General features: G+C 32.3%; 2 protein-coding genes across 2 annotated transcripts; both read right to left on the reverse strand.

Annotated features, from left to right (window-relative positions):
* Positions 1-57489: 57489 nt before the first annotated feature.
* LOC126886649 (uncharacterized) lies at positions 57490-66846 on the reverse strand. Its single transcript, XM_050653643.1, has 3 exons — positions 66692-66846; positions 66331-66639; positions 57490-57509 (listed from the first exon to the last, which is right to left on the reverse strand). Exons 1-3 carry the CDS (start codon positions 66843-66845, stop codon positions 57490-57492), a joined length of 483 nt encoding a protein of 160 aa, XP_050509600.1. The 5' UTR covers position 66846.
* Positions 66847-78132: 11286 nt separating this feature from the next.
* LOC114324609 (annulin) lies at positions 78133-120889 on the reverse strand. The gene is made up of 7 exons (XM_028272476.2): positions 120531-120889; positions 93033-93278; positions 89599-89820; positions 85028-85274; positions 83104-83294; positions 80472-80818; positions 78133-79383 (listed from the first exon to the last, which is right to left on the reverse strand). Exons 1-7 carry the CDS (start codon positions 120646-120648, stop codon positions 78475-78477), a joined length of 2280 nt encoding a protein of 759 aa, XP_028128277.1. The 5' UTR covers positions 120649-120889; the 3' UTR covers positions 78133-78474.
* Positions 120890-121896: the final 1007 nt, after the last annotated feature.

Consider the following 121896-nt stretch of genomic DNA (forward strand, 5'->3'; position numbering starts at 1 on the left):
TACTCGTACTAAAAGAACAAAAATCAAAAAGCGGCACATCTGAAATTTTAGAAGTATTATTTATCTGTGTACAGTCCGACGAAGTGTGTATAATGTTGGCCAGCCTGAGGCTGGCGGCCCTTTGTTTCACACCTTCGACCTGTTCCAGCAGTTAATTAGTTTCAGCATCTAATTATCGGGGCAACTTTAGGTTTCGTGTATCATAAATAATCCTGGTTTCAATTCAGACATTGGCGGAGACTGCTGGTTGGAAACAGGCGACAACGTATATTTTAGTGGAAAATAATATACATGGGAAAATACTAAAAATAAGATAATACAAATTACTAGAGCTTCACGATACGATACAATATCGATACTTTTTAAGTATTGAGTATTGTATTGGTTATGCCAATGAAGTATCGTATCGAGTATCGATATCGGCAATACTTTCTTATAAAAATATCGTATTGATATTGATTTCGATACGATATCGATGCAATACTCGATAACATATCGACATAAAAAGGATTATTAAATATAATAATCCTAAATGACATAATTAAGAGGACATTGAATTAATAAAACACAAACTATTTTTTTTTTCATTTCACTATCTTTATAAGCTCTTAAAATATACATACTGCAGTCACTGAAGGTGGATTTGAGCTTCGTTGAACCTCCATAGATTATTTTGAAAATTGGTGGTGGTTAGATGATACCTTAAAGAACAAAGGTGACATAGTGCCAATTTGCGATTTTTGCATTTTAGGGGTGAAATTCACCCCTGTTTTAAAATTATTTTTTATATTTCTGAAAGTGCAATCACTGAAAATTTTCACCTCCGATTTCGTTGAACCTTCGTTGATTTCCATGAAAATTGGTGAGGAGTTAGAGGATACCTCAAGAAATAAAAGTGATATGGTGTCAACTTGGACTCGTTGCATTTTAGGGGTGAAATCCACCCTTTTTAAAGGAAAAAATGCAGATTTAAACATTCTGGTGTAAGTAATCTACCTTAATCAAATAAAATAAATGTTTTTTAACAGTTCTATCTTCTATGCATAATTTATCGGAATAAATCGCAATTCAGTATTTGTTGAAAACTATTTTTGCATCATCATTACTCACTTTTATAATATTGCCACAAATGCCACATGATATAAACAGTGTAATCAAAAATGATGTGATTTACTCACTCTCAAGAGTTTCAAGTTTAGGCACTCAAGTGCATAATATTATAACAGCTGATGCTTGGGTTGCAGATCACTTATACTTTTTTGTAAATAATTATGATCTAAATACCTATTCCACAAAATATAACCAAACAACTGTAGCGTTTTATTTTTTTTTTCTCGATATCGATATTTTCAATAATATCGACGAGGTAAGCGTATCGACAATACAAGAGTATTGCATTGATTTCAGATAATGAGTATCGTATCGACATTAATATTGCTCAGGTATGTATTTTATCGGTATTGTATTGGTTTTCGATACGATATCAATACAGTATTGATATTTTTATCGAATATCGTGAAGCTCTACAAATTACAAGTTGGTGTATTTTGTAGAGCGGTTTAATCAAATTAATCAAGAATTTCTTAAAATATTAAGCAATATGGTAGCTGTTTCAAAGTTTACACTGATGCCTCCAAAAATGAAGACGAAACTGAGGCAGTAATTTACTCACCAGATTAAATAGCAGCTTACAAATTACCTTTATATACAACGATGTTCTCTTCTGAACTGTTTGCCATACTAAAAGCACTAGGTAGTTCTGATAAAAAAAATGAAAAAACAAAATTTCATTACTACAGGTTCTCTCAGCTCAATAATGGCATTAAACCAACACTAATAAGATCATCCAATACTACTTCTCATTAAAAAGGAACTAAAACATGCAGAACATATGAATATGGAAGTTAATTTTATCTGGGTACCGCCACATACTGGAATGGAAGGTAACGAGGTTATAGACAAAGTAACAAAAACTGCACCTACTAACCCAAACGCAGAGGAAATTATGAAATCCCTACACACCAACCTGAAAGCATAAAGTAAGTAAGTAAGTCTTTTAAAGAAAAGACTACTAAACTATGACAAGATACAAGGAAAAACTCCCCAACCACGCTTTACGAATTTGATATTAACCATCATCAAATTCTAAAATTAAAAAAAAAACAAATAATCTTTACTCGCCTCCGGATTGGTCATACTCAGTTAACACTGACTACTACTAAAACGTGCTGATAAAACTGTGCGTGACATGAATGTGTAAAAGTGTCTTAACGGTAAAACAATGTTTATTATAGTGTCCAACATTGATCTGTTGTGGATCAAACTGTGTTGAATTGATTTTATAAGGCTCACAAAATAAACTTGTCAATACCTATATGGAGCTATAATTCAAGCCAAAAGTAGGTTCAAGGCAGAAAATGGTTGGTTAGAATGATTTCGTGGCCGACACGTTAATACTTTTAAGACAATATGTCGCCGGTCTGGAAGAAGAATGACGTAAGACGTAACTGCAAATTTTGTCAATTCCTGTTTATTGCGTAATTAACTTCTAAAATATTGTGTACAGACGATACAAAAGCAACAGCAACTGTAACTAGGTGCTGAGTTACTACAGGGCGGTTGCGTCATTATTGAAATACGCACCATTTTAAACCGTGTTTCAAATGAATAATTACACAACTGTAAATAGGGTTGAAAATGGGGGAGCTAAATTAAGAATATGAAATTCGGACCAATAGCAATGAAAAAATAGCCATCATTGTAAGAATAAACGGCATACCGACGCTTCTGGACGATTACTTCATTACTTATCATTAAATCCCTATTTTAAATATTTCAAAATCGATTTTTTGCTCTCCTGAGAAATTTGGCTTTTTGCAGTTACGCATTTCTTCTTCTGGACTGGCGATATGAAGATTCCACTGATTTTAATGTCAAAAAGTATGCTATGGTCGATTCGCTAATCTGAGACACAACTGTCTACATCAGGGGTGGGCAAAAGCCGGCCCGCGGGCCGCATCCGGCCCTTTTGCTTATTTTATCCGGTCCGTTGAAAAATCCCGCTAACAATTTTTTTTAATCTCTTATGCGATTTTGTTAAAATCAGCAATACATATTAGTGGACCTAGATAATGAAATATATCAATAATAGAGAGTAGGAGAAGAGTTTGAACCTTCGTACCGTTAACATCGTATCGAAGACGAGCTAGGTAGTTATCAAAAAGCAATTAACAGAAAATGTATCGTTTCAACAAGTAAATATAAATAAAAGTTTATTTATATACAAGTTAAGTTTTTGTGACAGTGGTACATAACAAAAAAGCAGTAAGTGATATATGGCATAGTATCGACTTTTCACGTAAATTTTTGAAATAATAAATATTTCATTGTATTATAATATACAATAATTGTATATACCCGTAACATTTTAAACACATTTTCAATTTTATTGCGATTTATACTGACAAAACTGGAGTCGGTTTTCCCAATAGGGGGACAGGGCCCCACTCACTCTTGCGGGTGATACCTGTTCTTCTAAAATGATATCCACCGAAGCAAGCATGGATCAACAATCTCAACAAAACCAAATTTCACCGAAAAGCTACTCAGCAGTGACAAATCAATTTAAATTTCCGTCTAGACAGCTAGCACTAGTCTTTAGTTCAATCGAAAATACTCCACTTCATGACTACCTAATCTCTCTTGGTAACATTATTCAACCTAAAAATATCATTTTCGCCTCCCGCCTTTCCAACAACCGAGTTTGCATTTATCTTGCGAACAAAAATATCCTAGATGAGTTTTTAGATAACCATGGCCAAATCACTATCCGAGGAGAACTTTTAAAGGCTAGACGACTTATAACACCTGCCGAAAGAATTGTTATGTCACAAGTATGCCCGTCCATTCCACACTATGTCCTTGAAAAAGAACTGCAAAAAATCGGTCTACATCTTGTATCTCCCATAACATTTCTAAAAATCGGTGCAAATCTTCCCGAGTATAGCCATATCCTAAGCTTTCGACGGCAAGTATATGTTAACCCTCACAATTTAACCATCCCAAGCGCCGTAACAATAGCATTCGAAAACACAAACTACACAATATTCATTTCTCAAGATGGAAACGTCTGCTTCAAATGCAAAAAACCAGGACACGTGGCAGCAGCCTGCACCGAACCTAAAAATATATCTGCGACACAACAAACTCCACAAAGTTCTATAACTTCAAAGACTACAACTGTAGCCGATTCGGCTGCAGAAACAGTAACAGCATCAATTCCTACGCAAACCCTTACCAGTACGAATAACCAACCTGAAACGTCTGAATCTAATCAAGCTCCAACCACATCATCACACCAAAGTACCTTTTCACAACATACTGAGTCAAAATTTCCAAATGTAAATACAGAAGTGACCGAAAACAAAGAAACTCATTTAAAACGCTCTATAAGTGAAGTCGCCTCTCCAGAAACCGATATTGCACTTCAAAAAAACCCATTTGTAGTACCAAAACCTACAGCAACTCGAAAGAAACCAAAGACATCTAAACTTGAAGAAACAACGCATTCGAATGTATCCATTTTTAGCATGTTACATCCAGCCAAAACCTTTATCAATAATCACGAACCACCATTTCCGCTGAACTGTGATCAATTATTCATCCTCCTAGAGAGCATAGCTGGCTTATCGAACCCCATAATCAAAATCAATGACTTCACTTCTGATTTGAGAGGTCTCAGTGACATGTTAAAGAAAATCCGTCCCTACTTAAAAGAAAGATCAATAAAAACAAGGCTGACCAACTTGAATAAAAAAATACTTGCTCATCTTGGAGAGGTGAGCTCTGGATTAGCAAGTGATGCATCACAGTCATCATAGATTAGCAGCTGGTTTCTATGTATTGTTATATTCTCCTTTTTACTTTCAACGAACTATTTGCTCTGAATCGTGCCCTAAAACATGCAAACCTCTTAAATATTTCTGTTTCTCACCGACTCGCCCAACTTTCTCCTTGCAATACAGCATCTGTATCCTAAAAGTCCTTTAGAGAAACTAATAAAAACTGGACTACAAATTGCACAAGAAACCAACACGACTCCGAAATTTATATGGATCCCATCACATATAGGAATTATCGGCAATGAAGAGGCAGACAGAAGTACTCGTAAAGCAGCAATCAAGTGCGGAATCTGAATTAGTGCGCAAGTGTGTATGTAGTGATCTCAAAACGTTTTTTTTTTTACAAAAAGTGATTGGTCATTTGAGGGTCCAAAATATCAAAGTGAACGTTCAATAAACAATCTACCAAACACCCTACCAGCTTTATCAGGAGAAAACTGTCCAGTGAAAGACTTACTATCTAATCTAAATCAATATTTTTGTACCAAATCTAGCTATTTGTTATTTGTTAAAAATCATTGTTAACCTTTGTTTATCTAGTAATGCCGCTAATAACCTGTTGGTGGATGCGGTAACTTTTCTTTAATAAAAAAAAAAAAAAAATAATAGAGAGTATTATAATTTCGAACAGCCGTCACCATATCTTTTGCTTTTCTTAAAAGCGTCTATTTAACTCGGTTCGGTCGCGAATATTTATCAGTCAGGATATTTGTCGTCCACCAGAACCCCTTTTTCTTTCGATTGTACCCTCCATAATCAGCTGCAACAACTCGTATTTATCATTTCTAAGTATGTGCCCTAAATATGCTGTCTTTCCCCATTTAATGGTGGTCAAAAGTTCTCTTGTTTCTTCCCATTCTATGCAACATCATTCCGTTCGTAATATGATCGGTCCGTGGTATTTTCAATATTCTCCTAAAAAGCCACATCCCAAGAGCTTCCAGCTTTCTCATCAACATTAACAGTCCAAGCTTCGACACCATAAAGTAGAATAGAATAGAGTGTATATAACATTTTACCATCCATATCGGATTTGCAGATTGAGTCTTTGGTTACTCAGAAATTTCCTCATCTTCAAAAAGGCTGCTCTTGATTGTTCTATTCTTGACGGAATTTCTAATTTCGGATTTAGATCTTCCGTAATCCAGACTCGCAAGTATTTCATTTTGTCCACTTGTTTAATATTTTCATTTTTTAACTGGATCCTTGTTATGACTTAAAATAATGGACAAAATGTCTTTAGAAATTACGTGACATATTTTATTGGGCACAAATTGTCCACATGTATACCCAAGTAAGACAATTGAAGACCTGCACGGAAAAACGTTGTAAGCGACAAATTTTTATAAAGTAATGTTTTAGTGGAACAACACTCTTTATGCGTTAAACAAACTAGTGACGCTATTTATTGGCATTAATTTCAATTCATTAATAGTCAAGTTATACAGATAAGCAACACTTAAATTCACAAAGTAATTTGGTGAGTAATATTATTAAAACAGTTTGTTGTTATTATCTGACAAATCTCATTTTGTCGTTTGCAACGTTTTTCCGGGCAGGTCTTCAATTTATTATTATGGTATGTTAAACAGTAAATGGTTAAGTTCAATTAGTTACCACTATAAACAGCCCGGATTAACCGATATAAAACCGTATAAAAGGCCCGGTTTCAGGTAAAATTTATTTTAGGCTTTATTATGGGAGTACCGTCTAGTCAGTGTTAATTGCAAAAGACCAACTCTGTCTACCTCGATGGCTTATCGCTCCGGGTGGGTCTTAACAATGGGCCAGGTCAGATAAATTTAATAATATTTACGACCGCACTAATTGAACTCAAACTATTTACTGTTGAACAAACCATACTATTATCTATTATTAACAGTCAAATTTCTTTGTCCAAATGCTTTAAAATGACACTTATAATATTTTTGTCAAAAAAATTTCTTGGACAGGGAAAAAACTCCACCAAAAACATTCACTTGTGCACAACGTACCTACGCGGTATAGTCTTCTGGCCCGGCAGACATTTTGAAAATTCCATTTTGGCCCGCGCTTAAAAGTATTTGTCCACCCCTGGTCTACATACACTACAATCACAATAAAGATGCACTATGGACTAGAAATAAACAAGCACTAGGAGCACTCCCAAATCATGATTTGGGAGTGCTCCTCGAACGTTCAACGTGTCTTGGTTTGTTTATTCCTATATAGTGCATTTTTATTGTGATTGTAATGTAGACAGTTGTGTCTCAGATTAGAGAATCGACTATAGTAATGAAATATACCTAGCTAAAAATTGCCATTTACTAACCCAAACGCAGAATAGATTATGAAATCCCTACACACCGATCTGAAAAAATATTTTAAAGAAATATTACTAAAATATGGCAGGATACATAGAAAAACTCCCCAACCAAGCTGTACAAGTTGATATTAACTGTCATCAAATTCCAAAATTAAAAAATAGAAGGGAGCAAAAATAACCGACCGTCCAATATGTGAGGACACTGAACCTCAGGACGGGTCCAACTCATGTGAGGGGTCAAATGGTGCCCGGTGCTAAATCTGGGAGTTTTTAAAACATCTATATTATTTTATTTAAAACATTTTATGTCAATGTTTCCATTACAGTAACATTTTAAATGGTCTTTACGCATATATTTTCAATTTTGGTGGCTTAGCATGTGAACAGCCTGTTCAGCACTGATGATGATCTGTATTAGGTCGAAAACGTTCTGAATTTGTGATGTAGCCCTTTAAGGGAATTTTTAATAAATTACATACCCTTTACAAAGGATTTTAATCAACAAAATGTTTTTAGATGAAATGGAGAAAAGTCAAAGAAGCAGCCCTGATCCTACTAAATAAAGAAAGATAAGTAGCAAGCGCACCAGCAGAATGCAGCGGTTTTGGTTTTCAGTACTTAAAGAAGAAATGAACAAGGAGAATATACCAACAATACCGAATGAGAAAATTTGGAGCGCACGTCTTCAATCATACACAATACATATGCAACACACAATACACAACACAACAAGAACATTTCCGCATAAAGCACATGGAAATAATGTATAAACACAGAGGATAATCAGATTTTGATGCACATAGGGTATAAAACATCAACATCAACACTCAGATCTGTTCAGCTAGAGCATGGATGTTGCTTACAACACCAGAGCAACACCAGACCAGCACCTGTTGCCAGAGCATGGCCAAGTACGTCGACCTCAATTTTGATAATATGTACTGATAAATAATTTTTATGGGGAAAATTTAGAGAATTAATTTTGTGTCAAAGACCACGAGCTCGTAAATTTTCATGCCTTGTATATAGCCAAAATTTGTAAATAATATGATTTAGCCGTAAGTAGTGTTTCGTGGAAAGAGGAAATGTTTAGTGGTAAAGATTCTACGAACGGACTTATACAAATTAAACAATGAACTAAAATACGGTCGGATTAGACAGTGAATGTACTCGCGGTTGGAGTAGACAATAAAATGTTTCTAAATGGTTTCCTAGAAAGAAACGACGATAAACAATTTTGTTTAGTTTTAGAATATAGGGTTTTTCTAGACTGTAAGAAAAAAAATTAATTTTAATATCTCCTGGAAATTAACAAGACAGAAAATTTGTATACAATGCTATTTGTTCTTAAGAAATAGAAGTAGGGATGTAATGTGTAAAGAGAATACTTGTGATTGGCAAAGATATTGATGGAGGGAGAATTGAGTGGTCGAGTCTCAGATTGATGAAGAAAAAAGAGTTACTATGTAATTAAGATCGGAAGAGAGCAGTCCAGTTTGAAAAACAGTAATTTTGTGTAAAGTAGTGGACTTGGTGGCCGTGTAAGCAGATTCATGTTGAGACGAAATCGTGATCGAGTCGAGAAGTACAATCTCCTCGTGTCCGAATAGATTCCAGTTTCTGTCTGGAACGAGTAGCCGGTTTGTATCAATTTTGCACAAGATATCGAGCTGAGAAAAAAATCTTGGAATTATAAAGATCGATATTGTTTGTATCGAGTCGGAGACTAAATAGAGGGGAAATTTCGAGCGACTGCTGTTTTTGTTTGTGAAACAGTTTGGAAGAGAAAGGCCGTAGCAGCATCCGAGGAGCACGTGCGGGAGAACCAAGGACAACACAATCCATGAGAAGAAATGAAGAAGATAAAAAAGGTTAGTCAGATTATTTGTGAAAAGGAGAGAGTTGTTGTATATTACATACCATATTTGTTTTTTGTCTTTTTGAAAGTTTTACAGCATAATTTATTCATCCATAAATTCATAGAAGAGATAAATAATCTATTTAAAAGGTAAATTAAATATTGTTTTTTTATAACAATAAGAACAGTCTACCGAATCATTTAAATGAAAATTTATTAAAAGAAAAAGGAGATAGTAGAATTAAAGGTTAATTTTATTAGATAAGAAATTTTGACAACAGATAAAGTTTTAGCATACATTTTAAATCTTATATTTATGGTATAGTAAAATAAATAATATTTATAAAATTTATATGATTTTGAGTATATTTATTTTCCTTGTTTTGTCCTGGATAAAGTAAGCAACGAGAAATACTAAAAGCCACAAACTAAAGGCGATACATTAAAATCAATTAGCCTTGAGAATAATTTTTATTGGAAAGTTTATTGAATTTTGGTTTTGTTTCCATGAGTAGCAATTAAAATAATTAATTAAATAATTAATTGAATTAATAAGATGCTGATCAATCTCATAGTAGAGAGAAAATACAGAGCATAATAGTACATAACCTCCTCAACAACTTGTCGGTTAAACAGCCTTTAAACACAATTTTCTTAACAATCTTTTGAAACCGATTTCCGGAGTGGAAATCTAAAAGTCAAACCTTTTTCGGTAAAAATGTAATTGTCATTACAATACTCTGTGGCTAATCCAATATAAACACAATATTACAATAATTCCTGTATTATTTACTTGTCCTGCACGTCCCTGGAGCAACACGAACTATTAGAGGGTCATCCATCCTGCGGTCCCTTTTGATATTTAGTGTCGAAATCATTACTTAAATGCTAACTCAGAATGAAATTACTATCTCACATAATTCATTCATCTACAATTTATAACATTTGCGGAAAAAAATCTACAAACCAATACGGATCTCCTTGGAGCTCTCTTTAATTTAACGTGTATTATTTTAGTAAGCCGAGTTTAAACACCACCGTGGGAAATGAAATAGGAACTTATGATTTATTTACTAATTATACGTCAAAAGTCATTATTAGTAAATGACTATTAAAAACAATTGCTGAAACAGTACCTACTAAGATTAGTACAGTACTAAAGATTGTAAAAATTTTAAACGTTTTCTCTCCAGTAAGTATCTATTCTAGGTGTAAGTTATTCTTATTATAGTTATTCTTATTATTAACTGATCCGTAAAACAACTTGCCCACCAGTACAACTTTAACAACAACAAATTACCTCAAGTCGAAGATGTAAAATACTTGCGAATCCACCTAGAACATAGCGAAAACAAATCGCATTAATAATACAATAGTGTCGTAATTAAAAAAAGATGATTTTTCAGAATCAACGAAAAACTCATTACTCATTTCCAATTGCAGGTAAATAAAAAATTAATACATAATGTGTTTCTAATTAAAATTAAAGGAAGTTTCTTTGTACTCTTATAGTTAAATCAAAATACTGTCAGTGAAGTTATTTAAGGTAATAGTACACTTTAGAAGGCCAAAAATAAGCATTTTTTTAAGATTTTTTTTCTCAGAACCTTTATCAAAAATGAACAAAAAACGTTTTACATATTAATATCTAACTCTTAGAGAATACAAAAAATGTATCTTCTTTTATTTATGCACGCACACTAATATTGTAGAGGGCGTCAAAGTCGAGGTCTCAAAAAAAAGTAGATCTGATGGCGGACAGTTAAGCTCAGGATTGGGATCTCTGAAACAAAAAAATCGTACGGCATTTTAAAAAGGAAGGTTTCTAGTACCTTACTAGTACTAGTTTCTAGGTGTACTAGTACCTTAAGAATTTTGAGTTAAAACGGTATTGTTCTAAGCAAAAGGTTCGAAATGAAATATTATTTTTAGTTATGGCATTATTTATGAAATATTTTGCGTTACTACACTTTGATTTACCAATTTATTTTTTTCTGCGGTTTACGCCAGTTTTTGGGAAATTTTGCGGACTCTTTGTCGCTCATTGTAAAATTAAAGTAACACGTATCAATATATCGCGTATCATATTACGTAACACGTAAATCAAAGTAACACGTATGTTCCCGATCACTGTTCACTGTTGGCCACAATTAAAAATGGCGCAATATTGTGAGGGCGATAACGACCATAGAGGTATATATTGACATAGAGAGAGTGTCATTCAAAGCGAAGTGACGACACCATCTTTTTTCTTTGGATTAGTGCTGTTTCACTCTTACGCATATTAAGCTGCGACAGTTGTCCTTCTCTTCCGTGCTTATATTCACACCTTAATGTCATCTTAGTTTCTCGGTACAATGTGCTAGAAAGAGATAGCGCAAACCAGTCGAAGAGATCTTGTCGTCAGGACGCGCGGAGTGAAGGCTCACTCTATGTTAATATATACCTTTATGATAACGACAGTCGGTCAGTCATGAATAAGGGTCGCGGCATAAAGGTATATATTAACATAGAGTGAGCCTTCACTCCGCGCGTCCTGACGACAAGATCTCTTCGACTGGTTTGCGCTATCTCTTTCTAGCACATTGTCCCGAGAAACTAAGATGACATTAAGGTGTGAACATAGGCATGGAAGAGAAGGACAACTGTCGCAGCTTAATATGCGTAAGAGTGAAATAGCACTAATCCAAAGAAAAAAGATGGTGTCGTCACTTCGCTTTGAATGACACTCTCTCTATGTCAATATATACCTCTATGGGTCGCGGACGTTTCCCCAACTGTCATCAATACGACTAACTTCACGCGTAACTTTGATACGAGAATAATTATAAAAAAATATGCATTGAAATCCAGATCCCGTAATTTTTTGAGCATTATAAAGTGAGTACAAAGACATACATATTTCTTTTTTTGTAATTACAGCTTCAATTTACCGTACACTTCTCGTCGTAGACTCTGCCGATAAGGTAGAGTTGTGTTGGGGAAAAGTCCCGCGCCCCATAAATAACGTCTTATGGCGCCATCTCTTATTCATTTTTTACATTATTAAAACGACGGTTTTATTGACTTGTAGGGAATTTAATTTTACGTCTGGATATAGTGTTATGTCAAATTCGAAACATTTTGAGTTACTACACTATTGTATTATTAGTGCGATATTTTCACTAAACGCAAACAGTTACGCTCCTTTCACACACTAAGGATTTGAACGTGCGATCGATAGAACGCACGATGACATTTCAGTGGTGGCTCAAGCAACCCAATGGTAACTTCATGCACTGTTATCCTTAATGGCAATTACGGTTCATTCTCTTTAATTCTTGACTAAACTGGAAAGGTGGCGCCACTAAAGACTTTTCCAAATGCACATGTCATCGCATCTGCAGAAACTGCAACAGCGTTGCCACATTTAGTAGATTTCTACTTTTTTGGTAGATTTTTGATATTGTTTAAAAAATTCTAGTATATAGGCAATATTTTTTAGTAAATTTTTGGTACATTTCAACATTTTGTTATGACTGAAATAAAATTTGCTTTTTATAGTATTTACCCCATTTCTAAATTAGTTTTCAGACATTTTCTTACAATTTCCCAATGTCATTACCGAAAATAAGATTCAGGGCGTAGATGATGAGAAATGAAACTGGATTCTGGTGCAGTTTCAACAAACTTGCAGATTTCAAGTAGCAGTGCAAGCAGTATAGCAGGTGTTATTGAAGAGTTATGGCATTCGGTGAGCCTATTAGAAGCTAACGATGGAAAACTAAAATATCTAAGCATATGTAACTCTGCAAAACAAAAAAATGTTGTATTTACGTATTTCCAATGTAAAATGCGAAAGAATTGTGTGAAGAATTTGATCCTGACATGCAGAAATCAGTGGATGACAAAATATTATATACAAATATTAAATATGAAACTGATAAAAATTAATTACAGTTTTTTCCCAGTTAAAATCTAAAAAAGTTGGTTTTGTTTTACAAATATTCATATTATATTAATTTCTAGTTAGTCGGCTGTTGTTTTTATTATAAAAAGTCCTAAATTATATACAAATACGTTAATAAAGTTTTATAGTATATTTTAGTTTTTGATTTAGTAGATTTTAGCTAAACTTACAGACTTGCAGTAGATTTTCTAAATAAAATGTGGCAACGCTGTGCAGAAATGTAATTTTATTTTGTCTTGTCAATGGCATCTGGTGACATCGTTGTTTGTTTACATACGTGTTTGGATTTATTTTATTAAATTGTTTTTTTACTTTTTACTTCTAGATTAACTATATATAACAAAGACTTTTACTCTCTTACTATAAAGTAAAATATTCAGTTTGTGTGCAAATTTTTGAATCAATGGTGTTTAAATGCTGTGTACCAAACAGGACTGAGAAGTAAGGAATATTCTTTTGGGTTACTTTGCATCCATGTAATTTAAAAATTTTGTGTTAATTTCGGCGCTGCCTTAATGTCAGGATTGATGTGTTTATAAACTCGGCAATGTTACAAAAAGATACTGGAAATATTTTAATTTTATTATGAACTTTAATTTTGGTACTTTCCTGTAAATTGTGCCGTTAATTTTTTAAATAAATATTTTAATTTTTGAATTTTGTTTTTCTACCTTTCCTATTGTATGAACTATATTTATAATTGCAGTAAAAGACCCCATAATGTAATGCAAATTACAAAAAATAATCGCTAATGTAAGAAACAATTGTCGATTATTTTTATAATTTGCATTATGTTATAGAATCTTTTACTACAATAATTAGCAACAAAGCTTATTTGAACGTTTAAAATTCCCGCCATTGTCCATTTAGGTTATGACTAAACCGGACAGAGGGCGCTGTATACATTGCAATTTTACGTATTAAAGAGTTGCCTATCTATTCTACTTATATATACGTTATCTATGGGTAACTTTCACATTACACCGAACGTTCCAACCGCCGTGTCATGAGGAAGGTACCATTTGGCCAAATACCCAAGTAGGTGGAGGCCAATAAACTAAAGAAGAAGAAGAAGAAGAAGGTACCATAGGATTGCTCGAGCCCGTGACCCGTCAAAATGAGCCCGGATACAAAATAGCCTCGACAAAATAGCCCGTAAACAAAGTAGCCCCGACAAAATAGATCACACACAAAATAGCCCCGGTCAAGACAGCCCCGGCTAAAACAGCCCCGGCGAAAACACCCCCAATAAAAAGTTTACCTTTTAACGGAGTACCATTTATTTTAAATCACTATTCTAATGGGGAAACAAGTCACAACTTAACTTGAAAAATGATTTTATTAACGTTTCGACTTCCACTTCGGACGTCGTTGTCAAAATACAAAATATTAATAAATTAATCAAAAATGTTGGTTAGTAAAAAAGTTCTTCTAATAATTTAATTTAATCTGACTCATTCCTATCGGCAATTGAGACATGTATTATACATTTTAAAGTAGAAGACTTTAAAATAATATTACCAATATTTATGAGTTGCGTTCCTGGATCGTTAGGAAGGATCGTTAGGCTACGGCTCCACGGGCGGGAAATTGACGCTAGCAGTAGCAGTAAAATGAACTTAAGGTTCCGCGAAACGGAATGGGAATAGCCGAACTGAACCGACTACGCACAAGTCCTGTAGTCGGTACAGTTCGGCTATCCCTATTCCGTTCCGCGGAACCTTAAATTCATTTTACTGCTACTGCTAGCGTCAATTTCCCGCCCGTGGAGCCGTAGCCTTAGGACTAAATCTAAGCCGTCTATACTGGATCATCGGTAGACACTCCAAGTTGTCTCTAGAAAACAAACTACTGCTCCACAAAGCCATTATGAAGCCCATTTGGACCCGGTAGCCAGCTTTGGGGAACGACTTCTAATAGCAATATGAGTATAATGCAGAGGTTCCACAAAGAGACGATAAGGCTGATTCTTGATGCTCTGTACTACGTACCCACCTCAATGGTCCAACGAGACTTAGCAATTCCAACAGTGCCAGAAATAATAAGTGAATATAGTGCAACAGATTGCGAAAAAGTGCATGTACATCCTAACGAGTTAGCCAAACGGTTGTCTGAAGACTTGCATGAAGAAAGAAGAGTAAAAAAATTCAAACCAAGAGACTTAATTAATAGTTTTAAGTAATTTATATTATACATATTGTAAATAGTTAAATATTGTAAATTGTAAATAGTAAATAGTAGAGGTAATCCCATGAAGTTAGCCATAGCTACATTATAAAAGAGAGTGCTTAATGAAGCATCCTGTAGAAGTCATAATTATTTGTCAACAAAAACGCTTATTGTCATTATTGATAGAATTTTGAATAAAGAAGTTAAAAAATATATTAACTGGAGATAGAAAGAATCCTTGTTTTAAAAGCAATCTGACAATTCGAAGAATCCAATTTTGGGGCGTTCAACAATCTTCCTCCTAGTATCTACAATAGCTGATGATCAATCACTTATCAAACCAGTCTTGGGCTTAGCAGTAATTACACTATAAAGGTAATATGCGTTAGTAAAGGTAGAGATCAATAAATATTTATCCAAAACCTCTACCATCATCGTCATTCCCTTTTGCTTTTATCCCTATGCGCTGTCGGCTTCTGTAATTACATTTCTCCACAAGTTTTATCTCGGATATTACCAGTATCAATGCTCTTTACCGACATGCCCTGTCTCACCGTCTCCCTTCAGGTTTTCTTTGGTCTTCCTCTCCTACTCGTTGGCAAATATTGACTAAGAATGATTTTAGCTAATTACGTTCTTAACTAAACAACAGAAAAGTGATGGTTAATGTTATGTATGGTTCTCATGCTCATGTACGCATATACTTGGCAACGTTGTACTTGGTAAACGGAACCACAAGTGACAGCTGTGACATGGCAACCAGACATGGACAACAGACTTAGGTGAGGTACTCCATGTGAACAAGAATAATAATGTTAATTTATACAGGGTGTTTCATTGGGAAAGTAATATACGTTAACTGTAGAAAGAGGACACTTAGGCGGTCTCAAAAATACCATACTTAATGGGTCTTACTCCATTAATAACAGAGATACTGGGTGTTTTATCTATTTTGCCATTTTGTTATTCGGTTCATAACTTTTTAACCACACCGTATATTTATTTTATATTTCGCACGCAAATATCCTTTAAGGTGTACAATAAATTAATTTATTTGCAAATGTAAAAAATCCAGGCCCGGATTAAAAAATATTAGAAAAATATTCCGACCCAAAAACAACACCCTGTACATTAAATTTTTTTAAAACGGATTTTTTAGTTGAAAAGAGGATGAAAAGCTAAATTTAGTGGTATACATTGAATTTTCGGCAAAATGATTTTTCTGGTCAAATTTTGAATTTGAATTCTGAAATTATGTGAATTGCGAGAGCTCTAAGTAGAAAAAAAAAATACAACTTACAACTTGCGGCTAACAGTGTTAGCCGCACTGTATATTTATTTTATATTTAACACGCGAATATTCTTTTAGCTGTCCAATAAATTATTTTATTTACAATTACAAAAATCCAGGTCTGGATTAAAAAATATTGTAAAAATATTCCGACCCCAAAAAACACCCTGTATATTAAATTTTTTAAAATATATTTTTTAGTTGAAAAGAGGATGAAAAACTAAATTTGGTGGTATACTTTGAATTTTCGGCAAAATGATTTTTCTGGTCAAATTTTGAATTTGAATTATGAAATTATGTATGTGAATTGCGAGAGCTCTAAGTAGAAAAAAAAATTAAATACAACTTACAACTTGTTAACCGCACTGTATATTTATTTTATATTTAACACGCGAATATTCTTTTAGGTGTCCAATCAATTATTTTATTTACAATTATAAAAAATCCAGGTCTGGAGTAAAAAATATTGTAAAAATGTTCCGACCCAAAAAAACACCCTGTATTTTAAACTTTTTTAAAATGGATTTTGCATTTGAAAAGAGGATGAAAAACTAAATTTAGTGGTATACTTTGAATTTTCGGCAAAATGATTTTTCTGATAAAATTTTGAATTTGAATTCTGAAATCATGTCAATTGAGAGAGCTCTAAGTAGAAAAAATTAAAATGCGACTTAATTTTAATTAATACCATTATTTAATCTAAATTGGTAAAATGTTAAAGCATTTCAGTGTTTTTTTATTATCTGTGACAAATAGTTTATGGCGAATATTCATCTTTAAATAATGAATAAATAATAAAGAGTCAATAAAGAATACATCACTTTAATCAACAAAGTATCTAAAAATTATAACAAAATAGAGAAAATATGCAGCATAACTATTCAAAACTAAAGTACTTATTCAAAATTACCACCATCAAAAATTATTGTTATGTGTCAAAATGTTAATATTTTACCAATTTAGATTAAATAATTGTATTAATTAAAGATAAATCATATTTTAATTTTTTTTTTAATTTCGAGCTTCGCAATTCACATAATTTCAGAATTCAAATTCAAAATTTTACCAGAAAAATTATTTTGCCGAAAATTCAAAGTATACCATTAAATTTAGTTTTTCATCCTCTTTTCAAATGCAAAATCCATTTAAAAAAAAAATTAATATGCAGTGTGTTTTTTTGTGGTCGGAACATTTATACAATATTTTTTAATCCGGACCTGGATTTTTTTAATTTGTAAATAAATTAATTGATTGGACACCTAAAAGAATATTCGCATGTAAAATATAAAATGAATATACAATGCGGTTGGCAAGTTGTAAGCTGTATTTCAATTTTTTTATACTTAGAGCTGTCGAAATTCACATAATTTCAGAATTTAAATTCAAAATTTGACCAGAAAAATCATTTTGCCAAAAATTCAAAGTATACCACCAAATTTAGTTTTTCATCCTATTTTCAACTGAAAAATCCATTTTAAAAAAATTTAATGTACAGGGTGTTGTTTTTGGGTTGGAATATTTTTCCAATTTTTTTTAATCCGGACCTGGATTTTTTACAATTGTAAATAAATTAATTTATTGTACACTTTAAACGATATTTGCGTGCCAAATATAAAATAAATATACAGTGTGGTTAAAAAGTTATGAACCAATTAAGAAAATGGCAAAATAGATAAAACACTCAGTATCTTTGTTATTAATGGAGTAAGACCCATTAAGTCTGGTATTTTTGAGACCGCCTAAGTGTCCTCTTTCTGTAGTTAACGTATGTTACTTTCCCAATGAAACACCCTGTATATCGGTATAAAGCTTTAATAAAACCTATCGTAAGTAGCTTTATGTTATATTATCTCCCACAGTCCTAAAGACGCATACGTTACAGTTAAGAGACAATTTCCTGTGTGAGAAAAAAATGGCGAATAAGAGTTCACCTTTGGCGAGCTTTTATTTTACACAACAAATTAGTGGTATAACAGGCTAAGGCCACAAAGTTAAATTATTACATCGGTCATACATCACTTGTGACTATTAAAACGATTCGACTTCCACAAAAACTTCCTCACTTTTATACAACTGAGAGTTGTAAACGAGGATCCAGTTGCCCATACCAGCATCCAGTTTCAGTCCCAACCAGGTTCCAGGTGGAACCATCTCTTAAGAAGGGGGCAATGTTACGTAGCTTACCGTCTGCCATTCCCTAGTCAGCAAACTTTGGTACCACAGACCTGTAACGGTATACCTTCCTACACCCTATAAACATACTACTGTAATTTGATTAATATTACATTTACATATAAATAATCTAGAAAAATAGCACATATCTCCTTTTTCATGTCTTCTTTCACCCATGAGTGAACATTTTAACTAATGTAGGAAGCTTTGGATTAACTAAGCAGCAAAATTAATTTTTATTAAGGAAAATATTGACTAAGCATGATTTTAGCTAATTACGTTCTTAACTAAACAACAGAAAAGTGATGGTTAAGAGACAATTTCCTGTGTGAGAAAAAAACGGCGAATAAGAGTTCGCCTTGGGCGAGCTTTTATTTTACAAAACAAATTAGTGGTATAACAGGCTAAGGCCATAAAGTTAAATTATTACATCGGCCATACATCACTTGTGACTGTTAAAACGATTCGACTTCCACAAAAACCTTATTGCAATTTCATTCTTTGGGACCGTTCGATGACTTAAACTGCAATAAACGCTGTTCACTGCTCTTACGCAGACTAATCGTAAAGTTTTTGTTAAGACAGTGGCACACCAACAAAGGTTTAATGATTTTTAAGTTCATTAGAGGCAAATATGTTTAAAGATATACCAACGGAATAACATACAACAGAAATATCCGCTTTTAAAATTAATTGGAAAACAGAAAGAGTGCGCAGGAAGATAGCAATATACAAACTAAAGAAGAGAGAAATATAAGAAAAATACCAACGAAATAAACGAAAAATTCAAAAATTTAGAAAGTGTCAAAAATCTAGGAACAGTAGAAAATCCAAAAAAAAATTGAAGAAAAGTGGAAAATATTCAAAAGAGCAGTAACCCGAATAAGAAAAATTAACAAAAATTTTAAGAGGACAGCACAATGGAGTGGAAAAATCAAAACATTAATAAAGAAAAAGAAATCGGCCTGGTAGAAATAGAAACATAGCAAACAGAGCAGTCAAACTGGAAATAGAGAAAGCTGAGAAAAATTTGGATGACCTTAACGAAGAATATAAAATAAACAAACACATAATTCTGGACTACCATAAAGAGCTTAAAAAGAAACAAAAAAAAAAAGAAATAAGAGTAGTAATAGACAAAAACAGTAAAAAACGGAAAAAATAGAAATATTAGAAACTTAAAAAGAACATTATACAGAAATATTTGGGGCGACCCGGCAGATGGATACTTAGTAAAAGTTTAAATAAAGTTTTTTTAAATACTTTAAAAACGTTGTAAAGAGTTTTCCCCGAAAAGTGCTTCATTTTTTGGATATTTCACGTTGAAATATTTGATTTGGAATTTGACGGATGAGAACCAACTTTTCATTAGCTTCAACTCTGTTTGTACTGGGTCTACAGACTTCATATATATACACCATTTTTCACTTTTTGATAAGCTATTTTTTTGTTTGGATAAAATATGTACTTATTTTCTGAGTTATTTGCGAAAATCCGTCTAAAATCATGTTATTTTTGTTGAAAAATGAACATATTCACTCACAAATAACTCAAAAAGTACTGACTTAGTGAAAAACTCTACCCAACAAGAGTTGCTTATAATTAGTCAGTTTATTCAATTTTGGACTTATTTTGAACGTATATTTTTCACCCTTAGGTGAAAATCACACATCGGCACAATATCACTTTTTTTTCTTCGACATGTTAGCTATGTGTATGCCAAATTTCATGTCAATCCAAGTGTTTCTTTAAAATTTGGAGGTTTTGCAATAATTTACCATGAGTCAATGGACTAAATACTAAAATTTAAATTCTAAGCTTAATAAAAAAACTCTAACAAAAATGGAAATAATTCTCTTAACAAGTATATAGAAAGAGATTATCAGCCACGTGCAAGAAGCTTGAATGACTGCTTAAAATAAACACAAATCAGATTAAAGTCATAACACACGTCTTAATTGCCTCTACATCAATAAGAGGGTATCTAAATAGATCAACTTTGCGGTAATATGTCGTCTGCTGATGATGCTGAACAAACCAGACACATTTAATGGAAATACGTATAGTACTGTAGTATTTTCACTTGTTTTTTTTAATACAATAAAAAGTAGAGAAATAAAAAATGTAAAGGGCAAGTAAGGAAAGCATGCCCAAGTATGATTGCTAAATACTTCTTTCAGGTAGAGAGAACATATTCGTTGGTTTGGAAAAGAACGTCACAACTCAAAAATTGCCATTTTTGAGGTTTATCCTCTAACCAACTCTATATGTTAAACTTTATTATGGGAAAAATTGTCAGAAATTGCACTCATGTAATTACTTAATTACCGCTAGATGGCGACTTATAACAGTTGACTTTGTCAAGCCCATGCATTACATTTTATGGAAGAGCGTCGCAATATAGTTGTGTTTCAGTTGTTATGGAAGTGTGGTATATTATGAACCCTCTGTATAAATCATAATTTAAATATGATGTTATTAACCTTTAGGGTATTGAACATACATAAAAACAATAGCTTATAGTTTGTATCACATGTTTATTACGAGTGAACTTGAACTATATTTGTTATGGTTCAGATAGGTATAAAAACACGCTGAGCAATCAGTATGGATATAGATATACAAATAATTATTAGAAGTTAGTATGTAGTAAGGCGAGGCGCTATGAATCATTAATGTCATTGTTTAGATATTGGATACCAGTGAATAAAATATAATGTATGGTAAGACGTGTTTAGTCTTTTTAATTAATTAGAACCAGAAGGCAGTAACAACACACTATTTAATACATGGCTGATCCTGCAGATTAGAGGAGGTCTTCTAAAAGGAGCAGAGATGGCGGTAACAAATTGGAAACGGAGACGGCGAAGATGGACCAGGACGAAGATGCAGAGAACCCAGCGAACAAAGACAAAGTGATAAAATGTAAGTATGAATGTCTATCTTTATTAAAAATGCTTCCCTCGTTTTTATATTATTATTGAACATTGAATATTTATCTTTGCTGATTTTTGAATAATTTATGAAGTATCGATTTTTTTTATCTATGAATTTTGAAACATGAAGTGATTTTTTGAATTGAATATTTTTATCAAAGTTTATTATATATGTTATTATTGAATTTTTATTGAATTTTTATTGAATTTTGAATTTTTATTGAATTTATTTGAAAAATCTATCCGATTTCGATTTTTAGTCCGGTTATTTTTGAATATTTTATGGAATCTCGAATTTTTTTTCAAAAATTTCTATCGAATTTTGAGATATGAACTGATTTTGAATATTTTTATCTAACTTTTGCATATGCTATTTTTTTATTGAATTTTTGTCGAATATGTATACTATTATTGAATTTTTATTAGCCAGTTGTTTTTATTATTGATATTTATTGATTATATAGATATATTTTCATCGATTTTGTGTTAAATTTTGTATGATATGAACCTGAATTAATAATTTTGTGTGATAAATGATATATAAATGATTTTTTTTTAATGAATAATGATTAGTGATGACATACGTTGATATAAGAGCTTTAAGACAAACATTGCTATAAGCAAGAGATATGTTTTTAACGAACCGACCTGAAGAGTCGAGATAAGGAATCTGGAGAACTATATAGATAAGAAGAATAACTAACAATATTATAAGCTAAATATTATGAGGCAACTAGAGACAATAAGAAACCCACTGCTCTTGTCAAATTAGGAAGGTACTAAGTGATTTATAGAAGCTTGAAAGCTTATTAGAGACCCACTCTGTGTTTTGAAGGGTACCTATTTTATTCATGATTATTCGTGAATAAACAACGGCCTCAAAGCAAGGGATTGAGGTTGTGATATTTTTAGAAGAATTTGAACCGCATAAAATACCTATTTCGTGTTTTGAGTTAACTATACCACCTCCATGGTGCGTACAGATCAGGGCGAAAATTCGGGTTAATATTGGCGGAAAACTAAGACATCCGAGTGAAACCTCTTTTATTAAGGTAAAACGAAGGTATCGGAGCTAGTATATGAAGTGATGATTATGATGTTATCTGAAATGATATATGAGATAAATGATATATGATTGTTATATGAAACATGTATATGAAGATGAATTATATACACTGTAGAAGTGCTATTATATGAAGAAAAATTAATTATATGAGTTGTAGTACCAGACAAGAAGAAAAGAAAAAAAAAAGATAATTTTTTTTATTAAAATATGTGGGAAAAATGAAAGAAGACACATAAAAATTGCAAGAAAAGAAGCAAAATTAAGAAGATACTAAGCAAATAAGTAGCTAATCATTGAATTATGTCTAAGAATTAAAGTTGTAAATTTTTTTTGCTCTAAAGTAATGTAAATTATAAATAACTTATTTTTAAATGTATATAATGAATTCAGGTTAAATTTTCGCGGAAAATGGAAGTGTTTGAATTAAGGATAGACAATATCTTACAATAAGTGTTAGTAGATAGTAAGCAAAGGGACACAAAAAGTGAAATTTTTAGACATTCAGCAACAGAGATTAAATCTTTATTATAGGTACAAGAGAGTTATTAGAAGTTTTTAGAGACACATTAGAAGTTTTTTAGAGAGATTACATTTTTATTATAGGTACATTATTTTAAAGTTAGTAAGACATATATAAATAAATCAAAAGAAGACTGAAATAGGAATTATTAATAGAGTAAAGGATACATTTTTTTTTACTTATTCGAGTAATATTAGCTTAGCTTAGGACTTTTAGTTAGATACGAGATTTTTAGTTCGGTAGATTAGATTATTCCCCTGCTTATAGGAGATGCATATAGGCACTAAAAGACTATATTAAAAATCCCGATAGGTTTAGTCACTGTTTTTATGTGGACACTGTTTTGTGAATGGAGAAAAGACTAAAAAGCAAGACGGAACAGAAAGTGAATTAGTGATAATAATAAACAATTTTTAGGATTAAAAACTCTGAAACGTACCATGTTACAGTTAGTTAGGATAGTTAGGAAATTTAATTTTTGAAAATAGTATTAGGTAACCATAAACATTTTGTAAAAGGGAAAGAGGAATATACCGTCAGATATTCTTCTTCTCTTCTTAGGACTTTCTTTTTTAAAAACGGCGGAGATGTGGTATATTATGAACCCTCTGTATAAATCATAATTTAAATATGATGTTATTAACCTTTAGGGTATTGAACATACATAAAAACAATAGCTTATAGTTTGTATCACATGTTTATTACGAGTGAACTTGAACTATATTTGTTATGGTTCAGATAGGTATAAAAACACGCTGAGCAATCAGTATGGATATAGATATACAAATAATTATTAGAAGTTAGTATGTAGTAAGGCGAGGCGCTATGAACCATTAATGTCATTGTTTAGATATTGGATACCAGTGAATAAAATATAATGTATAGTAAGACGTGTTTAGTCTTTTTAATTAATTAGAACCAGAAGGCAGTAACAACACACTATTTAATACAGAAGTTACCACTTGTTTTTTGGAGAACAGTGTTACAAGTTAAAAAAGGAACGTATTTTTTTGTGATTTTGTGTTTAATATTTAATGCAAGACAGTTACATTTCGTCTTAGGTAAGTATTCCTTACAGGATATGTGCGTTTATATAGAATTATTATGAGCAATACAGTAACATTTTAACAAATTTTGGGAAAAACTGTTACACATGCTAATTACAGGTAGAAAGGTGAGAGCAAGAAAGGTCTTTCTATTTATATTTAAATGATAATAATGGGCTCTTTAATATTGTAAAAGATTTTACCTCTTATTTGTTACCTTACCAAAATTACAATGAAAACTAGCATATTAAAATTTTAAAACGTCGGTCCTGAAAATTAGAACTTTTCGACTTGTAACAGTGTTCTTCCAAACCAACGATATTTATGCCTACGATAGGGGACTACTTGTATTCAACAGCGAATGAATATGATCAGATTCTAAACGATTTTGGAAAAGAAAAAACCTTTTAATAAAAAGTACCTACTTCAAACGGTAAATCAAACAGATATGTAGAAAAAAGTATATATAATGCATAGGGCTAGATATAGACTCAGGTCAGTTTTTACTGGGAATTATGGATACGGGTTGACTCTCAACAAGAAATAAACTAAAAAATAATGCAAAATATTGTATAGATAGTATGGTAGCTACAAGAATTCTGTGCTCTGTGCGTAAAGTGAGTTAAGTCCAAAAATGGTCAAAATTAGCCAATGCACTATCTGTATGTTAGAGTATGATATCTACATGTGTGTATAATTTGTCAAGTTTAATTCCATTCCTAAACTGAAATATTTATTTTACACAAATGAAAAACAATCATACTAACTGTGTAACGCGTGTTAAGTCCTGAAATTAGACATATCACTCTTTACACTAAACATTATTTAAGAAACAGGAAGACAGAAGTAGTGAACACACTGTACACTAATAATATACAGTTATTACGTTGACTCTCTGTACACCGCGCGCCTTTAAAGCTGATTTAGCTATTTTACTAAAAGTATTTGGAGAATGATATGACCCAGGATAGAATTGTGTGGAGAAATGCAATTAGGGAAACCGACCCCGCATAGGGATAAGGCAAAGAGAATGATGATGATGACTAAAAGTATTTGAAGAAAGTGGGAGATACCTATAACTATTATTCAAAAGAAAAGATCATCTTCTTTGGGCGTAATCCAACCGGATAAAAGAGAAAATTTTAGAAAAACCTTTATAACTGAAGAAAAAAGGAATAAAGTAAATCAATTTTTAATTGGAATCCCAGCTTATGAAAGCCACTACTTAAGACGAGATTGTGGGAAAAAATTTGTTTTTCCACATTTGACGATAGTGACTCTATAATATGAAGAATAACGCGGAGTGTAGGTATGAGTCTAAAAAGTTAGACAAAGGAAATTCAAAAGTTAACGATTCCACCAAAACTTTGACATTTGACATGCAGCAATGCTTTTCCACTCCACTCGTGCACAGTTCTGTAGCATTCGACAAACGCCAACTTTGGACTTTTAATCTAACAGTCTACGACTGCAGTGATGGCACCTTTGACATGAAGGTGTAGCTGGCAGAGGTTCTAATGAAGTTGGCTCATATGTATACAAATTATCAAGTTTGAAAAGTTTGACCATGTAGGTACTCAGATACATGTGATGGTCAAAACAAGAATACTCATGTAGCAGCTATGTGCATGGTAGCCCTGCAAAATTCTCCTAATTTGGAAGAGATTAATCATAAATTTTTTGGATCTAGCCACACGGACATTGAGTGTGATACATCACACGCCCTTTTTGAAAAAAAAAATTAAACAGCTTTTGCTGGATGTTTCACCATCCTCATGATTGGGCCGAAATTATACAAATCACAGACGAGAAACGCCTTTCGTGGTGAAGGAGATAAATCAAGATAGCTTCTATGACTAAGCTGCTAAAAACCGACCTTCAGCAGCGAAAAGAAAATGTTGTTGGAAACAATTTTAGCTGGGGAGATGTACAGTGGCTGAATTTTGTCAAAAACGAGCCTGGAATAATTTACTATAAGAATTCTTTAGACCTTAATCAACAGTTTCAATGCATTATTTTCAAAAGAAGAGGCAAAAAACCATTAGCAAAATGGACCCTAGTTTACGTTATCCAAGACAAAATCCTAGGAAAAAAATGTGAAAACCACTAAAAAAATGACAGTTGCCAAGAAAATAAATCAACGAAACAGACTGTCAAGAAGAAGGGAAAAAATGTAAATACTAAAAAATAAAACTTAAAAAAATATTGATTTGTTTCCCATATCAGTTTTTGTTTATTTATTGTATTATTACTTACTTGGTTTATGTTTATTATTATTTATTAAAACCTGCTTTTTTGGTATTGAGAATCACCATTATTATTATTAAATATTATTTTTTATGCTTTTTGTAATAGTTTGTATTATGCGTTAAGCGTGAAGTTCATGATAATTGAGCAAATTGTGTTAAGTCCATATAAGAAAAAGTATATTATTTTTTTTATAATAGTTATATGGTTTATTTCTAATATTTATCGATTATGTTATTGAGAGAAATAATTATTTAACTGATCAAAAGCATTTAAAAGAAATTTGAGGGATACATTCCTGTAAAAACTCCAAAAGTATAACTCGAACATATTATTGCAAACTTTAAACGCGGTTATCTCAAAACAGTGTTTTAGGACTTAACTCTCTTTACGCACAGAGCACAGAATTAGTGGCATCATTTAATATTACAATAATTTTTATAAACAAAATAAATACCTACAAATACCTGAAAAACTTTTCTGTAATCTCAATTATATGCCCATTCACATAAAAAATTAATACAATACACAGCATTAAGTATATGCCAAAAAAAAGGTAAATTAAAAAACACAAAAAATGTGTGTACTGTCCTTAATAATTTGCCGCCCTGTATCTTCATAATCCTTTACAAGTTTATAGACTGTTTGCCATTTAACGTCTATAAATTGAAGTTTCACAGTATCATTATCCTTTATTAGATGATTATTTAATAACGTCTTACACCGAAACTTTAATTATTGAAAAATAGATTGCAACACCAGAAGCAAATTTTTATCTGAAATATTCAAGCTGCTTTAAATCCTAAATACTTTATGTTATAAATAAAATGTACACCAACAGCTCTTCTACAAAAGTTAGTAAATAATAAAAGATATTTTACTACACCAACTGCTCCACGTGCTAGATCAAAGAAAATGTTACAGATAACAAAACACTTTTATAAGCTTTTGAGTTCAGTAAAAGGCCACCTTAAATAAACACGTCGATTTGTTAATATGTAATTCTCGTTTTTTTTTATCAATTTTTCATTTATTTTTATGAACGACGAACTCATAGGACTTTTCGTTCGAGAGGCTTTTCTGGGACATCCCCAGAATAGAGCCTTTTACTGTGTATCATCTATAATAATAACTTAGAGAAACAAACCAGAGAAGAAACAAACACCCAAAAAATCTCTTATCTCTTTAAAATAGAGGAGAGGCACTGTATCTTATTGAAACCAACACTTTGTGTCTATTTTATTGCTGGTAATAATTTCGCCATTTAGTAAAAAATTAGAAATAAAATAAAACTGCAGATTTTACCACATTTTTATGCAAAGATACCACAAAGATAAAAGTTAAAAAACTGCAGGAGGACACAATAAGGTATTTACCTACTTTATCTCATATTATGTATAAGTTTTTAGTTTATGAAAACTGTCATTATAGATAGCAGTGCGTATTTAAATAAAGTGTGCGTGAAGTAACAATGTATAAACGGTATTTACTTTTTCGCACTGTTTTTTTGGCATACTTTCATATAATCAAATATCCTTAACTTTCGCGTTATCATGATGATGACATGTGAGCAATAAATTACAACAAAAGTTTTGACAGTTTTGTGGTTTGAAAGAAGTTAAAAATTTTAAATGTCGAAGTTCTAAAAATTGTAGAATAGAAATGAATTTCAGTGAAGAAGAGTTACAGTTTTTTTATTTGTTTATAGTAGATAAAATATTGTATGAAACTGTGCGTGAGGTACTTATTGCGAACTTACGCGATGTATAGCACTCGCTCCGCTGTCGCTCGTGCTCTAAACATCGCGTGCCTTCGCAAAAAGCATACTTCACGAACTGTTTCATAAATAACTATTATGCACAATAAGGCAGAAGTGGGCAGGGCACTTAGCTAGAACACAAGATGGACAGTGGACACGACGAATCATGGAATGGAGGCCCGGAAACTATAAAAGAAGCCGAGAACGACCACCGACTAAATGGACCGGCAACATAAAAACAATAGCGGGAAATTGGCTACAAACGGCCCAGTGTAGAAAACACTGGAAAGAACTGAGAGAGGCAATGTCCAGCAGTGGACGCGATTGGCTGATTGATGATGATGATGATGATGATGATGATTATGATTATGGTGATGATGATGATAATGATGATGATGATGATGATGATGATGATGATGATGATGATGATGATGATGATGATGATGATGATGATGATGATACTTAATATGTATCCTTGCTTGCAAGTTTCAGTTTAGGTACCATTAGTATTATAACGATAACGTCATCAGCGCTTGCCAACAGCTAGCCATCACTCTGACTGCACTCCCATCAACGATCTACCACCTCCATCGACGCGAACTTGGGATGATACACTGAAAAAAGTATAAAACGCCGTGAAGAACGACGCTAGCCAATCGTCAACTAAGTTCGATCCGTAGTATTGATCCGAGTATTTAGTGACACTGACCAAAAATCGTCCTTGGGCCATACCCATCTGAACACCGCTGACATTTATTTTCCATTCACAAAATTGGATTATCTGTATGAGTTGATTATCGCAGTGTTTAGAAACAAAAGAATTAAGCAAACGTGACTGTTGAAATTAACCAGCCTTTTTCAGTTATAATATTATGTGGTCAATAGGTATATTAAAAAAATAGAAATCCTATTTCCATTTTTAGTCGTTTACTACTCCAAATACATGAAATAACCGTAAACGTGCACCACTTTAAAAGTGCACCAGGGCAAACATAGGTCCCACCATAAATTGAAAAATCTAATCGATGAAATAAACTGAACTTGCAAGAAAAGTCTCAAATTAAAAGCATAATAATGCATTATGTGTATTATAATGACGCTAAAAGCGAAAGTAAACAATCCAATTTGGTATGTTACCCTCTAAATCGGTTTTATTTTGATCCCTCGGAATTTCCGTGTTTTAAATGGTTTAAAGCATGAACAACGGAAATAATGGATAGAATGAAGATAAATAACACTTATCTGGAAAGAGACAAATGACCAATTTGCCGTCGCGTAGTGGTCGAAGGGCAAGCTTTAGCCGAAGCATTTTATCAAGTATTTTTAATATATTTCGTTATTTTTGCGAACAGAAGTAAATCTAATACATCATAGTAAAGTTGTTTATTTATAATAATGTAAATTAACAAATTGATGCCTAATTTTAAACGCTTCATTTACTCCCTTGTAGTAAAGAGCTCAGATTTGGAGCCCCTGCTGATGCTAGCAGATATGGGAGCCCGGAAGACAATGAAGATCAATTCCTTATGGACCCTGGGCCCATGAACCATATCCATAGCCATAGCCAAACAATATCTATGAATGTATAAATGAATGAACTGATTAAATGAACGTTATTCGATTATCTATTGAAAAAAAAAATTAAAGTTTGCTGCTTTGATTAGTTTATAATCGTTGTTTATATAATATCCAGAATTTAGGGGGTATTATTGGAATAATTTAAATATTCACCCAAATTTATTTTTATTAATTTTATAATAGATATCAATAATTATCCGCTTCCAAAAATGTTCTATGGTCATCGTTCTTTTTAAAAATGTGACGACAAATCCTTCTTAAGAACAGAAGAATGGATTGTGCTTGTGCGGATGAAACAACTCGTAATGAACTAAAGATATTTAAGAGGTATCTTCCAGGAATAACATTGAGTAATAATGCCCATAGAAGAAACCAATAACTTTTTAATTTTATTATTTCTGTCTGAAGCGTTTATGGTGGAAAATAAATTTATATAAATAACATCGCAGCTCAGAAGCCTATCGAATTGTCTTTAGTTTGAAAAAAGAATGGTACTCGTATTGGCACTGTAAAAATGATCAATTCTTAGTGATGAGATATATGCTCCATGGAAATTTGCAGTGCTGTTGATACACCATTGGCGTTACCACTTTATTTACCCATTTACTACTTTACTATTTGGTACTAGTACTACCGCTACTAAATCTACTACTGAAAAGATGGAAGTCCAGATGCAAAATTTGTTAAAAATAATAAATTACAATTTAAATCTGATTTTTTCGTGGAACTACTTTCTGGTACTATCCTAAATCTCTGAGTTTTACAATTTATAAAACAAGAGACGACGAATAAGAAGACGGAAAGGACTCTACAATATACAGTCACATTTCGCTTCATCCGTCTAGAAAAAGATCCGAAAGTTAGTTCCTAGTTTCCTAGAACTCAAAAATTTGAGTAAAGATAAAAGTGAAAGACAGTTTAGGTTTCCTTTAGATTCAGAGGCGGTGCAGCATTCCCAAATAGCTGTTTCTGTCTCTAGATTTCTTCAGTTAGGCTAACTGAACACCTCTCAGAGGATGGGGGGCTATCTAAACACCTCTGAGAGGTATTCAGGTAGCCCCATCTTCTGAATAATTCACATGTTTGGTTAAAGGCAACCTACCTATCTGGAATTAATAGATATGGCTTCTTTCTTCTTTAAGTACCGTGCCCAAATTTTAGGCGTCTTAGCTTCCATAACAAATTACACCCAACATACAAATAATGGTAAAATACAATTAATACAATGTACAATTAATAATATAATTAATACAATAAATGTATCAGCCTTCAGAGTTCCCAAAGCCTTATATACCTGGGCAGAGAGCTAATAGTATAGTATAGTTGATCCAAAAGATGGCATAACCCAGACATCCAAAGTGAAAGTTATCCTTCAACACCAAATTGTTCTATATGGTCCACACAATGTCCAGAAAAAAGTCACACCATTTTAAGCGTCGGATTTGGGGGGAGAGGCGGGAGAAATTGGTAAATTTGTAGTTTTGTGGGTGTTTCGTCAATATTTCTAAAACTATGCGGTTTAGCATGAAAAACCCTCTATACAAAATTGTTCTACATTAAATTTTAAATAAAAATGCATAATCTTTCTAAAATTCATAGTTCCAAAGTTACGGAGGTAGATAGTATATCTGGTCCAAAAAAAGGCCTAACCCAAACATCCAAAGTAAAAGTTTTTCTCCTACACCAAATTGTTCTGTATATAGTCCACATATTGTTCAGTAAAAAGTTACACCATTTTGTGCGTCCGGTTTGGGGGGCAAATGGGGGAGAAGTCGGTAAATTAGTGATTTTTTTAAGTTTTTCGTCAATATTTCTAAAACTATGCTTTAGCGTAACCAATGTTATATACAAAAAGGTTCTAGATGAAATTTAAAACAAAAAATCGTGTGTATACATAATTGTTATAACATCAACGGTTCCAGAGTTACGGAGGGTGAAAAGTCGAGGTTTTCTAAGTGAAGGTTATCCTCCAACACCAAATTGTTCTATATGGTCCACACAATGTCCAGAAAAAAGTCACACCATTTTGAGCGTCGGGTTTGGGGGGGGGGGAGAAATCGGTAAATATAAAAAGTATCGAAAACCTCCACTTTTAACCCTCCGTAACTCTAGAATCGTTGATTTTATAACAATTATGTATAGTGAATTTTTTCTTTCAAATTTTATGTAGAACATTTTTCTATAGAACATTCTTTACGTTAAAGCATAGTTTTAGAAATAGTGACGAAAAACGTAAAAAAAACTACTAATTTACCGACATTCCCTCCCATCTCCCCCCCCCCAAACCGGACGCTCAAAATGGTGTAACTTTTTACTAAACAATATGTGGACCATATAGAACAATTTGGTGTTGAAGGAAAACTTTTACTTTGGATGTCTAGGTTAGGCCTTTTTTTGGACCAATTATACTATACTACCTCCGTAACTTTGGAACCGTTTATTTTAGAAGGGTTATGCATAGGACCTTTTTTATTTCAAATTTTATGTAGAACATTTTTGTATAGAAGGTTGTTCATGCTAAACCGCATAGTTTTAGAAATATTGACGAAAAACGTAAAAAACTACGAATTTACAGATTTCTCCCCCCTCTCCCCCCAAAGGTGTTGGAGGATAACTTTCACTTTGGATGTCTGGGTTTGGGTCTAACTATACCATACTATAAGTAGTCAACTAGACCACTCAAAAGAAATTATAAGACGCATTGAAATAGAAAGGTCTGGTTTCATAAACATGCGTAAAATGTTGTGTAACCCCCAGCTAACAGTCACAATAAGATTGAGAACACTAAAGTGCTATGTGTGGTCTCTATTACTGTATGGCTGTGATACCTACACATTAAAACAGTATGAGGTCAACAAACTGAATTCATTCAAAATGTTGATGAACCGCCGAATGCTAAGAATAAGCTGGACCAACAGAACTACGAATGAAGAGGTACTGGAAATAATGAACACATGTCCTCGTCTGGTCAATACAATCAAAATTAAAAATACGTCATAATTTAACACATCTACGACACATAATGCGCCATAGGGAATTTAAGCAGCTCCAGGTAATATTAGAAGGCAAAATCCAAGGAAAAAGGAGTATAGGAAGAAAGAAAAAATCCTGGATCCGAAGCATCAGAGATTGAAACCACACAACGGGGAATGACTTAATTCATCAAGCCCAGAACAGAGAAAATTTGCCATATTGATCGCCAACCTCAATAGAGAAGGCACTTAGGAGAAGGAAGAGGTAGCTTTCATGACAATTTGCCGATATCGTTCTCGATTTTGCTCGGTATGTACTTCATCTGCTGATAAGCCAGTCCATTAACGAAGGTTTCGGAGCCATGAATATTTCTTCCTACCCATTCCACTTTTTCCGCCGATCTGTCCGTTGAGTATTATCTGCAGTATCCTGTAGCTGCTACCTCTCATTATACGCCCCAGATATTCAAGTTTTGTCTTTTTTATCATCTTCATTAAGTCACCTCCGCCTTGACCTACTCTTTTTAAGACTTCCCATTATATTCCGAGCATTCTAAGATATGACCACATCTCGAAGGCTTCTAATTTGTTTATCATCATCCAGGTTTTACATCCATAAATTAATGGGTACAGGATATGCATAACATTTTAGGAACTTGATTCTTAGTTGTAAGTTCAGCTGACAATGGCTCAGAATAGATCTAAGTTTCATAGATGCTCCTCTTGCAATTTAATCGGATTTAGTGTCTCGTTTATCCAACATCCTAAGTATTTCAAATGGTTAACTTTTGTTGTCGGTTCACTACTGACAATTAGTTGCATAGATATGGCAAAGCAACTAAAACCAAACAAAACTCTGGGGCCAGATAAAATTAACATCTAACATCATGAATGGAGCATGGGAACTGCTAAAACGCTTGTTTTAGCTGTTAAAAGAGTTGTTTTAGCAGTTCAACAGAGCAGAGGATGTTCAAACTAATGGTTAAAATATAGAAGGACAAAAACATGCCTGTAGAATAGAAAAACGCACACATCATACCAATGTTTAAGAAGGGCAACAACTACAGGGCTAGTATGTTACAAAACATAATGTATAATGTATAAGATCCTGGCCACAATCATAAGGTACCGACTAAATTGTTATATACAGGGTGATTGATTAGTAGGGTAAAGCTCAATAGCTCCTCTATAGTAATAGATAGCAATAAAAGTTAATAACAAAAATTTTAGCCACCTTTGAGCTTCACATTACAAAATTAGTTAGAATGTTACAGGGTGTTCGATAATACAGTGGCAGACCTAACTTTTGTTTTTTTAAATAGAACTAAATAGAACATCCTATATTTTATTTTATATTCGAAATCCTGTTAACATCTGCATCACAAAAATATAAAGGTTTGTAATAGTATACAGGGTATTTACAAAGTTATAACCAATTTTATATGAAAATCGTAACAAGTTCAACTCCCTGTATAAATAAAAATAAGCACAACAGCAATGGTTTATTAATGCCATATTTTTTTATTTATTGTCAAAATTTTTAAGAATTATTTATATTGCTAATTTTCTTTATATCAAATCCAGGGTGAGTCAAAACGCAAGTACAATATTTTCTCAGTAATGTTAAATGGAACACCCTGTATTTTATGTCATTATTGAAAAGTAACATTAACGTACTTTAATTTTTATATGACATTCCCTATGCCCAAATTTATTAGTTTTCGAGATATTTTCATTTTTCAGAGCAAATTATTTTAGGTGTTTAAATTTATCTAAATTTTAAGTAAGCCATGACTGAATTGACCATTGAAGATTACCGATTATCAATCCGGTAATCAATGTAACACTGTAGCAAATAAAGAAATAAAAATAATTTATTAGTAATACATTTTACAAACAAAAACTACATGCAACATTTTTGAAACAATTAAAAATTATCTAAATGCAACAAATAAACAAAGAAAATTAGTAATAAATTTTACAAAAAAACACACAAACACAAAATACAATATTTTGTGAAGACAATTAAACACTATAGGTCTGGATCCCGCGTATGAAAAAAAAGTTGATTAATAGCAAGCTGAAAATTTGTTAATAGTTTAAGGGTGTCTAGTCGGATAAACTTTGATATATGGGAACACTGGAACAGGGGCAGTTTTAATTGTGGAACAGGTTAAAAATTTGGAACGGTCACACCACGAAAACGGCATATTTATTTTGTCCGACAGAACAGACTTAAACTCTTCGAACAGAGATTAAACTCTCATGCAAAAATCAGACTACTATTTATCACCAAATGGGCGTTTTAATGAGTGGAACATGTAGAATATGTCAAATGACAGGAATTATGACAGGTGATAAATAGCAGTCTGATTTTTGCATGAGAGTTTAATCTCTGTTCGAAGAGTTTAAGTCTGTTCTGTCGGACAAAATAAATATGCCGTTTTCGTGGTGTGACCGTTCCAAGTTTTTAACCTGTTTCACAATTAAAACTGCCCCTGTTCCAGTGTTCCCATATATCAAAGTTTATCCGACTAGACACCCTTAAGCTATTAACAAATTTTCAGCTTGCTATTAATCAACTTTTTTTTCATACGTGGGATCCAGACCTACTACTTTTGTATGTAAATATAACAATGTAACAAATAAAGAACGAAACATAATTTATTAGTAATACATTTTGCAAAAAAACGTGTTTGAAAAAATAAGAAGCTAGTTTTACTAAAATATTTTTAATATTTAATTACATAAGGTGTTCAAAATTATCTCCTAACACATTTATGTACGCCTAAAAACGATCATTGAATGAGCTATTTACTCTACGGAACATTTGTAAATTAACACATCGAAATACACTTTGTATTCTCTTTGTCATCTCATCCCTTGTTGTTGGAGGTATTTTATAAACTTCATTATTAACGTAACCCCAAAAAAATCAGTCCAGTTTATTAAATTCTGGTGATTTGGGTGGCCACGCTTCTGGTCCGTTGAAAAATGAAAATATCTCGAAAACTAATAAATTTAGACATAGGGAATGTTATCTAAAAATTAAAGTACGGTAATGGTACTTTTTAAAAGTGATATAAAATACAGGGTGTTCCATTTAAAATTACTGAGAAAATAATGTACTTGCGTTTTGACTCACCCTGTATTTGAAATTAAGAAAATTAGCAATATCGACCATTCTTGAAAATTTTGAAAATACGTTAAAAAATATGGCATTAATAAACCATTGTTGTTTTACTTATTTATTTTTATTTATACAGGGAGTTGAACTTGTCACGATTTTCATATAAAATTGGTTATTACTTTGTAAATACCCTGTATAACATAACAAACCTTTATATTTTTGTGAAGGAGAAGTTAACAGGATTTCGAATTTAAAATAAAATATAGGGTGTTCCATTTAAAAAAAAACATAAGTTTGGTCTGCCACTGTGTTATCGAACACCCTGTAACATTCTAACTAATTTTGTAATGTGAAGCTCAAAGGTGGCTAAAATGTTTGTTATTAACTTTTATTGCTATCTATTACTATAGCGGAGCTATTGAGCTTGACCCTACTAATCAATCACCCTGTAGAAAAAAATTTAGGACATTTTCCACACACTTTTGACACACACTTTTTTACACACTTTTACACACACTTTTTTCACTTTCTTGATTCATTGAAGTGTGTACAAAATTTATCAGTCTTTCAACTAAAAATAATCATGATTTATGACAGCTAATTTTGGCAGGATTGTTAGATAAAATTTTTACAATTAACTGGTAATATTGTCCGAAAATTTTTTACGGTACCTTGTTATCAGATGCACCAAAATTTAGAAGCCTTTATATTTACGAATCGAAAAACCGAAGCCGAAAATATTCCGAAAAAGAAAAGTTGTGTGACTCGACATGATTAACATGAATAACTGAATAAAAAAAGTCTCATGAGGGAGCTAATACATTTTATTAAGTGTGAGCCCAAGACCTATTTCTTTAGGTTGGGTTTTATCAGACCCGTATGTACATAGGTATCTTCTTCTTTAAGTGCCATCTCCGCGGCGGAGGTAGGCAATCATCATAGCTATTCGTATTTTAGAGATGGCTGCTCTGAAAAGTTCATTTGATGTACATCCGTACCACTCTCTCAGGTTGCGCAGCCACGATATTCTGCGTCGCCCTATGCTTCTCTTTCCTTGAATCTTTCCCTGCATAATCAATTGGAGCAAGCTGTATCTCTCTCCACGTGAAATATGTCCGAGATATTCCAATTTTCTTGTTTTGATGGTATTTAGGATTTCCATTTCTTTATTCATCCTTCTCAGAACCTCTTTGTTTGTAACGTGTTCTGTCCACGATATTTTCAGAATTCTTCTGTACACCCACAGCTCGAATGATTCTAGTTTTTTCATTGATGCAGCATTCATAGGTATAACAGTGGGTAACTACGAGATAGGAGAACCAGATACAGAAAGTGTAGATACCATGATGGTGATGATTCAAAGGAAAAATATAATTAGATGACCTCATGAGAAGAAGAAAATTATTTTTCAGGTATATAAATTATAAAATTATTATCACTAGTTTTGTTCTCGTGTATGTAGGTTAAGAGTCACCTTATATTGTATTTATTATTTTTTTTCGCACTATTTGTTAAAAAAACATAAATCTTATCAATAAGCACTTATGTTTTATTAATTTTTTATTGATAAAAATAATTAAAAACTTACTTTTTTATTGATGGCAGCATAAATTTCACATTAAACAGCGTGACCATTATTTGCAAATATTGCTAGTTATTAATTTCCTCAGTCTTAAAATTTTAATTATTATACAACAAAGTAATAAAGTTTTGGATAAGATTAGCGGAACATTACCTAAATTTCAATCAACCATTAAATATGTTCAAATTATTACATTCAATAAAAATAAGATTTACACTTACACAATAAGGTTACGTTTTATTCTAAACTTTAAATATTGCTATATGAACATGAATTTTTGCAACAAATTTTATGTTGTTTATTTAATGCTACAATCTAGTCAAAGACCAATATTATCGGTATCCACAGAAGATGCCTCAAAAAACTCCCCGAGAGTATCATTCCGCCGCTATCCAAAACAATCAATGCATGTCTTAGATTGAGCTACTTTCCAACCTCATGGAAGGTAGCCAACACAGTCATGATTCCTAAACCTAGGAAACTTCCCACCAGCACAGAATCCTATAGACCTATTTCTCTACTAAACACACTAGGTAAAATCTACGAGAGGATCCTCAAGGAGAGACTCGTAGAATTCCTAGAGACAAACCATATCCTCCCCAGTTTTCAATTTGGATTCAGAGCTGAACACTCCACAAACAACGCATTGATTGAAGCGGCCACTTTCATCTCCCAAACCATAAATGAGCATAAAAAATATGTTGTAGGCATCTTCCTAGACGTCCAAAAGGCTTTTGATCAGGTCTGGCACTCAGGTCTGATCGAAAAACTTCGCCGATTTGGACTGCCCATAACTCTCATCAAACTCATCCATTCCTATCTCTCAGATCGAACAATGCGCGTCAAAGTCGCCAACCAATTTTCCACCCCATTTACTCCACAAGCAGGAGTACCCCAAGGGTCAATATTAGCTCCTATACTATACACAGCATACAACAGTGACATCCCCCATCCCATTAATCGAACTGAGTCAATCCTACTTTACGAAGACGATACTGCTTTGCTTACTGTAGGTACTGCATATGATACGCTGAGGCACCCCTCTGTCTTCGATAGAGCCCAAACACAACTAAACAAGGTTGTTACATGGTGTAACAAATGGAGAGTCACCCTCAACCCAACTGAAACCCAAATTATAGCCTTTAGGTCACCTAAACTCTGCCATGTAAGGTTCTACCTACAATTTCCCAACCAATATGGTTGATGTCATGTGATGCCAGGGGTTAATCTGGAAATATTTTTAACATTCTTTAAAATCGGATAACATAATGTAACCCCAACTGTTAAAATCAATTTAAGGGTTTTTACCCGTACTTTTTGGTGGCTTACAGCATGTAAACCTATGATAACACTGATAATGGAATATTGATTCCGAAAACGTTTTGTTGTGATACAGCTCTTTTTAGGGATTTTAAATATACCTTTTACAAGATAAGGTTTTATTTTTTTGGGATTTATGGTATACAGCCAGTACAGGAATTTTTCCTTGTGATAGTTTCATGTTCTAATGTTTCGTTCAGAACATATATTGCATTAAGATCGAGTGGGCATTCGTAGTTGCATATTCTGTCTTGCATACCTCTTGCACAGCATTAAGATTTCATTTAAAAATACCAAATAGCTTTAGGGTTTATGCACTGGGAAAACAGAGGACTGATCAAGTAAATTCTATTTCAAAAAGGCATGGACCCCGCAAATTCGTGAAATATATTATTAAAGCATGGCTATTGCCTATATGATCGAGGTCAAGTATGTCACCCGTCAATTCTGAAAAACAAACCCGCCTAACGTCAAAAAAAGTTAAAAATGTAATTTTTATTACAATTAATAGTATTTGATGTAGATGTGCCACAAATAAAACGGTTTCAAGGCTATTTTCTTCTTTTTAAGATTTATTTCCATAAACGCCTTGTTGCTTGATTTGTTGTCTTTTTAGTTTTTCGTTCTAGTTAATAAAGCTAGTTTCTTTCTGGTTTTCACAAAATACGAACATGAATAATAATAAAAATTATAGCACTGTTTCAACTCAAAAAATTTTAAGGCGTATTTTAAAAAGCGTAGATACTATCTTTTTCTATACCTACATGCAAAACAACAGTTTATTCGGTTTTTGGTACAGGAAATTAGTTCCAATAGTGCTAGTCAATCTCGTACTACCAATGTTGTAAATAACATTAAACGTCATCGTAAATGTCTGATATTTTTAACATGTAGGATGTTGTTTTAATCTGCTTCTGGTGAATAAGAAGAATATTGCCAATAATTTATTATTACAATAAACATTATTATACTGCAATAAACTAAATAAGATTGAAAAAAAGTAAACTAAAGAAAAATATAGATCTTAAAAATTGTAAGCTCGTCAAAGAAAAAGGGAAAAAGCTGTAGAAAAAGCTAATAAAGCAGAAGTGTACACGGATCTAGTCAATCAAGCTGATACCAGGAGAGATAAAAGGAAGACATATAATAATATCAAACACAAAAAGAAACACTAAAAGAAGCAATGAGAAATTTGATCAAGCATTTCAAAAAAAGTATGACTGGTATATGTAACGTTATTTAACGGTAAAATATCGCAAAACCTCAAAATTTTAAAGAACCGCTTAGATTGACATTAAATTTGGCACACACATAGCTAACATGTCAAAGAAAAACAGTGATATTGTGCTGATATGTGCTTTTGCCCTGGGGGTGGTTTTCACCCCCTCTTGGGGTGAAAAAATATTCGTCCAAAGTAAGTCAGGAAATGGATAAACTGGCTAATTTTAAGTAACTTTTGTTCTATAGAGTTTTTTCACTAAGTCAATACTTTTCGAGTTATTTGGCAGTGAATATGTTCATTTTTTCAACAAAATAACCACGCTTTTAGACGGTTTTTCGCAAAAAACTCAAATAATAAGTATTTTGTCGACTATTTCACTAGACTGTTTTTAACTGATAAAACGGCATAGCAACGCATAGTTTCCTACTGACAAAACTCCTTAGCGACGTGATTTCTCAGCGACAAAATTATGACAGGTCTGTCACGAAATAGCAGAGGCGGCTCTAGCCCATGTAGCGCCCGTGTGCAGTCGATGCCCTGGCGCCCTTTGGTAGACGCGCAGTCAAAATGGAATTGTCGAATAGGTACCTATCTAGTACTATGGTCTGTTTTTATACCAAGAGGAGTAATTCAAATTTACCGCGAGGTAATGCTTGTTTGTAATTACTGGTCCAATCTCAGGCAAGTTTACTCCACTGTTTGAAATTTTGACACTAATGACATTTATGAAATTTTGACACTACTGGCGTTTCATAAGTTAATTAAGTTATATCGACGATAATTTGAGTTTTCTGCGTTATTCCTTAATTTTTAGATTTTTAGTCTAGGTACTTTTATAAAAAAACCATTATTTTTAGAACTCTTTATTTTGTGTGAATCTGTCTTTTTAGTTTACTCCTCCTGGTTTAAAAACAAACCATAGTACACAGGGTATAAGAGGGTATTAGGTACGCTTATAATGTAAACCAAAATCCAGATGCAGATAGTGCAATATTAAATGATGTCGGGAGCCAATAGGTATTCACGGCGTACAGTGGTTCCAAATGGGGAAAACGTGGTCATGAGGTAAAAGAAAAAATCCCTATCTAGGGATGTTCATGTTTATAGTTGTTTTCTTATACTATCGTAGAGTCGTAATACGCAGGTATAAGGATCAGAAAGGATGTATTCTTATTCTTAGCTCAGGGACAAGTTAGCCATGTTTCCAAAGTGTATAAACAATATACCGCTTTTAAAGGTTCATGACCACGTTTTCAGCTCTTTGAACCACAGTGCGGCGTCAGAACAACCTACCCAAATCTGTTAAAAATATTTAATTAAAAATTAACTATTTTATCTATGAGATGGTTGAAAATTTTTTGAGGAAACTTGACAGGTTTGAGTACACAAGTAAATAGTAGTACATGTTAACTTAAATATAATACTTAATCCATTCCGTCAAAGCTTTTCTAAGGGGTAATTTACCCAAAATTACCCAGGGCAAAATTACCCCGCGACACGTGTACAAACGCCTTTGAAAATGCCCTGCAAGTCCCAAGCAGTTTGATCTTTATAGGTTCCACAACCGATTTCGGAATAATTGTCGGTATATCTTCAAACGAATCAAAAGGTTGCCGCCCGTTCGTTGGACGGACAGCCGGGCGGGCGGCAATCTATAAATCGCGCTTAAGTTACAATGTAATTTTTCATTAATCGTTTTAAAGCATATTTTCTGTTGAAACAAAGTAAAGGGCAGTTCTTTGGTGCTCGGCGCCCCCACCATCCCGGCGCCCGTGTGCACCGCACACCCTGCACAATAGGTAAAACCGCCTGCCTCTGCGAAATAGTATGGTAATAACAAATAAATAAAGATTATATTTCGTTAATATGATGCACTAATTGTCTCGTGAAATAGTCTTGTCGAATATCATTCGAGAGAAAATAATTTCTGGCAAAATTTTCTCCAGGTTTCATTCAAGTTCGTTGCCTTTTGGTAATTTTCGCTTATGAAATTTTGACAAAATCACTCGACTGACGTCTCGTGATTTAAGTCAAAATTTAATTCGCGAAAATTGCCAGCCAACAAACTTTCATACCAGTCGAAAATATTGCCGGCAAAATTTTCTCTCTTGTGATATCATATACGAAAAAACATTCTTAGCAAAAATATAGCCTGTAAAAATTTTAAAAATATGGTGTATATATCACGTCTCTATACCTAGCAGAAACAGAGTTATAGCTAATGAAAAATAGTTTCATATTCGTCAAATTCCAAATGGAATACTTTAACGTGAAATAACCAAAAATAAAGCACATTTCGGGGAAAACTGATTACAACTTATTTAAAGTGTTTAAAAAAAGCTTCATTTTTGTTTTATAAAAAAAATTTCTAGCATCAAAAGTAAACAAGTTACGCTCAAAATAAAGTTGTCCCTTTTTGTTTTGGTAAAAATTCGAGAAAATCACCCCCTAATTAGTATCTTAAATGAACTTAATCGTTACGACTTCACAAGTTTCTTGACCCGTGTATGTATTGTTTATATGATCTGTAAGTTTCATCGGTTCAAAGTCCTTATTATTGAAAAGCCTCTAGTTAAAAGCGGTTGAACGAGGCACTGATTACGAATTTGTGCAAATTTAGAACCACCAAATATTAATCAATTTTTGTCGAACAGAAAAACAAAAAAATACATGATATTCAAAAAAGCAATGCTGACTTTTTTTGTTTTTCGAGATTTTTGGTATCTCTAACAATTTTTAAGTTATTTTGAAAAAAAGCATATTTTTCAAAATTAAAATTTTTAAAAATTTTACTTTGAAACCAAATTTTTTCAAAAATAAGCACTTTGAATCAATAAAACTTACAGATCATATAAACACAACATAAGTAAAATAATATGTGGAGCGGTAACGATTCATTTCATGTAAGTTGCTGATTAGGGGGTGGTCTTCCCGATTTTTTTTTTGCCAAAACAAAAGGGACCAACTTTATTTTGAGCGTAACTTGCTTAAATTTAATGCTAGAAACTTTTTGTAAAAACAGAAATAAAGCTTTTTTTAAACACTTTAAAAAAGTTATAAAGGGTTTTCCTGAAAAAGTGCTTAATTTTTTGGATATTTCACGTCGAAATATTCTATTTGAAATTTGGTGAATATGAATCTATTTTTCATTGGCTGTAACTCTGGTTCTACGAGATCCAGAGACCTAACGCGTACACCATTTTTTTACTTTTTTATAGGATATATTATTGCTAAGAACGTTTTTTCGACAAAATACTTACTTTTTGAGTTATTTGCGAAAAACCGTCTAAAAATGTGGTTATTTTGTTAAAAATGAACATATTCACTCGCAAATAACTCGAAAAGTGTTGACTTGGCGAAAAAGCTCTATAGAACAAAAGTTACTTAAAATTAGTCAGTTTACCCATGTCCGGACTTATTATGGACGTATATTTTTTCACCCCCAGGGCAAAAGCACACATCGGCACAATATCACTTTTTTTCTTTTACATGTAAGCTATACGTATGCCAAATTTCATGTCAATCCAAGCGGTTCTTTAAAATTTAGAGCAAAAACCGTGAAAGAATGTACTAAAAAAAGACAAAATGCATGGATCTCAGCAAATCTACCAAGACGTGAATTAAAGGTGGGGTCAGATAATAGAACAAGTGATGGAGTTTAAATATCTAGGTATTCCACTATGCTACGAAAAGCTCGAAGCAGGTTTTAAAGATCAAATGAATAGAGCAAACAGCCTCAGGTTTCCTGAATGAAACAATATTAAGAAATAAAGATATCGGGAAAAACAGTTAAAGTTCGTCCGCTATAACTTTTCCCATACGGCACGATTCATTTTCAAACGAATTAAGTCAAAACATAAAGTGGAACGTACGCCGATGTGTGTAATATACAGTGAGCACGTAAAGGTTGGAATAAATTCATTTTTTCAAGAATAGCCGATTTTGGAAAAAAATCCCGAAACAGGTCAATTTTTATTTTTAAATTGTGACTTTTTGGCATATATATCATACTAGTGGGGTCACCCATCTGGGCGTGATGACGTCATCGATGATTTTTTTAAATGAGAATAGGGTTCGTGTGATAGCTCATTTGAAACGTAATTGAATTCTTTATTCAGTAATATAAACATTAATTTAATTATTTATGTAGGGTGTCCAAAAAATTTTTTTGAATTAGGTTTTTCACCTAAATTGATTGACATAAAAAGAAGAATGTGTATAATTTATTTAATTCAAAATACATTTTACTACTAACAGAAAACAGGAAAAAATGTTTATTTGACAAATAAATATTGTTTTTTGCTTAAATTCAATATTAAAGCAGCCACCCAACTTCCTCTTGACAGTTTGAACATTTAATTTAAGAGAAAAGGAATGCCCCTTTGACTTCCAACATGTGAACAAGTCATATCTAGATCTCAGATGTTACCTAGGGCAAATTAGATTATATTTTAAACATCCAGGCTTAAGGTAGCATTTTATACCTATGTTTCCTTGACGGACTACTTTTACTGGCCTTTGACCCACATATTTTTGTATAATACTATCTTGGTGGTTAGCATGTACATTGCACGTAAGCACTGATGATGACAGGTAAACCAGTCGAAAACTAGTTATGTGAATTTGATGTGGCCCTTTTGGAGGTTTTTTAAATATACCTTTTATACAGGATTTACTGTTTTTTTTCAAATAAACATTTTTTGTTCTGTTTTCTGAGGGCAGTAAAATGTATTTTGAATTAAATAAATTACATACATTCTTCTTTTTATGTCAATAAATTTAATTCAAAATTTTTTTTTGACACCCTGTATAAATAATTAAGTTAATGTAGTAATGAAACACAGACTTACTCACAATCATTTAATTATACTTTGACGACCGGTTTCGATCTCTACATTATACAGATCATCTTCAGGTCGGCGTTACAAGTAGTTAAATGCTACAATAAAGAAAACCACAGTTAGAACATTATCTGGTTGCACAAGTGTTAACAGAAAGCCAAATTCGAAAAAATTTTTTTGCAATAAAGGTTTTCAACTGTTGACATTTCAGAATATTGATACCTACAAATGCACACCTATGAGTTAAAATGCTCATAAGCATATATGAGCAAATGGGTGCATGTAGTTTGTGAGTATGTGTTGAAATTTAAATTATTAACAATTAAAAACAAATTAAACCATTAAGCAAACTTAAATATGCATCCAAACTCAAAATAGTAATAACAAATAGATAGTAATATTGTTCAAACCTACTTACATGCCGTTACAAGGGATGCGTTGCCACTTAGTTGTTATCATATTAATTCGTCCAACTTATGCTGATTGGTTTGCTGGTAGGGTTATACGGTAAACAGACATGTTACGCAGGTCAAAACAAAGTAAATTTTTGAATTTGGAAAGGATCCTGAAGGAAGATGCGTGCTGTGAAACAGGTGATGTCTTGTTAGAATGGAGAAAGACAATGCTCAAGTGGTTGTGTATTTAATGTAGCCAGGTATGAAAATCTTATTGTAGACACTTGTACAAATGTGATGGTCTTAGCTCGTAGATGTTTTACGATACGGGCAGAGGTCAAAGCATAGGAAATGACAAATAGGAAATTATTTTAATAATTAACTTGAATTATAATGTTTTGTTCCCGGTCAAATGACTAAGGGATGTCATAAATTTAATAAACTAGTAGGTGCCAGACACTTTGAAATCTATGAACTGCATAGAAATTCTAAGAAAGAAAGCTAATTAAATGAAAAAGTAGTAAAAATTATCAAAAAGATTGGTTAAGAACTGTAAAAGTAAATAATAAAAAGATCAGAAAAACCAGGGTTATTTTGTTTGAGCTATTGTTTAAAGGAATAAGTTCAAAGAAAAGAAAAGATAATGGTAGGGTGTTGGCACTTACTTGAGAATATTTTTTAAAAATAAATAAATAAATTAACACATAACACACAGGATTAAAAACCACAAAGACATAACAATAATTGATAAAAAATTGGAGGTAGCACTACATTTCCCCAATTCACTGAATATCTTATTTTTTATTTCTTAAATTGAAGTTTGGTTTGAAGTTGAAGGGAATAACCGTGGTTTTTCTGATCTTTTTATTATTTACTTTTACAGTTCTTAACCAATCTTTTTGATAATTTTTACTACTTTTTCATTTAATTAGCTTTCTTTCTTATAATTTCTATGCAGTTCATAGATTTCAAAGTGTCTGGCACCTACTAGTTTATTAAATTTATGACATCCCTTAGTCATTTGACCGGGAACAAAACATTATAATTCAAGTTAATTATTAAAATAATTTCCTATTTGTCATTTCCTATGCTTTGACCTCTGCCCGTATCGTAAAACATCTACGAGCTAAGACCATCACATTTGTACAAGTGTCTACAATAAGATTTTCATACCTGGCTACATTCAATACACAACCACTTGAGCATTGTCTTTCTCCATTCTAACAAGACATCACCTGTTTCACAGCACGCATCTTCCTTCAGGATCCTTTCCAAATTCAAAAATTTACTTTGTTTTGACCTGCGTAACATGTCTGTTTACCGTATAACCCTACCAGCAAACCAATCAGCATAAGTTGGACGAATTAATATGATAACAACTAAGTGGCAACGCATCCCTTGTAACGGCATGTAAGTAGGTTTGAACAATATTACTATCTATTTGTTATTACTATTTTGAGTTTGGATGCATATTTAAGTTTGCTTAATGGTTTAATTTGTTTTTAATTGTTAATAATTTAAATTTCAACACATACTCACAAACTACATGCACCCATTTGCTCATATATGCTTATGAGCATTTTAACTCATAGGTGTGCATTTGTAGGTATCAATATTCTGAAATGTCAACAGTTGAAAACCTTTATTGCAAAAAAATTTTTTCGAATTTGGCTTTCTGTTAACACTTGTGCAACCAGATAATGTTCTAACTGTGGTTTTCTTTATTGTAGCATTTAACTACTTGTAACGCCGACCTGAAGATGATCTGTATAATGTAGAGATCGAAACCGGTCGTCAAAGTATAATTAAATGATTGTGAGTAAGTCTGTGTTTCATTACTACATTTAATATGGACTCACATATGCAACCCATTCAATAATTAAGTTAATGTTTATATTACTGAATAGATTACTGAATTATCTTTCAAATGAGCTATCACACGATCCCTATTCTCATTTAAAACAATCATCGATGACGTCATCACGCCCAGATGGGTGACGTCACTAGTATGACATATATGCCAAAAAATCGTAATTTAAAAATAAAAATCGACCTGTATCGGGATTTTTTCCAAAATTGTCCATTTACGAGAAAATGAATTTATTCCAACTTTTACGTGCTCACTGTATAGTATACAGTATACAAAATGTATATACACATCGACGTTCGTTTCACTTTATGTTTTAACTTAATTTGTTTGAAAATGAATCGTGACGCATGGGAAAAGTTATAGCGGAAAAACAATATCAGATCAATAATAATATACGCGGCAGAAACACGACTTGACATAGAGAGAACAAAAAGAATGCTATGTATTAACAGCACAGATGAAAACTCTTAGAAAAATCGATGGCAAGACACCATGTAATTCCGATATTTTTATATTTTAATTTTTATATACTAATTACAGTTTTATATAGATTCGCAAGCTCACTTGCAGAATTTTGGGGTGGTTAGCTGATCGTTAGCAAAAATAGGTATTGAATTTGTTTGTTCGTATTGCTATACTATCAAGATTTTTGGTAAATTGTTTACTCTTATTTCAATACACTATTCTGCATAATTAAAACAAATTTAAATACCTACTTATTTTTTATTTAAAAGTGTTGGGACGAACTCTACTGCCGACTCTACAATTTCACAATATGCCTTTTCTACTCTTTATTTGAACTGAACCAAAGCCATATTATTATATCTGAATACTTGATAAGCAAAGTATAGTGCACTTTTCATTAAAAACTTGCAAAAATACAATGTGCTGTTACACAAATGTATCATTACAGAGGGATATTTAACAGCGTAGTCTATTGAAATATTACCAAAGAAAAATTATAGTAGTGTATTTGTTAGTCTTTAGAAAAAAATATCTAATGATAAGTTACATATAAAAGAGCTATAATGGAGAAAATAAATTTTTAATTTATTATTTCCTCAACTTTGAATTAAAAAGCAGGGTAGAACTCAATGTACCTACATATAGAGAAATTGCTTGGACCATTGTATCGGAGCTTGCATAAGTTGCATAAACGAACAAACTAAAAATCCTAAAATTATAGAGAATATTAGTTGCTTTGTTAAGGCTTCAGATGTTAGCTTAATAATAAAGTTTTTTTTATTTAGAAACATACAATCCACATCAACCACGCAAGGGATATTCGTGGAGTAACGTACACAAGAATTCGATTTATTTACATTAAATAAATGTATACAAACATAAATTTTTAAATATTATATTAAATTTTGTGAAAATATAAATGAATACTTTGTTAATGTGAGTAAAAATATAACATCAACTATTTTGCCACAAGATCCAATTGTCTTTCTCCCTAATCCAAGAAAGGTCTCGAATTCATGCTTTATGAGACCAGTTGATAAATCTGAATTGATCCAAACAATCAATAGTATCAATAGCAAATCTTCCATAAAAATTTTCTCAAATCTCCCAGAAAATATGTTGGGGGTCCTCATCTCACTATTTATGATTCTTTTGAGAAGGGTAAATTTCCAGAGTACCTAAGGACAGCCATCATTATTCCTCTTCATAAGGGTGGTGGAAAATCTAATGCCTGCAATTATAGACTTGTTACATTACTACCGGTACTATCCAAAATGATTGAGAAATTCATATCGTAAAAGCCAGACCTATGTACATTCTCGTTGAAGACAACATTTTATCACAAAATCAGTTCGGCCTTTTAAATAATAAATGTACCACTGACGGCATGCCTTCCGTACTACATGAGGTTTATCAAGCACTCAATAATAATCTTCACACTGCCACTGTTTTTTTAGTTTTTTAAAAGTTTATTTCCAACCCTACTTTTTGGGAAACACGTTGTAGTTCTTGCAGCATTTCGTGGGCTTCCTTTCGTCGGTTATTATAACTATGCCATCTGCAAATCGTAGGTGGTTCAGCCTTTCTCCATCGACATTCAAACCTCTGTTTTCCCATTCTAACATCTGAAAGGCTTGCTGCATTACGGCATTGAATAATTTGGTGACATGTTGTTTCCTTGTCTAACTCCTCTTTTTAGTTTTATTTTTTGAATTTGGGTGTGGAGGTTTATTGTTATTGTGGTGTTTTTGCATATTATATATGTTGAATAATGTTGGAATATCGGTAGTCGATTCTACAATCTCTCAAAGCTCTTAAGATGGCTACCAGTTCGATAGTGTCAAAGGCTTTTTTGTAGTCAAGAAATACTAGAACTAGCAGCCGGTTGTACTCCACAGTTTTTTCCATTAGGACCTTTTGACAAGTTAGATGGTCATTTGTACCATACCCAGGGCGGTATACCTACCTCACATTAGGTGGCAAAAATTAATTCGCCACATTAGTTGCAGGTGGCAATAACTTGTCATGCATCTGCATTATTTCTCTGCTTGCTTGATTCTCAATGTACCATTTACTGTGGCAATTTTAGTATTCTCGATTACCATTTAGATTTTTGGCAGATTATTCTACAAAGTTCCGTTCCTTTTTTTACCGCAGGAAGAAATTTTTTGTCTCAAAACTTGTGATATTACTTTCAAATTAAAAAGGTTGTCTGGATGCTTATCGTTTAATTTAACAATTCAGCTTGTTTAACAACCTTAACAACGACCGTTTACTTTTACCCAGATAAGATACTCCTGTATACCCTCAATAAAGGCATCCGTTAGCATATTTGCTTTCATAAACATCATGGCCTATAGCTTAATTATTGTATTTATTATTCTTAAGAGCTATAGTGAGCCGTAGACAAAAGCAAACAAAATCAGTAATAATATTAATACGTTTAATGATACAGTTTCATAACTATACGCTTTACTGTACAATTTTTCAAATATCTATCAAGTATAGGCATTACTTTCTCATGCTTTATATTAACATCTGCAGCTTCTTGAACGTTTAGTGTAATTCCTTGTAATTGTTGATTTTATCCTTAAAAGAACTGTAAAAACGCAAATAAGATAGTCTCGACAGTTAAGCTGTAGTTATGTTGATGTGACCCCTTTTTGCCATGGCGAAAAAGTAAATTGAATGGTTTAGTTCAACGGTTCTAAAGGTTTTTGGTGTCGGTGTTTTTGGCGGTTGTTTATTAATAATCAATAATCATACAAAAAAAATAAAAAAATAGATACAGTAAGGCTTACTGAGTAAGTTAGCAAGCAAATGAAATGAGGCATGAAATTGTTTTTTATTCCTGATCAACTGGTTAATGTCAAGCTTGATAGAAAAAAAAGTTGAATTCTCATGTCTGGTTGTTCGTTTTGTTTTTAAAGCTTTACCTATATGCTAAAAATCACATAAATCGTTTCATGTATGTACGTTATTGGGAACAACAATAGAACATTCAAAAGCTTTGTGGATAGTAGATGAAGCTAGGTTTTGTCTCTATCCTGATTAAAGAAGTGTGAGAGTTTGAAATGACCTAGTCTACAAGGGAGACTTATGTACTAAAAAAATACAGTGTCTTCGTCCATATAGTTCCCTTCTAGATGTAAATTTTCGGATTGTGGGGTTATGGAAAAAGCTACTGCCAAGCGTATCTGGTAAATTACAAACTAAAACTAATGATAAAAAAGAATGTGTGTGTACTTTGTACGCACGTAAGAAGTTATACTTCTATTATATAATTTCAACGAAATAAATATACTAAACAGTTTATTTCTATTTTATTTAAATATTAAACTAATTTTAATACTTACCTACCACTTTCAAAAAAATGTTATTAAAACAATACCAAAAATTAAAAAAAAAAATAGAATATGAATCGTCCGGATTCGAACCCGGGACTTCTCGATCTGTAGTCGAATGCTCTACCAACGAAGCCATCATTGCTCTGCTTACGTGACACCTCGGACATAATTCAAATCACGGTGACAAATAGATCAACACGGTAACATCTTTATACTTCATTTCGTGAAGTACAAAGATGTTATAATAGACACTTATTATCTTTCTCCAGAGGAAGACAAATCCAAAGACACAAAAATTATAATAAATAATATATTTACTAAAAACACTAATATATTCTTTTCATGCCTTATTTGCGCTGATACATACATAACTTGAAAGATTAGCAACGAACTCCATACTGTCTGTGTGCGCATGCGCCCAGAATAATAAAAATTTACTCTCAATCGCGTCTAAAGAAGTATGACTTCAAAAAACAACACGCTAGCAATTGACAGACTCTTCAACAAATTTTGGAGAGATTAACCAAAATGGATAAACGTATTGTTAGACTATAATACAGCACCAAAGAAGCTATCTCTAAGAACATTCATGTCAGGAAGCTTAAGGATCTTAGAGTGGAACGCCAATGGACATCTGCAGCACCAACATGAGCTGCAGACAGTCCTTGACATAGAACATACTCATATCTGTGTCAAAGCCGAAATACACTTTACTAAAGAATCATTTAATCGATTTAAAGGATTCAGAGTGCATCAAACTACTCATCCTAAAAATTAAAAATACCGTCAAAGGCGGCAGTGGCAGTGCAGCCATAACTAAAGAAACAATTTTGCACCATGCAGAGTTTGGGCTATCAAACAGAGAAAATTCAAGCTACTGTTGTGATTGGCAGGACTAGAACATATAAAATAATCGTAACAGCTGTATACTACCCACCAGGGTATGATCTCAAGAAGCACCAATATTTAGATCTTTTGGAGAGTAATGGCGAGAGATTTAAAATTGGAGACGACTTTAACATCAAGAATAGCTATTGTAGAACTTGGTTAACAACGACAAAAGGGACAGAACTCCTAGAAGCAATAAACAAGAAAAAATGTGGAGCACTTTCAGTTACAAAGGCGACATATTGACCAGCTCTAATTGCCTTAAAACACCAGATTTAACTGATTTTGTCATAATACGAAATGTCTCAGAAAACTATACGCACTTAGAGGAAGCATGGGATATGAATTCCGACCATTCTTCCATCCTAGTCACACTTAGCAATAGTGGTATTCAAAGGAATACTGCTCCTTGACTCGTTAATAAACGGGCCAATTGGGAAAATTTTCAACTCCAACTTGAAGAAGCAAACAATTTGTCTGTTCCGCTAAGAACCAAAGAACAACTAGATGCAGAGACGGAAACATTTGTTAAAGAAGCTCCAGCTGACAAAAATATCCTGAACAACTCAACGCAGCAACTAAAAAGAGAAATCCAAAAAATTAAAAATTGAACAACTAGGGACTATCTCAGTGAATTGTCAGTGGGCAGAAAAACAGACTATTCAGTCTGGAGAACAACTGCGAGACTAAAAAGACCGATGCCGCAAAACACTCAAATACCTTATGCAGACAACTAAATATTTGAGTAGGGGAGAGTTGGACAAAACCGGGTAGGTTGATAAAACCGGGTACCCCTTAATTCTTCTAACTGTCTGCTGCTATCTATTAGACAATGTTAAAATTAGTGTCCCTTTACCACCAACAGTCGTGTGTATTCATTTCTACCTCATTTGAGTCATCTGTGCCGGAGCAGTAAGACCTCACCTGTTTTTTATGCAGGAAACTCGATTTTTAAGGTAAGTTTATAGCTGTTTTCTCCTCTAATGAATAATTAATGGCCATTTCAAAATTTAATACAATGTATTAAATTGTAACTGTTAAATTATATATTAAAATTATATATTAAATTGTTACATGTCATGTAACCTAGTATATTGCCTTTAAATTGGCCAAAAATTTTGAATATTATTTCATAACTTAAAAATTTAAAAAACATTTAATGTCTTGTTTACGAGTTTGACAAAACCGGGTAGTCCGAAAATCGACAAAACCGGGTACCCGATTTTATCAGACCTGTTGTTACTTCCAGTTTCTGCAGTGGTTTTTTTGCTTTTAGTTAACTATAACATGTGGCTTCTTCTCTTGAAGAAGCTAGTAAGAAAGTTAGTTGGAAAAATTAAAAAAAATCTCCAGTCGTAAAAAAATTAAAACTAAATGAACTGGACAAAAAAAATAAAAAACGTGGTAAAAAGGGCTGTACCAAAAACAAAATTTTGGAGAGTTTGGAGGAAGAAGATAATAATGACGATGCGTGTCTATATTACAATTAACTATTTTCAAATTATAATGCGAAAGAAGGCTGGATAAAATGTATGTCTTGCACCAAATGGGCTTATGACGCCTGTAGTGCCTATGATGATGTAGATGAAGTTTTTATTTGTGACTTCTGTTCATAGATTTTCGATTTTTGTTCACATACTTTTAATAAATATTTTATTTTCTGCCCATTAGTCTTTTTACATGGTAATTAAGTTACTACCCGGTTTTATCATACCGGTTGGACAAAATCGGGTATTTTGCAATATTTTCATTAAAATAAAAAAAATTAAAAATCTAAGAATATTTTTAAAAATTGATATTGGCATATCAAACTTAAGTCATTTGAGAATATTTCAATCTGCAGCAAACATTTGCTACTCTCACATAGCAAAAGATACAGACGGTTTTTGGAGTGGTACCCGGTTTTGTCCAACTCTCCCCTATCACTCTAGAGCCAAGGCTACGTTGGAAGGCCCACGTAAAGATGAAACGAGAAAAGCTCGGCATAGGATAGAAGAAAATGTATTGGTTATTGGGAAGACATTGCACCATGTCAATCTGCAATACAATTTTCTGTACCAACAAATTCTTAAGCCCTTATGGACCTATGGCATCCAGCTGTGGGGTTGTGCGAGCAAAAGCAATATAGACATAATCTAGCGATTTTAGAATAAAGCGCTGAGGAACATCATTAGTGCCCCTTGGTATTTCAGAAACAATAACCTCCATAGGTTACCTCCATACTCCAATCACAGTAACCCCGAGGACTTTCAGCTCGTCCACAATGCGAAATTGGTCAGAACATTTAAGAGGAAGAAGCCTTTCGAGTTGGTGAAGTGATAGTATAAAGCAGAGTGCAGAGCGACAGTAAATGTAAGTTGAGGATCGCTAGTGAGTAGGTCTTTTGTTTAAATTTTCTTGGTAGTAATTTAAGTAAATAGATAATAATTAAATAAAATCAAATGAAACATTAATTAAATAAAACATCGTATCTGGGCCACATACTTCGGAACGATAAACACTCTCTAGTACACGTCATCATGCAAGGAAGAGTGGAGTGGGAAAAAGGCTTGGGAAGAAAGAAAAAATCTTGGCTGAGGAATATCAGCGATTGGACTAAACCCTGTGTGGAACAGGTTGTTCGCCAACCTTCGTTAGAAGACGGCGCCAAGAAGAACAAGAATTTAAGTTATACAAAAACTGCTTTTTGATCTTTACATATTGAAATTATAATAAAATATACCACGTTTGGATATTTTATTTTAAAAAATTCTTAAAGAATCGGACACAGGAACATTAAAGTTAAATTACGCCATAAAATTAAATTAGTATTCTCAGTTATTCCTTTTGAAATGATAACTATATAAAAGTATCATTACTGCTCTTCCGCGACATCAACCTGAAATTAAACGAGAATGCCACAAAAATCCTGTTCAATAATCATTCACGTTCTTTCTGCTACTTTGACCCTTTCCCAATACGGTAATATACTTTTTAATTTCGTTGTAAACCTCATTTTACTCTAACTTGGCGGCATTTCCACCACAAAGTTAATCGTCTTGGTGATATTAGTAGGCTAGGATGAGAGGCTGTAAGACAAGTGAAGGTGCGAGCGGCGCCATGGATAATTACAGGGCACAGCCACCTTCGATATGATGAATTAGTTGGTGTTACTGCCTCTTTTCTCTGCTACGCGAAACGTTCCTCTGGCGTACGTGAGGTATGGGATGGACTGTCAATATACCCATTTCGTTTTAATATTCTTTGTGATTCGTTTGGGACTGTGTAGGTATGTATTTTCAAATTAGTCAATTATCTGTCACATATTTTTCAATTTCGCAACAATAATCCAGTAAAACTTTACCTTTTTAAATTTTACTATATTTTACAATCCAATTAAGCATCCAGTTATTTAAACCCAAAAACATAATATACGTTAAAGGATTTAAAAAAGTTGATTTATATAAAAATACCCATAGCAAATAATACATATAGAGGCTATATGCTCCCGAGGAAGCTGAAGCTGTTTTTACTTAAATATTTCCAATGATGAAAGGGTTGCCAATGCGAGTCCATTATACTACTGGATACAGGGCCTATTTTACCACTAGGCCCGTGAGGCACCTGCCTCGGGCCCGCATTTTAATGGGGCCCGGAAAGAACACCAAAAAAATTTTTTATTGCAATAACAAAATAAATTTTCAAAATTCTTTCATTTTACAAACAGGAAACGATAAATTACTCCACTGTTGATTTTCAAGCGACTTCACCCGTCCGTCACAAGTACATCTCCGTCATCTCCTATAGAAAACGACAATGTCAATAACTCTTTCCTAGCGATATAGGGGATTGGCCAAAGCATTTTAATCTGAAATTTTAACAATATTTTATAAATAATCGACCGAATAACATTACATTAGTCAAGAGAAGTAGTACGCAGCAGGACCAATTGTAACATTAAGAGTAAACAGTAGCGATCAACAGGTAGCAAAAACCCGTTCCAAGATTTCGGCTGTAATTTTGAATATTTTTTCGACATATTTGGCACACATATTCGTAATATAATAAAGAATGGCGGTACAGAGCCCAATTTGAAAAATATATTAATATGTGGAGATTACTCTGTAATTAAATACAATATTAAAAAAACGAGCCTGTACCGCCATGAAGAAGAACAAAAAAATACACTTTCTTCAAATAAACTTTTTTATTCGATGCCTAGATTTTGTGTCATTTTGGAACTACTAATGAAATAAAAAATTTTAGTAGTTCCAAAATGACACAAAATCTAGGCATCGGATAAAAAAGTTTATTTGAAGAAAGTGTATTTTTTTGTTCTTCTTAATGGCGGTACAGGATCGTTTTTTTAACATTGTATATAATTACAGAGTAATTTCCACATATTAATATATTTTTCAAATTGGGCTCTGTACCGCCATTCTTTATTATATTACGAATACGTGTGCCAAATATCTCGAAAAAATATTCAAAATTACAGCCGCAATCTTGGAACGCGTTTTCGCTACCTGTTGATCGCTACTGTTTCCTCTTAATGGAAAAAAGTTGTTTAGAAAAAAGGAAAATTGGAGAAACGTACTTCAACGAATAATAGCAACCATTAAATTTTTGTCCAAGAACGGTCCATCCTTTTATGGTTCAACAACCAAATTATTTACAAAAGGAAATGACATATATACCGTGTGTCGAATTTAAGATGAAGACAGCCCTATATTTTGGTTATCAAAATATGTAAATACAGATTTGAAGTTTTGCACAGTCATACAGGTTGAATATTCACATTTTTTTAAATACTCAGCTGAAATTTAAATTTTAAACGCAGCCTACTGCGACTCCACAAACAGGGTAAATTTTCGATATGTTGCTTCGCATTAGAGATATCGGAAAATTTTATTTAAAAAAGTTGTTCCAAATATTATTATAACCCCACGTACTACATTTTATGACAAAATTCGCAGTTTTAGTTTTTTCATTATTTATAGAAAGGACCCTACAACTTAAAATTGGCCGGCCCGAGATGCATCTCGGGACAACTGAGATGAATTTTATGGTTCTGACTACGAATACTGAAAAAAAAAATGTGGATTTTGCCATACAATTTGGTATGTGGGGTTAGAATAAGATTTGGAGGTACTTTTTCAAATAACTTTTTACGATATCTCTAACGCGCAGCAAAATATCGAAAATTTACCCTGTTTGCGGAATAGCAGTAGGCTGCGTTTAAAATTTAAATTTCAGCTGAGTATCTTAAAAATGTGAACATTCAACCTGTATGACTGTGCAAAACTTCAAATCTGTAGTTATTTTGATAGCCAAAATATAGAGCTGTCTTCATCTTAAATGCGACACACTGTAATAAGTTTTATTTATTGTTAATAAAAATTTTAATTTCTGGTGCAACTATATTTCTATTAAATAATTAATTCATTTAAAAAAGGTATTATTATTATTATTATTATTAAATCATATTTAGGGGCCCGAAAATTGTGTAGTGCCTCGGGCCTGATTTGAAGTAAAATGGCCTCTGACTGGATATATGAAATAAGTCAATACTCGCAATCTTATAGTTTGTATGTTATTTAATAGTTGTTATACAATCATGGGGCAATCGGTTTCGAAGCTTACACTTTATGCTTCATCTTCAGGCCCAGTACACAGAGTCTTCACATATACAAACTACTAGCTAAAATTAGACAAAAACACAGTACATACATAAAAACATAAAAACAACTATGTCTTTGATTAAAATACATACAATAAAGCAAAACAACTGTGGAGTATTGAACTTAGTAGCCCATAGAGTGTATATTGAGACATTCTGCTATTGGTAGTGACCAGTCTGATGGAAGTTGCTTTTTATATAATTTAAATTATATATCATTAGAAGGCTCAGATTAAAGGTTGTTCCACCTTGGATCAAAAATGTTGCTTTCCGACCTTTAGAGATATCTATAGCACTTCGTTTCTTCAGATTTCTCAAGCTTATAAACTGCAATCTGTCTCTCTCTCTCTCTCCCTCTCTCTTGTCGTTTCCCCATTACTGAGGTTCGTGATTTCTTCCAATATTCCTAACAATGTTTCTCCATTGGTCTCTATCTTCAGCTGCTCTAAGAGCTTCGCAGAATAAGTTTACAGCTGAATTCTTTATTTCGTCGGACCATCTAGTTGGAGATCGTCCTCTTGATCTTCTCCCCGGAACGTTTCCAGAAACAATTAATCTCTCCAAACTGTCGTCACCTCTACGAACCACGTGACCAAAGAATTGCAGAATTCGTTGCAGACATATTGTGGACAGCCTTTTTTTAATATTGAGTTGGTTTAGAATGGAAACGTTTGTCCTATGAGCTGTCCAAGGTATACGCAGCATTCTTCTCCAGCACGTATACGTCCAAGTCTCTGCTCTGTATAGAAATATTGAGAATACAAGGGCATTCACCAGTCTCATCTTGATATTTTGAGAGATAGATCTGTCTTTCCAAACTTTAGTTAGGCTACTCATCGCATTTTTTGCCATACCGATACCTCTCCGAACTTCTGCTTCACAGTTACCATCGTTGGTTATACTAGACCCGAGATAGACAAAGGTGTTTACTATCTGGTATTCTTGTAACATGTTAGTCAGTAGAATAGTGTCGAATCTGTCGACCACCATTATTTTTGTCTTGCAGATGGATTTCTACTACAATGTTTTATAAAAAATATCCATTAATTTTATATCCTATCCCAAGAAAAATATTTATTTTTCTATTTTATTTTGTGAGTTTAAATATCTTTAAAATTTCTAAACCGTCCCTGCTTATGCGTAATACCGTTTGTTTCACAACATAGTAAAATCATAGGAAATTTCCTGTTTACTTGTATAAACATTTATTATTCTAGAATGAAACCTCAAAAAGTCCCAGTATATTTCCCTTAAGTTTTGAGCGCTAAAAACCCTATGATATTATTGGTCTGAATTTTGAAAGATCCTTGAGTTGTAGTTGACGATTAATCAATAGTTTTGGTCGAAAGATCGAGAAGAAATGCATCCGTTGGACGCGAGAGAGACGTGACGATGCAAGGCAGTTCTAAAAGTACAGCAGTTTGCATGCAAGCAAGAAACGCACTTTGCCGGCTTTAAAATGGTTTTCTTTTTATGGTAAAAGAAGTGAAGGACTGGCAGTTTGTCCAGTAAATGTCAAGGAATATTATTACAATAGTTTCACAACATTTTACATGGATATATTCTTGTGAAACACTATTATTGTTATGCAGTTTGATTTGCCGGTAAAAAAGAAGTGCGTGGTTCCTGGTTCCTGTTTTTATGATGTTATGGTAACATTCCTGTATTGAAGTATCCCGATTATATTTGATTTGGTATCAATTTTATCCTGTGTCCTGTTTGGTTCAAAATTGAATGTCTTCCCTCCCAGCCCCGCTTAGAATGGAAAATTTTGGATAAGTGTTTGAACGTGTGACATGCATTTTTGTTTTAAGTTTTAGAATAGAAGAAAATGTAATGGCATAGAAGCCAATAAAGGTAAATGATAGCCCAGTATAACCCCAACGAGGAATCAACGATGAATGTCCCCCCAGTTGGTTTCCAGTAAGTACTCGATATGAGAATTTGAGGATTTTTTCAAACGGCGTCCCAATTTGTTTAAATAGTAGGAAAGTCCTCAAGTCTGTGTAAGTATCCTTTGCTTATTTGGTTATGTAGTTAGTCTTCTTTAAACCCTCCTACCCCTACCAACGAATCTACGACCCGCCACCGCACAAAAAATGAGCTGTCGTTCGCATGAAGGTTTGCGTGTCTGTTCCTTCTACTAGCCCCATTTCGACCCCCCAGTATCTTAGTAGATAGTCTTTCCTTGTCCCCATATGAGCAGACAGGTAAAACGCTTCAACTTGTGCCCAACGTGTGTGGCTTAAAATGCTTCAAGCTTTATTGATCTTCAGACCAACTTTATTGCTTTATAAACTGCAATGCTCAACTGTTAATATGTATTCGTGTTGTATATGGCTTAAACCGAAACCAATTCAAGTTCATTCATGTTGTAATCATACTTAACCTAACCTAACTAACACTAAACTCATATCATTAGATCACACCAAAAGCTTTTTTCAATATTCAGCGATTTTGATATGGTTTAGAGCCAGACTACATCAATATCGCCTCTAAATCGTGCTGGTTATCGACTTGCAGCGACACCAAAAATCAAAAAGAAGAAGAAGGAATAGTTTAAAAGCTACAAGAACTGAAAAGGAGAATCTGACTCTACAGGGTGATTGATTAGAAAGCTCAATAGATAGGAATAAGAGTTAATCACAAAAATTTTAGCCACTTTTGAGCTTCATATTACAAAATTAGTTAGAATGTTACAGGGTGTTCGACAAATTTTGTAATCCATTTTAAAAATAGTTCCAGGCTATCTAGACACCTGAAATTTTCAGGATAGCTTAGAACTAGCTAACAATGCAATATTTAACTGCTATTATACAGGGTGATTAATTATTAGTGGGGTGAAGCTCCGTAGATCCGTTATAGTAACGTATAGCGATAAAACTTAATAACAAAAATTGTAGAGAACTTTGAGCTTCATATTACAAAATTAGTTAGAATGTTACAGGGTGTTCGATAACACAGTGGCAGACCAAACTTATGATTTTTTAAATAGAACACCCTATATTTTATTTTAAATTAGAAATCCTGTTAACTTCTCCATCACAAAAATATAAAGGTTTGTAATGTTATACAGGGTATTTACAAAGTTATAACCAATTTAGTATGAAAATCGTAACAAGTTCAACTCCCTGTATAAATAAAAATAAGCACAACAGCAATGGTTTATTAATGCCATATTTTTTTATTCATTGTCAAAATTTTTAAAAATTATTGATATTGCTAATTTTCTTTATATCAAATACAGGGTGAGTCAAAACGCAAGTACATTATTTTCTCAGTAATGTTAAATGGAACACCCTGTATTTTATATCATTATTGAAAAGTAACATTAACGTACTTTAATTTTTATATAACATTCCCTATGCCCAAATTTATTAGTTTTCGAGATATTTTTATTTTTAAGAGCAAATTATTTTAGGTGTATAAATTTATCTAAATTTTAAGTAAGCCATAACTGACTTGACAATTGAAGATTACCGATTATCAATCCGGTAATAAATGTAACACTGTAGCAAATAAAAAAATAAAAATAATTTATTAGTAATACATTTTACAAACAAAAACATAACCACTGCATGCAACATTTTTGAAACAATTAAAAACTATCTTTTTATGTAAATGCAACAAATAAACAAAGAAAATTAGTAATAAATTTTACAAAAAAACACACAAACAAAAAATACAATATTTTGTGAAGACAATTAAACACTACTTTTGTATGTAAATGTAACAATGTAACAAATAAAGAACGAAACATAATTTATCAGTAATACATTTTGCAAAAAAACATGTTTGAAAAAATTAAAAGCTACTTTTAATAAAATATTTTTAATATTTAATTACATAAGGTGTTCAAAATTATCTCCTAACACATTTATGTAGGCCTAAAAACGATCATTGAATGAGCTACTTACTCTACGGAGCATTTGTAAATTATCAAATCGAAATACACTTTGTATTCTATTTTTCATCTCATCCCTTGTTGTTGGAGGTATTTTATAAACTTCATTATTAACGTAACCCCAAAAAAATCAGTCCAATTTATTAAATTCTGGTGATTTGGGTGGCCACGCTACTGGTCCATTGAAAAATGAAATTATCTCGAAAACTAATAAATTTAGACATAGGGAATGTTATCTAAAAATTAAAGTACGGTAATGGTATTTTTCAATAGTGATGTAAAATACAGGGTGTTCCATTTAAAATTACTGAGAAAATAATGTACTTTTTGACTCACCCTGTATTTGATATAAAGAAAATTAGCAATATCGACCATTCTTGAAAATTTTGACAATACATTAAAAAATATGGCATTAATAAACCATTGTTGTTTTGCTTATTTTTATTTATACAGGGAGTTGAACTTGTTACGATTTTCATATAAAATTGGTTATAACTTTGTAAATACCCTGTATAACATAACAAACCTTTATATTTTTGTGATGGAGAAGTTAACAGGATTTCGAATTTAAAATAAAATATAGGGTGTTCTATTTAAAAAAACAAAAGTTTGGTCTGCCAGTGTGTTATCGAACACCCTGTAACATTCTAACTAATTTTGAAATGTGAAGCTCAAAGGTGGCTAAAATTTGTGTTATTAACTTTTATTGCTATCTATTACTATAGCGGAGCTATTGAACTTTACCCTACTAATCAATCACCCTGTATACAGATACAATGTCATGGACAGACCGAGTCAGAAATAAGGTATTAAGAAGAACAGGCTTCCAGGATTACACTTTTTCATTATGTAAAAAGTAAGAATACTGAATACTAAGGGGACATACTACGAAGAGAACGATACCCGTTTCAAGGAAAGATACAGGGTAAGAGTGGTCTAGGACTTAAAAAGATGTCATAGCTGCGTAATATTCGCCAATGGACAGGAATCCACAGCTATGAAATGTTTCGCAATGCTGCTAAAAAGAGAATAATTTAATCCTGACTAACTAACATTTCACCTGACAAGACAATCTACGGTAGACGCCTAGACAGAAATATACGGCACCTTAAGAAGAAGAAGATATATCACGAATTCTATTTTTTGCCTAAACTAATATAAAAGTTACAGAATTTAACCAAGTCAATTTTAAGTATACCTAAACGTACTACGTCCCTGGAAACAATTTCATATTATTTTCAGTCGCTAATGTTCAGATTCTTAAACCTTGCTAATGTAGAACATTTAATTCTGAAAGGCTTAAGGAAAATAATGGGGTGCACTCAAATATTTTTAAAATTGAAGCGTTTCAGACCTTTTGTTTTGATGTTAGCTTCAACACCTTTAGTCTTATAATAGCCTTCACCTGTAGTCTCGAGATTTCTTAAAAACGTTGATAACCTTAATAGGTATTGTCAGTATAAATGTTCGTTAACACCATCGAAAACAATTATGTGTAAATGAGAACACCTTTAGGACTGGCCCACTGAGATAAATATACACTGACAATTATAGATGCATATGTATAAGTCCTTTCGCATTTTTTTAAATACCAGTAATTTTATATCCGAATTAAATCCGAATCAGAAGAAATTTACTGATTTGGTTACTTTGGCAAATACAATAGAACATCAATATATTTTTCAATTTTTCTTTTATCTATCGTTAATTTAAGAAGAATTAAATCAATGATGAATTTGCCCGTTACTTGATGAAAGTTCATTTTATGTAAGAATATATACACATTATACACCGGTATATTAGGCGTCCACGCCCTACCGGTGAGGGTATATAAAGGAGTATGACCGAGCCGCTAGCTCATATACCTTGCCGTACTGTTCCCCCATAGGCCGATCAGCCCCAATTCCCCGTCTTAGCTGTAGATTCATATTATAGTTTTAAACTAGTTACTAGTTAGCCTAAAAACTAGTTTAGAATAAAAAGGCGTTTTATTTTTCTGTGTACCAGGCCAGGGTTCGAACCCACATCCACTAGAGCACTTCAGCAGTGAAGTAAAGTAAGGTCGACCACTTGCACTGCTTGGCCATCTGACCGACTTTTATTTAAGAGGAAATAGTAGCGATCAACAGGTAGCAAAAACGCGTTCCAAGATTGCGGCTGTAATTTTGAATATTTTTTCGAGATATTTGGCACACGTATTCGTAATATAAGAAATAATGGTGGTACAGAGCCCAATTTGAAAAATATATTAATATGTGGAACGTACTTTGTAATTAAATACAATATTAAAAAAACCAGCCTGTACCGCCATTAAGAAGAACAAAAAAATATACTTTCTTCAAATAAACTTTTTTATCCGATGCCTAGATTTTGTGTCACTTTGGAACTACTAAAATTTTTTATTTCATTTGAAAATCGATTTTTTCAATATATCGAAAACTATTACAGAGTTTTCATTGAAAATGGACACGCGTCATTCTTATGGGCAGGAACATCTTAGCCCCCCCCCCCCCATCAAACTTTTGTGTACGTTCCAATTAAACTATTATTGTGGTATCATTAGTTAAACACAATGTTTTTAAAACTTTTTTGCCTTTTAGTAGTTTTTCAATGAGCCACCTTTTATCGAAACGTGGCTTCTTTTTTAATTTGTTTCAAAATATACCTAAAAATGTAAATTATAAATAAATTTTCAGATTATAACAGGTCTCTATAAACGTACTTAATCGTATACAAATATTTGGTGGATAATCTAAAAAATAATAAGAGTTGTTCTGAAGCTATTTTCTTGTGGCATTTTTGCAATTAACTAGTTTTAATGGGAAATAAGCCACAATTTTACTAACAAAAAGGGTTTATTTACGTTTCGACGCCCAAATTGGGTGTCGTTGTCAAAATACAAAAAATATTAATGAATTAAACAAAAATGTTGTTGCTTAGTAAAAAAAAATTCTTCTAATAATTTATTTAATCTGACTCATTTATATCGGCAATTCAGACATAATATATTATACCATTATATGATATTGCCAATATTTATGAGTTGCGTTCCTGGGACGACTTTATTGAAAGATAGTTCATTCGATTACATGAAATCTACCCCAACTCAAGAATATCCGTCACAAAAAAATCATAACATATGATCTGTCTTTAAAAAGATAACCACATTCAAGGGTGACAGTAAAATTCTCGCGCTACAGATTCCATAGTACCTAAATCACGAGGGAAAACCAGGAAAAAACCTCGTGATACTATCCCGACATCATTTTATTTAACTTATTTCCCATCAAAACTAGAACCCTTTCGCTGCGTCAAATAAATACATATCGCTGACCAGTGCGGCAGTAGTTTTTTAACACTAAATGCGATATTTTTTCAACAATTGTTTTTTGTACATATGTTAAAACGGATTATTATAATTTTTCTTCTGAATTTTTGCAAGACGCAAATGTGCGCTGTACGCAGTTTTCAAGGAATTTCTTTTAAAAATGCGGAGGACGCACTTGTGTGCTTGATACAAATTTTTGTATTTAGTAAATTAAATCGACTTTTTTGATCTAAACTAAAATTTTATTCATTCAAACAGGATGTAAAATAAACAAATAACATATAATGTAAAATAAAAGTATACAAAATATTAATTTTTTCCTAATATCTTTCTATATTGATACATGATATTCTCTGAAACATTTGCCTAAGCAGAGGCCAGGTTTATCGGGACATTCTTGACAATGATAAATAGTATCCTTACGTATCTTATTTTTATTGCATGTCCGACATTTTTTTCTAAGAGTTTTACCACGTTCATTATGTAACTCAATTTTTGAAGGTGTGTGGTTTACACCCGAAGTAACTGCTACTTCTGCCGTTACAACTGCTGTTCCTTGACATTTTTCTGGTAATAACTTTTCAAGTATTGACAATCGAAACTTATAATATGACATTTTGTTATTTCCGTGGTACTTATTATACAATCTATGAGCATTTTGCAAATATAGCTGAAACAGATGTATGCCAATTTTTTTGTACCAACGTAAAGTTTTGCGTGTCGGCGGATAATAAGAAGATATTTGGTCTTGAAGATCTACTCCGCCCATATATTTATTATATTGAATGATTGGCAGTGGTTTAATTTTCTCCCCCCCCGTCTATTTCTTACGGTTACCATCTCATTTTTATATTCAGTTGAAATGTAAATGATATCTCTTTTGTCTCGCCATTTTCCAACCATTACGTTGTTGAGGTACATACTTTTGGTCTGGCCTTTTTTTAACTTTGCGTCTACGACGTTTTTTGGACAGCCTTTCCTATCTTTTCTCAGAGTGCCTGTACAAAAACTATTTTTATCCAGTAGTAATTTGGCCAAGTTATAACTATTGTAATAGTTGTCCATATGAAGCGAATGTCCATGGTCGAAAAAATTACGCATTAGGTGTAGCACCACTCTTTCTGTATGAGACTTACCAGCAGTTGCATCACCTGCACCAGCATATATATGGATATCCAAAATTGTTGAATCGGCTTCTGTCAGCATATAAAGCTTTACTCCATACTTATGTCGTTTCTTAGGGAGATATTGCTTGAATACCAGTTTTCCTTTCCACAAGATCATAGATTCGTCTAGAGATAAATACTTTCCTGGATAGTATACCGTCTTCATTTTGTTATTAAAATGATCTAGCAAGGGTCTTACCTTATATAGTCGATCTACTGGAACTGGTTCATTTTCTTTTACATTTTCGGCAAAATGAAGGCATCGCATTATAAGCAAATAGCGGTCTCTACTCATGTATGAAGAAAAACAAGTCGAAAATAATCTATTTTTCTTCCAGTAGTCTTGTATGCTAGGCAATTGGATTGTTCCTGTATGGAAGGTTAATCCAATAAATATTAGCAATTCCGATATTGTTAATTCCTTCCATAGGGAAATCATTGAACGGTCACATCCTTTGCTGGTAGAAAGAACTTCAACTGCATAACTGTTAGTTTGTAAGACAATCATATTTAAAAGTTCATCGTCAAACAACAGCCTAAACCAATCGTACGCACTATCACCAGGACTATCGACTAACAATCCACTTCTTTTTGTAAATGGAATTTGTTTCATACCGCTAGTTGTTTCGGTCCATTCATTGTCTGTAATCTTTACGTCAGGATTATCTGCAACGGTATTATTTAACTCGTTCTGTAGTACATCATCCTCAGTATCACTTCCAGAAGAGTCTTCCGAAACATTTTCAATTTCAACTAAAAATATTAATTTCAGACCACAAGTTTATTATTACATTTATTTACTTACAGTTATCTACATCAGAGTCTTCATAATCTTCATCTGAGTCTGAATTATATAAAAACTGCATCAATTCCTCAACACTCAGATTTTTTTCATTTCTCACTTTCACGGTCTTACGTCTTTTTACGCCTGAAGGTCCAGCTTTATTTAAATCAGCCATTATTATATAAATAATTAAACTTATAATCACACTAAACCGTTTGAAACGACAACACCTTTGAAAACCTAACTATGTGAGTAACTGATCTGCGACGCCACCTATGAATAGCTCTGCAAACCTAACCACATGATTCACCGAGCCGCGACGCCACCTATGAATAGAAGTGACCTTTAATAAAATGCGGACAAAGTTTCCTTGATCTCCTGAAACTGAGTCAATTTTAAATGTATATGGAAATCACCATATACATAGGCCGCTCATGTGCGCCATACGCATTTTACAAAGAAATAGGAGGGCGCGCATGTGCGCTTTACGCAACGAAAGGGTTAAGTAATAAGAGACAAAAAAGTTTTAAAAATATTGTGTTTAACTAATGGTACCACAATAATAATTTAATTGGAACGTGCACAAAAGTTTGGGGGGGGGGTTAATGGAACAAAAACCCCTTAAATTTTTTATGGGGTGCACAAATTTCACTATAATTTTTTTAAGATGTTCCTGCCATAAGAATGTCACATGTCCATTTTCAATAAAAAATCTATATGTAGTAGTTTTCGACATATTTGGCAAAATGTATTTTCATTGTGTAAGTTCAAAGGGCTGTAACTTTTTTATGTGCACATTTGTACTAAGAAGGTAAGTTATGTAGGTTCAATCAAACTATTTTTGGTCCCAGAATTTATGTGATTTAATTTATGACCTGCATTTTTAAACACCCTGTAATATAAGGATTAAACCTACGATCATTATACGATATTCCAGACTGTATGTCACACAGCTTAATGCAGTGCCTACACTACAATCTGTACAATTAATTTTTAAACTTAACAAAAAGCACTGAATTCTAAACAGTTTCATAAATTTGCTCAGAACAGTTTTTAGAGTGTAGGTATGGTTTGTTCAACAGTAAATGGTTAAGTTCAATTAGTGCGGTCGTAAATATTATTAAATTTATCTGACCTGGCCCATTGTTAAGACCCACCCGGAGCGATAAGCCACCGAGGTAGACAGAGTTGGTCTTTTGCAATTAACACTGACTAGATCGTACTCCCATAATAAAGCCTGAAATAAATTTTACCTGAAACCGGGCCTTTTATACTACTATCGGTTAAACCAGGATGTTTATAGTGGTAACTAATTGAACCCAACCATTTACTGTTAAACATACCATACCTACATGATTTTTTATATTTGAGCGCCTAGTGTGGTCGTTCTTATGAAAAGTATTATTACTTAATAAGTAAGCTTATACCTTACTATTAACTGTATTTTATTTTTATCGTTTTTTGTATACATTTACATCATGTACTATTATTGCATTATTACTTAAATACTTTATCTGTTACTGTATTATTTCTTTCTTGTACTTTTGCGTGCATCTAAAAATGACTATTTTATTTCTATTGTGCCATGACATGTAGTTTTTACTATGTAAAAATTGTCAATTAAGATATCTTATCTAATGAGTTTATATTTGTATCTTAATTAAAATGTAAAAAGTCTGATGTTTTTTTTTTATTAGAAAACAGATGCCGAAGTGCACTTTGTTTATCTAAAACACGTTGCTTGAGCAACCGTTTACTCTCGAGGGTAGATAATTTTAACATCAAGGGTAGATAAAGCAATTTATATAAAAAATCCATTAAAAACAAGTAAACACTAATAGGCATATAAAGAATGATAAAGTAAACGGATCATAAGGGTAGTTTTAAGCATAGCAATCTGACATTTTATCACAAAAAATTATTCATAAAAAGTATGGAAAAAGGGAGACTATGTGAAAAAAAAATATTGTTTTTTCACATAAATGCTAAAAATGTTTTTCAGCTGAATAATCACTTTTATCTTGTATTGCGTTGTAGTGAAACAAAACTATATTTTGAAACAAAATTGGTTTCTTTCTTGGCTTCATCTTCATCATCATTAAGACTAGAGCCTCATAATAGAGCCTAGTCCTTCCCAAGTCTTTTTCGCCAATAAATATCAGTTTGTTGCACCATTTTTTCAAGTATCATTATCTAGGTAGGTACACTATCCTTCCATCTAGGTTTTGGCCTACCTCTTCGTCTACTTTCCACTGGCTGTGACATAAGGATTCCTCTAGCTCTAGGAGATTCTTCTGCTGTGATATTGCTAGGTGTTATGCCCATCTTAGTCTTCCTTCTAATATTCCTCCCAAGATTCTTATTTAAAATATTATCAAGATGTTTTCATCTGCCTTAAAGATGTTCATATTTCGGATCCATATGTTAACATTGACAGTATAGGGATTTTAAAAAACTCTAAACATGAAGTAAAACCACTTCCATGTAAAAGGTATATTTACTAAAATTTTAAAAATCCCAATGGATTAAATAAAATAGGTTCATTCAAAACGTTTTCGGACCTATCAGTCGATCATCAGTGAATTCATATATATACTTGCTAACTAGCCCCAGAACCAAACAATGGTTGTACTTATAAATCAATCTACACTGAAAAAAATATTGTACATAGTACCAATGAACGCCAATCATTGAATTTTTTTACATTGATTCAACGAAAATTTCGTTAATACTATAAACACGTAGTCATTAAGTAATGACCATATTCATTATTACAATGTAATTCTATTTATTAAAAAATAATGAATAGAATCATTAATTCAACGAATCGTTTTATCTATCCAATGACTTTTTTCATAATACTAATAATTTGTTCATTGTCTATACGAAACTATGCATCAGGATTATGCGGTTAAATTAATGAATATAAAACGTTGCACTAATGTACAGTGTTCATTAAATTACGAACTCGTTTATTGAATCAATGTTTTCCTACATTAAATTAATGTTTTCGTACATTAAATTAATGTTTTCGACTTTGATTAATAACTCGATACATTGTTTTGATGTAACGCAATCATTGTTTTAACGTAATATACCTGAATCAATGATTAATACATTGTAACAACAATCTTGTACATAAACCGATACATTTCTTAAAACTCTATAAGTGTTTTTATTGGTGTAAAAAATCACGTGACAACAGTTGTAACCTCCTAGCAGACAATTACCCTGCAGCTGCAGACTCTCAAGAGCGGTGTTTGGCACTAGTGATTTGGTTGATTTTTCTAAGGTATGTATTTACATATATTTTTAACTATTTATAAATTATTTTGTTGGACTTCTATAAAAAAAAAGTTGTACTTCTATTTCCACTTTTGCAGATTAATATGGACTTTGGAGTGGCATTTGGAAATGGAAATGGACTTATTGATGGATGGGACAGCAATTTCGAAAGAATTATCTCCTTTCTTTAGTGTGAAAGTCATATCAAGGATAAAACAAATAAATTTTTATTTGAAAAGATTACCTGCCCATAAAGACATTACGGAATGTAAGTACATATTTCATTATTCAATGCTACATATCTAGTACTAATTAATTTTTTTTTATTTACCTGATACCTCGACAACTAATGGCCATTGGTATGGTAGGTACGGTGCATTTTTTCAGTCAGGTCCCCAGTGTCATGTGTAGTGTGTGTGTTGAGTAAGTGTCTTGTTACTTTGAAAAGTCGACGTCATTGTCTTTGCAAAGAGACGCTAATTGTATCCGAACGTCTGCAGTCCCCCTGGTGAGTAATTAATTTTTGTTCTCTGTAAATTTTTTGAAAAGCTAATTCGACAAATGAATCGCTTATTTATGAAAGGCCTCTTGTCACAAAGTGTAAATTTTGGGAAACAAGAAAAAACTGGTTAGTTTTATAAAAAAACGATTTTATGCTTTTCTGATTTTTCGAAACATTTTAAGGACCTTAAAACTCAAAATAAATCATGTTAGTTACACTTTTTAAAATCAATACTGTATTTTTTTTATTGAAAATAGCTGACAAAAGGCCTTTCATGAACAAAAGTGTTGTTTTACGGGAAAATTTTAATTGGTGGCTGAATGTACACCGTATTTATTTATAATTAATATTACTTTATTAAAACAGTTCTAAGACAATACAATTAGCTAAAATTAAATGCCATTTTATACATTTTTGCTCATTTTTTGGTTGCAACTGTAGGCCATAGGGTAAGCTCATTGTAAAACCACTTGTGTTCTTGAAGGAAGTACTGCAAAAGTTTCTTCAGGTCATTAATTTTTTCTTGATGAGTTATTGGTACCTTTGATTCATGAATTTTCCTTGCTAATGACGAAGGGGAAGATGGCTCAGCAATAGACAGTGGATTAGATAATAACTTTTTAATAATAACAAAAACTAAGGTTTTGCTAAGAAATTCACCTATAAAATCAGGTACAGGAACAACCACTCCTTTTTTAAATCTTTCGCAAGTAAATTCATAGTAGGAAGAAATAGTTAACATTTCCTTTTTTTGTTTTTCTCAATTTTACTTTCTTCTGAAACACTGTTGCCAACAGTGCTTTTATTTATGAAAAGCCCCTTGTCATCGACATGAGGCTTTTCATAAGTAAACGATGTGCGAATATATGGGTTATCATTTTCTAAGTTAAACTAAAATTTGAAAAAAAGTGATACGAGGCCTTTCATAAATAAGCGATTCAAATAGGTAAAATAAAATAGGAACCATTTGAAAATATTTCTAAATGGTATAATTTTAAAAAAGATTAGTAAATTAAATCTTTAGATGATTAAACCGTAAATAATTGAAAAATATTGTTAACTCTTGCAGTCGGCAGTATCTACACTGAACCAAAAAAGTACGTAAATATAATGAAAAAAACATTGATTCAAAAACGAGGAGCATTAATTTTCGTCCAAAGATCAGTATCGTTGGTCGAATGTAAGTATGTAGATACATTAACTAATGCTCAAAAACATTAACTTCTATGAACTAGTACGTTCATTCAATGTACTTTCTAGTTAAGCATTAATGTACCGATACATTGATTCAATGTACCGATCCATTGATTCAATGTACTTTCTAGTAAAGAATCAATGTATCGGTACATTGAATCAATGTATCGGTACATTGAATCAATGGATCGGTACATTAATTCTTAACTAGAAAGTACATTGAATCAATGGATCGGTACATTGAATCAATGTATCGGTACATTAATTCTTAACTAGAAAGTACATTGAATAAACGTACTAATTCATAGAAGTTAATGTTTTTAAGCATTAGTTAATGTATCTACTTACATTGGACCAACGATACTGAGCTTTGGACCAAAATTTATGCTCCCCGTTTTTGAATCAATGTTTTTTTCATTCTATTTACGTACTTTTTTGGTTCAGTGTACCTTATAGTGTTATGTATTTGTAAAGGCTAAACGCCGATGTTACAAGAATACCTTCAGGAACATGGTGATACTCTAAAGGAGTATCTTCTTTTTTTATGAATTGGAATTACCGTTGATATTTTTAATAAATTAGTCAATTACCCACATTATTATTTTTGTTGAATATTTGGAGTTGAGTACCTACATGGACGCCCATATAAAAATTTTTAGGGGGTTGTGAAGATGTTGCACATTACATTGTATATACTTTGGATGACAATATATAGTTTAAAGCGCCCGAAAGCCAGGGCGCCACGGCCCCCCTGCGCATGAGTATGGGCCCTATGGTTGAGTATCTGGAGACCAATATGAGCAAACGAAACAGAAGAAGACGACGAACAAAAGTACGTGACTAAATCTGGCGGAATATGACGATAAGAAAAGATCTGAAAAGATCTTGGTGAAGCATATATTCAAAAATTAGTATTTGAGATGTTGGACAATGATCATGATGATGAAGATGATGATAATGATCCATGTCAAGTTAAGACAAGATTCTTGAAATTGAAACAACCTCTTGAAATTGAAATATGAAAACACGGAGGTACGTAAGTAACCATTCTAAGCCTAAAATATAAATTTATGATATTAACTAACTTTCATTTCATAATAAAGCAACTACAACAGATTGCTCAATAATAAAATTATTAAAACTACAAGAACCAGAATTAGTGCAGTCACTGAAGGTGGATATGAGCTATTACCTCCGATTTCGTTGAACCTCCATCGATTTGCATGAAAATTGGTGAGTGCTCTTGCTCTTTTACCCTGGTGGTGGATGCCGCCCCTCCTCGTGGGTGAAAATTATTTTATTAACAATAACCCCACAATTCGATAGAGGGACAAATTATAAGAAACATTTGTTATATAAAGATATTAAAATAAATCAAAACTTTTTGAGTTATTAAAGATCAAAGATTTTAATTTTTCGTGAGAAAAATGCATGTTTTTAACCGATTTTTCATAAATAACTCAAAAACTATAAGTTTCTACAAAAAAGTTATTATTCTCAAAATTGAGGCTCATAAAAAATCAAATAAACTCCTTACTAGAAAAACCTTTCAATGTTAACTAAAAGTGAGTTATAGGTCATTGAATGTATATTTCTTTCGTCGAGGACACAGATCTAAGTATTCAAGCTTAAATACCCGGAAAATGATGCATTTTATAACATAAACTTATTTAATATTTGTCAAAGTTCTTAGAAATATCTATCAAATAAGCCATCGAACAAAGTGATAGCGTTAAAATTTATGCACCAAAAATGTTTCAAAATTTATCTTTTAAAAATTTTTCCAAAAAATGTTATTGTTTTTTTTTTGTAAATAACTCCGTTAATTTTTAAGGTATCAGGTTTACCTAAAAATTAGTTAAAAATTGATTCCAAGAGCTATTAAAAAACGTCGAATTTAGTCTTTTAAACCTCTTACTTTTTTAAAAATAAAAGGTTAAATGACCCCGGTTACATGGTTCTCGCATGCAGCAAAATTGAAATTTTAAACGTTTCTATCTCGGTTAGTTTTTACTCTACGGAAATAGTAACATGGGTAAAGTATTTCTAACAAAAAAAACTAAAATTTAGTTATATATAATTTTTTAAGTATATTGACTATTTTTGGAGTTATTATCAAAAGAAAATGAAAAGTAGGATAATTTTAAAAATTCAGATTTTTTTAAATTATATCTTTTTTTTCAAAAATATGCATTCTAAACCGGTCAAAATTGTTGAAATCATTAACTATGTTAACATAAAGAAATTCTTGTGAGGATTACTACAAATTTTAATTTTTGTGGAACTGGCGTATGTTTTATTTTTCACTTTTTCCTAAAAAAATCGAAAGGGTTTTCTTATTTTCATCATAACTTGCTTAATTTTGATGCTATTAACTTCTACTGGAGCTCGTTTGATAGGTATTCTGAAGTACTTGTGACAAGTGCTTAATAAGTATATTCTATAAAATGCATCGTTTTCCCGTTATGTAGCTTGAATACTTAGATTTGACTACTAGTCGAAAAAAATATGCATTCAATTACCCATAACTCACTTTGAAATAACATTAGTTTAGTTTTTTAAGTTAGGAGTGTATTAAATTTTTATTATCTTTAATTTTGGTAATAATAACTTTTTTAGAAAAGCTTAGGTATAGTTTATGAGTAATACGTGAAAAACAGCTTTAAACATGCATTTTTTTAAGAATAAATAAAATCTTTGATATTTAACAACTCAAAAAGTATTGATTTATGTTAATAACTTTATTTAACAAATTTTGCTTAGAAGTTGCCCCTCTATCGATTTGTGGAATTATTTTTAATAAAAAAAATTTCACCCCCGAGAAGGGGTAGCGCCCACCCCCAGGGTAAAAGCGCAATTTGGCAACATGTCATCTTTGTTCCTTGAAGTATCTTCTAACTACTCACCAATTTTCATGAACATCGATGAAGGTTCAACGAAATCGTAGGTGAAAACAGAGCCTATTTTACTTCAAATCAGGCCCGAGGCACTACACAATTTTCGGGCCCCTAAGTATAATTTAATAATAACTTTTTTAAATGTATTAATTATTTAATAGAAAAATATAGTTGCAAAAGAAAATAAAAATTTTATTAACAATAAATAAAGTTTATATTTAAACAATTAAACATTGTTTAAGGGGATAGGCGCAAACTTTCGGCTTCAATGCTATTTAAATGCATTCGTTTTTTTCGAAGCCTGAGAAAACTAATAAGTATTTTTGAAAAATTTAAACGCAGAATGAAAGATTACGTTACTACCAAGGGCCGAAAGTCTCTGAACTCTTCGATAGTGTTTATTTTAATAATTTACAGTGGTGAAAAAAAGAGAAAATTGAGTGTGATTTTTAATTTTAAATATGTATCTTATTCAAAAGAAATTTTTATTTATTCTAAGGGACATTCGGACCTCGGTAATAATGTAATCTTTCATTCTGCGTCTAAATTTTTTAAAATATTTATTAGTTTTTTGAGGATTCGAAAAAATGAATGCATTTAAAGAGCATTGAAGCCGAAAGTTTGCGCCGATCCACTTAATTATAACTCTTTGGCAAGCCGCACACCAAAGAAACATGAAACGAAAAACATGAAACATGAAACGTGAAACATGTTTCATGGAAATAAAACACTGCTAAACAAATCTCAAAGTCCGCCTACCAATGAAACGAGTGTGATTCATGCTCATGACACATTTTTATTTTCGGAGAGTTTCATAAATGGCCGGACGTATATTTGTTTAGCAGTGTTTTATTTCCATAAAACGTAATTTACGTTTCATGTTTCTTTGATGTGCCTGCCTTATGGTTATCATTTATCATTGCCTATTCGTAAAATGAAAGAATTTTGAAAATTTGTTTTGTTATTGTAATAAACATGTTTTTGTTTGGTGATCTTCCCGGGCCCCATTCAAATACGGGCCCGAGGCAGGTGCCTCACGGGCCTAGTGGTAAAATAGGCCCTGGGTGAAAACCTTCAGTGACTCCACTAAATTTCTTAATAAAGCCCAAAGTGATATACTGCTACCCTCTATTAACTTCAATAAAAACGAAACGTTAGAAATCACATAAAGTTCTCGTTTTTAGTAAGGTATCTGCACAAAGATGTCGACATTTACTTACATTATTGGATATTCGTCACAGATGGCACTATAATCCGTGGAAAATAGTCTGAAAATTTCATGGCACTCTAGCAAGAGTCTAGCTCGATGGAAAATTCTTATTCGCGTTATTAAACAAATTTTATAAATAGCCTCGCTTTTACAAAATTTCAAATTTGTAATTTTTCTTTACGAAAATAATTAATACTCGAAATTGACGTGCCTGAAATGTGAAGAAAACTAATATTTTTCTACCGGCAACACCTCTCAGAAAATCGGGACTCTAAAACCATTTGATAGAGCACTATGATGTTCAACCAAATAAATTAAATTAATAAAAAATAAATCAATTCAATAAACTAAACTTTAAAACAAAGTTTTAAAATGAGTAGATTAAAATTAAGCTGTCGTCCTGTCCTCTGGTGGGTAAATTCCTAAGGAATATGCGATGTAGTCCACAGAGTTCTACTAAATAACCTAGAGATCGAACTTCCTCAAATCTTATTAAAACGGGTAGAGGACGCTATTTTGCGGAGGAAAAATACTGGGAGAAGAATTTGAAAATTAAACTTTACTGAATATAAGAAAATAGAGAGTTATCAAGTAACCCTAGGAGAATACGGTAACGCTATTTTCCTGTATACTTTACATGTTATTTATAACGTTACCGTATTCTCATAGAGTTACTTGATAACTCTCTAATGTTGAAAGATCTCACTTATGTTAGCTTTATTTATGAGTAGGTCTAGATGGGTGGAATGCCTTTTAGGCACTTTTCTTCCCTATTTTCACCAACGAGTGAAAATTATTATTTAACTTTTAGTTATTATTATAGGTAATTACTGCGTAATTACCTATAGGTATAGGGGAGAGTTGGACAAAACGGGATACCATTCTTGTTTATTTTTATTACGGAAAAAATGTTAAAGAAATTATCATATTATTATTTTTTATAGGTATAACATTTATTCAAGCACACAAAAAACATATTTTTAGCTATTTTTAATGACTGGAAAATAGTAAAAAAATATTTATTAAAGTCCTGCACATCCCGTTTTAGCATACCACGGTTGGATAAAACGGGATAGGTTCACAATATTAAATTTTTTGCATAAAATTATCTAAAAAGTATATTTAAATAGATATATAGAGTGCAAAGCAAAATTTACATTTCTAAAAACAATATCTTCAGTAGTCAGAAACTTAAAAATAGGCCTTTTTTATGTTTTGTTGCCAAATGGGAAATAAATAAGACCTTTTATTTAGGACTAGGTACGTATATCAGAACAAAAGTCACATAAAAATTTGTTGTTCTTTTCTGCAGTATGAGAACACTCTTTATCGCTATTTAAAAAAATTGATAGGCCAACAAATAAATACGTGGATAAAACGGGACATAAAAAACTGAGTCCCATTTTATCCAACTTATACGTGTCCCGTTTTGTCCAACTCAGACATTTTTCAAAACAAAAATGGCTCCTGCCTGAACGTGAAAGTAAAATTAGATAGGCCACACATGAAAATATTCGTTAATGGGTGCTTAATTAAATGTAATAGTCACCGGAATTATATGTTTAGATATGTAGGCAATATAATGTAGAAAACAACGCACTTAAAAGTACAAAGTATCAAAAAAATAGAGTCAAACAATTTTAAACACAACAACTTTTCATCAGATAATGGCATCGAGGTAAAACGAACTGAGAATGTTAAAATGACGACTGATAACAAGTTTTCATCGTTGTCCGATTGATAGCAGCACTAGTTGGGTCTCTAGGCTAGGTATCCCGTTTTATCCGACTATCCCGTTTTATCCAACTCTCACCTACATTTATTTGAGTGAGAATTTTCAATTGTAAATTAGGGTGCTTTTCGATATTAAAACACAATACTGGGAAAACAATAAATATGTATATTGTTTAAATATTAAATATTTTAGGTAAAACAATAAATAAATTGCAGTGTGTATGGGACATACCTAAAACAGAAAATTTTCACCAAATTCGTGAAAGAATTTTTTTTGTGGGGATAAAAATAAAAAGCCAAATACCCGTTTATTTAATTTTTTCGCGTTAATTTATGGTTGTGTAAAAAAGTGCAAATACAAAAGTTCTAGATCTTTTTATTAGCTAGGACCTACAACTTTTCCATCTATTTTTTTTTCTTTCATACCACTTGTAGTTTTACTGGAAATCATGATAAACCGTTTTTACACTTAAATATTTTCTTTTGTTACCCTTTTGTTTACCCTTTTTGTTATATTTTCTTTCTTTTTCGATTAAAGTATTTAAGTTCTACTGTGTTACTTTTTTTTTCACTTTTTGCCATTTTCAAAGGACCCTGGTCTACTAGGTAGATATAATTAATTAAAAAAAAAAAACAAAAATTTGTGCTTGATAAATTTTATTAGTTTCATCTTCTTGGAGTATTAACAACAACTGTATTAATCGTCTCACTTTTAGCCAGTTCAGATAGCAGATGGAAGGCACTTGTTTGTTACGCGAGACATATTAATTTCGAATGGTCTGGGAACTGATGCGTTAAGAATTTAAAATTTAGAAGCGATTCTAACCTCCAGTTACATCAATAAGGTATTTATTTGATTTTCAGTTCTATCAATATATAATGTAAAGCCGTTAAAAACCACGACTTATTATTCATTGATTGGCTGTATCTAGAAGAACTTCATTAGTTGCTCGCTGTATATGCATACAAACAAATTAAATATTTATATATTATTATCCAAGGTATTGTCGTCTTTCTTTGGTTCGACCATTATAGAAAGGAAACCATCTACATCGTCCATCTGTTTACAAACAAATTTGGCAGCTATTGTATGTCTTCCTATCCGAGGAGGAGTAAACTTAAACTCCCCTTTAGCACGACCTCCAGGTGGCACACTTTCTTTGGCATACACCTTAAGCTTCCCTTCTATACCAGGTCCTTCTATGGTAAAGACACCCTTCTTTAAAGCCATTGGTAGTGGATTTTCTACAGAAATCTCAGCATATGTTTCAGTTTCTTCTATTGGAGTTGTTTTTAACTTGATTTTAATGTCTGGTTTCCTTATCCTAAAATCATCTTGCGCAATATACTCAAAATTGGTATCTGCTATTTTTGCTAAGCATACAACATTAAACGCACACTGATCTATCACTCTTCTTCCATAATCCTCGTAAGTAACGTATAACTTCAATTCTTGGCTTTCTTTTGGCTTGACAACAACGTTATATTTCTTCTGTTTAACGTTTTCTCCTACTTTACCTGTATAAGTTACTACTTCCACACTAATATTAGCAGATACTTTATACTCATTTGTGGCACTTCTGTTCTTCATGTCGAGTAGCACATTAAACGGCTGTCCAATCTTGATATCGTCAATAAGCTTGAAGTCAAAGTGTATATCGTTGAATTCCTCGTTGAGGTAATACCTAGAAAATAAATTTTCTGATTGGCGCAGAGCCTTCAACATTGTAGATCTCTCCTCGTCGCTGCTTTCCTCGTATTTATACGAATAGGTTATGTTTTCTCTATCGAAGGCCCCTGGAGCTTTGGTGCAGATTAGTTTTCCTATACCGTAAGTGTCTTTGTCCAGAAGTTTCAGTGGTTGCGTTGGTCCAGAATATCTCCAGAAGATCTGTAAAAAAAGGGTTCATTTAGTTAAAATACTTTGAATGTTTGACAGCTAAAAGACAAACTATGAAATTTTAGGTACTATTATAGTAGACTTGTTTAACACAATATACAAAACAGAGATTTCTTATTTTATATCATTAATAAGAGATGTTCTCAAATTATTCTTCAAAATTATATGTGGTCATATAAATAAAAACATAGAAGTAGGAATAAATGATAGTAATTTTGGGTTCTGAAATGAACTAGCAACTAGAGAGGCGATATTTGCTTTTAATGTGATAGCTTAAAGATGCATGGATATTAATGTGGATATTCATGTTTGTTACGTTGATTTTCAAAAAAAAAAATGACAAAATAGAACATAAAAAGAAGTTCACTGAAATGAAACATTTGTATTGGTAAACTTAACATCTCGGGCATTAATATCAAATTAATAATGTGTTACATGACGCGGAAGCTATTAGAAGAGTATGGCAAATGGCATGAATACAAGTAGCATGAAGATAACTCAAGATGGAACACCCGACGCTGCTATAAAAGACAGAAACATACAGGGTAGAAAAGCAATATCCATGATGAACGGCATTTTGTGAGACCAAATACAATACCATACTTAAAAGTGTAATAACATATGGCAGTGAAGTTTGGCCACCGAAACAAATAATAGAGAAAATGTTATTAGTAACAGAAATGGACTTCTGCAGAAGAGCAGCAGACAAATCAAGAAGAGATCGGATACTAAATGAGAGAATACGGCAAATGATGGGAGTTACACATACAATAATTGATGACATAAAAACAAAACAACTAATATGGTACGGCCATGTATAGAGAATGCCAGATGACAGGACCCCTAAATAGATTTTGGCGTGGACACCACAAGGGAGAAGGAAAAGGGGAAGTCCGAGAAGAAGCTGGAGGGAGGGAATTGAAAAAGAACTAGAGAAAAGAGAAATCCCTCCAGGTCTATGGTTAAACAGAGAAGAATGGTGGTTAGGAGTCGAAAGGCGTCGGAGAACGCTGTAAACTGATAGTAGTAGCAGTAGTAGTAATGTGTTAATATATAATAAAATAAATATTCCTAAATACCTTATCCGCGTTTACTTCTGAAAATAAGAATGTGCTGTCGTAGGGTCTGAGTACTTCCCCTTGCTTAACAGCTATCACAGATGCAGGTCCACATCTATACTGGTCATCACTTAGTTCCTGCGGCGTGGCATCAATGGCTTGCCAGCCACCATAGTGGCTACCCAGATCAGGTCTATCCATCCAAACTTCGTTCCAAACATGAAAGTTCCATACTGAATCTGATGCCATTTCTTCCATTAAAGACCCATTTTCATCAACGAAATAGTCCACTGTTAAGGAGTTTTGGGTATCGTGAGCTGAAGAGTAATTCGTCACGGTTCTAGCAGGTATGCCAAGAGCTCGACAAGCTATAACAATATAATGCATCAATCAAAAATTAAATACTTAAAAAAGACTTAGGTATCTGTATTGATTTTTACACTCTTACACTTTGTTTATCTAAGCATGCTTAGATCACATTTACACGGAGGAACACCTAATAGGACAAGACTGACCAAAAACAGATCCGTCCATCGTACTTTTGGAGATCTTAAGAAGGCCTATGACTCGATACCTAGAACCAAGCTATGGGAAGCAATGAAAGACATCGAAGTTCCACGAATATTAATAAAAGCAGTAAAGCACTACAAGAATAACAAAGTAGCTGTCAAAACGGGCAATATAATATGAAGTCCATGTAAGACGGCAAAGAGACTACTGCAGAGCTGCTCCACATCTCCTACCCTGTTCAAAATATTCCTGGAAAAACCTGAAACCATGGAAAAGAAAGTGCGAAAGAATGGGTATACCAGTACCTATATACCTACCCTAAGTTTTGCTGACGACCAAATAGTGAACGCACAAGACGAAGATGACCTCAATTTTATGATGAGAAAACTGTAACAGGAATATACAAAGAATTGGATGGAGATAAACCTAAAGCAAACTGAATATCTAACAACGGAGAATACAGAAATAATACAGCTGGAAATAGACGAAGGTAAACAAATTAAAGGAACAGACAAGTACCTACAAGTGTTTAGGTTTCATAATATCAAACAAAGGAACAACTCTGAAGCAGATATACAAAATAGACTAGGACAAACAAGAGACTGCATACGAAAATTGAACCCGGTATTGTGGTATTGTGGGATAAGAACATCAGTATAAAAACAAAAAGAAGAATATATAACACCATGACAAGAAGTATCCTCACGTATGGATATGAAAATTGGACAATATATAAGAAAACCAAAAACAAAATAAGAGCAACAGAGATGGAATTCCTAAGGCTGCAGAGTAAAAAGAAGCGATATAATAAATAACATAGGGATTAAGAAAATAATGGGGGTGAACTCAGATATAATAGACTAGATTAACCTGGTACGGACATGTCAGAAGAGCAGACCAAAATCATTCGATAAACATAATAACAGAGTAGAGCCCGATAGGAAAAAGAAAGAGAGGCAGACCCGAAGATATTTCAGAGATGAATTAGACGAAGCAATGAAAAGAAGAAATCTGCAGGAAGGGCACTGATAAATTAGAAAGCACTGGAGAAAACGGTTGAGTAAAGAAATACAGTGAAAACTGTGGAAATCCTTAGTAGGTATAGGTGTATATAATTTTTGTAGGTATACCATTTCTTTTGTGAAATACATAAATAGCTACTATACTACAACAGGAAGTAAGCACTAAGCTAAAAGTTGAAGAAAAGCGCAAATTTAATGTATATTTTAAAACCAAAAACCAAATATATCTTCTTCTTTCAACGTCTCCTTGAAATTTGACAACAATTTGATCTATTGTACATCATAAGTACGTATTTGTTTGAATGCCACTGTATTTGAAACCAGCAATATCTCCCTGGATTACCTGAAGTGGAAATTAGCAGGTTACAATACATGATATAGAAACTCACAAACATTAAACAATTAGTAAAATAACAAGAAATTGGATAAAAAAAGATAAAGATACATAATGTTTCCACTGATACACAAACTAACACGTTTCCACAACGCAAAGAAAAAATTTAACCTATTAATCTTCTTCTTAGGGTGCCTATCCGTTCCGAACTTTGGCGATCATTCTGGCTATGATGACTTTGTTGATTGCTATACGGAATAGTTGTGTTGAGGTCTTTCTATACCATGCTCTTAGGTTAGCAAGCCAGGATATTCTTCTTAGTCCTGGGGCCCTTTTTCCTTCAATTTTACTTTGTAAAATGCATTGTGGGGTAGCTCGTATCTGCCTTGATTTCTCATTATATGTCCCAAGTACTGCAGCTTACGACCCTTCACGACATTGACTAAGTCTACATTTGTGTTCATCCTCCGTAGTACTTCTTCATTGGTGACTTTGTCTGTCCATGGTATCTTCAGGATCCTTCTGTACAACCATAGCTCAAAAGCCTGAAGTTTCGATAGAGTTTCTGCCTTCAATGTCCACGTTCCTACTCCGTATAGGAGCACTGGGTACAAGTAACATTTAAGGAGCCTTATTTTTGTTTTTAGGGTGAGGTCATGGCTCTTGAACACAGAGCTCTTAGTTAAGAATGCACTTTTTGTCTTTCCGATGAGACATCTAATCTCTTGAGTATTTTGTCCGACGACTCTACTAATAACATTTGAAATAATAGAAAGTTTTATCTTACCGGTTGACAGGACTCCTGCAAAGACCCAGCACTGACCATATTTAACAGGTTTTTTCTTCTTATAATACTGCTGTAAGATCTCCTTGCTGCCTATCCATTTTGTAGGAGGTGTTCCCCCACTGTGGTCTGTAGACCAGTTACCCATTACTGCTCCGTTATCGTCTGGTGAATTTACTGCGGCGGCTAAAGCTCTAAAATGTTTAATCAGGAATTATTAACCACGTGCAAATAGTTCATATTGCCAAGCAATAAATAAAAAAAATGAGAAGGTTCAAACAATTTAAAAAAGAAACAAGAATATCAAAATGCTGAGAGGAAGATACTGCAGAGAAGGAATGGAGACATATAAAAACAATACCTAATAATCTTCAGAACAAACTGTCGGGAATTCACAATTCACAATGGAATCTAATCTCTTCCCCAAAAAAGACAAAATGCATGGTCATAACAGCAAATCCAATAAGATGTAAATTGGAGCTAGAGGGTCAGAACAAGTGATGGAGTTTAAATAATGGTGGCGTCACACTATCTAGGTACGGAAGGCTCGAAACAGAAGTGGAAGATCAAGTGAATAGAGCAAACAGAGCCGCAAGTTACCTGAATGACATAATATGGAGAAATAAAAATATCGGGAAAGAAATGAAAGACAGAGTTTACAAAACACTCATCAGACCAATAATGACATAGGCGGCAGAAACACGACCCGACACAGAGAGGACAAAAAGATTGCTCGAAACAGCGGAGATGAAAACCCTTCGAAAAATAGATGGTAAGACTCTATGGGACAGGGCTAAAAGTACAGATATACGAAGGAGAAAAATAGAATGGAATCACCTCATAAGCCGAATGAGAACAAATAGAGTAGTAATAAAGTAATAGAGTAGAACGACAACTTACTAGAGGCACATTGAAAAAACAGACAGAGTCATGTCTATACAAAAAGAAGAAGAAGACAATGGAATCAGACAGCTAATTCACTGAACCGTTTGCTATTCAATCTAATAATGAATGAACTCATAAAGAGCGTTAAAAAAGGGAGAGGATAAAATCTAAAGTCTAAAGTCTAAAATCTAAATCTAAAAAGAGGATCTAAAATGAAGATAGCCTCCAAAAATTAGTTTACAGATTTAATATAAAAGCAAAAGATTTTAATATGACGATTTCGACTCAGAAAACTGGCATTGAAGGAGTAATGGAAATAAAGTAAGTACCTACCTAGGGATTACACTGTCCACATATGGACACTTTGAAAAAGAGAGATCAAGTACAAAGAGCAAATAGATTAGCAGTATGCTCTAATAGCATGAACTGTCTTTGCATCAGAAACAAGACCGAACACAGCCAAATCAAAGAGAGTACTGGAAACAGCAGAATTAAGAATGCTCGGCAGAATTACAGGAAACACACTTTAGAGACCGAATAAGGAGTGACAATATTACATCCAAATGTGCAAGATAAAAATAAGTTGACACTAAATAGAAAAAAAGAATTGAACAATCACATCAGAAGAATGATGGACACATAATCATTAAAATAGAAAGGACAAATCACCAAGGGATAGAGGAAGAGAAACTTAAACTTAAACATGAGAGAATGATTGTATAACGATATGCGATTAATAATTGTTATGGCTTTGGAAACTCGTGTGAATCAAGCCATGATTTTGACTAGTAGTCATACTGAGTGACACGCACTCTTTTACTCTATAAGTCTCAGCGGCTTTACAAAAAAGGCTATGAATGTTGGTTAATATTTAAATAATGATAAAATATCGAATTAAACGAGAAGGGAAACAATTAAACAGAACATTAGAGAAGAAAGAGTAATGAATTTATATTAATCTAGAATAATGGTGAAAGAATGTTCACCACATTTACCATATAATTAAAGATGCAACGAATATAAATAGCAACCAATTCATTACCTAGTGGTCATCACAGGATCAGCTCGTTGTCTAACTTTAGCCTTTCCCACTACGTTTACTAAGTATAAGGAACAATCTAAAATATCTTTGTCAAACTGGTCATATTTCCAAATAACTGGACGCAACCTGTTGTACGTTCCTCTCCATATTAATCCAGTATCGTTAAGAACAGCTTCTTCTCTCCACTCGCTTGATTTTAAGTATACCTGGTCGTGGACACACCAAGGGTTAAATAAAATGTAGATTTCTGAAAAAATATATAAGTGCATATGAGTTAAAAAATAATTCTTAATATAAAGCAGTATACAAATCAGCAAATTAACAACATTATAGAAATATGCGTAAACATAAGGAAGAGTAACTAAAGAAGATATTAAAGCATATATGATAAATAATGGACCAATGCAAAAAGCGGCAGATGGTGCAGCTATTGGACAGACACCAGCTACACCAGGAACTCAACCTGGTGGATATTCCTAAGCCCAAGCACCTTATGGTGGTACCAATATCATGCTGCCGCTGCGCTGGTGGCTGTTATGGCGCTCAATTCCAATCAACTCCAGTCTGCTAAGAACTTCCAGGGAAACATCTCTTAAGCCTTAAGAATAGTATAAAGAACATTACATCAGGTATATTTTATGATCGCAGTGTTTGTTTCCAAGAACTAGAAGTTTCACACACACGCTATACCAGATATTCAGTAATAATTTTAGATATTTAAATATTTCATTACAGGTTTAAGTAATTTTTTTGTACAAGACGACTCCTGGAATACTTATTAAACAAACAACATTAAGAATGCCAAAGGAAAAGGAAAGAGTAGACCAGAAACTGTAACTACGAAAAGACAGATAATAGAGAAAAAAAAGTTGAAAGGCTGATAGTTCAGAGGATAAGGTAGACTGCAGAAACTACCGCTGCATGTCAATTATTACTACTCTCAAGAGATTGACTACTACACTTGAGCTAGAACAGAAAGCAGGATTTCGAGTTATACGATCTGGCATCGACTACATCTACGCTACTACATTACGCTCTAACTAGATAGACCAGCTCCTCTATTGTATGTAGACTTGATGAAAGCTTATGATACAATACCCCTATATAGACTATGGCATGTAATGGAAAATTCATATATGTATATGTATTAATATTACACTTATGAAAGCAAACCAACGATCCTATAACGATATATGATAAAAAAAAGATTAACAACCAATTCTCCGAGAATTTTATGGTAAATAGGAGACTAAGGCAAGGCTGTAATCCATCTCAGTGGTGGCTCGTGGCCTTGGACACAGGGTCGGCAAGGTTTTTTTTGTCTCCTCATATAGGTATACCATCAAACTAAAAGGCTTAAATCATCATAGGAGATTTTGTTGTTTTTTGTTTTTTTTTATTTGATGCACTTGACATATTCTCTTGTTTCATGGTGTTTCGACAATACGTGTTGATTCTTTTGAGACAAGATAAATCCCGTTTATTTGAGGCAGAAATTGGTGGTAATAAGAAAATTGATGAACAGTTTGTTGTAATGAATTGCAGTACTTACTACATAGAATTATACATACATATTTTGTAATTCATCCCACTTTCTGAAAATATTTGGATCGGAATAATTTTTAAGTACCTAACTTGTAATAATAAATATCTTGGAAATTCTTTGGCAAAGGGAACTTTTAAATTTTGAATCGTAAAAGAGGTCAAAAATTTTCAAATCTTCAAAATTCGAAAAACAAGTATCTATTTGCATTAGTAGGTATCCAAAATTTCAAGATATACCTACTCGTTTTTCGAGATATGTATCATGTCGGTGTCTTTCTTGGGATGGTTCGGAAATATCAAGCGAATCCAAAACGTCACTGCGTATATATTGGAAACTACTATCATTACGGAAATCTCTGAGATTTTGCACCAGCTTTCGTATTCTATTTTTGGAATTAATAATGTCAGTTGACTGATTTTGAACAACAATGAATATCTTGGGCCAACTCTGTCTTAAAAATATTTAAAAGAATATTAAAAGAGTAATCATTTAATAAAGTTCTCAAACCGATTGCTTCACGTATCGAGGTATCGCCGCTTTCAAAATCGTCGCCTTCGATAATAAAATCAAAAACTTTCAAAAGCTGTTCACGAAAATCTGCTACAAATACTAAAACTACTAGAGATAATCTGCTTAGATAAAACTAACCGAGATTTAAAATTTCATCGCGTCTGACAAACTGTTCGCTGTTTTTTCGAAACAAATTTGTTCTAAAGCAGGAATCCGTGAGCTAAACTGGCAAGAAAAGACGATATTCTTTATTTTTTTACACGTAACATGCAAAACTAAATTCATTATATGCGCATCATAGTATAGTGAGTAAATAAAGCTTGTGATGCAATAGTTTTAACTTTTGCCTGGAGACCATTCAATTCACCACACATCACAGCAACGCCGTCATAAGATTGCCCCAGTTTGCCCTACCAATTTATTTTTTATATCAAAAGTTTTTTCTACAACCGTGTTAAAAATGCAATTTTTAGCACTCCATACGAGCGTTAAAAATGCTACTTTTAGGCACTAGAGCTTTAAAATATTTTTAAGGCACTGCAGTTCGTATTTACCGTATAGACAATTTTGATGTAATGTCAAAAAAATATAAAAATGGAATGGTCAGTCACGTTTAAGTAAAAGTTTTTGTAGATATTGTCCTGTAATTATGTTTGTAGAAAAAATATTGTATGATATGCGTGTTAAAAAGTACATTTTTAAGGCACTCATGTGAATTGCAGAACTCGCTATCGCTCATTCTGCAAACTTTCACATGCGTGCCTTAAATGTGTACTTTTAACACTTATATCATAAATAACTATCAATCTGTTCTTTAAAACACCAAAAATATATTCTGCCTTATTGCTTTTACTCACGTCTCTAAAACCTAAAAACCTCTCATAAATATTACCACGTAACGCGTATCGAACAACAATAATTGATAATTGTGAATGACATGATAATAAGAAGTTTCATCTACTTCCAGCGAAAAGCAAATGGTTTTCTAAATCTCAGATTCAATAACGTTATTCAAAATGTAACTATTTGATTATATGTATTAGTTCATTCTGTATTACGAATACACTTCGAATCAGAAAGTAAATATTTCTAAAACAATTTTATTAATTCTCTATAATTACTTTGATTTTTAACAAATGCTTCGATCCATCATGTCCACTAAATGATAATTCCTGACAACTTAAAAAAATTACAATATCAAACGACGTAAAACGGCGTGATTATTTTTGACAATTTCTGCCGATGCGATGCTCCAAATGAAACACCGACCGGCAGATTTAAAAGTGCCGTACCTGGCCGCTTAACCCACGGAGAGAATGTATGTATGTTCGCTTTCGCTTGCTCATCGACTTGTTATTTCGTTGAGTTTTACGTGTAAATCGTCAAGCTACGGAGAGTTGGGTACGGCTAGCCGAAAAGTCAGATGAATGGTTCGGATCATTCATTTTTTAAGAAGTCTTTTATGCGCAGAGATCACTTAACGCTCGGATTGATCAAATCCTTTTAAAAACCATGAATAAAATTCAGTCTGTATTATCTGACAGATTTTTTTTGACTGATCCATGTCCAGCACTAAATCTATCTATCTAAATGAGGCATCGAATTAATGGAATAGATTATGCTCTGAAATGGGTATTCCATTTAAACGAGAAAGCAACCTTATATTATATGCTTCATTGCGCAGACTATAGAGTAGTCATCATATAGGACAGGAAGATCTATAGTTCATAACAAAGCGATTAATACAAGAATACGAGCAATGGGGTCTAAATGTTAACTCAACACAAACTAATAAATACCTGTGCATAGAAGGAGTTGAAAACAATGAACTTAACTTAAAAGATAAAAGAAGAAGATGGAAAAGTAATTTCGTCATGTTCCAAATATACCTATCTATTTCGGAGCAGAGATGAAATGAACTAGACGCAATGAAAGAGAAATCGAAAAACGAATTCTAAAACTAAAAAAATAATAGGTGCACTGAATTCGTTACTCTGGTCAAAAAATATCTCTAAATAGAAAAAGATAACAGTATTTCTAAAAGCATTGTACTTTAGATTTATTAAGAGAAGGGAACAAAAAACCCGTTCTTCTGGAAATGGATTTATGGCACAGATTAAGATTAGCAGGTGGCCACAATGATGTACGTAACAAATGACAGACAAAACAAATCATGGACAGAACAACCACCATCTTAGAAGACATACAGCAAAATAGCTTATTTGGTACGGACATGTAGATAGAATGGCAGACCATTGCCTACCGAAGTTAATATTAGATTGGCAACCAGCTGAGCGAAAAAAAAAACGAGGCAGACCGAAAACAACATGTATTGTCGTATTGAGGAAGTTCAAAAGGCAATGTTAGAGAGAAATCTACAACCAGGAAACTGGGCCAATAAACGTGAATAAAGACTAGGAACTGGAAGGCGCAGAACTTTATAAACTGGACATCAAATATAGAATCTAAAGAAAACTACGTATATCTAACGAAAACGGTTTATTGATACACTTACTTGTTTCCCAGCTGTAGCTATATGATCCATTATCCATTAGTTTTGTATCCACTTCTAAGTTCCATTTTCCAACAATGGCATCAGCTGGTGTAGTAATTTGTATGGTTATTACACAACCTTCACTTTTCTCCAGTAGAACATTCCAAGAAAGGTTTTTATTTGGTTTCTTTAATAAAGGTACCCCTACTAACGAACCATTTCCATGGGACAGTCTTTCCTCACCTTAAAAATTTTAACTTGTATTTATGTAAACCTAATATAAATGTGTCACCTAACAGAAACAAAGGCAACAGCAAAAACTCAAGAGCAAGTTTTCGAAGAGCTTATGTTTAAAAGATGTGTATAACAAGAATATGAAATTTTCACCACAATGTTCAATTTTAGTCTAAAGAGCTCTCATCCGATCTAAGAGTCTTGATCTTAACCTATTCATGGACACGTCTTCATACGCAGACAGTCATTTCCCTTTGTAAGTGTGTATATGAAGACGTGTCCGCGAATGGATTAACCTATTCCACATATCATCATTTTTGGTTCTATTTAACGTCAGCTTTATTAACATTAGCCTGCTTGACATATCCAGCTGACTTATTGCTTCAAACTTTTTTAAAGTTATACTTCTTTACGATCGAGAGTCAAATTTTATAATTCTGGGCGCATGCGCACACAGACAGTATGTAGATATTTGCTAATCTTTCAAGTTATGTATTGATGTGATCTTGATTATTGATATGAGATAATATTCTTATATGTTACTTAATTTAATCAATGTATTAATACTAATCTAATTAATTAACCAGATCACATATCAATATGTTTTCAATCTCAGGGCGAATTATAAATTAATTACTTACTTCCGTGGCTTCTAAATATTTCTTAATGGTTCCTAATCGGGATAGAAAAGAAAAGAGTAAAAAAAATACACATATGGGTTACAATTATAATCAAAATATTTTTTATTTTATTTAAAAGGCAACCAATGCTTAATATTTGCTATTTCTTATTATTCTTAAACATAACATTTACAAATGGGAATCTTATTTCCTTTTGGTTTTCAATTGAAAGTTTTTATTAACATTTAACTATTAGGAGTTATTAGGAACAACTCTATTTAAGTTTGATGAAGCTTTTCTGATATTATTGATTATGTTATTCAATTTTTTATGTGGAATTTAATACGAAAAACCCATACATTCATGTCCAAACAAATGAGACTGACCTTTTCCTGGTGAACTGAAAATGTCCTCACACAAAACCCTTTCCTGCTATCCTTGGCTGCGATCAAACCTCGTCCTGGCTTCCAGTGATGTTCTCCTTTGAAAAACTAGCTCGAATAGCTCTCGTTCCTGCTTTTGTCGTGATGCTGTGTTCTACCTTTTTCGAAACTGCTATCAGCTACCGGGACACTCTGGGCTCAAGGAGGTTCTTTTACTCTCGACCTGGCCTACTTCTCGTTCCACGATAGATACTCCACACTCACGGAACTACACCGGCTTTCTCACTCCTCGAACACTACCGTCTACTACTCGACTTCACTTCTCGACAGCTCAAAACATTCTGATCTCTATTTGTCATTCATTCCCCTACTTTCTAAATATCCCTTCCAGATTCACAAATCAAACTTCCACCACCAACTCTCATTCGCAGTATTCCTCAAAACCAATTTTTAAACTTTCTAAATATGCTTAATGGATTTCAAAAGAAAAATAGTTAATTCCCATTCTAAAATTACTTTCTACTAATTACAAAATTTTAATGACCTATTCTCTATTTCTACTAAGTCTTATTTAGCATCGGCTAATGATCGAAACCTTCCGCGAAAAACGATAATGAACTATCATCTATTTCACTGAGTTTTATTTAGCATAGGCTAATGATCGACCTTCCGAGAAGAACGATAATGGTACGCGTCATTCACTTTGTTTATCTAAGCACATTGTTCCGAGTTTCGTACGCTTATTCTAATCACTTCTTAAAATTAAATATAACAATTTGTTGTATACAGGTTGTTCTAAATTTATATGCCCGAGGTTGAGAAAATTAAAAATATTTTATATTAAAGTGAATTTTGTTTATAATTATCAAATTTTAATTTTTATATCAAATAGAAATATAACAGTATGTATCAGCACAAATAAGTCATTAAAAGAATATATTAGTGTTTTTAGTAAATGTATTATTTATTATAATTTCTGTGTCTTTGGATTTGTCTTCCTCGGGAGTAAGATAATAAAATATCTATTATGACATTTTTGGCTTGATAGCTTGGTTGGTAGAGCATTGGACCAGAGATCGAGAGGTCCCGGGTTCAAATCCCGGACGATTCATATTCTTTTTTTTTTTTTTATTTTTGGTATTGTTTTAATAAACATTTTTTGAAAGTGGTAGGTAAGAAAGTTAGTTTAATATTTAAATAAAATACAAATAAACTGTTAACTATATTTATTTCGTTGAAATTATATAATAGAATTATAACTTCTTACGTGCGTACAAAGTACACACACATTCTTTTTTTTTCTATTAATTATATCGTAGGATTTTTTAGACTCAATACATATTGATCCTGAAGCCAGCTTAATATATCCACTCCTTCATTTAATGTCTTTTTCAGCATTCTGCTAAATAGGTTATAGCAAGTATCATGCAGAGTGAAGCTTGTATAGTTCTCGCAAAGCATCAATTCTCTTTTGTATGAATTGGAACAATGCGTGCGCCATTCTATAGTTTTGTTAAATATATGGTGACACTTGGCCATATTGATATTAGGCTCCACTTACTATGCGCAGTCAACAGCAACACACTGAATGCTTTCCCACTTGAATTGTTTTGCGTAAGAAGACAAAATCAATAACTACCATCGTATATTTGACAAACAGTACTATTGGCATCTTCTCCCATACTCTACCCAAGTAATTTAGCTAGTTACTTTCCTACTAGCCCTCCACCTGCTTTCAACATTTTCCAGTTTGCTTTTGCTCCATGGCTTTTATTGTTCTTTGGGTTTCGAATTGTGTCCATTTTTTCTTCAAATGATGAAAAATAAAGAAATGTACAAACAAATGAAAAAGTACCTGCGCTAATAGATGGCGGTTCTATTAGAGACCAACAAGCTTTTAAACTTTATAAATTTTAGTATATTTAACACATTCGCGGGCACTTCGTATATTTTTTACCTACTCAGAACATCACCATTTTTGGTGGAGGAGCGCGGTGATGTTTCTTTTTTTCTGAAAGTAAAAAATGCTTTCAGGGACACTTTCCTGACAACAAACTCGACATATATTTTATATATTTTTTGTGGGCATTGCGTTTTCAAAACAGAAGTTATATTTTTGGTGGTACACAAATTGTCTGCAATAGCAGACTTGCCCCTACACATGTGTCTGCAATTGCAGACACGTTCGCGAATGTGTTAAAAATCATTGTATACTAACCATCTAGAAATAATATGAACGAAACTCCATCCCTCTTTTCATCATATGGCCGATTAAGGGTGATATCTAATTGAAAACTCTGTCCTCTTCGGACCACCAGTTCGGGATAATACTCCCGTTCCATAACTTCATATCGGGAGGTGTGATGGAATGCGCCATTATGTTTTATACATGGATCGATATTTCTTATGATTAAGATGTCTGGTTGGGCTGGTTCGTCTGATAGGACGTTGTTGTAGATTTCACCTAAAATCAGTCAAATAAATAATAGAAGTGCTAAAATTTGTTCAAAGTTTCTATTTATTATCACTGTTAAATAATATTTTTTGAAGTTATACAGTTATACTTCTTTACGATCGAGAGTGAAATTTTATAATGCCGGGCGCATACGCACACAGACAGTATGTATGTCGTTGCTAATCTTTCAAGATATGTACAGTTTGTCTAATTTACTGACCGTTGCACGTAATTATCTATGTCAGAGATCTAAGTTGACATTGTTGCCAAAGTATAAAAAAATTGCAAACTTGGATTATACAACAAAACAAATTAATATTCAATGTAAATAAATAAAAATATTAGAAATAGAAAACTAGAATTAAACATTAAAAACAATAAATATAATAAAACAAATACTTAGAGTCAAGAATAAAAACAAATCTAAAGTGCCAATACCGCAACTGTCATATAAATGTTACCAATTTATGCCAAAATGTCACCTTCGTTCGATTACAGTTACAGTGTGTTCCGAACAAATGTGTTTCATAAAAACGCTTTATAATCCATTTATACAAATTAAACGAAACAAGTTATTGTGTATTTCTTTAAGTTAACATTAATAGAAATCTTCAAATATTATTTCTCCGCGTGTATAATAAAATATGTCTAGCGGCTGTAATTCCAGTGTACAGTGTATTCTGCCAAATGATTCTAAAAAAGAACACACCTACCGCCTAATATTTCGTGTTGGTATCATGTGACGTCACGGGCTATGACGCGGATGACGTGCAACGGTAAGTAAATTAGATGGAGTATATGTATCAGCGCTGTCAGCGCAAATAAGTCATATTATATCATATAAAAGGATATATTAGTGTTCTTAGTAAATGTATTATTTATTATAATTTTTATGTCTTTGGATTTGTCTTCCTCGGGAATAAGATATTTTATAATAATAGTAAGTATATTTAAAGTATTTTTGTATACATCACTTGGTCTATTAAATTTATCAGTATGTATGAGAAATCTTGTAACCTGTCAAAGCAAAGGGAATATAGCTCAGTGGTAGAGCGTGTGACCGGAGATCTAGAGGTCCCGGGTTCAAATCCCGGACGATTCATATTCTTTTTTTTTATATTTTTGGTATCGTTGTAATAAAATTTTTTTAAAAGTGGTAGGTAAAGAAAGTTAATTTAATATTTAAATAAAATACAAATAACCTGTTAAGTATATTAATTTCGTTGAAATCATAATAAGAGAAGTATAACTTCTTACGTGCGTACAAAGTACACACACATTCTTTTTTATTAATAAAAACGCATATAAAGACTTCGAGGAGGATGGGGAACAAGCAGGATTTAGAGCAGGTAGACCAACTGATGGCGATTTGCTTTGTGTTACACAAATTATTGAAAGAACCGACAGTATGAAGTTAGTTGCTAAATCTTTCAAATTAATGTTGGTGTTTTTAGTAAATATATCCATTATAATAATTTTTGTGTCTTTGGATTTGTCTTAGTGTTACTTGTCAAAGTGTTAAAATTTGTAACGGCTAATAATATTTTTTCCCTCAAGCTTAGGATTTAATTCCCATTTCCTGTCGCTTTGTTCTCTTTTCTATTTATGTCTATATGATTAATTTAAATTCATTTGTTTTTAAAAATTGCACATTAAATAAGCCGCTTATAGAAAACTTATCGTGGGCTGCTAAGTGTCGACGCATATGAAATTTATATAATTAATGTAATTCTAGGAGGAATTAATATTTTTAAGTGCTATATGTACATATTTGATACCTCAAGGCTATTTCGGTATATTTTATTGACATCCAACTTTACGACTTGTCTGTGTTTTGTAATAATACCCATTGGACAAAAATAGGTAACGGACGATTATTAGTTACAAAAATTTTAATCACAATATTCCACATGTCCACATGTTCCACATACAATTAATATTGTCTGAAGCTATTTTTTGGCATCCTATGCAACAGGGCCGGATTTAAGGGGTGGCAGTCTGGGCAGCTGCCCGGGGCCTCCAGATTCCGGGGGCCCCCACAAATCCCGAATCGAATGTGTTTACAGGAAATAGGAATATTTGCAATATGTTGGAATGAAATCTTCTGGACAAAGAAAATGAAGTCTGCTGGCTGCTGGACAAACAGCACAATACGTATTCTCCAATATCCAAATATTGACCTTAATTCAGGAGTGGCGGCACTTAGATCACTTAACGAATTTATGTTCTTTTAAGGAATATTCGACTGACTCCACTGGGTTATGGAACATCTCTAGAGACTGAAATTACAAAATCAGAGAAATTTAGGACTCAAAATTTTATCGCTCTTATAGATCACTTCATTTCGTCTTTAAGTCAGAGGCTTTCTGCATATGAATCCATTCATTAAAATTTTGGATTTTTACATCATTTGGAAAATTTAACTCCAAATGAAATTGAAGCTCACTTACTAAAACTTACCGACTGGTACAACAATGCTTTAGTTGAACACCTATAGGTGTCGAACTGGTATACCTAATTTGTAGAGTTTTTCAGTTCATTTAAAGAGGAGGTTGGCTCATCAATAATAGGTAAGTAAAGAGCTTCAAATGTACCGACTGATAAAAGAAAATAATGTGAATGGTGCGTTTTCAAACGTTGAGGTGAAACTTCGTTTATATTTAGTTCTGATGCTAACTAACTGCAGTCAAGACAGATCATTCTGAAAACTTACGTTAATTAAAAATCGGTCTACGATGAATTGGTGAGCCAAGAGCGTTTGAATCATATCTCTATAATAATGAGCATTGAACACGATGTTTTAAGATATTTAGACATGTCCGACATAATCAAAGAATTTTCAATTAAAAAATCTGGAAAAGTATCGTGACTTTAACCATGCATCTTAACTATGTTTATTTTTAGTATTTTACTGTAACAAGATAAAGCCTTTGTATTTTTTATTATTTAAAAATATATTGATAAAAGTAGATCAACATTTTTTTAATATTGTTCTGAAGCTATTTATTTGTGGCATTTATGTAATTTACTATTCTAACTGGGAAATAAGCCACAATTTAACTTGAAAAATGAATTTACATACTAACGTTTCGGCTTCCACTTCGGACGTCATTATCAAAATACAAAATATGAATTTTATATAAATGTACCTACATCAATATTTCGTATTTTGATAATGACGTCCGAAGTGGAAGTCGAAATGTCAATAAAATCATTTTATCGTGGCTGAATGGATCAAGCAATCTAAGAAAAAAATAGTTTTTCAAGTTAAATTGTGGTTTATTTCCCAGAAATAGTATTTTTTTTAATTTCTAAAAGAGAAAACCCTGTAGTTGACTATGTAGGTACAATAGTTATAACAATAATTTTTTTAATGGCAGGGTGTAGGGCCCTACACCAATTCTGCCCAGGGGCCCCCACTGCCTTAAATCCGGCTCTGCTATGCAATTTAGGTACTATTTTAGAGTAGAATATTTCAATAGTATATAACGCGCTATAAGAAGTAGTCACAAGTGTCATTTGCCGTTATTATTGTTGTCTTTCGTTTTTGAAATCTATATCTATAGTATAATAAAAATAAATTAGAGGGAATCAGTAAAATTTCAAGCGTTCAGACAAAAATAGGAGGGGTAGGAAAAATAGAATAAGTCAGAATAAATTAGAGAGAGATACGATTAATAACACTGGGGAACACATTTTTTGTTGAGTTAGATCTGACACTTGTTTTTCGCTAATTTTTGGCGTCCGAATCTAAGAATAACCTCAGATTTTGTCTATCACGTCAACTTTTTAAACTGAGGTGCCCATTGAGTGGTCATATCTTACTTTATGAGGTGCCCATGCTTTATCTTTATCACCAAGTTTCACTTTAAAATAGGCAAAATATGCTTGTCTGATAAACGTACTGATGTTTGTCCTTTGACTGGGAATGGTAAAACTGCCACATATATAACAAAACGAATGTGGCCTATTTTCGCACTTACGACGTGTAGGAGCAGAGGTAGCCATAAGGAAACGATTCGGTTCAAACACACTAAGTAGTTCTATACACTTCAGTAACGAAATAGTAAATACTGCTAACCGACACACAACGTTTTACCACAATATTAACTGAGTATAACAGACGTAACTAAAAAAGAACATGCATGTCTAGACCAGTTACAGTTATCAGCGCGTCATTCCTCCCACCCACATAGAAAACGAACGTGACGTGATAGAAGAAAACTAAAAACAGTTTTAAAGCCAGCATACCTAATTCTATAGAAAACAGCTAAAAAATCTAACTCAACAGAAATTAAGTTTCAAATTGTTCCCCAGTGTAATTACATTTTTATAAAAAAGAATTTTTTATAATAAAACGTTTTCATTATTTATAGGACCCAATGTAAAATTAATAACTATTTTGTTGTTTCAATTTCTGCCATAAAAGAATTTTGTAATCGACTATTTTAGAGGCTTATTTTCTCTAGCGGATTTAAACTCATATAAACCAAAGAAAATATTTTAAATGGTACCTATATAATATATAATATTTATATATATATTATAATAATTAACTTATAAAATATAAACTTTAGGGCCGGTTGTTCCAACGCTAATCAAAAATGGAATCCACTGATCATTATCAAATATTTAATTACAATTATATTTGATTAAGCGTACTTCTGACAGATGTCACATTTTGAGGTTATGTTGACTGATTTATTTTATTATTTTGGTTTAATTTAAAACAAACCACAATTAAACTCTTTCTGATATTACTTTCTTGCTTTTACTTACAAATCAATAATAATAATAAGCAACTTTTAATGATTTAAGAGCTGCGGCTATATTTTAATTACTGCTTTACCTACAATCAATGAATGATTAGTGTTTTACATATATTTTTGATGTCTTGATTTGATCCCCATCAAGAAAATTGATTACAATAAACTAATTGATTATAATCAACTTCTTGATTAGCGTTCGAACAACCGGCCCTAAGTATATTAACTTTTAATTATTTATTTAAAAAATTAAAAAAAGATACGCAGCAGCCGGGTTTCGAACTCGGGACCTCTCGATCTGCAGTATAACGATCTACCACTTAGCCACCATAATTTGTAATGATCGATTTGTTGACGTACTTTAAAATGGAATCTAAATGTCATTGCATTTAGATTCCGTTTATCCAGATGAAATTCCATTTATCTAGATTTATCCATAATGAAAAACTTGGAACGAACATGTAAACCGAATGGAACCAGATAGATTAGCGAACATCTGTAAAAACAACAAGCCGTATAGCAGAAGACCCGTTGGAAGGCCGCCGAAAATGTGGAAATACAATGTACAGTCAACAACAACTGAAACAGAATAAGATGCAGACAAACAGGAGTAATCCTAGTCGCACGAAGAAGAAGAAAAATATGTATCCATTTAATAGCAGTTAAATATTTCATTGCTAGCAAGTTCTGAGCTATTCTGAAAATTTCAGGTGCCTAGGTAGCCTAGAACTCTGTTTAAAATGGATAACAAAATTTGCAGAGATGGTGACAAAGACGAAGCCAAGTATATAAAAGGTACATTCCATGTCAAATCACTCAGGCAAAAACTTTTGGATCTCCGATTTGTCTGAAAATTGGTATATAGCTTCTGCGGGACGTAAAAATAAGATATTTAAGGTCAAAAAATCTTCTTCTTTTTTCTCAAAATGTTATTTTATGCGATTTTACAGTGATTTGGTGTTTATTTAAACAAATTTGCATTTTCTGTCGTAAAGTATCACTGAAAAACATAATATTTTAATGGAATTATACACATAGAAAGACTACATATACACATATAGAACATAGAAAGGACTCAAAAATGTCATTATATGGCATTATAACAAGTTATTTTGAATCAAAACAAGTTTGTGATCAAATTTTATAGTGTAAAAAACGTTAAAATACCGTTTTTTACATTTTCCTCCATTCCCAAAATACATCATCATCGATTTGGCTGAAAATTTGCCAACAGATAGCCAAAAGATAGGACTTTAAGTGGTTAGAAGGATTTTAATTATATTACAATACGAAAAAAGTTACATGCAGTAATATCAGACTCAAAAGTATATATTGGCCAGTCGGGATAGCATTTGACCTTGAATGCCGAGCTGCCCAAAATTTTATTTTTCTGATCTTTAGGGGAGTCAATAGTAGCCTAAATTTAAAATCATGAATGAATTCCTCCGTTACGTTAGCCGCCATCTTGATTTTAAAGGAGAACCTGTTTTGCTCAATATCTCCGCCATTTTTAACTTTTTGACAAAAATGGTAGGAACTGAAATTGTTCCAAATAAATCGTATTTACAATTATTACAATTTCTTTTTAACAATTTTTGTCGTGAGGTCGATATTTTCGAGTTAATTGTACTTACAGTAGACGCATATATTTTTGACTATAATATTGCATGTAACTTTTTTGGTATTGTAATATAATTCAAATCCTTCTCACCACTTAAAGTCCTATGTTTTGTCTATCTGTGGACAAATTTTCAGCCAAATGGATTAGGATGTATTTTGGGAATGGAGAAAATGTAAAAAATTTTAACGTTTTCTACACTATAAAATTTGATCAAAAGCTTGTTTGGAATCAAAGTAACTTGTTATAATGCCATATAATGACATTTTTGAGTCCCTTCTATTAAAATATTATGTTTTCCATTGATACTTTACGATAGAAAATGCAAATTTGTATAAATAAACACCAAATCACTGTAAAACCGCATAAAATAACATTTTGAGAATAAAAGAACAAGATTTTTTGACCTTAAATATCTTATTTTTACGTCCCGCAGAAGCTATATACCAATTTTCAGACAAATCGGAGGTCAAAATTTTTTTTGCTCCAAAATTGAGTGATTTGATGTGGAATGACCCAAAAACGTTTTAAAATAGTAGAAAGTAAGAAAAATTGAGTGCAGTGACTGTAGGTAGGGGGTAATAGACAGTCTACCTGGTCATATGGCGACTGGTAAAATCACTAGTTTATAAATAAAATATTACAAATCGACCAATTCTGATTTTTATTATTTGCCTTAGTTTGTACAAACATTTTTTTTCTAAAATTGTCACCAAATTGCTGACGCTGTCAGCTTATCTATTTTATACTAATTTATGCATTCGCACATAAATTGCTATTATTATTAACAAATACGAGGACACGTTAGACAATAAAACTAATATTTTTATAGACATTTTTATAATGCATATAGTCTAAAATTTTGTGATATCGGTTACTAATAGTTTTATTTTTAGATAGTACATATATCAAGAAATATTAATAATTCAAGGCAATATCGATGCATATAGCATATGGTTACTATACCAATCAATTATTTTTAGTTCAAAGTGGTTTATTTGAAAATTTTTTAAATGGAACAGAGTATAACGAGAAATAATAAGTAGTACATAGCTATACTTTTTTACGACCAGTCCAGCGTTTTACTACCTAAAAAAATAAAATGTTGATTTTAAGAATATGTAGGTATTATAATCTTCGTCATTTATATATAAATGAAAACCTTCCTCATGTATTTTGTGAAAAAAAAATAAAGTATTTATATGAAAAAAAAAAAAAATAAAACTGTAGGGAGTATCAAGAGAACAGACGCTTTGCGGTATGCCATACCGTTCAAAAAATATGTTTTGTTGTAAAACTTGTTTACAAAACCTAGAAAAATCCTTATATTCCTTAGAAAACCATCTGTGTACCTTCGAGTGGTGTGTAATTTTGTAATACCTGTTCCCAACTGCAGTTTTAGTATTGTTTTGAGTCTTTAAGCTACGCTGACATAAAGTTTTCTTGTGGTATCAAGTACCCATGTCAATATTTACGTTTCTAAAGTTAAAAGCAGTCCATTCAGTATTCTTTCGCCATTAGTATGGCAACAATTTCATCCAGTTGTTCTAATTTCAAGTAGGTACTTTCAACATTATTTTATTATTTTTTAGTTAAGATTACTCGTTTTTTTTTTGTAATCGAGTTTATAAAAGATTTTGTAAGAACCTCCACCATTTTTTTAATATGATGCATGCGTTCATAATTTACTTGGAAAAATAAAGTTCATTTTATTTGGAGCAATACCTATTTTATTCTACAACAGTGTGAAAAGTTATTCCATACTTGATGTAAAAAAACAAATACAGTGATATAAGAGAAATTCATATTGAAATCAAAGGAGAATAGGCACCGGTATGACATACCGCATGTCAAAGTCTACGTCCTAAAACATCCACTTCAGTAGTTAAGGTTTTAGGTCTGGATCCCGCGTATGAAAAAAAGGTTGATTAATAGCAAGCTGACACCGCACACCGCACACATCTTATGGAAAATATAAGGTCACTCAAATTCAATAAAATTTATACGAATAGTTTCGTCTTAAATTAACGGTCAATTCTTATTATTGCGCCAACTCTTAATTATGATTAATTACGGCGCAAATTGCAATAGGGAACTTGCACATTTTTTTATTAGATAATAATGTTCAGTTTTGTTTAAAAATGAGATTTACAAAATTTCACCCTTCAAAAACTCGTAATAACTTAGAAATACATATTTAAAGTCTTCAGCGGTATAAAATAGTTCAAACGGCACGTGACGTCACATAGTTTTGCATTAGTTTTTATTATGGTTATATTTCGCTGTGTCTAGGTACACGCTAACGTGTACGCAAATAAAAAGTTAGGTAGACGCGAATTAAACTTCATCAAGCCAGTGACGTCATTATTTAGCTTGCGCAGTTACTATATATTTTGGTATATGCTATTTTGATATGTTTAGTGTTTGTTTGATGGAAACATATTTGTTAAGGGAAGGGAAGCAGAACTATTCAGATGTTTCAAACTTAATTGTAATAAATAAATGTGTATATATAAAAGTATATATTTAGGTTAGCAAAATAATTATATGTATTTAGTTGACATGACATGCAGGTACAAAATATTGTTAAAATAATTTTTATACATAAGTGAATTATTATAATCAACTATTCTAAATGCAAAATAAGCCACAATTTAACTAAAAAAATTATTTTATTAACGTTTAGACGTCCAAATCGGATGTCATTATCAAAATACAAAAATTATTCAGATTAAATAAATTATTGGAAAAATTTTTTTACTAAGCAACAACATTTTTGTTTAATTTAATAATATTTTGTATTTTGACAACGACATCCGGTTTAGAAGTCGAAACGTTAATAAAATCAATTTTTTAGTTAAATTGTGGCTTATAGCTGGAATAGTTGATTACAAAAATGCCACAAGGATAATAGCTTCAAAACAAGTTAATTATTATTGTGAAAGCTTTAGGTCTTCCTTTTATTTTAATCTTTTACGGTAATAGTATTTCATTTATAACTAAAAAAAAATATATTAATTTATAGTCTCTTATCTTTTGCGTACTGTTTTAAAATGTTCTTAGACTCATTAAAAGAACTAAATAATTGTCCGCACTACGTAGTTAATTTAAAAACAAACACTAAACAAATAAAAAATAAGAAATCACTGACACTCTAACTTTTTTATTTGCGTACACGTTAGCGTATACCTAGACACAACCTTATATTTAGGTATATTCTTCTTCTCATTCTTTAGTTTATTGGCCTCCACCTACTTGGGTATTTGCCAAGCTCATCGTCGTGGAATAAGTCAAAAATATTTATATTCTAATGACATTTATCGTATGTCATTGTAATAATATATACCAGTTTGTTAAAATTGTAGTTTTATACTGTTTTTGAAGGAAAGGAACGAAGGTTTACTATTGAAAATAAAACCATTTTGTAAAAGTACAAATTTTCTATGAATAGGTCAAACGATCAAAAACACTTGTAACGTCACATAAATGTATTTTCTACTGACGTTTATAACGTCTAATTTAAAATTCTGTTTACTTTCATAGAGGTATATATTAACATAGAGGGAGCCTACCTTCCGCGCTTCCTGACGACAAGATCTCAGGGACTGGTTTGCTGCATCTCCTTCTAACACATTGTATCGAGAATCTATAATGACATTCAGTGTGAATATAGGCACGGAAGAGGAGGACAACTGTAGCAGCTTTACTATGCGTAAGAGTGAAACAGCACTAATCCAAATAAAAAAGATGGTGTCGTCACTTCGCTCTGAATGACACTCTCTCTATGCTAATATTTAACTCTATGTTTACTTTATTGGAAAAATGTAAATGTAAAGCCAAGTGACGTCACGATGCGTTTTGGACCACCTGTTTGAATTTGAATTTTTAATCGTCTTTAGGAGCCAAACGAAAGACAAACAAAACTTGTTTATCTTTGATACATGTTTTAAATTATGTTCTGGTATGATTTATAACATTTTTTTCGAATTTAAAAATTTATGCAAGTTCCCTATTAAAGTTTATCGAAATCACATTTTTGGAGTCCATAAACGTGTCAGTTACAATCACTATTGCTCTGGGTGCTATTCAAAACAGCTTAAATCCCGCTGAGCCTAAGCGGATTAGTGAAACTATTATAATAAGATGCTTAAGAGCCCCAGAAGATTTATGAAGTACCGATAATTTGGGCATTTTAAAATATTTTCCCTCTCTCTAACTTATGTACCTACCCATTTGATTTCAGATTGATTTATATCAATTTCTGCTCTTATTATTGAAAATTAAGAGTTGGCGCAATGATAAGAATTGACCGTTAATTTGAAACTAATCTATTCATATAAATTTTATTGAATTTGAGTGACATTATTTTTTCCATAAGATGTGTGCGGTGTCCATAAGATGGTGGTAAAAAAAACATCTTTATGTGGTATTAATCCTGGAGATGGTCGAGGTTTGTTATCTCCACCAAGCAAGAAGACTGAAAAAGAGATGGACGTTGTGAGAAAGCACATTCTTTCCTACCCCCATTATGAAAGTCATTATTGTCGGCAACGAACTACAAAGAAGTTTCTGTCACCTGACTTAACAATAACTAAAATGTATGAAATGTACAAAGAATTAAACGATCGCCCAGTTTCACTAAAATTATACAGTATGTCCCTGTAAGTTGTATCCATATGGAAAACTTTCTTATTATTAATTTTACGAAAAAAAGTTATTTTTTATAAAAAGTTCTGCATGGTCCAAAATCCAAGATTTAATCATCAGATATTAAATTTTATGAATGTTATACGAGGTATGTCAAAAAGTTTGAATTTCACTCAAGAGTAAATGTTTGTATCACGATTAGTTTACCGTGAATATACGATGCTATTAAATATTACTTTGGCAAATTAAAGAATATTCGACGACATTTTCTGATAGAACTCTTTATTGATTGCTATACGTCTTTACAGATCAAAGTTTTGTTCGCTACTACTCACTAAAATTACAAAAATCTCTCGCCCAGAAATCCCGTGTGGTGGGGAAAGCAAAAATGTCTTTATCTCTTCTACAAAATTTCACCTTAGAAAAAACGTAATTAACAAATCGTCATCATTCATGCCCCGGAATCTTATATGAACAAACTGGGGAATTTCCCCAATCACTTTCACTACCGTCAGCTAATAAAGAGAAATGACAGCCTATCTCGCTCACGAAGACTTTAACCAATCATTTATGTTAACGCCATATCTGAATGTCATAAATAAAATAATCAAACGAGGCTTAACTCGGCAATGTCAATTCTGTCAAAAGTAATGACAGTTAGTGGAAAAAATTTTCCATTAGTTTACAGTTTTTATTTTTTATTGTATTACCTTTAACGATTTGTTCTTAGTAATTTCAATTTAAGTTGGTTCCTTAACCTTCGTTCATAAAGTGTAGTTTTGTTTTAGTTACGAAACGAAAGAACTTTTGTGTTGTTTTAATAAAAAAACTGAACATGGTTTATTATTGTTGTGTACCGTTGTGTACAAATCATAGAAAAGTTAGAAAAATGCATAGATAGGTAAATAGTAATTAGTTTATAATTTTTTTATCTGAAACAACAAATAAATACACGTACCTATATTTAGAAAAACATTGTCATAACTTTTTTTATATCCCTTTTCCTTACTAAATTTTACAGCAAAAATAACATATTTTTGTAACTTGGGAATTCCGAATAATTTATGAGGATTACTTAGATATTATTTAAATAAAATACTTTAACAAGCTTAGTAAGTTCTGGTATTTTATTTTAATAATATAGGTGAGAAAGAAGATATTTTAATTAGTAACGAAAGGGCCCGCAAGAGGCGCTGAACGGATGAAATTAATGCTTGTCCATTTAAATTTCCCGCCAAATGGTGATTAGTTAACACTACGGTCGCAAGTGGCGAAAGGAACCAAATTTTTACAGTGAGTTGCCTATCTATCCGGTAATACTATATTATTAATCTATGGTCATCATTGTCCTTCCACGAAGCAGCAACATAGCTTGCCTCGCACAAACTTTCTAACTACCTAACTTTATAAAGAGAATCAGGAATACAATTGACAAATATTACCCAGAACTATGGGTAAGAATGAATGTATTTTAATCTATTAAGTGATTTCTCGAAAATAATTTACCCAAGCTTTAGGAATACTCTGATATGCATCTACATGTAAAATAAAATTGAAACAAAAATTAACTAAACCATAAGGAGACGGAACAGTAAAGTAGCATTATTTTTCACAATATTGAAAATTGCTATTATGAAAAGTTGTTTGTAATTAAAAACTATATTCTAATATGCAATTACATCCATCTAATTGAAAAAAAATTTTTAGAAAAATTATGGATTATTTTCAGTTATTTCAATTCTAATAACTCTTTTATTATTAATTTTACGAAAAAAAGTTATTCTTAATACAAAGTTCTGTATGGTCTAAAACCTAAAATACAACTATCTTATATCAAATTTTATCAATTTTTTACGAGGTATGTCAAAAAAGATAAATCTCGATCAAAAGTAAAGTACCTTTATCCCACATAACAATGATGTTCGCATCACGTTCTAAGCATATCCTACCAACATTCGTCGAAGTATATCCTTTTTAGTATATGCGTAGTACAAGCATAGCATGTACCATAAAAAACATTCTAAATTTCATGTTCTTTGCATGTGCTTCGAAGAATATTCTTGCACCGAATATACTGAGCACATTCGTGTATTACGTAGTATCTCGGAATGTTCGTAAAAGTTTATTCTTAGAATATACCTTAATCGAATATTCTTAGTATATGCGTAAGTATATGCTTAACACGTACTTGTATATACTTTTAAAATATCTAAAAAATAATATACTGTATGTACGTACCTATAGGAAGAAGAATAATGTTAGCCTATATAGATTATCAACTTCGCGTTAAGAATAATTAATAAAATTTAGGTATTTTGATAGGTACTACTGAACTATCTAATTCATTTTTTTTAAACCGTTTTAATTGTATGGTAAAAAAGTTTAAAACTTAATTCTATTGAAGAAAAATGAGAAATTCTCGTTCCTTTTTGAATTGAAATGAATATAATACTATTTTGATTTGAGTTTATACCATAAGTATTTTTACCTATAATTTTCGGGAATCCGGAAACGGCTATTCATTGTCATTCTGACCCCTTGCATTGCATATTATTTTATACCTGCACAAGGGAAGGGGGTAGGTAACGAAAGGGCAAAATATGAAAATAGTTTCCAGAGTACAGTTAGGCATTTATGTTTACGCTGTTAAGACGAAGCGAAGACGAAATATTTCTAGCTACAAGGACTAAAATATTTTTAAGAACATAAAAAGCAGCTTGAAAATAATAAATTCATATTGGTACTTCAATATTTCCTAAATACCTAGTAAGTAAAAGTATGTATAATGTATATAGATATAGTCTGTTCGCTAAACTCAGACGCAACTTCCTAGATATTTTAGTCGGTAATTTTGCCAATTTTAGTAAAATTGGCAAAAAATAATTACTAAATAGTTAATAATCACTAAATAGTTAGTAATTTTGCCAATTTTTGCAAAATTGACAAAAAACAAAAAAATTATCGACTAAAATATCTAGCCAGTTGCGTCTGAGTTTAGCGAACCGACTATACCTATAAATTTTAGTAATTTACATACATATTATATATATTTGGCTATTATATAATTATATAAGCAGCATTTTTATTTTGATGTGCACATAATAACTAAATATATTACTTATATTTTATATATAGGCTACTTACCCATATAATATTTATTATACATAGGTACCTATATAACATAACTAAAGTTTATATATTTTATACTTACTTTTTACGTAATATTGTAGAATGTAATAACTACATTCTCATATGTAATTAGAATATGTAAATAATATTAGTAAAACCTAGGATGAGATTGGGTGATGTTGAAATACTTCTGAGAAATACAGCACATCCTTGGAATATTCTTCCCATATACTAAAAATATGTGCGATAGTACATTCTAAGTATATAACTAGAAGGTATATAGCACTTCCTTGGAATATTCTTCCCATACACTAAAAATATGTGCGATAGTACATTCTAAGTATATAACTAGAAGGTATATAGCACTTCCTTGGAATATTCTTCCCATATACTAAAAATATGTGCGATAGTACATTCTAAGTATATAAATAGAAGGTTTATAGCACCTCCTTAGAATCTTCTAAAAAGTATGTTCTTGGTATATACTGAAAAGAAGTGCGGTAGTACATTCTAAGTATATACATAGAACGTTTAAGTACTGTAATGTAGTATATACTCAGTATATGCTCTGCACATTCGCAATGGTAATTACGCATATTCTAAGTATATACTTTTTCTGAAAAGTATGTTCTATGAATCTACTAAGAACATGAAATTGTTATGTGGGATAGTTCAGAATATTTCAATTAGAAGGATGTAATTACATACTGAAACACAATTTTTAATTCTTAAGAGGAAACAGTAGCGATCAACAGGTAGCGAAAATGAGTTCCAAGATTGCGGCTGTAATTTTGAATATTTTTTCGAGATATTTGGCACACTTATTTGTAATATAATAAAGAATGGCGGTACAGAGACCAATTTGAAAAATATATTAATATGTGGAAATTACTCTGTAATTAAATACAATATTAAAAAAGCGAGCCTGTACCGCCATTAAGAAGAGCAAAAAAATACGCTTTCTTTAAATAAACTTTTTTATCCGATGACTAGATTTTGTGTCATTTTGGAACTACTAAAATTTTTTATTTCATTAGTAGTTCCAAAATGACACAAAATGTAGGCATCGGATAAAAAAGTTTATTTGAAGAAAGTGTATTTTTTTGTTCTTCTTAATGGCGGTACAGGCTCGTTTTTTTAATATTGTATTTAATTACAGAGTAATGTCCACATATTAATATATTTTTCAAATTGGGCTCTGTACCGCCATTCTTTATTATATTACGAATGCGTGTGCCAAATATCTCAAAAAAATATTCAAAATTACAGCCGCAATCTTGGAACGCGTTTTGGCTACCTGTTGATCGCTACTGTATCACCTTTAACTTTTCATAATAACAATTTTCGATATTGTGAAAAATAAACGTATTTTACTCTTGAGCGAAATTCATATTTTTTGACATACCTCGTATAAAATTGATAAAATTTGACATAAGATGGTTGTATTTTAGGTTTTAGACCATGCAGAACTTTTTATTAAGAATCAAGTTTTTCGTAAAATTAATAATAAAAGAGTTATCTGAATTGAAATAACTGAAAATAACGTTAGTTATCCATAATTTTTCAAAAAAAAAATTTCAATTATAAGGATGTAATTGCATACTAGAATATAGTTTTTAATTCCAAACAACTTTTCATAATAGCAATTTTCAATATTGTGAAAAATAAAGCTATTTTACTCGTGAGTGAAATTCAAACTTTCTGACATACCTCGTATAATATTCAAAAAATGTAATATTTGCTGGTTAAATCTTAGGTTTTGGACCATGAAGAGCTTTTTATGAAGAATAACTTTTTTTCGTAAAATTAATGATAAAAAAGTTTTCCATAATATGGATACAACTTACAGGAACATACTGTATAGTAAAACTTTTCATGACTTGAACTTGGCTTTTGAGTAACCGAAACAAGACACTTGTTACAAGTGTGATTTGTTGCAAATGAAATTAAATGTAGCAGATGACGATGACGATGACAAAGTTCTAGTGACTAAGGAGAGGGATGATAAGTTAATAGCTTAAGGGTGTCTAGTCGGACAAACTTTGATATATGGGAACACTGGAACAGGGGAAGTTTTAATTGTGGAACAGGTTAAAAATTTGGAACGGTCAGACCACGAAAACGCCACATGTATTTTGTCCGACAGAACAGACTTAAACTCTTCGAACAGAGATTAAACTCTCATGCAAAAATCAGACTGCTATTTATCACCAAATGGGCGTTTTAATGAGTTTTAACATGTAGAATATGTCAAATGACAGAAATTATGACAGGTGATAATTAGCAGTCTGATGCATGAGAGTTTAATCTCTGTTCGGAGAGTTTAAGTCTGTTCTGTCGGACAAAATAAATGTGCCGATTTCGTGGTGTGACCGTTCCAAATTTTTAACCTGTTCCAAAATTAAAACTGCCCCTGTTCCAGTGTTCCCATATATCAAAGTTTATCCGACTAGGCACCCTTAAGCTATTAACAAATTTTCAGCTTGCTATTAATCAACTTTTCTTTCATACGCGGGATCCAGACCTATTTAATATGGTCAACTTTGCTCATTAATATGTGGCAAACACATTCACCTTTGTTGACAAATAAATTGGTCCTGTGTAGGATGATCGATTTTCTCAGATTATTGTTGTTTTCAAAATAACATTACCATGACCCCCATTGCCCCGTTTGTCAGACGTTCCGTGACGTTTACAATATTTTCTTATCGATAGTGACTAAGACACCTATTATATCAAAATTCAAAGTTCATATTTATCTTAATTGTTGTTTGGCGAAAATTAATATTAAGAAAGGTTATCGCCGATTTGTAATGTCTAAATTTTGCCTGTTACAATAAGACACTTCTATTTATAAACCAGTATTTATGGATACTGAAATATTGAATTTTATTGGTTTTATTGATGGTGCACAATACCTATTAACTTGTTTTCGGGACGACCTTGCTATCAAAGGTGACAAATTGTTGAAGTTGGCAAATAATTTTATTAATCCGTACCAAAATGATATTTTCTCGAAAAATATTTGTTTTTCTCTAATCTAGTAGTTATTTTTGTTACAAAATATTACACAGGCTCTGTGCCTATTACATAGAAAATAAGAAAAACACAAAGTTTTATCAAACTAGATTACCCTTATCCGGACAGGTCACATTTTTGAACATAAATTGAAAGGTCTCGTCTCAAAGATGATTGTATTATAATCCCAATACATTTTTGTCATTTTAATGTAAGATATTAATATTTATTTAAACAAAATAACCTTATTCAAACTTTTAAATATGCTAAATTATATATCCATTGTTACAATGTCGTACTGGCTTATATCGGAAAAGAAATGAATGGCAGAATTTACAAAACAGTCATCAGACCAATAATAATATAAGCGACAGAAACACCACCCGACACAGAGAGGACAAAAAGATTGCTCGAAACAGCAGAGATGAAAACTCTTCGAAAATCGATTTTAATACATACTCTATGGGACAGAGCGAGAAGTACAGATAACATGAATAACTGGGTAAGAAACAGAAGAATGGAATGACCACATAAGCCGAATGACAACAAATAGAGTAGTAAGGACAGCGAGAGACAGTTCCCCAATAGGAAGACGATCAGTGGGAAGACCACGAAAACGATGATTCGTGTTAACTACATAGGTAGATACATATTTTATAAAATATTGAAAAAAAAATCAAGATTATCATCTGCAGCAATCACTGACCCTCTTCATGTTCATGTTTCCTTGTTTAGTGCAGAAATTATCGTTATTTTGTTGTACAAGACCCTCAGTATATGGGTTAAACCCTCAGTTTAACACCATCTAAGTACCTATCTTTACGTTTGCTTTTTTATCTTCTATCTTCTGAATGTTCGTGGTCAACAGGTGAATTATCTTCGTTATCATCGACATTTTTATCCGATGATTCTTAATTACTCTCGTGATTATATTTTATACCGCTATATCACTTTCATAATAGTTTTTTCAAAATCTGTAGAAATACATAGAGCAACTAGCCATAGCTCACAATAACGATAGGAGGTATCGTCTCACAAACTACGATAACTTTATTTTATCCTATATTTCAGGCACAAGTTCTCGTATACTGGTTAGAAATTCATAAAAAGGTTAATTGACCAGTCGGTGTGTAGGAAGCGTTGCCAACTTGTCGGATACGGATTTATAAATAATAATAAATGTATATTGAAGATCGTCTCACAGACGAGACCTTTCCGATTAAGGGTCAAAGACGAAAATAATAAACTTTTAGTGTAAATATTAGCAGATGATATTGTGCTAATAGGATAGATGAGGCCAAAGAACTTTTAAATTAGCTCTACCTTTCCTCGCTAGAAGGGGGATTGAAAATAAATATATCTAAAACCCATATGATGACAAATCTTGTTGTCAGAGAAGAGATATGCGTAGGTACAAGATACATAGACCAGTTAATAACTTATAAACATCTAGGTCATGAGATTCGCATAGGAAAAGACAACCAAACCATTGAGCTTCTATGAAGTATAAGACTGACTTGGGCAGCCTTTGGCAAGCTGAACCATATTTTCAAATCTTCTGACATATCAATATGTCTTAAAAGAAAAATCTTTAATCAGTGGACATACAACTTTATGGTTTAACCATGACCAGGAGAACAGTGCAAAAGATGCATGTGTCTCAAAAAGCAATGGAGCGTGCTATGTTGGGCGTTTCACTACGAAACAAGATACTAAACAATCAGCTACGACAAAGATCTGGAGTGGCTGATGCAGTAGAAAGAATAGCAACACTGAAATGGAACTGGGCAGGTCACGTGGCTCGAATGACAGATAACAGATTGACAAAGCGGATACTGAAATGGAGACCAAGAGATGATGCCTACCGAAGCAGAGGTCGTCCACCAACAAGTTGGACTGATGATCTAAAACGTTGTCATAGCAATTGGATGCAGGAGGCATAAGATCGAAATAGATGGAAAATTATGAGGCAGATCCACGCCCAGCAATGGACATAGATCGAAGATCGGACCAGCGAAGATTGAATTATAAGTGTACGAAAAAGATAAAAAATAAGCAGTATGTACTTAACACAAAAGTAACGAATTTTCTGTGAGACTCTGGGCGCAGAAGCGAACTACGAGCAGAAGAAAACTCAGAAATAACTGACTCTCTTAAATTACCAAAAAGTAAAAATATAAAGGGAACGAGCAGATTAGGGCTTCCAATCCCGCAGCCTGAGTTCAATCTCGGTATTTGCGGGACTAAGAATTTTCAATCCCGCGGGATCTCGGTATTTGCGGGATCCCGCATATTGAAAATAGTCATATTATTATAAGGCAAATAAAACAATAAATTAATCAACTAACTCCACATTTATTTAAGTATTACTAATAGTATGAGATCACAACTGTTTTTTCTTCACAAAAAACAGTAACAAATACAGGAAAAACAAAAATCTATCTTCAAAAAATACACCAACAAAATTTAAAAAAACAACCAACTGAATTTCAACTGAAAATTAATAATATAGTGTACTAATTTAGTTGCTATATTACTTAGCTATAAGTTACTATTATTTAGCTTAGCTAAAGCTTTCAATTGAAATTGTTTGCAAAGGAAACACAACATATTGGATGGTATGAATAAAAACGGAGTATAAACTACAAGTACGTTCTCATGAGTATGACATAAAGTATAAGTTTATACTACATTTCATATGAATAAAAATATGTTGATGTGATGAGTTTCTGCTCACCGTACATAAGAGTAGATATTACCGCGTGGAGTATGTACTCCAAAATCTAAACTGTCATCTGCCAAAATCCTGGGTATTTTAGACACAATATAGCCAGCAGCAGAAAATTCCCATTCGGCTTCCATTCGTCGACGTTATTCCTTTTTAGGCTTTATATATAAATGTAAGATATTTTCCCATTGACTCGCCAGATTCATAGAGTAATTTCTATTTTAATAATGGACTCAAGTGTATTAGCTCGAGATGGCGACGGGCAAAGTAAATACATTACATGTTGACGATATAGTTAACTCTAACTCCTGTTGCAATGTAAGATCAAGATCGGAACCCGATGATGGAACCTCTACATTGTTTGTCACGTGTTTCTTACTTGATCAGCCTCTTCGTCATCATTGCTCTCAGATGAATTTAAAGGGCTGAAGTTCATTTCCGTTACAAAATCATTAATTTCTTTCTTTTCGAAGTAAACTTTTCGGTGGGAGATTCTCCCGGGAGATGAATAGTTTCATCGTCACACGACACTTGGTAACTACGAGGCTTTTGGAGATAAATCAGTAGTGCAGTCACATTTCTATACGTCGTTGTAAAATACGGCGCAAAGCCAGTTTTTTTTTTAATTTTGAGCGTAACTACAGCAGTAATGTACGCTTTTTTCAGTCCCGCAAATCCCGCGGATCCCGCACCTGTAATCCCGCATCACGCGGGATTGGAAAATGACGCGGGATCCCGCAATACCGAGATCTCGGTATTGCGGGATTGGAAGCCCTAGAGCAGATGTATTTTTAAAACAAATCAAATATAAAAATAAAAAAATAGAAAAATGATCTAAACTGGATGAAACCTTGAACACGTTTAATAAACCAAATCCATTTACGGATTAAAAAAGATGTATTATATTTAAGATATATCGAAACGTGAGATTAATTAGACAAATACTTTTTTCAATTTAAAGGAGGTCACATTCCTAGCCTAACCTTCATTCTGCGTAATGATCTGTTCATTCATCTCATACTAACATCGCATACTCATACTAACCAAACGAATCACGTAAATAATACCTATAAAAGTTACACAATCAGTTACATTAACTACTTGCGTCTAGTCTGCTAAGTCAAGGTTTTTCTTTGAGATATTTTTTATAATGACGAGATTCTTATTTTAGATAACTGTTTTAAAAAATGTAAATAAATCGCTTATAGTATTTTAAAACGGCTTAGACATGAAGGACGAAGTGGCAAAAAAAATTAAAGTTTAAATTTTTTTAGTTCTCAATATAAAAATTGATTAGGATTATCAGTAGTAATTGCAAAAGAGCTCTAAAATTATTGAATTTTTCCCGAGTGACACTTTGACAGTTTTAATTTCACGAGCCGAAGGAGAGTGAAATTATGTCAAAGTGTCACGAGGGCAAAAATTCTATATTAATTTTAGAGATCGAGTGCAATTTGTTGCGATTATTTCATGAATAAAACTGTTCAAAACCAAAATTGTATTGTAATTTATTTTTGTAAGTACAAATTAGTACAATTAAACACACAGTTGTTATAAATATTTGATGGTAGAAAGTCATCACTTTTATAATTTTTAAAACATTAATTGTCATTAATGTCACTAAATGTATTTTTTCATTGCAACGAAGGGCATCTGACGTAATATACTTGACGACGGGAAATTATCAAAAATTATCGGCTATATTATCACAAGAGAGTGAGAATAAATTGAAAATAATGCGACAGTTTTTCGAAAATTTGTTGTCTGGCAATAGACACGAGAGCCCGCAGGGCTCGAGTGGCTATTGCCCAATGACAACAAATTTGAGTAAAAATGAAGCAATATTTTCTTATTTATTCTTACTGTCGTGTGATATTCGTAAGATTATTTTTTAATACGTATATTATGGATATTTTCTTAAATGTGACAGTTGTCAAAACTAGGAAACTGGTTGCCATTAAACAGAAACAATCTTTTTAAAAAAATTCTATCGGTAATTTTCTACAGTAGATAATTCTCAGTATAATTTTAATCTGATTGGTCGGAATTAAACACGTCATCAAAAATCTTACTATACGATTGGAAGTTAAAATCATCAAAAAATAATCATCTTAATTTTGATTTATGTAGCTTTATATTGGTCAGAATCTCCTATGAATGAAATAATCAGTAGTAATTGCACAAGAGCTCTAAAATTATCGAATTTTTCCCGAGTGGCACTTTGACAGTTTTAATTTCACGACTGAAATTATGAGTCGTGAAATTATGTCAAAGTGTCACGAGAGCAAAAATTCGATAATAATTTTAGAGATCGAGTGCAATTTGTTGCGATTATTTCATGAATAAAACTGTTCAAAACCAAAATTTTATTGTAATTTATTTATGTAAGTACAAATTAGTACAATTAAACACACAGTTGTTATAAATATTTGACGGTTGAAAGTCATCACTTTTATAATTTTTAAAACATTAATTGTCATTAATGTCACCGAATGTATTTTTTAGTAGTAACGAAGGGCATCTGACATAATATCCTTGACGACGGGATATTATCAAAAATTATCAGTTTAATTTTTATTTCTGTAGCTTTCTATTGGTCAGAATCTCCTATGAATGAAATAATCATTTACAATACAATAATATCAGGCCAAATATAGCTAAAAATCCACCAAGCAAAAGCAAATTCATGTAAGTAGCTAAAAATCAATATTTAGTAATAATATAAATAAATGAACACTTCTTATACTAGTGTTTCCCAAACATTCTTGTCCCGTAGACTACTTACCGATTACAAAAGTCCTATTAATAATTATAATTTGCAACAAATAAGGTTAATTGAAAACAGCATTAGTTAGGTATCTATCTTTATTCAAAATCCTAATCTGGATCCCAAATCGAAGTTATAGATGGCCAGCGCTGAGTCCCGACCTTAACATTATTGAATACGTATTAAACACGTATGCGACATGCTTGATTGTCACATTCTTCTCGACATGATCTTGTGGGCGTAACCGACACAACTGTGAGATGAGATGAGATGAGATCAAAAATCTATAAGGCCATCTAGACGACCAATAAACACGTAGGTATGCATCAGAAACCAGACCTGAGGCAGCCAAAACACAGAGAGTGTTGAAACAGCCGAAATAAGAATACTTACTTAGTGAACCCTAAATATAAAAAACCAATGGAAGAATCACGTCAGTAGGATAGAAGATACGAATATCGTTGAAAGCGAAAGGGACAAATCACCAAATGGCAGAACAAGTATCATTTGTTCTTCGAGATATTGAATACTTCCGGAATAGAGATTTTGAATAGAGTTGGAGAGTTGGAGATAAAGAATATCCTTACTGTGAAATGTTATTCTCCATTTTAATGGCACTTTTTGACTTTTTGCATTTATGTACATTTAGCTGCAGCATTGATGTAGGTATGCATTACTGAGGCCTGCCTTCGCCAACATTTCAAACCATAATTTTAAGGGTACTGGCCCATAGACCTCTAAGTCAAGGAACACTATACAGGGTGAGTCATGAGGAACTGTACATACTCCTACCTCGTATATAGGCTCCTATCGGGAATAACAAATGACCATTAAAAAGTGTATGCTCCCCTTGTTTAATAATATACAGGGCGAGTTTCGCATTTTGACAGAAATTTATATTCGTCATAATTTTTGAACGGTCGGATCGATGTGTTTCTTATTTTGGTCAATCGTTACACTATTACCACCTAATCAACTGATTTATTCAAACTAGAAAAAAATCAGGTCCAGCTTTAAAAAATTAGTTCGTTTGGGTCTTAGAAAAAATTTCACACTGTATACGCTTTTTGAAAACTCTAATATGGATTTTACAAATTAGACAAATAGGCAATTAAAATGGCCTATTTACTTTTTTCCCCACACGATTACTTAATTTTTTATTAAAAAATCAAATTTGTCAAAATCGGAATTTTAACCTAAAAATGAAAAAAAAAGATGAAATCACGGTTTAACTCGCTAACAACGTTCCATTTAATTTTTTTTTCTGAAATTTTTACAGCAGATATCTCTTACCATTGTGAAGACTATGACAATTGTTGTAGACTTTCAGTCTTCTTCTCGTAAAAGTTATGAATTTAAAAAAATAAAAGATGCAGCTTCGTGAATTGCAAAGTTAAATCGCAAAAATTAAGTGATCACGTCTATGTTAAACTATAGAGTCCAAAGAGAAGTGTTATGGGGAGTTTTAGATCTAGACGTGTTATAGAAAGAAAAATGGTGAAACTTTTAATTTTAAGAAAAACGTTGTTTAATTTTTTTTATTTTTATGGTAAAATTGCAATTTTGACAAATTTGATTTTTTAATAAAAAATTAAGTAATCGTGTGGGGAAAAAATAAATACGCCATTTTAATTGCCTCTTTGTCTAATTTGTAAAATTAATATTAGAGTTTTTAAAAAGCGTATACAGGGTGAAATTTTGTCCAAGACCCAAACGAACTAATTTTTTAAAGCCGGACCACATTTTTTTCTAGTTTGAATAAGTCAGTTGATTGGGTGGTAACATAAATCAAATATTTGTTTAAAAAAATTATTTTTTGTAATAAAAGTTAATTTTTTTTAAATCTATGGTTCACTTTACCAAATTTTTAATTCACAGTCAAATTTGATTTTTTTATAAAAAATTAAGTAATCGTGTGGGGAAAAAATAAATAAGTCATTTTAATTGCCTATTTGTCTAATTTGTAAAATTAATATTAGAATTTTCAAAAAACGTATACAGGGTGAATTTTTTTCTAAGAACCAAACGAACTAATTTTTTAAAGCCGGACCTGATTTTTTGCTAGTTTGAATAAATCAGTTGATTAGGTGGTAATAGTGTAACGATTGACCAACATCAGAGACACATCGATCTGACCGTTCAAAAATTATGACGAATATAAATTTCTGTCAAAATGCGAAAGTATATTATTTTTTTTTTTTTTTTTTTTTCTTTTTTGGCATGGGCTGTCGCCACTCAGCCAGTCACAATAAGTATATTTTAAAAACTAAAAACATTTCAAAAATATAAAACAACACAAAAATAAGAAAGATAAAGAAACGTTACCGTAAAGGTGGTTGTTAATATTGTAAATATTGTATTCAGGAGTTAAGGTAGGAATAAGACAGGGTCACTTGCTTCTTCTCGTCTAGGGACCCTTCAAGACATTTCGTTTAGACATAACTAGACTAGGTCGCGGATAGGAGGTAAATACATATGGGATAAAACAAAGGTAAATAATCATGTGTGGATAATGCTTAAAGGTTGATTTTACTTTTACAAATAAATTCCATTAAACAGTCATATATTTTTTTCTTATTTAGAGAAAGTAGGTAACATAAATTATGAGGTGGAAATATATTATATTTTAATAAATTTTCAATTAGTTTATTAGTTTGTTGAGTATACTTTGAGCACTCAAAAAATATATGATTTAAGTCTCCCTCTTTTTGACAGTCTAGACATAGATTTGAAGATAAAATGTTAATTTTCGCCAAATGAAAAGGATAACAGGCGTGCCCAAATTTTATTCTAATAATGGAAGTTATATATCTGCGGGGAACCGAATAATTTTTAAACCAGTACTCAGTAGGCACTTTAGGTTGAATCATCGCATATTGTGAGGAACTATGTTTGCTAGATTCGTTCCATGTTCGTCTCCATTGTTCGTTAACTTCATTTTTAACAATTGCACATATATCTGGATTAGAAGGTTTATGTCCGGTTAACGATCCATGTGTGATGGCTTTTTTTGCTAATAAATCAACATGTTCATTACAGGTGATACCTATGTGTGCTTTAACCCATAGGAAATGCACTTCTCTTCGTTTTTTATAGATTTCATAAAGTATTTTTTTAATTTGGAAGATATAGTTGTTTAAATTATGACTTGGAAATATTATTGTCTGAATAGCTGTCAGTACGGAAAGTGAGTCAGAAACAATTACTGTAGACTTATTTTCTGTATTCATAAAATATAATAAAGCTTGATAAATTGCAATTGCTTCAGCGGTGAATATTGAGAAAGCATTATTTATTTTATACATTTTTTCTGTATTGTTTGATGGGACATAAAAGGCACATCCAGTGCCAAAGTATATTATTAAACAATGGGAGCAGACACTTTTTAATGGTCATTTGTTATTCCCCATAGGGGCCTCTATACGAGGTAGGAGTATGTACAGTACAGTTCCTCATGACTCACCCTGTAAGAGTAGGTAAATTTTTGATTGTTCCTTTCTCTTTAATTTGATAAAGTACAATAATTATACTTTCAACACAAAATCTACCAGCCCGGAATCTACTCTGATATTTTTTCCTTATATTTCAACTAATATTGCAACTTCATTTAAAAAAAGATAAAACATGATATTACCCGAAGGTTGGCTGTATACCATCTAGTTAAACAAAATTTAACGTGAAGTAAAACACTCTCTGGTGTAGTTGGTATATTTAATAAAAATTAAAAAAAAATTTAAAAATCCAAAAGGATTACGTTCTTAGTGTGGTTCAATGAAGACCTAATCACTTTAAAAAAATCTCTTGATGTGATACAGTAGAGCATCATGTTGATGGTAGTAATCCATTGGCATCCAATTTAGGCCAAATTCTTTTGCAAATTTTAATATGTAGTTGGAACATACATCTTAACCAGTGTTTGGCATTGTGGCTATTTAGCAAGGACAGGGAGTTCACTGATGATGGACTGATAAGTCCGAAAACGTTCTGAACGTAATCCTTTTCAATTTTAAATTTTTTTTTAATTTTTATTAAATATACCAACTACACCAGGGAGTTTTACTTCACGTTAAATTTTATTTAAAAAAAGATCTTTCAACATGAAGGTGTATGCCACAGCCACAAATGGCAGTTGGAAAAGACTATACTATTTCAAATTGTATTAACTTTACGGACAGTCTAATATGGCAAAGACATTAAAAGACTGGTATGTATGGGTTATAAGGAGCGTATGGAAGCTTCTGAACCAGCAAGAACCATAACTAAATAACACATAATGGGACAACGCCCAAGTCGTATAGGTATGGCCCAAGTACAGAAGTAGGAATAAATGGAGAGGATCTAGCAGGGTCGAAAGTAACAACCTGGGCTGTGGAGCAAAAGGTAATGATGAATTATATGTTAATGAATGAGATGAAGTTTTTGCTAACTTGAAGAGAATGCGCAATAAAGTTAATTTCAGATGGGCAAAATAATCAAAATTCCTATTCCCTAATATTTTTTTGTTAAATTGTATTTGCTTGTTAATGTTAATTCATTTTTAAATATTCTATTAATAGCCATTCATAAAAAGTAAATAAATAGTACTTACTAGCCTCTTTAGGTTTTGGTAGGGGCTGCAGCTGCAAATCGGCATTGGGCTTCCAATTGGCTCTCCAAAAAGAAAAACGATTTGGACAACATCTTGTACCAAAATTTACCCTTCCCATAGTATTTTTAGGCAGTAACACACAAATATAATACGAAAATTATTCCCAATTCTTCATTATTAGATTTGGAATAGAAAAAACTTTCCAAACATTCAACTTTTACTAAATATCAATTATGAAAGACATTGTAAACTATTTTATCAATAATTACAAATATTTTTACACGAGTCGCGCGAAAAATGCGAATAACAAAAAGCACTTGTCTGTAATCACACAACCGACTGTCTGAGCGCGATTCATAATACCAACATTGGCATTGGTTGATTGAAATAGCTCCTACGCAATTATTCATACTTTATTTGTTTTTTTCGAACACCTCCATGTGCGATTCATACCCGGAAGACTATATTATTCTTATGCAATTACTACGAGATTATGGATGAGCAAAATTTGAGATTATGAGCTGGCAAAGGAGAATTTAAAAAATTCTGTAAATTTAATCTTGATAAAGTAAAGGCGGGTTCTCATTAGTCAACCTCATTGATCAATAGCGTTGATTCTATGCAACTGAACATAGAATTCAAATTCACACTATTTCAAGGATATTGAATTCAGGCTACAAAGTGCTAACTTTAATAATGGCTGTAAAGAAGAAAATTGTGCATGCTGGCGTTCACATTGGGTGTGAATATTTAAAAAACGTACTTAAAAATAGGAAAACAAGAACATCTCTGACTCTCTTTTGCAACGGAAACACCTCTTAAACGTTTTGGTTTATGATGGTTTATGTTTATACAGATCATCTGTTTCTGTACCACTTATTTTATTTGCTTTTATTATTTTATTCAGTTCAACTTTGTAGGTTCTCCGGATACTTTTAATTTTATTTTTAATATCGTTTAGAGTCAGGATTTCTATTTCCATTCCAAAATGATTAGCTTCATAGCTTTTTTCCCGCTTTATTATAGTTTTATATTGTTCACTCCTAATTATCCATAGCACTCCTCTCTCTGGTATAGTTATAGAAACTTGCAGATATGGTTGTCTCTTCATTTAAAATTTGGCATTGTTCACGAAACTATAATATGTCTATGGTTTTCACAAAGAATTTAACCTCATCTCATATGCTTACTATTTAACTCCACAAAATACAAGTCAACGCAACTGAACGCTAGTTCTCACTGTCAAGCAGTGTTCTATTTGATAGAATCATTTCCATTGATCTATCAAAAGTAGGAAGGCTTTTCAGTTTTATTGAAATACCATATGATAGAACAATATCGCTGAATCGACGCGACGTTCATATAG

Source organism: Diabrotica virgifera, chromosome 1 (assembly GCF_917563875.1).
Source record: "Diabrotica virgifera virgifera chromosome 1, PGI_DIABVI_V3a".
Classification (NCBI taxonomy): domain Eukaryota; kingdom Metazoa; phylum Arthropoda; class Insecta; order Coleoptera; family Chrysomelidae; genus Diabrotica; species Diabrotica virgifera.

Bases quoted from the DNA above. Each gene is read 5' to 3' on its own strand.
- LOC126886649 (XM_050653643.1), bottom strand. From the start codon at position 66,845: ATGGCTGATTTAAATAAAGCTGGACCTTCAGGCGTAAAAAGACGTAAG. The intron at 66,640-66,691 runs GTAAGTAAATAA...TAATATTTTTAG, and splicing joins AGACTCTGATGTAGATAACT to TTGAAATTGAAAATGTTTCG. The intron at 57,510-66,330 runs GTTCAATGATTT...GTCTAATTTTAG, and splicing joins TACCAGCAAAGGATGTGACC to CTAGTAGTTTGTATATGTGA.
- LOC114324609 (XM_028272476.2), bottom strand. From the start codon at position 120,648: ATGGGAAGGGTAAATTTTGGTACAAGATGTTGTCCAAATCGTTTTTCT. The intron at 89,821-93,032 runs GTTAGTATACAA...AAAATTTTTAAG, and splicing joins GTTCATATTATTTCTAGATG to GTGAGGAAAGACTGTCCCAT. The intron at 85,275-89,598 runs GTAAGTGTATCA...ATATTTTTTCAG, and splicing joins TAGCTACAGCTGGGAAACAA to AAATCTACATTTTATTTAAC.